General features: G+C 47.3%; 4 protein-coding genes across 11 annotated transcripts; 1 reads left to right on the top strand and 3 right to left on the bottom strand.

Moving 5' to 3' along the window:
• The first annotated feature begins 2,288 nt into the window (after window positions 1-2,288).
• On the top strand, window positions 2,289-13,620 carry Pitx1 (paired like homeodomain 1). Of its 2 annotated transcripts, XM_076938943.1 has the most exons (4): window positions 2,289-2,497; window positions 7,635-7,871; window positions 9,979-10,211; window positions 12,059-13,620. In XM_076938943.1, the coding sequence occupies exons 2-4, from the start codon at window positions 7,703-7,705 to the stop codon at window positions 12,599-12,601; spliced, it is 945 nt and encodes a 314-aa protein (XP_076795058.1). In that variant the 5' UTR covers window positions 2,289-2,497; window positions 7,635-7,702; the 3' UTR covers window positions 12,602-13,620. The 2 variants fall into 2 exon arrangements, with proteins under 2 accessions (XP_076795058.1, XP_034366365.1); XM_034510474.2 differs by lacking the exon at window positions 2,289-2,497 and having other exon boundaries at window positions 7,339-7,871.
• A 15,157-nt stretch (window positions 13,621-28,777) lies between these two features.
• On the bottom strand, window positions 28,778-55,132 carry Catsper3 (cation channel sperm associated 3). The gene is made up of 8 exons (XM_034510556.2): window positions 52,176-55,132; window positions 50,214-50,367; window positions 38,267-38,506; window positions 32,192-32,374; window positions 31,307-31,447; window positions 30,792-30,911; window positions 29,846-30,000; window positions 28,778-28,950 (listed from the first exon to the last, which is right to left on the bottom strand). Exons 1-8 carry the CDS (start codon window positions 52,271-52,273, stop codon window positions 28,854-28,856), a joined length of 1,188 nt encoding a protein of 395 aa, XP_034366447.1. The 5' UTR covers window positions 52,274-55,132; the 3' UTR covers window positions 28,778-28,853.
• Window positions 55,133-55,269: 137 nt separating this feature from the next.
• Window positions 55,270-104,596, bottom strand: Pcbd2 (pterin-4 alpha-carbinolamine dehydratase 2). Of its 7 annotated transcripts, none has more exons than XM_076938944.1 (4): window positions 104,448-104,596; window positions 99,330-99,461; window positions 56,700-56,780; window positions 55,270-55,523 (listed from the first exon to the last, which is right to left on the bottom strand). In XM_076938944.1, exons 1-4 carry the CDS (start codon window positions 104,529-104,531, stop codon window positions 55,428-55,430), a joined length of 393 nt encoding a protein of 130 aa, XP_076795059.1. In that variant the 5' UTR covers window positions 104,532-104,596; the 3' UTR covers window positions 55,270-55,427. The 7 variants fall into 7 exon arrangements, with proteins under 7 accessions (XP_076795059.1, XP_034366351.1, XP_076795065.1 ...); XM_034510460.2 differs by lacking the exon at window positions 104,448-104,596 and adding an exon at window positions 69,031-69,146 and having other exon boundaries at window positions 99,330-99,462; XM_076938950.1 differs by lacking the exon at window positions 104,448-104,596 and adding an exon at window positions 98,474-98,620 and having other exon boundaries at window positions 99,330-99,462.
• A 1,898-nt stretch (window positions 104,597-106,494) lies between these two features.
• Window positions 106,495-119,017, bottom strand: Txndc15 (thioredoxin domain containing 15). Its single transcript, XM_034511098.2, has 5 exons — window positions 118,857-119,017; window positions 115,334-115,809; window positions 111,646-111,809; window positions 108,138-108,268; window positions 106,495-107,075 (listed from the first exon to the last, which is right to left on the bottom strand). Exons 1-5 carry the CDS (start codon window positions 118,921-118,923, stop codon window positions 106,879-106,881), a joined length of 1,035 nt encoding a protein of 344 aa, XP_034366989.1. The 5' UTR covers window positions 118,924-119,017; the 3' UTR covers window positions 106,495-106,878.
• Between the last annotated feature and the right edge of the window lie 6,100 nt (window positions 119,018-125,117).

Below are 125,117 nucleotides of genomic sequence, written 5' to 3' on the forward strand. Positions count from 1 at the left end.
AGAATCTTGTACCAAAAGAAAAACTTCTATTATAAAGGTATGCCAGAGTCAATGTGTCAGACAGTCCTGCTGGCCTTTCCCATGATGCACCTGAAGGTCAAGAAATCTGTGCAGCCTGTGATGCCAAGACCCAAAGGGAATGCGTGAAATACTCTTTTTAGGAGGTGAGAAAACAAGATTAGAAAAAGATACCTTTTGGCCCATCCAGGTTCACCAAAGACTTCTGGGATTTCTGGTCACCCCCACCCTACCTACCTGCCCAGCAATCCTGTATAGAAACTTCCTAGTAGCTAACCAAGGCCAGGAAGCAGGTCTACTGTCAGAAAAGGGGTCCATCTCTACCTTAATCAAACACAGTGACCACCTGAGGAAAGAAGAAACAAGAACAAAGTGTCCCCCATGGATGTCACCAAGAACATTCAGTTGTTTGTCCAAACATCTCAAGACAAGCCGTTGACTATTATTCTATACACTAACTTCTTAAAACTAAGAGTTCTCATCTCCCCGTCTCACAGATAGGGAAACCGAAGGTAAGAGTTCTGTGGCTTCCTGAAAGCCACACAGCTATAGTAAAGATTCCAAGTCTAGTCAGCTGCTGTGGCTAGAGGAAGCTGGGATCGGGGAACGAGGGGGAAAGCACGCAATGCCTGGGAACGAGGATAGGCAGAAAATCTCCCATGTTGCCCAGTCATCAGCTGGTAACAAAACCGGGAAAATCACCAGGGCACAAAGATAGAGCAATGTGCTACCCCAGTCAGAGAGAATGCCACCCCAACCAGGCGTCTGTGTGCCCTTCAGGGAGGAGCCGCTGTTTTACTTTTGTGCTAAGAGATGCCAGTCCACTTGGGCAGCTGGTGATTGGGTGAGAAGGTCATTGTTACCATAAACCAGGGAGGAGGATTCAAGAGACATTGGAGAAGGGGACCAGAGGCTCCAGGGTAGGGAATGGCTTTTTTGCCAGGCGATACAAGCAAGTACTGGTGACCAGAATTTTTAACCCTTTGAAGCCAGTGATTGTGAAGCTCCTCAAACCCGCTCTTAGAGTTGGTGGATGTTGTGAAGTTTCTCCTCATCATCCTCCCTGTGGATCTAACACCTCAACTAGCCTGTACCTGCAGTTTGGTGGCAGGGTCTTAGGTCTCCCCGTTCCTAGGCCAGGTGGCCCTAAAGGTACTGATCAGTGCCAGAGCAGACACAGAGTCGGGCATCCATCACAGCAGCTGTCGGCTTGAACTAGGCAGGCAGGCGCCGCCTTTGAGGGCACCTCATGAAACTTTAATGCCAGTCCGTTGCTCTCCCCGTCACCTTACATCGAATCAGCCGCCCTGGATCTGATGCTCCAGGAAGTTAGAGGCCAGCCTGGGTTGCTCTCGGTCCAGGAGTCCAGGGCATAGCCTGATTCGCCTCTAATCTCACAGGCTGGTCAGCTGAAGGGACAGGCTAGGTCTGGAAGCCAGAGGAAGCAGAGGTTTCAGTCGATTGGTGCCCCCTTTCCTCCTCCCCCCCCCAAATAGAAGGCTCTTCTTGTTTGGCCTCAAAACACCACTCGGGCACCCAGTGGGCTGTGAGCCTGTGAAGGCCAGTTTGCCTTAATTCTTGTCATCTCCCAAAGGCCGCTAGTCAAGACCAGGCCTACAGATTGGCAGGGCTCCCTGGCTCTCTCCTTCCCACCCCAGGATGACCACTGGAGAGGGTTCAGGGGAAAGAGCAAGACAAAAGGCAGCAGGAGGGTCTGGTCGCCTGTAGTCAAGCCTAGCCTCGGCAACCCGCAACCCGCGCCTTGCGGAGGAAGGAATCCCTCACTCAGAGCAGGTACGGAGGCTGTCCCTAGCTCACCCCATCCCTGTGCACAGAAACCCCCGAGTTTGTCTTCAATCTGTGGATAACAACATCTGTGGCAAAACACTCCTCAAGCCGGGCAGAAAAGTGGGAAATGGTAGACCTGGCTTGACCTTCACCTGACAGGACCCGGGGAAACTCTGGCCAGACCTAGACTAAACCAAAATCAGACAGGTCCCTCCAGTGCCGGGTGGGAAACTGAGCCCCGGGAGAAAATGTGCTGGGCCAGTGGGACCGGAGACATCTCAGGCGGCCCACGGCTGAGCCCCTCCCTATGCACGCAGTCCTGGGCAACCTCCCGGGCCCGGCTGTGAGCTGCACCGACGTCTCCTGCGCGGGGAGAAAGGCCCCGGCCCCACGCCCGTGGGACTCCGCGCCGCCCCCTCCCCTTGGGTCCAGGCGAGCGCCTCGTTTCTCCCCACCCCCCCATTCCCGCCTCCCCAGCCGGTGTCCCCGCCTTCCCCGCGGGCGACGGGCGACGGGCGGCGGCGGGAGGAGCGGGTTGAACCGAGGCAGCCCCGACCTTGCGCGCTGGGATGTAATGAACCGGCGGAGACCCACACTGCGAGCAGAGCAGAGCCGGCAGCCACCTGAGCCGGAGTCCGCGGCGGGCGAGCCCACAGCCGACCAGCCTCAGACACAGAGCTGCCCCGGTACGGTAAGAGACGCCGGGCTGGGGCGAGGGGTCTCGCAGGCGTAGGCAGGGAAGAGGCCAAGTCCAGTGCTGTTGGTTCCGGCGCGCGCGCCATCGAGGCAGCGCGAGGTCCTGGTTCCTGCGGGCTGGATGGATCCTGCCATCACCAGATGTTAACTCACCTACTGGTGGGCCCACTCTGTGTCTCGGCCCCACACCTCCAGAGGACAACGGTGTCCGAGGCACCGGCTCAGGTACAGCAAAGGCGCAACCCTGGAAGCCTCTGGCAGTGCAGGACACAAGGGCCTGCGGGAGACAGTGGCCCGTGAGCCGGCTGGCAGCCGCTGCGTCCAGGAATGGGGCCCCACCGCAAATGAAAACGCTGGCCCCTGGGAATGGCTTAGGACTTGGGGCAAAGCTTCGCGTCAGGAGGGTATTTTCCCCAAACGAAACTGCTTCATTCGTTCGTTAGTTCGTTAGGGCAGCAATGCCTCCAAAAAGCAGTAGACACCGCCAAAGTCCCGACTTCTTTGCCCTGGACCGCGATGTCCCGCCGGCACCTTCAGAGATGTCCCAGCCCACGGTAGCCTGCTCCCAGAGGCACAGTTTGGCCTTTTAATTCCCCTAAGAGAAAACCCAAATACTCCTCGTAAAGTCCAATAAAATCGTTCCCGAGGCTATCTCCTGGGTTTGGTTGTTGACACAGAACCTCTGAGCACACAACCGTTTCTCTAGAACCGGGTCTTCAAATTCTGAGATTGTCCAGTCTCCCACACTGAGGCAGATTAACGTTGAGGCAAAGCCGGGGGAGGGGAAGGGGGGGCGCGAGCGAGGCTCACCTCTGATTGCTGTTGAGGGAGTCTCAGGTTGAAATTCGAAGTCCCAAGATTTTCCGATCTAGGAATTCACCAAAATCTAAAATACATATATTGAACCCAATTTTATGAGAAGCGAAGGTTTAGATATTATCTTTAGCATCTGCGCGACCCAAGAAACCCCCAGGTTGCTGTCCACATGTGAATGATGGAGGATTAGGGGACGGCCAGGTCTAGAGTGAAGACACAAACTACCCACAGCATGGCACCCTGGGAGAAGACTCCCTGGCCCTGCCTGTTCCCTTGCGGCTTTGGGCCTTGGTGCCTCCACCAGAGAGAAAAAGTGGGATCTGAGGCGGCTTTCTTCTACGGGGGCAATTGATAACTTTCTGAGACAGGCTTCCAGCACCCTTCCCCCAAGAAAGCAGACCTGGGAAGAGTGGAAAACAAAAGCGGGTCGTCTGTTCCACAGCGGAGTGACAAACGCTACCGTTTTCTTAACCCTCTAGTCCCGTAGCTCAGCGCCCTCCGGAATCAGAAACATGGTGGCAGACTTAGGTGAAAACCGGCCTGGAGAGCCACAGACCACATCAGCGATGGAAAGAACTAAGTCCTACACTTCCATTGTAGCCGATGGCTGCTGCCCTACGAAGCAGTCAGGATTCCCATACATCCCTGTCCCTCAAAGAAACTTCCATTGGCCACAACCTTCTGGAAAACTGACATAATCCTTCAAGTTTGATCCAGTTTCCACCTGGGCACTAGATGTCTGGATTGCTTGTATACCTTCCCCCCCCTCCAAAAAAAAAGCTTTTATTGTGGAGGGGGTATTAGATGGGGCAGAAAGAGGTAGGTGGTCCTGATACACTCCAAAAAACTGGGTTTTCTAGTTTGAACTTCTCCACAGCCTAAGAGGCTTAGGGTTGGAATGTCCCAGGGAGTCACGGATGGCCCTGGGGGCAAGCCATAGCACATTCCTTCCTTTTCCCTAAAATCCCTTGATTCTAGGAGTACAGATTTTCGGGCAGCGTACCCAGATAGGGACATAAGAATGGCCCCCATGAGAGTCTTTCACTCCACTCGGCCTTCTCAAGAATTAAATTATGAAACTATTCTTTTGCCAGATTCTGTTTTGAATAAGCCCCAATCAGCACAAGTCCTTGGGCTATCTTCTCCAACTCCCACAACAACGTAGGCTCCTCCAGGTCACAGTCTCCGGGGTTCTTGAAGGCCAGAGAAATACCGACTCTGCACAGGTGGGGAGGGTAGTGGAATAGAACTCACAGCCCGACCTGCTTCAGTGAGCCCCCTTCCCTCCACCCCTCCTGCCACATCTCAAAGTGATCTGGAGGCCGAGGTTGAACAGGAGAACCGAGATTCAGTTGGAGGTGAAACCTCGTCCAAGCCACAGATCAAAATGAAGGGGACTCCCTCCGCATGAGCCTCTGCCCCAGAAAGATTGTAGCTTTCCTACCCGTGTGCATGTGCATGCACATACCGGAAGCCCCTGCTCAGACTAAGACAGTGGGGAAGGTTGGGGGAGGGGGCTGCGGAAGAGCAGAGCTTGTGCCCAGGGTCAGGGCACAGCCTCTTGTTGGTCCTCCACCCCCGTGATCATTTGTACTATTGAAAGGCACACCCCTCTGGCAGTCCCCATTAGCCTCTGTGCTCCTTTGGGGCTCAAGGTTCATGAGGCTAGCAGAGTATCTGAAAGGGTCTGAAGACCACTACATCCACATAGCAAATCTTGATATCTCCAAATAAAAGGACTGCTGTGTCTACCCAGAGCAGTACTAGAGGATTGGGCCCAGAGGGGCACACAGCAGGCGCTTAATAACTGCATTAATACTCTACAATGACATGTGAACGACGGATGCTTTTCTGACCAAGGAGCAGCATCACCATACAGTCATACAGTGCTCGTGGGACCTAACCTATGAAATGTCACCATTTCCGCATGCCCATCTGAAGCTCGCCGCCTTGCTTTCCCACCTCGATCTGACCTGATGGACTTAGAACACACCCCCTATCCCATGCTATCCAATTTGACACCAGACAACACATATGTGTGCCCACCCATCCACACCCTCCTGGATCCAGATGTACACATATGCACACTGTGTGATCACATCCATCCTTGTGTGATCAGGACTGCTCTCTGACTGAGGCAGTGTAGCCCCTTGGGCCAACCTCAGCACCTAGGTATCTCCTTGAAAGGAGGCACTTGCTGCAGTAGAACATTAAACCAAGAAGTGAGGTTAAGAAGTGGAGCTGAGGAACTGCTGGCCACGCTGTCCCGCTGTGCACACCGCTCCCCTGGTCCAGCTAATTTCAACCTAGTGATCGTGAGCTCCATTTGCAAGGAGAAATCAAGAGTCCCCGGCCCTAAGTCAATTCCCTGAGATGCAGCCTCCCTCCATCTTTGCCAGGATTCTGCCTCCTGCAATGGGCCAGGCCCTGAGGAGCTGATACTTTGAAGCAAGGCAAAAAGGGAGTAGGAGACAGTCCCGGCCCCACCCTGCATTTCTGCCCTTGCCCCCACAATTCACACCCAGGAACCAAGGCCCAGCTACTTCCCTCTGGTGGTGGAGAAGGTGGGAGGTGAACCTTGCATGTCCCCACCGCTAACACACCTGTGTAGCCAACCCAAGAAATGACTACAGGAGAAGAAGATGGTTTGGGGTCTGGGCACTGAGTCTGGAGAACAGGAAAATGCTACTCTCCTAGGCTTCAGTCCCAGGACTCCTACCCCACCCAGGACTAGTTCAGGGGAGAATCTGCAGGTGAGGCCCAGAGACAACCTAGGGGTCCTCCCGTGGCTACAGAAGCAGGTCAGGGCCACCTCAGTTGTGACCTGTTTACTCAAGACGCTGAGGTCCCTGGGCCAGTTAACAATTGTTGGATAAAATCCTTGGACAAACTTCATCGAAGCATGAGGAACTAAGGAGAGACCACTCTTGTGAGCCTAGAGAGTAAAGTTTTTGCTTGGGGAGGGGGAGCTCTGGAGCTACGGTTTCCTAGCAGTGTGTTAGAGACTCTAGAAACCAACAGCTTCCTGGGCTCCAAGCCCAGGGGTGTGAGACATCAGTCACCTGGCCTACCAGGCCTATGCTGAAGCCGTGAGATTCAGAAAGCAGGCCCCACGCTGGAGCAGTTACCCTAAGGAGGGCAGAGGCTGGCAAGGCCTACCTGGTGGCTGCCAAAGACCTGATCTTTGGAGGTGCAAAAACAAAGGGGGAGGGTGGAGAGGCCACGGGCCTGGCTGGGCTTTTGGGGTATCCAGCCCCACTCTCCACAGTCTGGAGCCAACAGAACGTTTCGTCTGATTAGAAGCCATCATTTCTATCCCAATCCCGGAAAATTGACTGCGGTGCAGAGAGGGAGGCCTGAGAGTAGCCTTAGGGGAGAGTGTCCAAACTAATTAGAAGACAGCATCCGGGGGCCCATTAGAGCTCGCAGGCTGCTGTCACTCAGCCGGCCCCAAGTTCCTGGGAGAAGCGACTGGGGAAGGAGGGGCCGGCTGCCCCTCGAGGAGGACACCGCTGGGAGCTGCGGCAACCGGGAACCGGCCCCAGGCTCTGCCACTGCCCTGGCGCTGGCTCGGAGGTGCCGGCTCAGAGCAATCCTACTCGGCGAACCTTCACTCATCCTAGTTTGTTCTCGCCAGCGGCTGGGGACTTCCAGGCGGCCCAGACAGGAGTTTGACTCTCAGCGAAACAAGTCACTTGGGGCCCCAAGGTGGGCACCAGCCGCCCGGGGCTAGCTGCCCAGATGCGTTTCTTTTGTGCAGCCGAGGGAGAAGTCGGTGTGTCACCGGGGAAGGAGGGAGAGGCGCGGTGAGGCCGCGGGAGGGGGGGGTGAGGCGGCGGGAAGGTGGCTGCAGAGGGGGAGGGCGCGGGCGAGGCCCGGAGGGAGGGAGAGAGGGAGGGAGGACGGCGGAGAGGGCGCGGCGCGGGCGGCTCGGGGCTGGATTCCGCCCGCGCCCGCTCCCTCGCTCGCTCACTCGCTCGCGCCCTCCCTCCTTTTCTCCCAGCCCCCTCCCACCGAGGCCCACCCCACCCACCACCCCTGGCGCAGGGACTGCTGGAACCTGGCGGCACGCACTGTCGTTTTCAGACAGACTCTGCGGGCTCCGACCCGAGCCTTAGAAACCGGCCTCGAATCCGGACCGGGGCCCGGGCTGGCCGGGCGGCTGAGGCCGGAGCGGCTGGAGCGCGTGGCAGAGCCCCGAGCTCCGAGCCCGGTCCCGTAGCCCCGAGAGGTCGATGGAGCGCGGGCGGCGTCGTTGTGGGCGCGGGCAGCCCTGGGGGGCAGCCGCTTAGGCGCCGCTCTCTTGTCCCCAACAGGTCGCAGCCCGGGAGGCCGGGCGCTCCCAGCCCCGGCCCCTGGAGCGCCCGTTGCGGTCCCCACCTCCATGGACGCCTTCAAGGGAGGCATGAGCCTGGAGAGGCTACCGGAGGGACTGCGGCCACCGCCGCCACCACCGCACGACATGGGGCCCAGCTTCCACCTGGCCCGCGCAGCCGACCCCCGAGAGCCGCTGGAGAACTCTGCCAGCGAATCGTCCGACACTGATCTGCCAGGTAAGAGCGGCTTCCCCCGGCGTGCATCCAGCCTCCGCGCGCACCGGGCGGCTTGGCACACAACCGGGTCCCTTCTGCGCCTCGGCAGCGAGGAGCTTTCTTTTTTTCCCCCGGTCTCGACCTGACGGTGAACGCGGAAATTTGCACACGCGAAGCCACTTCCAAACAGTCTCCCACACGCCAAGCCCTGAGTGGGACTGGCAGCCCCTCTGGAGCAGGAACGGATAGCACGCGGGAGAAAAAAGTTTGAGTTTTCCCTAACTGGTCGCCGAGGAGCCGCTGGGGCTCAGGGCGAGAAGCAGATGCACAGGGAATAGAAGGGACGGCCAGACAAATTGCCCAAAGAGACAGAGTAGAACAGACACCTTGACAGATGGAGGAGAGGATCCTAAGGGAGAGGTGGAGGCACAGAACAGGCTAGAAGAGAGAGGCCCGAAAAGCCGAGCTCGGGGGACAGCGAGAGCCAGCCGGCTAGGAGGCACGGCCTGACTCCCGGGCAGAGCGGGCAGAACCCTGCTGCAGGAGGGATTCCCAGCCCACGTGGACGCCCTAGCCCAGAACCACGAGGGTCCAGTCCAGCCAGGGCCGGTTCTCTACTCAGACTCCACAAATCCTCCAGTTGCCTTTTTAAAAACAAAACAAAATGAAACAAAACAAAACAAAAAAAAAAACCAATATCTTGAGCTGGGCCTGAGATTGGGTGGCTTCAGCCATGGCCGTTTCCAGGCCTGTCCTGTCTTGGAGCGGCTGCCGTGCGCGGAGTCCCAACCCCGAATAGCCACAGAGCTCCCGGCGGCTGCCGGGGACAGCTGTCCCCAGCCCTGGGCATCTCTTCCACATTTATTTAATCTGTATTTGTTTCTGTTTTGCATCTCTTAAGTGACTTTCTCTGAGCCGCTGTTTGCTTGGTTAGAAAACAAAGCTTCGACTGTACTTTTGTTTTCAAAAGTTTTAAGTGTGGTGTTTGTTTTTTTTTTTAAAGGCTATAGTTATAGATTGATTTTCAAATCAAATCTACAGGGATAAATTAATGGTTTTAACTGTATGCTTCCTTTGACACAATCCACTAGGAATACTTCTCTGAGATTTAAAAATCCTACATGCTGCTAGATACTTGGAGGGATTTTTAAAAGTTAATTCAAAATGGCGCGTTTCTCTGAGATTTTTTTCTCAAAATCTATTTGTAGCAGTTTTATTTTGCGAATTTAAATCGTCTAGCTGCAATATAGTTTTCTAGCGTTTGAAAGGTATCTCTACCAGTGTTTGTGTGAGGGAGTCTAAAATTTATCTGCAATGATGATGCATAGATTCTTTTTCCCAGAGAAATAGCCATCTGACTGAAGTTTATACACAGTTGGCTGTGTATTTAGTTTAGGGGTGTGTTCACAGGAACGGTTCTGACTTCTTGATTTACATTTGCTCTGGTTCTGTCTGCCTCGCTCTGACGGTTTCTGCACCTTTCTCTTTGTAGGTAGAGAGCTCTGAGCTTTTCTGGGTCTCTGTTTTGTTTTGTAGCTCCTTTGCTTTAGGTTTGCATGTTATTGACTGTGTGCATCTTGTGTAGCTTTAAAGAGACAGAGAGGCACGGGTCACTTAGACAAAATATGTCTGTCGAGTCTGCAAATGGTGGGTTTCTAGACCTCGGAACCCGAGGACATTAAGGCAGGGAACCGAGCTAAGTTGCGGCTCTGACACAGCCCTAGTAAGAACAACGTTTCTGGCGACTACTCGGCTCTTACCTCACAGATATGCTAGCTTCAGCTGGAAAGTTCTGATACTAGCTCAGGAAAGCTGAAGTGTCCGCTCAGATTTAGACCTGCAAGAGTCTCAACAGGGCCGCAGCCAGCACGGGCTGCAGGAGCAGGCCCTACCTAGCTGGGAACCCAGGCCCAGCTGGGGCGCCCGGGCTCTTTTCCGTGGCACGCCAGACCTAGGGGTGCTTAATGAGGACCGGCTCTCAGCCAGCCCTTTCCAGTGGGGAACAGTTACCAGGGTCCCAGGATGGAGGGAGGGAGGCCACCGCTGACGGCAGGCGCTTCGGTGGAGCCGGGACCGGGTGCAATAGTGTTAGCCCGAGGTGACTCGCGCCCATTCCTACCTGCTGCAGACAAGGATCGTGGCGGGGAAGCCAAGGGGCCCGAGGATGGTGGCGCGGGCAGCGCTGGCTGCGGCGGCGTAGAGGACCCAGCTAAGAAGAAGAAACAGCGGCGGCAACGCACTCACTTCACAAGCCAGCAGCTGCAAGAGCTGGAGGCCACGTTCCAAAGGAACCGCTACCCCGACATGAGCATGAGAGAGGAGATCGCGGTGTGGACCAACCTCACTGAGCCGCGAGTGCGGGTGAGCGTGGGGCACGTGCTACCGGCTGGCACTCAGTAGCTTAGACTTAACTCTGACCTCATGAGCGCCCCTCTCTTCATAGGAGACCCCACTTTAGGCCACAGTCAGCCACCCGCATCAGCCAGGTCCCTAGGCTGCTACTTTCTGAGCCCTTTTACCTGACCCGCAGGAGCTACTGCAGTCCCTGTCGGAAGACCCTGTCCCTGTCTCTGGGAGGTAACTCTGTCAGGTACCGAGAGTTACTCAGACACAGAGATTGGGCAGAGGATTCTCTGCCGCTAAAGACCCCGGGAGCTTTAAGCCCTCATCCCCTGGAAAACGAAAGGGAAAGGCAGGTCGTGCCTGACTTGCCCCAGAGAGGCCTGAAAGGTGCTTCAGCGGGGGTATCTCAAACTTCTTGGAGCTGTGATCTCACTCTGAATTTACCTTCTCCAAACTGTTTTGGGGATATTCTCCATCTTTTCTTGCCAGTCAGCAAGATATTAGCTGCACCTTTGGCTAATGCCCTTTCCCACTGTAGGTCTGGGGTCATGTGGAGCGGGGACGCTGGGTAGCAAGAGGCCTTCCCGCTACACTTTTCAGATGTAAGGTCCCAGACCCAAGGCCACACTGTATCCTGGCACCTCCCACAATTCCCAGCAAATGCTACACGTTCCTACAGGAGAAGAAAGAAATCGTTTCTTCCCTGGGTGGGCAAATATTTAATCAGACACTGGAAGCACTTCTCAAGCCAGACCAAAGTCCCACCTGTCGCACAGAGCCCCTGCCATAAGCCCGACCTTCAGTCCTCCCCAGTGAGATTGGTCTGACCCAGTGAGACCCTGGATGCAGACCCTCACCCTGTAATTCTGAGCTCACTAATCCTGCCAAGGTTTATGTTAGTAGGGATGGTGTGGGGTGGGGTAGGTAGAATCAGGGCCTGGGAAAGGCTGGGGTTCAGGGCTCCTGGGCTGGAAACCCCGAGCTAGGAGGGGAGGTCAGGGAGCCAATGGTGAGAAGATAGGTGAAGTTGGGGAGGACGTACTTGGGGAAAGGAAAGTGGTCCTTACCAACATTTTTAGGAGAAAACGGAGGTGGAGATTAGAGAGAAACTAGTAAACTTAAGGAAATTAAATATTTGCAGAGAAACGTATTTGGAATATATTTAGGCAGCAGGAAAGAAATTCAATATTTAAGGGAAGCAAAGAGGTTGAACATTTAGAAAAAGAAAGGATCAACTATTTAAGGGAAACAGTGGGGGGTCAGATATCTGGAAAGACGGGATAAACTAAATATTTAGAAAAGAATAAAATGGGAACAAGAAATAAAGAAAAACAGAGTGGAGTTTAGTCAAGATGTGGACAAAAATTTATTTTGGGCAGGAGGAAAATTATTAAATATTGTAAATACAAATGAAAACAAAATATTTGAACGACAAAACTAGTCTGAAAAATCGGAGACGGTCAGTTTCGGGGAAGAAAAGTATTTTTTGTGTTTGAGGGAGAAGAAAAAGATTAAACTATTAAGAGGGTGGCGGTTCCCCATTTGGAAGATGGCAGAAAGGAGACGGGTCGAGAGGGGCGAAACGAATATTTGTTCAAACGAATATTTGTTCAAACAAAAGAGAATCTGAGTCAGAAAAAGAAAATAAATTTAACTTGGGGAAGAGGATTTTAAAAGCGGGGGAGGGGGGAGGAGAGGGCTCCTATTTTCTGGAGATGGGAAGGGAAGGAACCAATACGGAAAACCTCGGCAGAGGCCGAGGAAAAGACGGGGTGTTAAGAGAGGAGGCTTCGGAGGCTCAGGTCGGAGATGAGGGCCCTTCCTGGCCACCGCGGCTCTGACGTTTCTCCCGCTGGCTTCCCCAGGTCTGGTTCAAGAACCGGCGAGCCAAGTGGCGCAAGCGGGAGCGGAACCAGCAGTTGGACCTGTGCAAGGGCGGCTACGTGCCGCAGTTCAGCGGCCTGGTGCAGCCCTACGAGGACGTGTACGCGGCCGGCTACTCCTACAACAACTGGGCCGCCAAGAGCTTGGCACCGGCGCCGCTGTCCACCAAGAGCTTTACCTTCTTCAACTCCATGAGCCCGCTCTCCTCTCAGTCCATGTTCTCGGCCCCCAGCTCCATCTCTTCCATGACCATGCCGTCCAGCATGGGCCCGGGCGCCGTGCCCGGCATGCCCAACTCGGGCCTCAACAACATCAACAACCTCACAGGCTCCTCGCTCAACTCGGCCATGTCGCCGGGCGCCTGTCCCTACGGCACCCCCGCCTCGCCCTACAGCGTCTACCGGGACACGTGCAACTCGAGCCTCGCCAGCCTGCGGCTCAAGTCCAAGCAGCACTCGTCGTTTGGCTACGGCGGTCTGCAGGGTCCGGCGTCGGGTCTCAACGCTTGCCAGTACAACAGCTGACCGCCCCGCCGGGTCCCGGGGCCGCCGGCCGGCAAGGCGCAGCGGGAGCGCGCGGAGCAAGCGAGGCGCTCGCAGCACCTCGGAACTCACCTCTGCGCAGCCCCTTCCTCCCCACCCCGCCTCCAGGTTGGTTTTGTGTTTGCTTCTCCGGACCCCCGCTCTGCCCCACCCCCCCAACGAATAAAAAGGAAAGAAAGCAAGCCAAGGGAGGGAGTGGGGGGGGGGCGAAAGCAAAAAAAAAAAAAAAGACGTCAGAGAAAAATGCTAGGGGTGGGGGTGAGTTGCAATGTCCTTGGCGATGGCGCAGGTGGTGCGTTCGAATCCCCCCTTCCCCGACCCCAGCTGTCCACTACGCCAAGGGGACGTGGCGAGGGAAGCCAGCGCCAATGTGGCTCGGAGAAGACGCGGTGCGTGCGTCCCTGCCGGAACGCCTCGACCTGTGAACTGAATGTAGGGAGCCTGGAGGCCCTGGGATCGTTCACCTGGTCAAGAACCGAGGTGCCCTCTTCTAGCCCGGCCCGTTTGAGTGCTCGCACGGGCGCGGGTCACTGTTGGAGCTTGCGCCTGGCTGGGGATGACAGCGTCGACGTTTGCGCTGGATTACCCTAAGGCCCCGGGATGCCAGGAAGAGCACAGCAGCCCTGAGCTCTGGAGCCACACACTTGAGGCCACTGAGCCGCAGCTGGCCGTGGCCAATCGGCAGCAGGAGGGCAAGGGCTCAGCTCTGAGTTCTCCAGCCCCAAAGCTTAGCCGCCAGCCCAGCCCTCTGCTCCACTCTGGGTCCAGGAGGTGGCCCATCGAACAGCCCCTTCCTCACTGCCCGCCCGTGCAAGAGTCGAGCCAGGAGAGCAAGGGGGCACAGCCCCAGGGCCCCCGCCCACTTTGCACACCCGCTCTCTGGCCCGCGCCCGTTTACAGCGTCCCTGTGTATGTCGGACTGACTGTATAGAATTATAAATCTGTCTATATCGACTTGTCCATGTACGTCTATTAAAACCATAGTCGGAGCGTGCTAAGCACCACTGAGCCCCGGTTGCCTCATTCAACTGAAGAGGGAGGCCGACGCACCGAGAACTGAGCCTCCCTGACCCTAGCGGTAGTTGGGGAAGACCTGGGGCAGGGGTTCTCCACCCCTGTTCTTGACCAGCTCCTTCGCTCAGCCTCTCAGCAGGGACAGGCGATCTGGTAGAGACGCCTCTCCTCCCGAGGCACCCAATTCTGAAAGCTTGATCCTCAGATTCTCAGGGTGTTGTGAGAGCACTTACTACCTAGATCATAGGGGTGCACTCTCGGAGCACCATTTAGGGCTGGAGCTGTCTGTTCTCCCATGGACCTATCCCCTCATCCCCCTCCGAGCCCAGCTCTGGGCACCGGATGTTTCACAGCCTAGCCCGACTCGCCTCTGCCTGTTCTCCTAGCGCCCCAATTACTTCTCAGCTTCCACCCAGAGGCATGCGACTCTGAGAGAAAGTGTCCACCCAGGGCTCACTTCTCACTTCTCTATCTCAACTTATGGAGGCTGCTGGCCGCCTCTGCCCCCCACCCCTGGCTTTTGGAAACTACTGAACAAGACCAGCCTGTAAACTGCCTGTAAAATTCTGCTTCCCTTAAGTAAGTCACTTCTAATGGCAAAACAAAATGTTTGCAGCTGCTGCGGGGGAGGAAGGAGGGGCTCCCGCTCTGCTTCAGTATCACCTTGTGGTGGAGATTGGCACTGCCCTGGAGCTGGACTCAGGCAAGCCCCAGCTGGGATGGGCACAGCCACAGGATTAGTCACGATAGAAGAGCAATCTCAAACCAGGTCATCACCAACCTGACTCTGTTTTGCATCTGGAACCCAGGCTCTGGGAGTCTCAAACCTGGCCAAGGTCACACTAAGCAAATAGGCCTTGAGATTCCAAAGCCAGGCATCTTTCCACTGGTCTTCTCACCTTCAGATGAACCACGGAGAGGCCCTCCTTGGAGGACAGGTCAGCCAGAAGCTATGGAACTTGCAGTATAGGCGTCTGTGATAGCCAAGGCCAGATACACAAGCTGAGGGAGAACGGAAGGGGGGGAAGTTTGAGGTAGGGGGCTACAGCCTGGCCACCCCTCCCCCAGCAGCAACTGTCCCCAGCTCCCTCTCTCTGGAAACATAAACAAAATCACATCTGGATTCACAGAGTGCCTCCCCCTGCCCCACACATCTGCCATGGCCTATGGGTTCTGGTCTCACTAGAGGCCAGAAGGCAAGGGAGACTTAGGAGGTGGGACTGTAACAAAGTGGGAAGCAGAGAGAAACCTGAAAGCCAAGCACAGGTGAGAGGGGGCCACACAGGGTGGAGAATCCCTGTGCCTGTGGGGCCAAGGCCAGACAGCAGCAGACAGAACTTGTCCTATAGTGATCCATCCTGAGCCCTGGTCACAGGGCTGAGTGGGGTATGATGCCCACACCATGCCCCGAAGCTGCTCTGACATAAAGCATGCTGCCCTTCCTTCCTGCAGTAAACTCCGAGGGAAGACTGAAAGTCATAGTCTCTGGAAAAAAAAAAAAAAAAAAAAAAGGTTTGTTCTGCCTGAGGGACATGTGGAGGGGACATTCAACATTGACTCTGCTCTTGCTCTTGGTGCTAGGGAGTGGGCAGTGGAGAAGCCCTGGCCTTGTTCTCCCAAACAAGTAAACACATGTACAGTATAATTACAAAGTGTGTTTAAGAAACACTGATGCTGTTTACAGGAAAAAGTAGGAGTCCTGCCTTCAGCAGGGTGGTCAGGCAAGGCTGTCCCAGGGTGTGTGTGTGTGTGTGTGTGTGTGTGTGTGTGTGTGTGTGTCCCTACTGCTACCCTTAGTAGCAAGGACAAATTTTGAACCTGCATAGGTCCAGCAGCCTATGCTGTATACACATCTGATTATTGAATCCCTTCGCCTGCACAGAGCCCCATAAGGAAGGAAGGGTCTTTGTTATTTCCTTTCCCTGATGAGTCCCTCAAGCTTAGATCGCCTCACATGGCACTTGCTGGGGGTCAACTCAAAGCCAGTGCCCACTCTTTACCCCCCACACTGGGCTGCCCCTTGCCATCCACTAAAGCGCAACACAGGAATGGGAGTGGAGGCCCCGGAAGCCATGCTTCCTCTCCAGCTTTATAATGGCCTTTGCAGCACCTTGTCCCTTGGGGTCACAGGCTTTTGAGCCTGGCTACCAGAGTTGTCTGAAGGTGTAGAGGAGCCACAGTTAGAAGATCTGCCAGGCTGGGCATCATGCAGGCCCTGAAGGGTACCACGTGTGGCCTGTGCTCATCTCCATCCCTGGTGAGATAAACTGAGTCGCCACAGGGGGGCGGGGTTGATGACCTTAGCCCTCTGCCTTTAGAGGCCTGTTATCTAACCACAGGAACTTGTACTTTTGTCTTTGAAAGAGTCTGAGGTGTCTGAGGGCACGACATTAACATCTCTGAGCCTCTCTTGCCTCTTCAGTAAAAGGAACCTTCATTCTTCCCTGTATACAGAATTCTATGAGCTAGTACACTTTAGGCTTCAGTGGTGGTGCTGGTGGGTACAACGCACTCAACAAATCAACATTATTGATATGATTAGCTAGTACTGTTATCAGTGATATCAGAGATGTGAGTGAAATGCCCAGAAGCAGGATGTCTTGTGCCCCTATCCCCACTTGGCATGAAATACAGTTTTTCTACCAGAGTTCCTTCTTGTTTGGGGTGGGGGATTTTGTTTGTGTTTGTTTGTTTTGTTAGTTTTGTCTTTTGGGAAGGATGCCGCTTTCTTTTCTTTTTTTCAGAAAGGGTCCCACATAGCCCATGTTGGCCACAAATATACCATGCTGAGGGTGATTTTGAACCTCTGATCCTTCGCCTTCAGAGTATTGGGATTACAAGTCTGTGCCACCATACCTGGTTTATGACGTGCCAGGGATCAAACCCAGGGCTTCATGCATTCTAGGCAAGCACTCTACCAACTGAGCCACCTCCCCAACCTGTGTTAGTTTCTTTATAGGGTCCCCCAGGACCACAGGATGTCCTGTAAGTCATGACTCATAATCCTGCTGATCACATTTCCCCTCCCCCTCTATCCCAGAAGCCCCCCTAGTCTTAGACCCCAGGAATCTAACCTATATGTGTGGGATGGGATCCCCCACAATCTTCCACAGGCCCCGTCTTTGTCTTGAGACACCCAAAGGAACCAGATCCAATCCCTGCCATCCACTAGCCTGTCAGGGAAACATGAACCACACAAAGTCTCCTCTGGGGGCTCCTGGCAGCTTGGGGTGAAGCTGCCTGAATACTTTCTGCTTCTGTATCACCTCACTCACTAATGCTGGGCCCTCACTGAACACCAGGCCTTGTTGCAAACACTTTATGAGAAGCCCAGCACCCATCTGCTTTATTTTTCACAGGAAGAGTTCGGGAATCAGTAAGTTCCCCAAGATGGGCAACAAATATAGGGTAGAGTCAGACTTGAACTTACGGCCCCTGGTTAGGTTCTGCCCCTGTGGACTGTGCTCTGTACTGACAAGAGGTGACTTGCGAGTGGGAAAAGAAACTAAACTGCTCACTCCCTCGAAGAGGCTCTACTCAGCTGGGCTCTGGGACAAACAGAAAGGACCCTGAGCCCTGGGATTTGCTCTCCCAAGCCCAGGGCTATGCGAGAGCAGCAGATAGTATAAGAAATGGTGACCAGGGAAGAACAAAGGACTCTGGGATACCAGCCCTGAAAACCAAGCATCCCCACCCCGCTGGTATTGCAGCTTCTTTCTTCTTTCACAGAGGTTTACCAACTCTGTTCCAGAAAAGCTCTTCCATGCCCCACCCCCTGCAGAGCTGTTCCTGGTCCCCATGACCTACCATCTTCCCAATTCTGTGCTAGGTCTAGGTTTTGTCTAGCTGGCAACCATTAACAGGTTTCCAGCTTTAGAACGGCTGCAAAGCACCTTGGAGACCCTCAGGCCTCCGAGGAGCTACAGTTCTGCAGGTCGGGGGAGGGTAAGATGCTCTCCTGACTCAGGCATGGCCTGTGCTGCCCTCCACCAGTGTGCACTTAACATTCTCTCTCTCTCTCTCTCTCTCTCTCTCTCTCTCTCTCACACACACACACACACACACACACACACACACACACACAGAGAGAGAGAGAGAGAGAGAGAGAGAGAGAGAGAGAGAAGAGGGGGAGAAAGAGAAAGAGAGAGAGAGAGAGAGAGAGAGAGAGAGAGAGAGAGAGAGAGAAACGGATAGGGGAAGTTCATAACCATCTCTCTGGTAGCACATCTTACAATAGGACTCAGCTATTCAACTGGCTGTCGAGTATATGGTCCTATCACTAACTCCTGCAGACCAGCACTGGCAGCTAGGCAAGCCACTGCAGTCCCAGAGAACAACATGGAGACCTGAGTCACCCAGACACAAAAGGCAACATGGAGAAGTGTCCTTTATACAGTAAGGACTCAGTCAACAATGTGGTATAAAAAATTGAGGGGCTGTCTTTGTTTTCCCTACACTCAGCAACGTATCTCAACATTTTCTCCTTCTCCTGCTCTGTCCCTGCCTCTCTGTTGCCTCCTCCCCCTCCCTCTATCCATTTGCCACACACACAAATACACACACACACACACACACACACACACACATATCAGCACAGGCAGCTTAGAAAATCATATCTGAGCAATAAAAAAGAAACCTATTAAAAACATAGGCAAGAAGCTTTGATTTCTCTACAGAATACGACACAAATGGCCAAAAAAGGGAAAGAAAAAGTGCCCAAATCACTAGTCAGAGACATGCACCTTAAAACCACCCTGAGATATAACCTCACCCAAGCAAGAACAGCTAGTACCAAAACCAGAACACATCAGTGTCGTGAGTCCAGGGAGAAACTGGAATCCACTGCTGTGGCGACTATGAAACCATGTACTACCAGGGAAGTGGCATAGAAGCCTCCTCAAAACATTAAACCCCGAGGGCGAGGGAGATGGCTCAGTCAGCAAAGTGTAGGGGGGGGATCTGAATGCAAATTCCAGAACCCAAGGGAAAAGCATGGCATGGTGGCATATCTGTGTAATCCCATGAGAGAGATGAAAGACAGACAGATCCCTCACGTTCCGTGGCCAGACAGCCTCATACAACTGTGAGCACCAGGTTAATGGAAAGATCCCATCTCAGGGAAGCAAGTAGCTTCTGAAGAGCACCTGGGTTGATCTCTGATCTCCACCTATGCACTCGCACGCGCGCGCGCGCGCGCACACGCACACACACACACACACGCACACGCACACGCACGCACACAAATGCGCATGCACACACACACATACAAACACAGAATTAACGTGATCTAACAACTCTCCTTCTGGGTATGGACTTCCAAGATTTGAAAGCAGGGAATGAAAGAGCTATCTGTTCAGTCATGGTCACAGCAGTAGCGAAAACATGTTCACAATAGCCATAGCAGGAAGGAGGAAACAGCCTATGCCCATCAACAGTGAATGGCTAAACAAAGCGGTGTGTCATACAACAGAATACTATCCAGCCTCTAAACAGAGGGAATTCTAACACATGGTAAGATTATCCAGATACGAGAGAATGAATATGATTCCACTTATTTGAAGCACCCAGAATAGTCAAGTTCATAGGACAGTGCCTTCCAGTGGCTGGAGAGAGAGGAATGGCGGAGTTTACAATGTCCTAAGCGCAGCCTTTCGGATGGGTGGTTTGGGAGACAGACAGTGGTAATGCTTGACTTCCCAGCAATGTGAATGTCTTATTGCCACTGACCGGAACCCACTAAAAAGATCAAAATGATCAACTTGATATGTTACTTAAATTTCATGGGGAAAAAAAAGCATATCTATGTTTATATCCCTGCCTTTTCCAGAGATGTATCCAGATTCTTGGACCAGGACTCCCAGGGTAAAGTCAACTTCTAGAGCCAGCCCTCTGCTGGTTAGCCAGCCCTCTGCTGGTTAGCCAGCCCTCTGCTGGTTAGCCAACCTTCTGCTGGTTAGCCAACCTTCTGCTGGTTAGTCAGTCCTGTGGCCTGGCAGTGGGAACCGGTAACATTCCCTGGGGTGTCTGTCGACTATGAGCAAGGAAAAGGACAGAGGCGTGGAATGCACCTCCTCATCAAGCAACTAAACAGTGAGAAGAAACTAAGCAAGGCAGCTACACCACAATCCACAAGCATGGGACTACTTTACTGTCATCAGTACTCAGAGGACTTTCAGGAAAATGCTAATGCCTGCTGCTTTTGGAAACTGAGAAATAAGGTTTTTCTCATTTGTCCTTTCTAAGTTTCTTTTTTTCACATGTAACACTTTTAAAACAATGAAATAAAGCAACAAATATTTTAGAAGTGGAAAAGCCTATACTGTCCAGGACAAAGCTAAAGGACTTCTGCCCAGTCTATGTCCTCAGCCGGAGAAGGCACCTGTCCAGAGTGCGCCAAGCTGCTAGGCATGGTAGCTCACACATAGCATCCCAGCACTCAGGAAACAAAGGCAGGTGGGTCTCTGAGTTCAAGGCCAGCCTGGTCTATATAGAGTGCTAGGCCAGCCAAGACTACATAGTAAGACTTTGACTCAAAACATAATAAAGTGAAATGTACTGAGTGCCTTGGGATTCTATCTCACTTCGGGCAAAGCAGTGTGGTGTGACAGTTGCTGAGTAAGCAGACACCAACCACATGCCAGGAAGAGTGCTGAGAATCATGTGGAATGATCCAGATGCTGAGACCGAATTAACCTCTCTCCTCTCTTTGTTCCTCAGAGTCACCTCCATCCTCCCAGCTTAGCCACCTAGGTAGACCTACCTGGCTACACACATGTGCACATGCACAGACACAAGCGCGCACACACATGCACACACACAGCACATGCACGCACACGCATGCACGTGCACAGACACAAGTACACACGCATGTGCACACACATGCACAGACACAAGCACACACACATGCACAGACACAAGCACACACACATGCACACACAAGCGCGCGCGCACACACACACACACACACACACACACACACACACACACACGCCTGCCGGCATCATCGTGGAATCTTTATGAAAGAAGTCCAAATTACCAAGGTTTTACAACACTACTAAAAATAGCCACTCTTCCTTCACTTAATAAGTCCACCATTCCTAATTTTTCTGCCCAAGTAAACTGAATTGAAATATTCCAGAAATACATTTTTTACTGAATTGAGAAACCTTGCCCCCCCTCCTCTCCCATCATACCCTGCTCCCTGGTTTCCCCATCACCCGCTTCTCCACTCCACCACTCCAGGTCTCCTCTGGCCCCCTGTCCTTACCCTGTTTTTACATCTCAGACACATAGAGGAAGTCACAGTCACTTGAACTTGGCATGCATGCAAAATGGACCAATTTTTTTTAAGTGTTGGTAATTTTCAGGACAAATTATAGGGAGTTGGACTGGAACAGCTTTGAGAAGTGGGGTTTTATGAGTGGAAAATGGGCGTGTGTTGCGTTTCCTCTCTGTGCCTCGGACAGTGCAGCTAACAGCACCGTTATTGCTGTTATCATGTTATAGCGTTGTTATTAGCCATCGCAATCAGACAAAGCTTATTAACCCATTTAATTGAACCAGGAATTTAACATCCCAGTGGCCTCATGGAAAGTGCCTGGCAAATGTGCCCCTGCAACCTCAGAGCGTCTGGGCACCTCTCTGCCTGCCAGGTTCTGACAGGCCCGCCGGGCTTTCCTCAGACTGCTCTTGTCTGTGGTCTCTCTGGGAACTTTCCAGGGCACAATAGAAATGTTCGCCCCACTGTAGCCTTTCATGTACATACATGTTCATAGGTGTGCACGCACACAATCAAGGGTATTTCATATGAAAGTCCCCAACCCATTGAAAGTATGACTAAGGGTCCCCACAACCCCAAGCCAGCATTCCCGTAGAGCCACTGAAGCTGCTGTGGAAAGAGCCACATAATCCGTGGTAGGCAGCAGCTGGTTTTGAGCTTCTTGGCTCTCCCATAGTCCAGAGCCCAGAGGGACCAATGCAGTACCCCCGCCGCTCATCGTGATTCTGAGATTTCCCTAGCCCCTCAAGACAGGGATACCCTCTCAGTCAGGACTGAGAGGAACCTGGGAAGCCTGTGAGTAGGGGCAGAGACCCAGACTCCAGCCACTCAGCAACTGCCATTTCTTGGGGAGCTTGCCAAGTTCTTTCTGTTAGGTCCCTGGAACATTAAACCGTTGGTTCTCTTGAAGCCCTTGAGTTTCCCACTGTAGAGCAAGCCCTGGACCTGCCTGCTGCTTGCTGCATTTCCTACCACTGAGGAAATGCATGACACCAGTATGCATGGCTTGGCTGGAGGGGTGGGGGTGAAGGCTGTTGAGTCAAAAGTACAAAATTTATCCTCTTCACGACCTCCTACCCCTGCTGAGTTTCTGAATGAGAAATCCTGGCCTCCCCTGAGGTGTGGTGTTCCCACTGGCTGAGTTGAAATCCCTTCCCTTCTCTGAGATTACCTGAGTCCTAAACAAATAGTGTGGGAAGGCCCCACCTTGCTGCCTCCTTCAGCCAGCACTGGAGTGACCACCAAAGACAGGACAATCACAAGAGCTGAAAGCACACACTTTGGAGCCATGCAGACCCTTAAGATAACTCACAGTACTGTGGTGTTGGTGTTCACTGCTGTGTAACCTGTCGAGTGTCCGGGTCCATGTCTGTAATATAAGGTGTTTGTCATCATGTCTATGACATTGTAGGCTCAAAATAAGCACTGGGTCTGTGTGCTGCTATGGTTCTCCTCTGACAAGATCCTAAAGCCAGCATATCTCAGGCACTCAGCTCTTAAAGCCCAACCCCTCGGTCTACTCCCATCCCCAGCTAATTCTGGCAAAAATGTCTACACAGAGAACGAGTAAGGAAAAAAAAAAACAGGGAAAGTCAAGGGTAAACCGGCAAGGAGGAAGAAACCCAAGGATAACTGGAGTAATCTGGGAAGACTTCGTGTAAGAGAGGGCATGCTGTTGAGCCTTGAGGGATAGGCAGGTGTGGGAACAAGTGTGCAGAAGAGGTAGATCCGAGCCAGGCAAAGGGGAAGCCCTGGAAGAGACAGAACAGAACTAGAAGGTTTAGATGCCAGGAGCCAATCTTGAATCCAGCCACTTCCAGGCCACTGCCCCCTTACAAACACTCAAGGCCTTCAGGGTCCTAATGCAATCCACACCCCCTTATGGTTACCTACAGGACTCCTCCCACTGTAAGCTTCATGTGACCTCACCAACAAACACCTCAGCCCTCTCCTAGACTCTTGCACACTCGAGCCCACCTTCCTTTCTGCCTGGAATACCCTTCACCTTTCATAGGTGTGTACACACAGGTGCGCATGCAGCGTCAGGCACATGCACAAGCATGCACACACTTGTCCCTTAACATACTTTTCAGAATTTAAAAAAATGCACATTTTTTCCTGATCATAAAACATTATTAGTTCTTAACATCCATAAAGTTTTAGAACGAGCGAGGACACACTTTGCCCCCAACCTATGATTTCCACAATTATGTTTCTCAATACAGATGCCTGTGGTATAGCCAGTGGCTCTAGAAGCCACTTCTTTCACTCAGTTAAATACCAAGATGGCCCTTTGTCAACAAACTTTTTCTCCTAATGGCCACATGTACAGATTCACAGGAAGTCAGCCCACTTTCTCACCTTGAGCATGAGGTGAGTCTTCCTCCCTCTCCTCCCGCTTCTCCTGCAGTCACAGTGAACATCCCTCCTCCAGCATCTCCTGCCTTTGTCACTGGGCTCATACAAAAGCAAATCCACATGGCCTCATGATGAGGCCGCCCCTCTCTGTGTTGTCCAGTACAGACAAAGGGAACCCGTTCTCCAAACCCAGGCCAGCATGCGGTTGTATCTATTGTTTCTGTTACCTAAAGAGGGGTGGAAAACTCATCACCACTGCGTGTGTGTGTGTGTGTGTGTGTGTGTGTGTGTGTGTGTGTGTGTGTGTTAACACAGGTGGTATCATGCCTGGTGTATGTGCAGTTTTTCACCAGTAGCTTTTCACAATGGACAATTCTCTCTCTCCTTTCCTGGCGAGAGTTGGTTTTTTAAAAAACAACAACAATAACAACATATATTAAAAAAAAAAAAAAAAAAAACCCACTCCACCCCACCCAAACGTCAGCAGCTTTTTGAGGTGCCTTCTCCAAGGACCTCAGCTCCCACCCACCAGTGGGTATCTTTGGTTACCCCTCCAAAGAAGTTACCCTAACCCTGCCCGCTCAGACACTCGTGCCTGCTCAACACACCCACTTGTACATAGCCAAGCCTCCATGTGGTTCTGCTGTACGGAAGCCCAAGGAAAGGCACCACCTAGGCCAAACCCTCTCTCTGCCTGGGCTGTAATTTCCTGATTAGACACCACAGTCACCACCCTCTCCTCACACACTGATTGCTTCCCGTGGTCCTCTCTCTCTCTCTAGCGTTCCTGGGGCTCCAGGACTAGACTTCAGAGGGCTCCACTAAGCACTGGGGATGGGCCAAGGAACTAGCCAAGCCAGGCCTGTGTGAGCCTCCCTCCCTCCCATCCAGGCAAGCTGTAGTCAGAAGGAGTCGCAGCTTAAATTTTAACGTTTGAGAAATAGTTTTAACGAGAAAGAAAAAGGTCACTGTGCTCCACCAGAACAAAGGGGTACGTGTGTGGCCCATGTTCAGATACCAAACGCCTGAGTGCTGATCTTGGCTACATGGGCTTCACTTAGTGCCAACCTGCTCACCTATAAAACAGGACTGAGGATCCCTCCGGAGGCTGCTGCACGCAGAGAGGCTGAAGAGCCAGGCATGCTGGTTGAACTGAGTCCTCCCCATTCAAACAACCTTGAATAGACTACACTGCCTCTTTGAACCTCAGTTTTGCCACCTGCTTCATGGGAATCATGAGCATGCTTATGTCTGTGTGCTATGCTTAAACGTGTCCACATTTAGGTGTCTAGTGAACGGAAGTACCAGCAAGCGAAAGGCAGGGTTTCCTCGGCCAATAAAGGCAGAAAGCTGTACCTGTGGTCCAGGCCTGAGCTCCACCTGGCTCCTCCTCCTCTGGGTCAACATCAAGTTCGGAAGAGTGTTTTTTTTTTTTTTTTTTTTTTTTTAACCTCAGGCCCCAGTCCTAAGCCATGTCTCAGTTTGGGGAGGGTCGGGGGGGGGATGGAGGGAGGATTCTGTCCTGAGCCCCTCTATCTTCTGAGGCCCATATGCACAGGCTTCAGTCAGTCCTGTTTCTTGGAGCTGAAAAACAAAGTTTTCATTCCTCTGTGGCCTCTTCCACTCTCCATGTTTGAGCCTACAATTTCGTTTCACAAAAGCTAACCAGGTTTGGTGCCACTGCCCTCTGGGATACTCGATATGGCTTCTGGTGTCGACTGGAGGCTTAATTCATATTTAATGAAGTCTTCTTGTTTGTTGCTTTGCTTTGCTTTGCTTTGCTTTGCTTTGCTTTGCTTTGCTTTGCTTTGCTTTGCTTTGCTTTGTTTTTGAGAGACAGGACCTCTCCACATCTCCCTGCCTTAGCACTCACTATATAGACCAGCTGACCTCAAACTTGGACATCCACTTGCCTCTGCCTCCCAACTGCTTGGATTAAAGGCGTGCGCCACCATATCCAACCTTCTTAACAGTTCCCAGTTTAAAGAGAACCTTGTCTCTGTCTCTTTCTCTGTCTTGCTCACTCTCTTTCTGTGTGTCTTTGTGTGTGTATGTCTGTCTGTCTACCTACCTACCTATATCTCTATACCTTTATTTCTCTATTTCTCTCTATCTGTATCTTGGAACCCAAGCACACTAGATACCTATGCCCCAGGGGATCTTTAATATAATCTAACTAAAATCCTGGCTCCACATGGTCTAATATATTACTCACTGGGCTCCATCAAAAAGTTCAATGTAGCAACTAAACCCTGGCGGTGGTAGCACACACTTTTAATCCAGCACTCAGGAGGTAGAGGCAGGCAGATCTCTATGAGTTCACGACCAGCCTGGTCTACAGAAGGAGTTCCAGGACAGTCAGGGCTATCCAGGGAAACTCAATCTCAACGAGAAAAAAAAAGAAAAAAAAAAAGAAAAGAAAGAAATTTCAATGATGACTGTTTGCCCTTCCCAGAGAACAACAGGGACCCAATTCTCAGCCCAGAAGGACACTTCAGGTCTCCTCTCCCCTTCCCTAACTGCCACCCAGAAGATGTGCCAAGCCTACTGTCTATTCAGTACCCTCTGCTTTGCCACTACCCTGGTTCTCCATCACAAAAGAGAATTAATAGCTAGCCAAGACCCAGGAACGTGCACCCAGCCCCGCACAGCACAGTTCTTACAGGCCCGACAAAGCCTCTAACTAAATTAGCACAGGGGGGAGAGCAGCACAGCTGACCAAGCCCAAAGAAATTCTCTCCGGGAGGGGTGGTCTAGGGATAGTGTGTCAGTCACACTGAATCCCCTCTTTTTTGTCTACACCTCTTTTTTGAGAAGGAATTCAGTCACCTTGGCCTCCCCAAGTGCTTTCAGAATGACAGAGCAGACCCGTGTGGGATGCAGGACAGAGTGAGAAGCAGGCAACGATCCTGTGGCACTGAGACCCCTGCCTGTCAAAGGCCAGTTTGGTTTACAAGGCTCCATGTTGTCTTTGAAGAAGGCATGGTGTGCTGTTGCTAGTGTCTAGTTACCAAGCTTCAGGGGGCTGGTGGACAATAGAGAATTGTCTCCACACCACTAAACTGCTGGTGAACTCGACATCAGCCCAGGGGATAAAAACAAAAACCCACCTCCTGCTTAGGGTCCACATCTTTCCTGCAAGAGCCAGGGGGAGGGCCCCCGGCATGAGCCGAAGTCACACGCAGGGACAGCCCTGTGCCATCCCAGGGCTTGGGGCAAGGAAGAGAGTCCTACTTTCTACAGCCAGGTCCGGGCAAGCAGAACTTCTTCTGTCCCAAGCAAATCAATTGAAGTTTTGGCCAAGCCTGTTTGAGTTGGTGAGAACCCAAGTAGGACTTACAAACTGCCTGTGTTTGCTCTGCAGACCGAGAGAGCGAACAGAAAAGCTGCACTGGGGCTCTCCGCCAAACAGCCATTGGTTTATTCTGCCAACAGGGCTGGGCCAGCTCTGTGCTCAACCCTAATTCTCTGTTCCCCAAAGCCTTCTTGTTGTCCTTAAAGGTGGCTTACCAATGCACCCCCTATTTGATGACCCACGTACCCCACATCTGGTGACCCACACACCTAGGACCTTGATCTCCAAATCTGAGCTTCTGTTTTCACACCCTGAACCGGTTCTATCTGGGGCTGCATTCACACAGGCCCTGTGTAGGCTCTATGCTAAGCTCAACTTCCTCCCTTCTGCCCACCTTACACCCTAACAAGCTGGGGCCAGAGAGGGCCAAGCCCCAGGAAACACCAAATCCTGGGCTGCCAACATCTTTCCTTGCCCTCTTACATGTGTTCAGTTTGGTCCTTATAACTGGGCAGCTTCATTCCACTGTCAGAGGCTGGATCTGTGGCCTCAAAGGCACAGACACCCTGTCTGCAAAGCTGCACGCTTTCCAGCAGGACTTCTGGGACAAGGTTTTCCAGTTTTTATTCACTTCAAAAATACCTGGGGAATTTCCCAAGGTTCCTGACAGGAGCAGGTGGGTGTGTTTACATGCTCCCATTGTGCTAGAGGAACATTTAGGGCTAACAATTAAGAGTTGCCTGCTTTGCACTAGGCCCGAACTGGAGCCACTACCTGGGGCCTACCTTCCCTGGCTAAGGGGCTGTTTTCACCGTAGCTGTTTCAAGTTCCTCACTGACATAAAAACCTCAAGCTCCTCCCCGCACCACCACAGGGACACAGACGCTCAACTTACCTCAGGCCCATGCCTATGCATCAACACAAAGCCCTCCAATCCAGAAGATAGATGGATGATGTCCACCACCCCACGGGCCCCCATGGTAGGACATTGTGACCCTTGGTAGCTATTTCTCCTCACCTTTACTTTCGGTGTTCTCACCATGTCCTTCGGAGATGGATGTCTGCACATGGAAATGATTTGAGGCTCTTGAAAGAAGGCGCTTCCTGCATCCAAACAGGAGACTGCCTAGATTGCTGACTGCCATGGGGAACTACAAGAGTGGACTCTGAACTCCACCACAGAAGCTCCAGCCCACAGCACAGCTCATTGAGCACTGATCCATATGGAAATCAAACCCATGAGGAAAGGTTCCTTCTCCTGTCCTTGTCCCCTGGCCTCAGGGCACCACAGCTCAAGCCAGAGCCCATTGGCTAACTATGGGGCCCTTCATCCTGATGCTCTTCCTCCTGTTTCTTCTTGGTCTTGGCCTCAGCAGGTAGTTGGGGGCTTCTGCTTTGGGTACCAGTCTCCCTCCATGGTTTTTCTCAGAACCTACCTTCCTCTCTGTTTAAGATGACACACCCTAAGTGACAGGGCTCAGACGTAGACCGCAGCAATGAGAAGAAAGTGGACACTACAGGGACTGAGCTGGCCCAATCTAGAGTGAGAGGTCTTGCTGGCCTGGCCTGGCCCTGGGACTCTTCAGATGGCATTCTCGTGATTATGCACTTTCCCCTTCAAGAGACATTTGGACAGTAGGGACACAGAAAATGCCACCATGTTCATAAAGAATCTTAACTAAGCACAGGAGGGGGAAAGTCTGAAGGGTGAGCTACAGCTGTCTCTCTAGACTCCAAAAGGAGCTATCCTAACATGGCCAGTAGGAGGCTCCCCTGGACAGAACTTCCTGATATAACCTTTCTGATCATATCACATGCCTTGGCACAAACCTTGGGGAAATCAACATGGACTTCCAAAGAAGGGACTCTCCAGCAGCAGGTCTCTGTAGGCCAGTGTACCTGCCCAGGTCAGCCTTCACAGGTCAGCCTGACACCTGCACACATCAGCCTTCAGGTGTCATCAGCAGGACTGCGACAGACAGCTACCGGCTGTTGTTGGTCTGGCCCTCAAGCAGCTTCCCCAGGAGCTCATGGGCCCTTGCTGTTGGGCCCAGGGAGGCTGCAGGAGATAGTCATTAGCCAGGGCAGCTCTTGAACCTTCCTCTTCCCACAACAGTGACTATGCAGCACACAGACTGCAGCGTTGTAGGCCCTGGGAAACCAACTTCCATGAGCAAAGGTAGGGACATGCCAACATCAACATTACAGCAAGCATGAGAAACCACCCCTGAAGGCTTGTGTTTAATGGAACTGTCATAGTCTTCGAGGCCACACACTCCCAACGACCTCTAACTTACTCCCGAGGAACTGGACAGGCTCTCTTTGGGCATGTCTTCAAGCATCAGACTCAGTACGTTCACAATCTCATAGTAAAGCACCTGGAGACTGGAATGTAGAGCAGAAGAGAAAAACCTGAGGAGAAGGCAGGCTCCATACCTCCCCCACTCCATACACTACACACTGGCACGCTGAAGTCGCCATACCCACAGGTGTGTGTGGGACCGGAAGAGAACAAAGACTTCACGTAGGTTGGAATCCTGCATCTGTCACTCTGCTGAGGGCCCCTGGTGTATGTAAAAGACTCATCTTCTAGGCTCCAAAGCAGGAATAGGTGCTGGTACTTAAGTAGTACCTGGACTATTCTTGGACCCAATGTGGACATTCCCTGGTCCTCTCCTTTTCGGCTACCCCAGTCTCTGAGGCTTCCAGAGGGATTTCATCCAGAAGTCAGGCTTATGATGTGTACTCCTGCTCAGAAGTCCACAGTAGCTCCCTAAGTGTCCAAAGCTTTTCAGCTGCCAGTCAAAACCTCAACTAGCTGACGCTGAGACTAAGACCTGGATCAGATATCTCTGTCATTTAACTGGCCCAGTGGCTCCTTGGGTAACAGGCAGGAAAAGAGCAGATTCTCGTTCAAAGTCACATGGGAATACAGTAGCAGAGCTAGAATCTCCTGCATTTGACTTATTACCCCATCCCACAGCACCGCCTCATACACACTCCCAGATCCCTGGAAAGGGGATAGCAAGCAGAGGTCTGAAGAGATAAAGGTGCTGATTACAACTGAATACAAATAAAAGAGAGCCAGGAGGGTCCGCAGAGCAGAGTCCCTTTTACCACAGGTCCATGCACACAACAGCCCAGCACTCATGGGATTCTGTACTCTCAGGAAAGGCGTTAGTGTACCAATCTGTCCTGCACCTTGGTCAGCAACCCTTCAGCTTCCTGGAGTCTACCACATGCCCTGACCTTGAAGAAGCGACGAGGACCAGTAACTCACTTGCTGACAACAATGTCCTGGTTGTCCAGAGTGGACAAGTAGGTATCAATAAAAGGGAGGCTAGTGCCGAAGTCATCCAGGACCATGGGGTCTGTGTGCCGCAGGGTCTTCTTGAAGCCTTCCACCATGTCAACGAAGTTCTTGCTACCAGTTACCTAGAGGTGAAAACAATGAGAGACCAATGGGCAAGAACACCCAAGGTACACAGAGACCTGAGAACCATCATGGATCCCAAGAGTCACAAGCCCAGACCCCGCAAGGATGACAGAGTCTCATGGGCCACCATCCTTGCTATGAGACCAAAGGGACAAGAAAATGTCTAAGGGCGACTCTGGGTGACCTCCTCCAAACCTGAACAAACCTTGGGCATAGCCAGACTGGCAGGCATCTCTGATTCAGAAGAGAGGCCAAGTGGGGATGCTCTGACAGACAAGAGACACAGCAGGACTCCCAAGTCAGATTAAGAACACAGGACAGAAAGGAAGAGTGCTGCCCATATGGCAGCATGCTTGGGACTTCGAGCCCATTGAGCTTATTCTTATCCTGGTTTAGGAGTGTGGGGATATAGGAGAGTGATTCCCTGACAGAGCATCCTCATCCATATAGTGGCCTGGAGTTGAGCTGCCTGGTACCAGACGAGCCCTCCGTGAGAAGCTGCAGCGCAAGTGAGCCCACCCAATGGTCCCCACAGTAGAGAACTATCCTCTAAGTAGAGAACTTTAGAAATGAAGTACTCGCTCATCCAAATTATTCAGAGAAATACAAATGCAGAGAGGAAAGCCTGGCTCTAGAGGCTACAGGGAAAAGCTTGCTTTACCTAAAGCCAGGCATGCCTGAGCCCACCCGCCCTCTACTTGAGTCCAAAGCTCTTCCTCCTGGGCAGCCCATTAGCCCTAACTGTCCCTCTGTGTGTCTGGTGTGCCATCTTACTGGCAGGGCCACCTACCTGTGTGTTCATCAGTCTGTTGACCTCCTCTTGCTGGCGTTTCAGGATTATTTGCTTCTCCTCCATAATCGCCAAGTTCCTCTCCAATGTCAGATCCCGCTCAAACTTTTTGATGGAGTCCTAACACGGCAGAAGTCAAGATTGTGATCCCTATACCCTTCCCATCCCAAGCCCTTCTCCTTGCCTAGCTTGCCCTGCTACTCAGGCCTCAGCAGAAATGCCCACTCCACACAGGGCCAGCCCCCAACTCCAGCTGCCACCTGCAATGGTTTCTTAAGCTCCACTGGTCTACTGCCCTCCATCATGAGCTGATGAACTTGTAGGCTTGGGTACCCATGAGAGGAGGCCATTTGGTTACCTCTACACCACTTCATAAGACACAACTCCAACTTGTTCAAGAAACCTGGCTATACCTGCCACACCTAACCTGAGCCATGGGTACACACATGTACACACACACACTCACACACACTCACACACACATACACATACAAGCACACATTACACATCCTTACCTCCGTGTGCATGATCATCACACCCACAAACATGTTGAGGAAGATGAAAGAGGCAAGCAAGATGAAGAGGATGGTAAATGCTCGGCTTATAGTAAACTTCCGCTTGTCCAGCTCCTCCTGCAGGTTTGTCCAGCCATCAACCTGGTCAGGCAGGACAGAGTATACTGAGGACCAAGGCCCAGCAAAGTAGGTTTTCATGTCACCTATGCCAGGGTAACACTGACCCCACTGAGGCCAACTCAGCCTCCATTCCAGTCCTTCAGCACCTCCTCATCCACTGGCTAGCCTCTCTACACAGAGGCTCAGAAATGTAGGGTGCCATTAGGTGGGGGCCAGCATGCCTATGGGAGTCTCTTCTCTCAAGGTCTTTCATTTTCTCCTAAAAGGCACGGCCTATTACCAGGTCCATCTTTGGGGGGAAAAAAGACACACGTGTATATATTTTTAAATGCCTCTTTTTATATAATTCAAAAGTCTAGACCTTGAGGCTTGGGTTTTGCTTATTCTGGGTGGATTTGTGACAGCTTAGGTTGTTTTGTTTTGTTTTGTTTTGTTTTGTTTTGTTTTGTTTTAAAGCAAGCGATGTGCCGTGGACTTTATAACTTAAGGTTAATCCAAATTAAGTATCGTTTGAGAAGGTTTTCAGGTTTTATTACGCTGTACAACACATGGAATGGCTTCTAAAATCACGGAATTATAGACAGAAACAGAACTCACTGGCTTCTGACCAGTCCTAGCAAGCCAAGTCCCAGCTCTCCTGTACCCAAGAAGTAAGCTCCTGAGCATGGAGAAGGTCCCAGAGAGACCTAGCTGAACACTTGCCCTCCCTTCCTGGGAAGTCCCTTCTTCAGATTCCACCCCTACCGGGGTTCCCAAGCACAGTACCGTGGCCAAACTGAAGAGGGTAAAGAAAGCTGCAGCCAGGTTCCCCCAGTTTTCCATGTCGCCTCTGTCCGTCATGCCAAACAGGCAGAATCCCAGGATGGCAAACACGAACATGAGGAGGAAGAGCAGGGTCAGCACGGCGGCCACAGTGTAGACCGTCTCCCCCACAGCAATGATGAGCGTCTGCAAGGCAGGGGGACCATGGTTTGGTAACAGCTTCTGGTTAACCCACTCGAGAACATACAGGGCCATCTTCCCAGCTCACAGATATCCTCAGGACCTCGAGCTATGCCTGGCACATAGTAGATGTTAAATAAGTATCAGCAGGATGAATGAATGAATGAATGAATGAATGAATGAGTGGATGATCAGAATTGGGCCCAGACTGAGGGCTGCATCAGTCTCACAGTGGCACCCATCTTGTGTCATGGGCTAACTGTACACACTGCATCAGGTCTGGGTTGCCTCTCCCTCAGCCCCACTGACCTCACTGCTTGAATCCAGTCTGACTCTGTGGTCATCCCTGGATATTGCATTTGGGCTTCTCAGCTAAGAGCTCATCCTAAATGTTCATTGCCCCCCCCCCAACTCTAGGAGGAATATGGACACCACCATGTACCTGAGGATAGAGAGAGCCAAGAGGAAGTGGCTCCCCACTTTTTTATGGGCCTCACCTCACAGGCAGCTCCCCATCTTATGACCTGAATCTCCCTCCTGTAAAACAGGTAACTACCTTGTCCTCCCCTCCCTTGTCCATCCCTGGAGAGCCAAATGTATTTATTGTTCAGCTACCATGTCTTAAGATTTTTCACTGAGTAAGTGCTTTGTGAACATTGAGCTACTAAAAATTTTTTCATAGACTGTGGTGGTAGAATGGCCCAGGCATGGTGGGGCGTGGCTTTAATTCCAGCACTCTAGAGGCAGATCTCCAAGAGTTCAAGTCAACCTGAGAAACCCTGTCTCAAAAAAAATTATATACATACATACATATATATAATCTATATACATACATATTATATATGTATTATATACATATGTGCATGTATATAATTTGATACAGGTGCTTTTTGAGAATGAATATATATATATATACATATATGTGTATACATATACATACATATATACATATGTATACATATATAAATATGTATACATATATACACATATATGTATATATACATATATATATACACACACACACATATATATATATATATATATATATATATATATATATATATATATTCACAAGGGAGAAAAACTCTTTGAAAGGATTAGAAGGATTAAGAGGTATGGCCTTGCTGAAGAAGTATTTCACTGGGGATGGACTTTGAGGTTTCAAAATCCCAAACAAGGCACAGTCTCTCTTTCTGCCTGTAGATCAGGATGTAGCTCTCAACCACTTCTCCAATATCATGTGTGCTGTGCTGTGCTGTTGCCATGTGCTCCGCCATGATAATAACAGACTAGCCCTCTGAAACTGTAAGCAAACCCCCAGTTCAATGTTTTATAAGAGTTGCCTTGGTCATGTGGTCTCTTCACAACAATAGAACATTGACTAAGACAGAAGCCGGTGCCAGGCAGTGGTGGCACACGCCTTTAATCTCAACACTTGGAAGGCAAAGGCAGGTGGATGTCTGAGTTCGAGGCTAGCCTGGTAGAAACAGCAAGTTCTAGGACAGCCAGGGCTACAAAAAGATATCTTGTCTCAAGAAAAAAAAAAGACAAAAGTTGGTACCAGGGACTGGGGTACTGTTGTAACAGGCTTGATCATACTGGTTTATGCAGGAATATGGAAGACTTTGGGACTTTGGACTGGAAAAATGGTTTGACCCTTTAAATGGGGCTTAATGGGCAATCCTATTAGGATCATGGAAGGCAGTGCTGAGAACAGTTTGAACTATGGAGGCCCAGCTCAAGAAATTCCAGAGGGAAAGAATATTAATAAGTGGCCTACAACCCCTTCTTTTACTATTTTGGCAAAGAATATGGCTTCTTTTTTGTCTTTGCCCTAATATTCTGACTGAGGCTAAATTAAAAAGGAAGGGCAGAGTAGTGGGGGATGGGTGGTTGAATTAACAGCAACATTAACCTCCTTGACAGAGGAGATTTCAAGACAGTCTAGTATTGAATGTGTCATATAGAAGATCTATAATGAAACGCAGCAGATGTGGGGAGGAGAAATACAAAATGCACAGTCTGAAGAAAATGGAGCACCAGGAAGTGCCATGAGCTGAGTTTAGTGCTCAAGGAGATAAGAAGTTTAAAGAAAAGTCTGATGCTAAATGGAATAAAGGAAGCAGTGACCTCAGGACGAGACCCTGACTAGCTGTTTCTAACCTGTGGGAAAAAAAGAGAAAAACTTTGGCAGTGAAGGAAACCATTGGAAACAGGAAGCTGAGGGGCTGGAGAGATGGCTCAGTGGTTAAGAGCACTGACTGCCCTTCCACAGGTCCTGAGTTCAATTCCCAGCAACCACATGGTGGCTCACAACCATCCGTAATGGGATCTGATGTCCTCTTCTGGTGTGTCTGGAAAAACAGCTACAGTGTACTCATATAAACATAATAAATACATCTTTTTTTAAAAAAAAAGAAAGAAAGGAAGACGCTGATGAAATGTATTTGAACAGGGAGCCATGTTCCAGCCCCAGCAGGCAGCAGAGCTTGGCAGCTTCAGCCCCATGGTTCTGTCTTTAGAGACAAGGCTACAAGAATGGGGTTATAGAATCTTCCTCCTCAGCCAAGGAAAGCTACTGAAGCCAGGCATGTGTCAGAAGTGTCCCTGCATGGAGGCCCAGAGAGGCCATTGTATGAAGAAAGGCCATTGAAGAAGAAGCCTGGATAGCCGTGGAGACTCCAAGATGTCGGAGATGCCAAAGCCATGTGATACCTGCTAACAGGGTGTAGAACCAGCCCAAGAGAGAAAAACGGTGTTGCAGACAACAAAGCTGAAAGGAGTTGCAGATCTGAAGAACCTTTTGACATCAGACATGGAGATGCAGAGTTTGGAGTTCACCCGGCTGGTTTTTGGTCTCGCTTTGGCCCAATATTTCCTCAATCTTCTCCTTTTCCTCCCTTTCGGAATGGTGATTATATCCTGTGTCATTGTATGTTGCAAGTATGTGATCTGCCCTTTCAATTTTGATTTGACTGAGAGTATAGAGTTAAGAATTTGCCATGAGTCTTAGACCAGACCTTGAACTTTGGAGTTTTAAACAATGTTGAGACTGTGATAGACTATAAGGACTTTAAAGTTGGACTGAATACATTTTTGTATTATAATACAGCTATAAGCCTATGGGAACCAGGAAGTGAAACGTAGTAGTTTGAATAAGAAAGTCCCCAATAAGGTCATATATTTGAATGCTTAGTCACCAGGGAGAGAAACCATTTGAAAGGATTAGAAGGATCGGGAGATGTGGCTTTGTTGGAGAAAGTAAAGCCCATGTCAGGAAGTCTCTCTTTTTGCCTGTTGATCAGAAGGTAGCTCTGGGCTACTTTGCCAGCACCATGCCTGCCATACGTGTTGCCATGTTCCTGCCTTGATAATGGACTAACTCTCTGAAACTGTAAGCCACCCACCAATTAAATGCTTTCTTTTATAAGTATTGCCTTGGTTGTGGTGTCTCTTCACATCAACAGAACAATGGCTAAGACATAATTTCAAGCAGTAGGCTAGTATCAGGATGAAGGGTCACGGGCTTAGAGAACCAGCTCATTCTGGTCACAGTACAATACAATGACAGAGTGAGGAGTGATTAGTAAACTCTTTCCCCGATGCCACCACCTCCAACCACCAGTGCCTCTGAGCACAGTGACCCTTAAGACTGGCTTAGCACTAGGAAGGCATCTTGGAGCTGAACACAGAGGGGTGAGGGCCAAATCATGGGGGTATTCTAGGCAGTAGGAAGATCAACTCAGAGAAATATGCTGCTCTACATCCCCCTGGGGAATAAGCCTAATGCTTCCAGAGTCATTCTGAAAGAACTGGGGGTTTTGCAATTGCCTGTCTCCTTGTTAGGCAGAGACAGGACTTTTCATGCTGTTATGAACTTCCTCCCACAGGCTCATGCCCTTGACCTTAATAACTGGCTGGTTGGCTTTTTTGAAGTGGTAAGATCCTAAGATCTTCACACATCCCTGTTCCTTCCTTCCAGGATGCACTGTAGCACCGAGCTCTAGCCTACGAACAAGGTGTTTGAAGCAAAACCTCATTGATACTTGGTGTTCCCTTAGAGTATTTCCTCTGGTGCTGAGGATTTCTGTTCTGCTTTCTCAGCTGGCTGGGACCCCCATTGCAAGAACCCAGTCAAAGGCTGGAAGTAGCGGGAATAAAGAGCTATAGACAAGTCCATAACTACTTAGGTCATGTGTCTTAGTTAGGGTTTTACTGCTGTGAGCAGTCACCATGACCAAGACAAGTCTCATAAAAGACAATATTTAATTGGGGCTGGCTTACAGGTTCAGAGGTTCAGTTCATTATCACCAAGGTGGAAACATGGCAGCATCCAGGCAGGCATGGTGCAGGCAGAGCTAAGAGGTCTACGTCTTCATCTGAAGGCTGCTAGCAGAATACTGACTTCCAGGCAGCTAGGATGAGGGTCTTAAAGCCCACACCCACAGTGACACACCCACTCCAACAAGGCCACACCTACTCCAACAGGGTCACACCTTCTAACAGTGCCACTCCCTGGGCCAAGCATATACAAACCATCAATCACATCATGCAACAAGCTTTAAGAGGGAAGAGTTGACTTGGCAACTGAGTGGAATTGGGGGGATACACACCTCAACCAGCAAACAAAAGGCTGGAGGAAGAACTGGGGCCCAGAGATTTAAGTGTAAGTGTGAGAAAAGAGTGGAGAGCTTGTAGGTTCGACACACAGATGTCTGAGGAAGGCATGAAACTTTCAAATGGCACTTGTATCTACAGGTCAGAATCCTAGAAAATAGAAAAGATCACCCAGGGAGGAGACAGCAAGAGAACAGCAAATGCAATCCCAACAAAACCAAGTAATGGCCCGTCCAGGAAAATACACATTGAGAAGGCAGCCTGGAGAAACTGAGGTAAAAGGCCACAAAGTGGTAACAAGAGACTGCGAGCAGCCTCGGAGAGGCTAGTCATTTGAGAGAAAGGGGTGGGGTGTGAGAAAGTAAGCCATAGTGAGAAACAAGGAAGTAGGAGCAGGAAGTAGAGACACTAGCCTAGAACTGGAGATGTGAGAGACCTGGGCACACACGTACATATGCAGGCATCTGATCACATGGGTGTAAGGAGTGGGTGTCTGTGGGTGTATGCCAGGGAAAGAGCTCACATTTACGGCCCAAGCGCACCCTGTCTGTTCTGAAATGTTCTGAAGAATGTCCCACGGTCTCTGCAACTCAGGAAGATGGTGGGAATGGCACCTTCAGAGTGGCCTTACCAAAATGAGACTTTGCCCATTAAAAAAGAAATGGCAGCCAGTGGTCAAAGCTGCCCAAACACTGGCAAGTCTTGGCACACAGCTCACAGCAATCTGTACCATAAGAAAGACAATTACTACACCATGAACACGAAGAAAGGCTCAGGTTGGCCTGTACAACCAGATACAGCTTTTAGATCTCAGCCCTGACATTTTATTCAAGTTTTTTTGTTTTTGTTTTTGCCTGTATGTACGTATGTGCACTGTATATATTCCTGGTGTCCGTGGAGATCAGAGGAGGGCCCTAGAACTGGAGTTACAGAAGGTTGGGAGGTGCCATGTGAGTTCTGGGAACTGAACCTGGGCTCCCTGTAGGAACATCTGTGCTCTCAACTGCTGTATCATCTCTCTAGACCCTAGCCTTGACAGTTGATGAGAAACCTTATGCCTCAGTTTATTCATCTTTAGAGTGAAGCTAATCTTACCTTTCTTATCAGTTTCAAGACTGAGATGATATTGGTCAAGTTTAACCAGTCACACAGTCAAACAAATTAACAGGAAGGTAACACTCAAGTCATTATTTCTTAGAAAGCTCCGCATAACACATGCAAATGCATGCACTCCCACACTCGGGTGCGCACACACATGCGCACACACACACCGGCACTCACCCTGATGCCCCTGCTGTAGGAGATGAGCTTGAGGATTCGTAGAGACTGGATGCCATTAGCAAAGTGGAGGTACGCAAAATGATCTCCCTTGAATTTGTGGAGGATATAGGGTATTGTGATAATAACGAGAATGGTCATATCCAGTAGGTTATAGCCATCCTTCCAATAGTCAGTGGGGTCCACATAGACCTTCATGAGAAACTCACAGGTGTAGACGGAAACAAAGAAAATCTCCGAGGTCTGCAGGGGTCACAGGAGTTAGAGATCAAAACAAACGCAGAGCCCCACAGTTCTGGCCCTCTCCCTGCTGAGACCACCCACCCCATCAGATGTGGAGAAACCCAGAACCCTTAGCTCTGCTAAGGAGCCTGGTTCTCTTCCCTTTCTGAGTCTTCCTTGCCTGTGGCTCTAAGCCCAGATCTAGGTTTCCCCTAGACGCAGGGCCTTGTAGCTGACCAGCTGACTGTAAATGACAATATATACAGGTCTGGTCAATATTCAACATAACAAGCCACCTGACATAAATATTCCCGAAAGAAAGTCCCAAGACTTTTCTGGCCACCCTGAATGGGGTGAAATATACAAATATCACTTTTAGGGTGAAATATATAAATATCTAGTTTGCATTTAATCCATTGCCTTCATCATACATAAAGATCAGTCAACTAAAGTCACCTGCTTTTGAACTAAAGTCACTTGTTTTCTGCTTTTAAAAAAAAAAAAAAACCACTTTCACACTGTTCGACCCAACCTCCTTCAAATGCTTCTCCCTCACCTACAGTTCCAGCGGGTTTCTTCTTGCCAGCAGTTCCTTTTATAAGCATCTAAGACTTTTCTCTTCATCAGAATTCATTTGTGATCTTTACAGTCATCTAAAATTCACTCACTCAAGACTAAAAAGACAAGACAGCCATGCACCAAGCAGCCCAGTTTTAGGTGGGGGAAATGAATGAGCAGAGTGGCTTTCCAGCGTCAGGGAATTTCAAGTAGAGGAGCAAGAGGCTCTCAATCCCTGCACAGTGTGGCGACAGGGAGGTGACAGTCAACCAGGCGAGGGGTGGGAGAAGTCTTCTGCATGGAGGATGGGTTTGCCGTTGACATGAGGAGAGAGAGTCAAGAAGCCCCAAGCTTCAAACACAGCAATTGGGTAAACACGGGGATGAGCGTGGGGTGCTGTAATGAAGCCCGTTTTTGGAAAAGCTCAGCTTGGCAGTGCTTATTATCCTTTCATCTGTCTGCATTGTCCTAGTGGTCTGAGTGTCCATAGCCAAGTTCCTGACCCCAGCTGTGTGCAGTCTCCCTGCATGGCACTGGGCTCGTCTGCCTTTGGGCTTGAAGGATAAACCAGCTCCATGAGATGACCACTCTGTGGGCGAGTCCAGACGCCCATGTATCTAGTAACCAAATTAGACAGGCACATGTAAAACCTGCGGTCCAGATTAGCCTGGTTTTCAGGGCTTCGGGGCATTGAATTCAAGCTCCTAATGTAAGACTTTCTGGTCAGCAAGGTTATGCAATGGATGTTCGAAGGTTTTTTGTTTTTGTTTTTTTGTTTGTTTGTTTGTTTGTTTGTTTGTTTAACTCTCTTACTGAGAGTCTGTTTTATAAATTCTTTCCTAAAGAACTGTTTTCAAATGTACTGGCATTGAATTATCAGATTTCCCTCTTTAAGTTGGGCTTTACAGTTCCTCTTTATCCCGTTTTGTTAACTTAGCCTGTGCACACACGTGTGTACAAGGCCACCGACAGGTGTCTCGGCGTTACGTGAGGAGGGCAGAAGACAACTTGCAAAAGTCAGCTCTCTCACTCCACCATGCGGGTCCCAGGGATCAACCCCAGGTCGGAAGACTTGGCAGCTGGCGCCTGTACCCACTGAGCCATCCTGCCTGCCAAATTATCAGATGTTGAAGTACCTACCATGTCTATGGTCGCTCCCTTGTTTGTTTGTTTGTCTGTCACACAAAGAAAGTCATTTTAACTACATTTAAGAGTCCAGCTCTGGGCTTCGCTGTTCTTTCCTGGTGCTTATAGTTGAATCTGTTTTCTATTTCATCAATTTCTACTTTTAGTTTTCCCGTTTCCTCCTGGTTTTGATTTCATTTTATTCTATCACTCTTCCTCCACCATCGCAGCTCATGACTTTCTTTCTTCTCTCCCTCCTTCCACCCCCAGCCCCCTCCTCCTCTTCTTTTTCTTTCTAGATGTTGGGGATCAAACCCAGGGCTCATGCACACTAGAGACGACCTTCACTCCCGAGGCACAGTGCCAGTCCGCATTATTATTAGTATGTGTACGTGGTGTGTATATGTGTCTGTGTACGTACATGCACACGCATGCGTGTGTGCTTGTTATGTGTGAGCCTGTGTGTGTGTGTGTGTGTGTGTGTATGCATGTGTGTGGGCACATGCCTGCCACGGCCCACATGTGGACATCAGAGCACAACCTTCAAGAGCCTGGTTCTTTCCTTCTCTGCGGAAGCAAAGACTCCCTTGTTTCTACTGTATTGCAAATTCTAGGCCAGCCTGAGAACTGCAGCCAAATCCCTCCTGTCTTCACCTGCCTTCCCCAGTGATCACAGTTCATGGTCTCACGAGAATGTACCAGGGTCTGGTCTCTGCACAGTCACAAACACTTGTCTCCTGTTTTCCTTGGTTGTAGAATAGCCATCCAAATGGGTATGACATCACATGTCAGTGTGGTTTTGATTGGCATCTCCTTTACTGGTGATGGTGAGAAGCTTGTCCTTACCCACCATGTGCCTGGTCTTTGAGAAACAGCTCTTTGGCTGTTCTACCGGTCAAGCCTTCACACATCTTTGATGCTAGTGTTGTTAAACTGTGGAAGTTCTTTATATTGTATATAATTAAATGTACGTTTCATATATTATATATATTTGTATATATTATATATAATTAAATATATATTTAAGTTGAGTTTATTCTTAGACATTTTATTCTTTTGGAAGTTTGTTTGGTTTTGTTTTTTGCTTTTGTTTCTGGTTCGTTGTTGATTTGGTTTGGAGGTTTTTTGGTTTGGCTTTGTTTTGTTTTTTTGGCTTGGTTGGTTGGTTGGTTTGCTTTGATTTGGGGGGGTTGTCTTTTGGGGGGGAGTGTTTTGTTTCATTTTTTAGACAAGGTCTCATGGAAGGCTGGCCTCGAACTCTATGTAACCATGGTGTCCTTGATGACCTGTATCTTCTTCTTCTTCTTCTTCTCCTCTGTAAGGCCGGTAGTGCTGACTTGATCCTCACTTCTGAAAGCCATTTGAATCTTTGTTCAAAAGAGCTCTGCTCTCATCAATTTTGCTCACTTTTTCAAGGCACTAACTTAATTTAATTTCCCTCTAGCCCTTTAAAAAATTCTCTGCTCGTTTGGGTTTGGTCTTCTTTTTCTATTTACTTGAGGTAAAGCTCTCACCTCACCTCACCTCAAGAGGTCTGGGCTCTTTTCTGACACGAGCGCTCACAGCAGTGAGCCCCCTTAGGGTGACGTTTTTACTGCGATACAACCATGTTGTGTTGACGTGTTCACTCAGCCTAGAATATGTTCTCATTTCCATGTGCTTTCTTCTTTGATCCACTGGTTTAAAATGTGTCGATTTATACATATTTCAAGCTTTTCTAGTTTACTTTTTTTTAATCTTCTTACAGATACATTGTATATTAAATGCATTTGCCCCTCTGCCTCACTCCCCAACTATCCCCTCATAGACCCTCTTTGTTCCTCTAGGAAACTCAGCTCTACCATAATCTATTCATAGATGATTTTTTGTGAATACATAAAATCTAGGACTTACAGATGAGAGAGCACACATTTCTTTCTGAGACGAGCTAAGTTGACCTAATGCTATTGTCTCCGAGTACATCCATTTTCCTACGAAAAATATAACTTCATTCTTTAATACAGAATAAACCTCACTGTGCATGTGTCACTCACTCACATTTTCCTATTCTTTCCTCTGTTGTCAGGTGCTGAGGTTGGTTCTATAATCCAGTTATTACTAATAGTGCCACAATAAACACTGATCTGTAAGTATCTCCCTTAATGGTTATGTCCTTTGGGTGGCTACCCAGGAGTGATTCAGCAGTGTCTTACAGTAGATTTATTTCTAGTTTTTGAGAACTCCTTACTGATCTCCATAAAGGCCAGACTAAGTTTACATTGCCCCTGGCATTGTCTAAGAGTTCTCTTTTGTCCATATTCATAATAGCATTTAGTATGTGTACCTAGAGGCCAAAGGCAGATGCTGGATCCCTCAGAGCTGGTTACTGGCATCGGTGGGACACTTGGACTGTTTATGGTTGCTAGAATATGAACTCTGGTCACGACCAATACACAGCAAGTGCTCTTAACTGCTAAGATGTTCCCTTGTTTGTTTTCTTAGTTACTATCATTCTGATAGGAGTAAGATGGAATCTCAATGTAGTAGCTTTTTTTAAAGATTTGGAGCTGGAGTCACAGCCAGTTAGTTGTGAGCCTCCCAGTGTGAGTGCTGGGAACTGAACTCGGGTCTTCTGGAAGAGCAGGAGAAGGCTGTTAGCTGCTAAACCATCTCTCTGGCTCCTTGGGGAGGAGTTGATTTTCATTTCTCTGATAGCCGAGGGGGTTGTCCACGTCTATTGGTCATGTATATTCCTTCTGTTGTGAACTGTCTGCTCATTTCATTAGCCCATTTGTAACTGAGCTGTTCTGTTGTTGCTACGGTTCTTGGATTCTTTGTTTTAGATACTAATCCTGTCAGGTGGATATGTATCTGATGAAGGTTGCTCCCGTTGTGTAGGCATCTCATTGCTCCATTCAGTTCCTTTCGCCATACAGAACAGAAGTCTTTTAATGTGGCACAGTCCCAATTTTCTATTGTTGGTCTAATCTCCTGAGCACCTGGGTTCCTATGCGAGAAGCCCCAACCTACACTTATCTATGGAAGATTATACAGCTTCCCTATTCTCTCCCTTTAGCAAGTCACTGTTCCAGGTCTTATGTCAAGGTCGTTTTTTGTGTGCATGTGCAGGGTAGGAGATGAAGCTCTCATTTCATCCTTTTATATATGGGTATACAATTTTCTCAACATGACTAGTTTGTGTGTGTATGTGTGTGTATATACTATGCGTGTATGTTCATGTATATCTATGCATGTATGTAGTTCATATATGTATCTATGCATGTGTGTTCATATGTATCTATGAATGCATTATGTTCATGTGTGTATATATGCATGTATACATACAGATGTCCATGCACACGTGTATGTATTTGTGTGGAAACAAAGACAGATAACCAGTGTCTTCCTCAGTCACTCTCCACGCCATATATTCAGGCAGAGTTTCTTCCTTATTCAGCTAGTCTAACTGGCAGCTCACTCTAAGTGCTCCCTGCCTCCACCCACAAGTACTGGGACTACAGGCAAGCCACTCCACCTGCCCAGCATTCATGCGGATGCTGGGAACACAAAGCTCACACTTGCCTGCTAAGTGTCTTACACACCGGGCACTCTCTCCAACCCTTACCATTTGTTAAAGATGGTACCTCTTCTCCATCAAGTGTTTTGGTGTCTTTGTAAGTAATCAGGTGGTTATAGCTATGTGTGTTCGTGTCTGCCTCTGCCCTTCTGTTCTGCTGATTTATGTAACTGTCTTTGTAACAGACCAAAAGGTTTTGCTACTCTGGCTTTGTAGTACCACTCAAAATCAGGTATGGAAAAAGGCTTCAACATTATTCTTTTGCTCAAAAATGCTTTGGTTATTTGGTTATTTGCACTTTCATAGGAGTTATAGGGGTGGGTTTTCCCCCTGTTTTTGTGAAGAATAACATAGGGATTTTAATGGACATTACACTAGATTACACAGGCATCTTCACATGATGGCCTGTTCCAATGCATGAGCATGGGATCTGTCCAAAGTGTCTTCAATTTCTTTCTTCAGTGTTTCAAAATTTCCAGGATGTTCTTATTGAATTTTCTATAATATGAGCGTGTGTGTGTGTGTGTGTGTGTGTGTGTGTGTGTGCACGCACGTGCTATTGGGGAGTACATGTGTGCATGAATTTATGGGTGTAGTATATATGTGCATGTGTGTGCATCTGTGTATGCATGCCTGTATGTGTGCATAAATGTGTGTGTGCATGTATGAGTGGGTACATTACATGTATGCACATATGTGTACACCTCCGTGTTTGCATTCACATGGGTGTATGTACAGGCACAGTGACCATGTGGTGGTCCGAGAACAATTTGTGGGAGCCATTCTCTCCTCCCACATGGAAGGCTGAATTGGGTTATCAGGTATGGCAGCAGAAGTCTCGTCCACCAGACCTGCACAGTTTTGGTGGGAGTGGGGTAGTCTGTTTTCCTTTTGTTTTGACACAACTATGAATGGGATTGTCCCCCACTGTTTTCCTCAGCATATCTGTTATTGGTGGCTAGGAAGGCTTCTGATTTTTATGCTGACTTTGTGTGCTGCTAGTAAGAGTTTTCTGGCTGCGTTTTGGGATCTCTTACATACAGAATGATCATCTGCAGTCAGAGACGCCGACCTTCCTTCTCTGTATCTCTTCTGTTTGCTTCTCTTGTCTTACTGCTCTAGCTGACATGTCCAACAACGCGTCCGGTTAGAAGAGAGAACGTGGTTTTAGTGGGAATTCCTTCAGTTTTTCCCAGCTTAGCATACTGTCGGCGAAGGTTTGCCCATCTAGCCTCGGCTACACTGATACATGTTCCTCCTATTGCTGCTAGTCTTCTCAGGGCTTTTATCACAAAGGGATTTGGGGTTTTAGCAAAAGCCTTTTCTGCTTCAGTTAAGAGGTCACATGATTTCTGTCCTTGAGTCCATCTGCACACACTGAATCATGCACTCCACCCAACCCCACCCCCCACCGCAGTACCTGTGTAACAAAGCAAGCTTTAGCATGGTCGATCATCATCTTGGCATGTTCTTAGATCTGGTTTGCAGAGAGCAGAGGGAATGGTTCTGCATATATGTTTTGCTCTTTGTTCCTTGTCTGTGTACCTGGGTGATCCTAGCTTCACCAAGAGCCATCAGTGCCCTCTCCTCCCCTGGCATGTAGAGGCTGGAGAGGCTAATTCTTCTTCAGAGGACTGATAGGATTCATCAGTGAATCCTTTGAATCGATGTTTTCAGTCAAGATATTCCTATTACAGTTTCAATCTCGTTTGTTGTAGATCCACTACAATTATTTATCTAAGGAAATATTTATCTAATTTATCTAATGGTGTAATTATATTTTAATTTTTAAAATATCTTTAGAGTTTGAAAGATGGCTCTTAACTATTTGCATGTCCATTCCTTTGTGTGAAAACATATTTTTTAATTTAAATAAAGAAAAGGTATTTTTTTCCTTTCTCAATTTCTCTAAGAATCGACAAATCTAATTTGACAATCTGCAGGAACACATTTGTAAAGCTGGCTTGCCACAGAGACACTACCAGATTGACAGTCTGGTCTCAAAAATAGAAAGGACACTATCTGTATTAATTTCCTTGAATGATAAATAGAAGTACATAGTGTCCCCCTTTATGAGGACCATTCAGTCAAGTCATAAGGACCTCCTGTGTCCATCACCCTGCAGCTTGTGATACTTATCATAATATTTTGGTTATCTGTGCTTACTGGTCTGTGACGTTCAATGAAAGATAAATTTCATTTAATTTTGGTAGGATCTAGAAATGCATTCATTTCCAATTTAGTGGAATATAAGGTTTTGAAGGTCTATCCTAACCTGATCTGTAGTTCATCAGCATCCACTCTCCGGCTTCCTTTCCCTTCTTATTACGATGTGGGGCCATCTTTGTCTGGTTTGAACCTCCGGCCTTTTCAATGTCTCCCTCTGTCTGATACCTTAGCTTGTCTCATGCACTTTTTTCTCACTAATTTCCATCCTGATCATAGCTGTTTATTCCACTTACCTAATTTCTCGTTTTGTTTTAAAAGGATTTGCGTGCGTGGAGTGGGGGGCGGGGTTCACAGCCACGGAAGCTTGTGGAGTCAAGGTGGATCTCTATGTGGCTAGTTCTCCCTTCCACCTTCCTGAGGTTCCAGGGGTTGAAGCCAGGTCCCCATGCTCATGGGACAAGCACCTGCACCTGGGAGCCATCGTACTGACCCATCTCATTTTGTAACACAGGTATTCACAGCTGTAACTTTCCCTCTCAGGACTTCTTTCATTTATCCCATGGGTTTGCTGCATTGTGTTTCCATTTTCAGTAGACTGTCCTCCTCCATTTCTTCAAGGGCCCATGTGCTGTTCAAGAATGGGCTGTTTAATCCCCATGGCTTTATCTCTTTCTTGCTTTGCAGCTCTATTTTCCGTTGCGGTCAGATGAAATACAGGGAGCTCATTTCAATCTTCCTATATTTAATAAGATGTTGTTCTTAATAATAGAAACCTATGTGTCTGCATCTCCAGAATACTTTGGTCTTTAGCATTCACTTTTTAAATCCCCCACTCATTTTTACAATACTCTTTGTGGTAAGGACTCCAAGCACCGGGAGATGGATCAGTAGCTAAAAGTACTTGCAGAAGACCCAAGTTCATTCCCCAGCACCTACATCAGGTAGCTCAAAACTGCACTTCACTTCAGCTCAAGGGGAATCTGACGCCCTCTTCTGGCCTCCATGGGTATCTCCATGTGTGTGTACATACACACATGGATATGGATATGGATATGGATATATATATATATATATATATATATATATATATATATATATATATGGATATATATATATATATCCCAGATCCATTGCCTCACCAGAGCTGTCATTTCTTTCTAACAACTGGAACACTTTATGGAAATACCATGCATGGTATGAGTTCCAAGACTTGGGAGGCTGAGGCAGAAGGATCGTGAGTGTGGAGTCAACTTGGACTGCAGAACATGAACAAGCAAAAACCAGCACTTGCTAGGCATGGTAGTATGAGTAGCCACATGGTAGATGATCCATCGCTGTCAGGGTTCGTGGCGGAAGTACCAGTAAAGCTTGACTCTTTCCTGTAGCTTACATTTCAGGAGTAAGCCCTCCGGCTTCACTCCCCTCAGTCTTTGAGGATTTCCTGACCATAGTACTTACTATCCTTGGGCTTCACATTGGCTCATCTCCAGGCAACAGAAGTGTCCCCAAATTATCTCCTCCATCCTTTTGCCATGAGCACAATAAACTCTGCCAACTTCCTTACAGGACAGATGACAAGATATTCTTGCCTTCAGCATAGCTCCTGAATTCGCTATTTCTCTAAGAAGCTCCAGTTTCAGTGTTGACATCATAGGCACCAAGGAAGCATAAACACTGAGTTGGTCAATGGTCTAGTCATCCTCAGAGAACACAGAGCAGTTTATACTGACATTGCCAATCCAAACACAGACTTCTCTGTAGCCCGGGCTAGCCTCTAACTCACAGAGATCTGCCTGCCTCTGCCTCCTGAGTGCTGGGATTAAAGGCGCAGACCACCGCCACGCACAGTGCAAGCACAGACTGCATATCTCTATCTCCTCTCTCCACAACATCCCCATTTTCAAGAACACGGGGATGGCCCCAGCATTCAGGAAGCTGATGCAAAAAGATCACAAGCTCAGGTCTGCTATAAACAAACGTAAACACCACAAACAAACAACATGGAAGATGGAAGAAAAAGAACTTTGTAAGCTATCCTGAGTAGAGGATATAAGTTAGTGGCTGAGTGCTTGCCTGCTATATGTGAGCGTACCCTCCCTGCTGAAAAAAAATATATAGAAAATTTTCATGATTACCCATCGCTTGCTCACAGAGATCACAATGTCTCTGAGTAACACTACTGTGTGTATCACAACTAATGTGATTGTTAAACATGGGTCCACGCGGGAAGACCCTGCTGCTGGTGACAACACACACTTTCTTTTAGCAGAAAGCTGACTACAGAGAAGGCATGGGACATAGAGAAATCATCTCAAGTTAACCAGGAAATACCCTCCCTGCTGGCCAGCTCTCGGAGCTTGGGCAGATGTTGCAGGTAATCACACCCACAAGCCAGACTTAGTGGGTCAGCAAAGAAAGTCTAAAGATAGGAAATTCTAGTGCATGCATTATGAGAGGGCTATGGAGGGAATTAGAGGGGGGAAGGAAAATAGATGTGATCGGATTTTATTATTGTGTTGTATGTATGGAATTCTCAACGAATAAAGACAATTTTAAAATAAAAAAGCTTTCGAACTGTTGTAGCTGGTTCTCCTGGTTGTTCTCCTCTCTCAGTCCTGCTATAGCCTTAGGATCAAGAAATGCATCCTCTGTGTGCTGAACATGTTTTCCTAGGAAGTGCCAAGCAGCGTTAACTCTACAGACAACTATACCCTTCCATGCTCATCACCAAAAGCACTAGTGTGACTTCTCCAGCCACTCGGGAGAACATCACCCCCGTTTCTGAACATCAGTGAGTTTGTGCCCTTGATAAAGCTGAGTCCCTTCTGGTCACCCAGTGTTCTTGGCTCAAACTTTCTTCCCCAGGGGGAAGTTGAGCACGACACTCTACTATCTTTGAGCAAATTGCCACAGAGAAGTTGGATGGGTTTCCCAGATGCTCTGAAGCCAAACTGTTTCCTTTAGTCATTTTAGTGATTCATGGGTTACATTCATATTCTTGAGTATGCAATGTGTACTCTTTCAACTTACACATTGTGGGGTGATTTTTTCTTGGGTTTAGATTTTTAGCATTCTGGTCTATGGGTTTTTGAAACACAAGAGTTCCTCTCATCCGTATTCAGGGTCTGCTCGACACCAGCATCCAGTATTTTCTCGGTGTTATTTTTTTTTTTTAATCACTTATATTTTAAATGAGTTTTAACTCTTCCCTTTAATTCGAGCCTCTGCGTACATAACTGCTTGCTCTATGTTAGCCTTCATTTTTAAATGGTTTTATTTGATGTCTAATTGTTTCCTGGGCTTTGTCACTTTGCTTCTGTCCCTTCTTACACCCAGGACCATCTCTGTGAATGTTGCGCTTGCTCTAGAGTCAAATGTTACCGAGTTTGTCGGAGTTCGCAGCCTTATCTTTGCAGTGGGTTTTGTTACCTGTGTGGATCAGATCCCAGCTTGGTCTGAACTGTTATGCTGTGTGGGATTTCACCCCAGATTTCACCTCAGCCCTCTTTATTGTACCTTTCATTCTAAACTCCTTTTCCTAGCCTTTGAGAAGTATGTTTTCAACTCCACTAAGTGCTTAATTAAGATGCAGCAGCTTTGCAAAGCACTTGTGGTACAGAAACAGGCAGATCTCTGTTCCGGGCCAGCCTGGCCTACAGAGTGGATTCAAGGGCAGCCAGGGCTACACAGAGAAACCCTGTCTCAAACAAACAAACAAAAGCAGCAGCTTCATTTTGGAGACTGTTTGCAGGACTGTGTAGTTCTGTTTCTTTTTGCTCTATCTGAATGCTGTCTTTTTTTTTTTTTTTTTAATCTGTATGCCTCCAGTTTGCTAAATCTTGTTCAGGTTCCCCTAAGTGCACAGTCCTTAGAGGGAGCTCTGCCTGGTCAGTTCTGCAAGCTCCAGCCCCTTCAGAGATGACCGAGAACTTTTTGCACTCACTCCTCACTATTCACTACTGGTGTGGGCAACACAATTCTTGCTGTGGATAGCTAGCTTGACATTAGCCCAGCACACCCTGGTGCCCTCTGCTTCCTCCTCACGGGGACTGACCCTAATTCCATTGGAAATGCTGCCCGTGAGACTCAGACGTGATATCCAGTGTGTCTGTTTATGAGTTAAGAGAGAATTCTGGGAGATTTACAAGCTGCAACCGTCCCTGCTGCTTTCTGTCACTAGCTGATGCTACTGCAGAGGTCAAAGGTCTTTAAAAGTGTTTCTGTAGAAAATTTCTTGCAACAAAGATGCCTTTGAAATAGTTTAACATTTTCAGAAACAATACAGGCAAAGTAGTAGAATAAAAGCTGCTTTCTGCTCACCTCAAAGATTCTAAACAGCCTGAACTGTAAGTTATAATCAGTCCCCAAGACCAGTAAAAAGGAGTTGGCGGTGACCGTGGCGATCATCACGACCTGGAAGAGAGTACTCTTGGTAACCCTCCTGAAGTAAGCCTGGCATTCTGTATCCTTCCTCCTGTCAAAAGGAGGAATAAGAGGTGTGGTTACACAGAGCAGTTTGATCCCCACTCAACTGCGCCCCTCTTAGGGCTGAAGCATCTGTTCCTCACACATTGGAAAAAGAAATATACAGGGGCCCATAAACAGCTAGGTGACACATTGTCCCCTGAGACACAGTGATAAGAGTGGCCTGTCCCCACCAGGTTCTTCTCTCTGAACTCCTGAAAAAGTGGCCACTACTTCTCAGGTAATGTTTCCTTAAACACAAGAAAATACTGGAGCATCATAGGAAAACTTATTAATGAATAAAAGCACACACACATCAAATGACATATATCACTGATTTAAAATCATGTATATAGAGTTAGATACATATGTACATACAAATATATAAGTTCACAAGTCTTGATAAAAACTCAAACACCCTAAGAGAAAAGGAATGCACAAGACAGTACAGGTGGTATAAGGGCGATACAAAGTAACACCTTTATGCTTCCTGCTTATAAAATCAGTTAAAATTTCCGTGTGATAACATTTTGTGCTCACAAGTGAAATGTGGTAGATGTTCTTCTTAAGGAACAGGGAAACCTACACTGATCAGTCTGGATTCAAAACAAAACCGAAACAAAAGACCAGAATAGTTCAAGTCCTCTCAGCCAGACTCCAGCCCAAAAGAATGCAAGCTGAAATGAACGAGGTGACTCAGTTCCACATGTTTATCTCACGATTATTTATAGTGATGAGAACTTGAAAACACCTTTAAAATCTAACAGAGAGGACTGGTTAAGCACATAGTAGGCCCCAAAAGTTGTCCTATGACCTCCATACAGAGGTCAGGACACAGGCATGCGCCTACGTAAAAACACACAAATAATTTTTTTTAATTTTAAAATACTAGTTAAGTAAACTATTTAATTGTCATGTCTATGCATTTTCCCATAGCTTAGAAAATCGATTATGATCTGGCAAAGAACAAGGCACAAAGACAAGTTGTAATATTCTCATCTCAAAAATGATACCGTCTGTGTACAAATAGGTGGGGAAACCCCAGGGAGAGCAACGGTGGCATGTTGATAGTGCCTGCAGTGGCAGCGGCGACGACGACAACGCCGCTGCCGCCTTCCTTTTCTTATTTATTTATTTATTTATTTACCTGTGCTTTGAAAGTTTTCTTAAAGAATAGTATGTTTTTCCTACTATGTGTAACAAATTGATACATTCTCTTACATATATGTGAGTGTGTGTGTATACATATTTGTACACACACATAACCATAATTTAACTGTGTGTGGCAGCCTGTATCTGTGGTCCCAAACCTCCTCCAGAAGCTGAGGATGGAAGATTGCTTGCTTGAACCTGTGACATGGTGAGGCCTTCGTCTTAAGATGCAACACACAGGGGGAGCTGAAGCGCCTTCTGGCCTCTGTGGCAACACAGATAGATGTAGGCAGTGCATATACATACCTGCAGGCACTCACATAACACACACTCAGCTGAAAAAACAACAGAAACAAGACCCCACCAACTATATATATTCTATCCTATAACAAAACGAATCATCTTCATTATATGATTTGAAATAGATCCTGTGGCAAAAGAAAGAAAAATTCTTCAAATTATCTAATATTTTCATAGAAAAACAGCACTCCAGGTCAACAACAAATGAGCTGACCTCAGCCTCCAGAGAGACCAACGTATCTGAGACAAGCTCTTCTATCTTGGGGTGCAGACAGGTACCTGTGGAAGAGGCTAGGAGAATTTGGGTGTCCAGAGCCAAGGCTAACCTTAACTCACCTCCTAACCACGGAGGAAAAGGATACTTACTTAAATTTGCTGAGTTTTGCTTGCAATGCACTCGACGCTGTAGTAAACAGTGAGCCAGATTTGACTCGGACAGGATTGTAGTGATAATGTTGAGACATTTTCCAAACTTTTTGTCTTAATGCCTCACTTGTATCATACAGCTAAACACCTCTGCCTAAGGATCTCCTTGGCACCTGAATTCTAAGCAGAAGCAGAGAGGGACCCTGAAAAGGATTCTCTGCTTTATGAGATCACTCTTAGGCATTCTAGCCGTTGCTAATAGGCTAGAGAGGGAAGGCTGGCTAAGGCCCATTCACTTGTGGTTCCCTCCCCCTGAGGTAGGGAATACCTCAGAGAGCGTGAGTATCTAGCAACTCAGCTCGGAGGGGAAGCAGGAAGATGTTAGAGATGTGAAGGCCTTCCTTGTGATGTGCCTACTTTGGCAGACAAAGGCCTTTTATAAGATGGTAAAACAAACAGGGTCACGGAGGAGGAAAATGAAGTTGTCTGAGTTTCTGAGGGACAGAACGCACCCAGAGCCAGCACCAAAGACACCTAGAAGGAAGGCAAGTTTGCAGTGGGTCAGGCAATGAACACAAAACCCACGGAAGTCAGAGAGAACACAGCAGATCTTGCTAGTAGGAGGCCTGGGCTATGGCGGACAAAATTCCTTTCCTGAGGAAAATGTAAACAATGTCTAAGGTTCCATGGACACATCCTGGGAGGATGGCACCAAAGTTCACTGCAGGGAATCAATGAGTTTGTTGGTCTTACTTACAGAGCACAGAAAAGGGGTTACAGACAGGAGTGTGGGTGCTCCCTCCCAAAGGCCCCACCGGAAAGCCTTTACCCAACGGAGTCCTTGCTTTCCCACAGTTGTATAACGGAGGCCTCTCCTAACCCTTGCTAGCCCATATATGCCAGCCCCATTCTGCACAGCAACCAGGACAGAATTGCACATGCGTGGTATGAAATGGTAGGATCCTGTGACCCGACCCTCCCCATCCTTCCTTCTTGGGGTCCGGGGGTGTCGTCAGTCCATAAGCTCAGCTGGGTTGGTCTTGCAAGCCAGCACAGCTGAACTCCCAAAGATGCTTGGCTCAGAGGTCAGAGGTTAGTCGTGAACAACGTTGAAACCAGAGTGTGAGGAAAGGCCAAGCCCGAGACATGTTTTAAGTACAAGAGCTATAAGGATTTAGTTCTGTTCAACCTTCAAAGGTAGTATTGTCCCCTTGACCGCCTTTTGGCTTGATATTAAATATTTAGTCAATTTCCTGGAAACACAATGAAGACAGGCATGAGAGAGATCCGTCCCTTAGGGACTGGAGGGATGGCTCAGTGGTTAGAGTACTAACTGTTCTTGCAGAGGACCTCGGTTAGGTTCCCAGAGTCCGTGTTTGGTGGCTCACAACCACCCGAAACTCCAGTTTCAGAGGCTCCTATGTCCCCCTGCCTCCTTGGGTACCTGCATGCATGTAGCACATAGAAATCCACGCAGGCACAAACATACAGATTAAAAATAATATTTTTTAAGAGAAATGGAGGTCAGCCGGAGATATAGGAGATCCTGCCTTGAAAATACAAACAAAACCCAGCAAGCAAACGCTACATTGTACGCTAATCTAAAATTAATTTAAAATAAAATGGGGGGGGTTGGTATGCTTGTGTATCAGGTTGACTAGATTTAGAATTGCTTAGGAGACATCTCTGGATGTGTCCATGGGGTTTTTACATAGGTTTTAAATGAGGAGAGGAGGCCCTCCCTAAGTGCAGACAGCACCATCCCATAGGCTTCCTGACCACAGATGCAGTGTGACAGTTCACACACCTGCTGTCTCCTTTCCATGCCATGATGGACCACATCCTTGAAGCCTGAGCCAGAACAAGCGTCGCCGCCCCAACCCCCCCATTCCCTCTCAAGCTGCTTTCTCCAGGACATCTGTTCACAGAAAGTGACTAAGGCCCTGGCTAATGGAACAGCCAGAAACTGGCTTTGGAGCTTGGCCCCTTATCACATGACCACACAGGCTCCTTGCAGGAATGGTAGGAGAGGGACAGGCAAGTTTTTTCGAAGTAAGGGTCCTGCAAAGATGATCTTTGTCAGAGTCTACTTCTGTGGACTCAGTTCACTGGTAACAACACAGAAACTGTGGAAATATATGGCCCTTGGTTCTTCCTAAACTCATTAAGCCCAAGAACAGGCCATTGCCATGGTGGTGTCCTTGAACTGCCACATCTTACTGGAAGCCAGGGACAAGACACTTGTCCTCTCCTTCAACCCCTTGCCTAAAAAGGAAAACGCAACCAAGACAGGTCATCCAATTTTTGTAACTTTGTAATAAAATTAACTACTTAAGTGGTAAAACAGAGAATCTGGAACAACTTAGCTTTGTGCGAATTATTCTATTACACACACCTTCAGATTGAGGAGGTCCTTCCGGCTGTTCTCCAACTCAGTATTACAAAGTCCTGCTCTGAAGTTCCTGGGTGACAAAGGTGGCTATTCTCCTATCCCTATTCTGGCCATTTTGGGGCTGGAGAGATGGGTTAGCAGTTAGCACTTGCTTTTCTTGCAGAAGACCCAGGTTCAAGTCCAGCACCTCCATGGCAGCTCACAAATATCCATAACTGCAGTTCCGGGGGACTGGGTGCCCTCTTCTGACTTCCATAGGCTCACACATGGTACACAGGCATATATGCAAGTAAAACAAAAACAAAGCAAACCTAAAAACAAAATTCCATTTTTTCTAGGCCAGTCTGGACTATGTAGACAATACAAAGCCAGGCTAGCTACATATCGAGAACATGTCTAGAAAAAAAATTTTAAGTTGTATTTCTTTGAAAATGTTCTTCATACAGCAGCCCAGGCTGGGGGGTGGGAAGATGGCTCAGCGGTTAGGAGCTTAGGTTGCTCTTTCAGAGGCTCTGAATTCAGTTCCCAGACCCACGTCAGACACATCACAACTGCTCCAGAGGGTCCTGCAACTCCATAAGCTGTACTTATATTCACACATTCAAAGATGCACACGCACATATGCACACACACATTTTTAATTTTTAAATAATTCAGGTTGGTTTATCATATGTCTTGACTAGATGTAATGACAACCCAGGCTTGGCTTCAAATCATTCTATATTTGAGTATCAATTATACAAAAATGTATACAGGTAAATATGAACTACTTTATGACAATTTATTAACATAAATGCCTTTCTAAGCACACTGCAGACAAGCAGACAGGTGTTGGAACTTTTCATGCGTTTTGAAGGCGATCACAGAGAAGCAGCAGCTTTTTCAATGAACTGGGCCAGCTTCACATCACGCTTGGTCAGGCCTCCACAGTCATGTGAGGTGAGGGTGATCTGGACCTATAAAGGGGAGAGCAGCTTTTCAGATCTCAGCAGGGACCTGCGGGATGTCTCCCTGGGTGGCAGTTATCAGTGTACTTCTCAACATTCATATCTGAGACCTGGAGGTTAGCTGACTTAGAAAACACATCATGGATAAACACTGAGTTTCCCAGACCCATCGAGCTTTGCAGCAGCCACCTAAGAAAGGCTCCCAGGGGGGTGAGGAGAGTTGGCTGCCAGCATGGAAAATCTTGCTTCCTGGAGGGAAGAAGACGGCAGGTCCATTTTAACTCCAGAACTTGACTCACACCAGCTCTGGTCAGGCCACCAGGAAAGGGCAAGCAGACCTGTCAGGCAGTAGCTGACTGAGGTACAAAAGCTGCCAACTGAGGAAACGGGTGAGAACATGTCTTAACAAGACTGAAAAGCAAAAAGAAACATCCAGGTAGGACAAGTTCAACCCAGAACTGGACAGTTAGGAATTGTTCCTTTTTTAAAAATCACAAAGTGGAATTCTCATTTCTCAAAGATGACTTACAAACCTTCAGAGAAATCTGAATAATACCTATCTGTATATCTACCTGGATCTGAGACCATAAGGGCAGGACACTCTTGGGGGAGGGGGTGTTCTCACTGCACCCCTTAAAACTTTTCAGCCTGCCCTCTGGAGATAAAAACTTTAATAAACATTTACCACAAAGAAACATTTTCTGAATTTATTTCAGAGAGACACGTAAGGCCATGCTATCTGATTTACTACCATTCTTTTAAATAAATTATTAAAAGAAATAAATTATTATTCAGAGTTTCAAATTAAAACTCTGAGATCACAGGTAACTGAGTTTGGCATGGTGGTGCATGCCTATAACCTCACAAAACTCGAAGCAGAGGCAGGAGGATCTCCCTCAAGCCTGGTGCTCATAGTGAGTTCCAGGACAGCTAGGGAGACATAGACTGACTTTAAAAAGAGAGTCCTCCAAAGAAATCCCCCTCCACAAAAATTTTATCTTCATGGATGATATCCAAGATCAACTCAGGAGCCTAATCTAACCCAAACATCTGAAAGACGAGCTCTGTCTCAGGGCCTGCCTGACTGTGTTACTAATTAACAAGTGCTCTTTAGAGAATACTTTCTCAGCACTTTCTGGGGAGTCATAAATAAGTTTCTTCAATTCCAAAAATAGGTTCAGTTACCTTGTTGTACACGTTGAACCATTCTGGGTGGTGATTCATCTTCTCTGCTTGCAGGGCAACCCTGGACATAAAGCCAAACGCCTGCAAAACACCACATACAGGGTAGTTAGTTACCTGCCCCGCCCTGAGCTCTGGAGCTGGGAGACCCCAAAGCCGTCCAACCAGATAAAGGCTTGCTGGTATGCTGGGGTAGCCTGGGAAATCACAAGGGAAGGGCTGCTCTCGGCAAGCCAGGGCACCAGGGCAGCAGACTGCTAGGTGGAGAAACAATCTGGCTCAAATAAACAAACCAGGAAATGAGTGTCACCTAGTGACCTGTCTGGACGGCTTAATTGTCCTAGGACTCCCGACTGCACTGGGATAATTTCCCTTCAACCCAGCGCCCTGGGTCTACCTGCCCCAATTGAGGGAGCCAATTTGCTTCTTAGCTGTTCCTTCTGTTTTTAGTGAATGGGGTACTTTAGCCAGCAGCAGCAGGGCTGTGGAGAAAGGCCGACAGCTATCCCAGCCCACCCTTCAGGGGACGGCCAGTGAAGCCTGCCTTCACCACCATGCTACATGGCTACAGCCCCACACGCTGAGGTGACAGTGTGCCTCAGCAGAAGATGAGCCTAGAAACAAGGCAAGGACCCCACCCAACATGGACAGCCAGGCTCTCACCCCAGGGAAAAGAGATGCCAAGCAGAAGGCCTTTGTTTCTTCTTCACTTTCTTTCTCACTTTTATGATGGCGGCTGCAAATAATAACCCTACTTTACACACCCCCTCTAAGGCTCAGGGGCGTCTGTGGAAGGGGACCACAAAGTCCATAAGAAGCTGAAGAAAGGATTAACTGACTGCCGTCTGGACTCAGCACATCCGGTGTGATCATGAGTGAGCAACCATGCTGATTACCTACACTGGGCACATGCATGATTGGTCCTGTGAACTGTCAGTCATGGGTATAAATACATTTTAAAAGAAAGGGAAGAGTAAAATTCATTTAGCTACATATGGACTTATCCAGAGCAAACCAAATTTACTCTCCTGCCCCCTTTCATTCCAAATCTGATCCCCTATAGCCCACGGAGTAGGTATGAGTATTGTAGGACTGTCTGCCTCAGGCACTCAGACATGGGACTTCTCCTGTGGAGTGGCTGGTTTTTATCCAGCATGGGCAGAAGTAGACAACTTCTGAAAGGGCCAGCAGTGACAGACAGCGATAGGGTTAAGGGCCTCCTGGCCTTTGAACCTGGGAACTCTGGATTCAAATTTTGACACTATGACATCACAGTCATATGATCCTAGACTCCATTTTCCTTTTCTTTTTCTATCTCTCCCATGTAGCACAAGCTGACCTCAAACTTACTGTTTAGTCTCCTCTCTCTCCCTCCCTCCTTCCTTTCTTCTTCTTCTCCTCCTCCTCCTCTTCTTCCCTCTTCTCTTCTCTCTCTCTCTCTCTCCCCCCCCCACGAGGTTAGCCATCTGTGTGACCCTGAGTTTAGAGTCATCATTAGAGACTAGTGGGTTCAGTACTGGGTAACAGCTAAAGACAGTGATTCCCTCCTCTCCGGAAATCTAGTAAGGATCAGTAGTTCAGAGGCAGAGGGGCCTCAGGAGCACGCCCTGCCCCCTGGTGCTGGTAACTGTGGCTGTAAGCTAATGACTACAATGTCTATACAGGTTGTACAGAACCACAGCGAACTCAGGGCACCAGGCTTGGGGGTATGACCTTTACCCACTGAGTCATCTTGACATCCCTCAAGATTCAGATTTGAAAAAATATTACAGGAGGCAGCCGGGCCGGTGGTGGCGCACGCCTTTAATCCCAGCACTTGGGAGGCAGAGGCAGGTGGATTTCTGAGTTCGAGGCCAGCCTGGTCTACAGAGTGAGTTCCAGGACAGCCAAGGCTACACAGAGAAACCCTGTCTCAAAAAAACAAAAACAAACAAAAAAAAAAGAGTGTAGGCCACATTTTCCATAGCCATTCGGTTTCTGGCTATTATGAATAAAGCTGCTATAGCTGCTATGGACACAGTTGAGCAAGTGTCTTTGTGGTTTGTTGGAACATCTTTTGGGTCTAATCCCAGGAGTAGTATAGCTGGTAGAACTGAGGTAGAACTATTCCCAAGAAAATGTGGTATATCTACACAATGGAATACTACTCAGCTATTAAAAACAAAGACATAATGAATTCTGCAGGCAAATGAATGGAACTTTAGAATTATCATCACAGTGAGGTAATCCAGTCCCAAGAGGACAAGCATCGTATGTGCTCTATGATTAATCTATGATTAATGGATATTAGCCATAAAATACAGGATACCCATGCTACAGCACCCCCATACCCAAAGAAGCTAAATAAGAAGGAATCCACAAGAAAGGAAGTGTGAATCTCACTTAGAAGGGGAAATAAAATGTCATAAGGGGCAGATGGAGGAAGAGAATTGGGAGGTAGAGGAGATGGGAAAGAGAATGGGGGGGGGGGGGGTCAGGGTCAGTTGTGGGGAAGGACAGGGCAGATGGCTAGATGTCCATGAGAATGGATGAAAATCTGCAACTAACAGAGATGAAAAGGTGGGGGCATCTCCAGGATGAGACAGAGACCTGGGATAGGGAAAGCACCAAGAACCAATGGGGGTGACCTTAGCTGTGACTCACTACATTGGGAATATGGAACCTGAAGGGGCCAGTTCCTATAGTCAGGCAGGAACCCCAATGGAGCAATAGGGACACCAACCCACCCACCAAACTTTCAACCCAAAATTTATCCTGTCTACAAGAAATGCAGGGACGAGGGTTAGAGCAGAGACTGAGGGAATGGCCAACCAATAACCGACCCAACTTGAGACCCATCCCATGGGCAAGCACCAATCCCTGACACTATTAATGATATTCTATTATGCTTATAGACAGGAATCTAGCATGCTGCCTTCTGAGAGGCTCCACCCAGCAGCAGCTGACTCAGAAAGATGCAGACACTCATAGTCAAACAGTGGATGGAGCTTGGGGACTCTTATGGGAAAAGGAAGGATTGTGACCCTGAAGGGGATAGGAACTCCATAGGAAGACCAAAAGAGTCAACTAACCTGGATCCTTGGGGCTCACAGAGACTGAACAACCAACCAAAGAACATACATGGCAGGCTGGACCTAGGCCTCCCCTCACATATTTAGCAGATGTGCAGCTTGGTTTTCATGTGGGTCCTGAACACTTGGGGCAGGGGCTGTCCCAAAAGCTGTTACCTGTTCTTCTAGCTGGGCTGCCTCATCTGTCCTCAGTGGGAGAGGATGTACCTAGTCCTGCAGAGACTCTCTGTGCCAGAGTGAGGAGATGCCCAGAGGGGCCTCACCTGCTCAGAGAAGGGGATGAGGGAGGAGTTGTGGGAGGGCGTGACGGGAAAGGGCAGTGAGCAGGATGGAAAGTGAGTAAGTAAAATAAAAATAAAAGTAAGTGTAGGCCTTCTAAACTCATTCCATCCAACAAAGCTTGAAATGGAACAGACTCCCTAACAACCCAGGCTGACTAAGGAAAGGGGAAAAAAAAAAAAGCCAACAAGCCAGAGAGGTGGCTCAGTGGTTAAGAGCACTGCTGCTCTTATAGAGGACCTGGGTTCAAGTCCCAGCACCCACACAGCAGATCAAACCAACTGCAACACCTGGCCCAAGGGATGCAATGCCCTCTTCTGAACTCCCTGGGCACCAGGTATGCACATGGCACACAGACATGCATGCAGGCAAAAATACCCATAAACATAAAAGAAAGAAAGAAAATCAGTAAACCAACTACATAAAGAAATTAGAAAATAAATGAGAAAAATAAAGAGTCTGACAAAAGCCTATTTGCCACAGCAAGGGGAAAAGTCATAAATGGAGCCAGGGGCCAGGGAGGCTCAGAGGTAGAACACTGGGCATTGGCACTTACTGAAGCCCTGGATTTGATCTCCAGGACTGGAAGAAAAAAAGTTGTAAAAGAAACATCTTAGAAACAGGCTGGTGAGATGGCTCCTGCCTTCTGAGCCTGGAAGTTCTATCCATGGAGAGTTGGAAAGGGAAAAATCCATCCTAAAAAGTTATTCTCTGCTCTACATACACACGCACATGTGTGAACATATGTGCACACGCACCACATAACACAAGTAGACCAATTAAGGAACCAACAGCAAACGGAGTCAGCGAGCGAGTGTTACCAACTAGAAAGGCGGTTTGCAAACTGAAGATGAGTGTTAGAGGTCCTTCCAGGCATATGACTGCAGCGGAGGCAGTATCAAGCAGAGCTGACAGTGGAAGAAGGGGACAGACAGCAAGCACCTGAGCTCTGATACACTTTAGTGGGAGTGTGCCAAGGAGAGAGGCCTGCATTTGTCATGCAGAACTGTATGCGTAACAGTACCCTCCAGACTGAAAATAAAGTAAACATCCCCAACTAAGGAAAACACAACTTAAAACTTGAAAACACACCAAAACACCATACAGAGCATCCCTGTAATTGAAGGTAAGCAAGCATAGCCTCATCACACTTTACAAAAGCAAACAATGAAGATACGCAACCAAGCCATGACGGAAAGCCTCAAAACTAACGAGGCAGAAAGTACAGAAGAATACGGGCAGGTAAAACATTTATGTTTCCATAAATAGGCCCTCTTCTAAAATGCTGGGCAGGGGCTGTGAGGGGCTGGGCAGTGCTGCTCAGTGGTTAAGAGTACTTGCCGCTCTTGCAGAGACCCTGTGCTAGGTTCCCAGCACCCACATTAGTTATGACTGTCCATAATTCAGTTCCAAAACCCACTTCTGACCCCCACAGCTACTGCACGTTCGTGATATACTCGACACATGCTGACAAACACTCACACAAATAAAAAGTGAAAATAAACAAATCGTTTAAAGTATTTGGGGGGTGGGGGAAATTGAGGGTTAGTTCTGTTGTTGTTTACAATAAATGACACCCCCCCCTTTTTTTTTAAATTTATAGTTAGAAGGGGCCAGAGAGAGATGACTCAGTGGTTAAGAGCACTGATTGCTCTTCCAGAGGATCCAGGTTTGGTTCCCAGCACCTGTATAGTGGCTCACAAGTGTCTGTAACTCTAATCCCTGGGAATCCATCATCCTCTTCTGGTACCTCCTCAGGCACCAGGCACATACTTGGTGCACAGACATACCTGCAGACAAAACATCCATACACATTGAATAAATAAGTGAAATTTAAATAGATAAATAAATAAGTGATGATTTTAAAAGATATACAAAGGGAAAGGTTGGGTGACACAGAAGAAGTGCTCGTGTATAAAATTCTGGAAGGAAAAAAAGAACCCTTAGGTATACATCAACATCAATCAGTGCCTTTGAGAGGCTGTAATCAAACACTGAGGACTGAGCCAGCAGCACCCAAGCTTGAGACCAGCCTGTGTCGGAGAGAAGGCTGGAGAGAAGGCTGAGCAGTTAAGGGGCCTTGCTGCTCTCCCAGTACAGCTCCATTTCTAGAACTCACAGGCAGCGCACAACCACCTGCAACTCCAGCTTCAGGAAACACATACACACAAACACACAGCTATACACAAAATTAAAAATAAAATGATTTAAAAAAAAAAAAAAGCCAGGAGTGGTGGCACACACTTTTAGTCCTAGCACTTGGGAGCAGAGGCAGGCAGATGTCTGTGTGTTTGAGGCCACCCTGGTCTCTATAGTGAATTCCAGATCAGCCAAGACTGCATAGTGAGACTCTGGCTTTAGGGGGATGGGTCAGGAGACAGCAAGCTAGATCAATACATAAAGTGCCTGCCACACAACCTGACTACTTGAGTTCAGGGCCTGGAATCCACAGTGAAAAGGCAGAACCAACTCCTTAAATGATCCTCTGACCTGTACACATGCACCATAGCACACATATTCTTCCACAGACACACACACATATACACACACATGCACACATGCATGTGCATACACACAAGTCCATGACTTTAGAATAAACAGTTTCATTTCTCAGACCTTGTCACTGCAGACACTCATACAACAGTTATAATAGTATAGTTTATTACTTTGTTGCAGCTCTTACTAGAAGAGAGCTAGTGTATCTTACGATACATTTATTCACAGGAATATGATGCAGTCATCAAGAAGGATGTGAAAACACAGGAGTGCCAAGAACCACGGCTGAATGAGAACTGCATGAGGGTCTGTGAGCTGCGTGTGCAGACGGGCAGTGCCCAAGCCTCTCTGTGCGCTACTCCCTTTGAGCAATATGGACCTACAAGAACAATGGAAATGGTTGGAGGCAGGGGCTGAGAAGCAGGTGACCAGGGCCAGAAACCAGAACTCACGACATTCTTAGAACCTTTTGAATTTGTACAATGGATACAATTGATCTAGTTTTAAGAATTAATTTCGAGGAAAAAAAAAAAAACAAATGAAGGACTCATGCAAATGAAGTTATCACTGTAAAGGGAGCCAGGATCCTGCAACGTATGTAATGTGGTTCATATTAAAATACTTTGGCTCATGTTAACTTCTTAACATATGCCTACCTGTTGAGGTGGGTTTTTAGTGCCAATTTACAGCATAGTTTGTCTATGAGCCGTGTTCTGTTGGGCCACGGCCATTTCAAACAAACATATGGTCAACAAATAACATATAATGGCTGATAATAGTTTCAGTCTTTCCTGTATTGCAAATTACAAACATTTCATGACCAAGCCCTGAGTGCATGATGAAGTCTGAGTCCCTGAGTCGCTCCACCGTTCCCAGGAATGTGAGCATTACAATCACGGCAAATTGGGCCAACCGAGTTTGTCATTTGGAAATCTCCAAACCACCAGCAATTAAAGATTTTTTTTCCATGAACCCCCAAATCAAGTCTTCTTTGGAAACTTGAATTTTTCTCAAAGTTACTTTTGTTTCATTTTACTCCGTGGAAGACTATCAGATGAACAAAACCAAAACAGGAATCCGTATCAATCTGTGAAACGTGTCCCAGCACCATGCACTCAGAGCGCAGCCTTGGTCCTAGTCACATGTATGACTTACTGAAGCTCACAGGCTTAACTCTGGGCACATTTGTATTATGAACCTTTCGGTCCTCAGCATGACTCCCTTTGATATATGTCCTTCAAATCAACTGCCTCCATATTTTGATTATAGACTATTTTAATTACGTACTAAAAAAGAACATATCTCCCACTAAGAAAATGAGCACCAGGTACTCCCAAGTCATTTCCCCAGCACAACCTCCATTAAGCCACTAAATACTTCCCTCGCTGATTCAATGAATTAGAACTCGCTATTGTTTACGAACCACCTTCATGTTTGTAGGCCTATAACCCTTCTTTTAAAAAACACAATTGCTGTGGAAGGAAATGATATTTATGTCTGATTAGAAATGGAAACACTATTACATAAATCAGTTTGGGCATTTCTTCACGTCTTGAAACTTGATCGGCAATTTACTCTAATTGGTGATCAAGGAAACTATCTTGTGATCAATTAAAGTAATTACCAGATTCCGGCAACACAGCCTACCTTAATTTCAGCTAGAGTCTGCACTTCTTCAACTTTAATTAAAAATAATGAAAATTATTAAGGAAAATACAAGGCAAGATCATTGCCAAGCATGTGCTGTCACGGGACAGGACCTTCCCTCCGTGTTGGTGACATCAATCACATAAACATTGCTTGGTGCGCTGGGGAAACCCATTCTCTGCCCCCTGTAACTTTCACATTGAAAACCCTGCTCACTATTGCAGTCCCTATGAAGGAAACATCAGATCTTAATTTGTGGGTCAACACAAGACTCTTGACCAGAACCGTGAGGGACAGACCCAGTCAAAGATGTACTTCACTCAGACTTTTCCCTTTTTCAATAAGCCCAGGGGTCAACTACAGAGTTTGGGGTCAACTGTATTCAGCTCCAGACTGCAGTAGACATGGCTACATGACATCAGTGGTGTTCCTTAACAGGGACTCCTCCTCCTGTGTGAACCAGGCAATCCGGACAACACCCTCCCCAGGACCAGGTACCCACTGCTTCAGGTTATACTCAAAACGCTTGAACACTATAGCACCCGTGGCCTGGAAAGGAAACATTCTTCTCCAAACCAACCTGAAGACCAAACAAATTTACCTTCTCAGGATTCAGAAACCCCTGTAACATCCTGAGAACTGTTTCTTTAAGTGGGTGTTGCCACAGAAAGACTTCCTCAGGGTCAGTGAGCAGCTCAGGCAAGGACTAGACTTCTCAAGTACAGAGAGAGGGGTGTGTGTGTGTGTGTGAGAGAGAGTGGGGTGTGTGTGTGTGTGTGTGTATCTGTGTGTATCTGTGTGTCTGTGTATATCTTGTGTTCGTGAGAGGCCTGAGGACCATTCCGTGGACTTCCGTCTGTCTGGGGGCAGATACAGCCCCTGGGGCATTAGTCTGTACCTAATCTGCTACAGAGCTCACCATTTCCAATATCTTGGGACAAGAATGCCCAACTCTAAAACAGAACTGGCTTTCTCATGCAATTGTCTCATACTCTCAGGTAGAGCCAGCCACCACTCTACCCTGCCCCAGGCCGAATTATAGTCCTCTTAGTTACAATAAGCATGCCACCTGGGAAACACCATGCTAACTTCTAAACACACACACACACACACACACACACACACACACACACACACACACACTGATGCTGATGATACTAAAGACAATGGTTTTTATTTCAACATCACCATTTTTTTGGTAACTACTACAGTACATTAGACAGTTGATTGGAAAAAGAAAGCATCCAGTTAGTCAAAGCATGGCACCTCCTTCAAAACACATCACTAAAGGGAAATGCAAGGCTGCAGGAACAGGACCTGTCCTAGTTAGCATGTTCCTACACCAGTGAAGCCTCCCTCCCCCCAGTAGGTGTCTACCTACAGAAGCACCCGGCTCTCAGGGCAGCAGAGTCTGAATGACATACAATCCTCTACACATGACCTACCTTCACTTCTAGTCTATTCAGGTAAGAGGTCTTCAAACAAAGTCCAGAAACTGATTTGTACCCCGCCCCCCCCCCAAAAAAAAGGCATACCACCCATCTGCTCTTTCCCCAGAAAGACACTACCATTGCTGGGCTTCTCCACCCACAGCCCCACTCCCTCCCCTGTGTCCCCATCGGCTACTTTTGAGCAGACAGCTACCCGATCTGACTATCCAGTTCTTGGGTTCCCTCAACCCTCAAGTTTGTACTCTTCGAATAGCACATGCCACCAGTCTTCTGACTGTTGTCCAATAGTGCAGACAGACACACAGCTTCAAAACCAGTGCAGGAGGACTCGAGAGAGGAGCACTCACCGGAATTCTCTAACGGCACAACATTGCCTGGTACCCGACTGCTCACTGTCACATGCAGCTGCCTTGGGACAGGGACATTCCTTTTGGGGCTTCCTTACCTGATCCTCTGATACAAGCTGATTCCTCAGCTTTCAGGGTCTTATGGAGTGAGAATTTTTATAAAAATTACCAAGGTCTTTGGAGGTTGGGGATTTTGCTGTTACTTTTAGCAATCTCTGGGTCAAAAAAAAAAACAAAAAAAAAAACAAAAAAAAACAAAAAACTGAACCTTAAGCTCCTTGATATCTTCATCATTATAAAAATCCAACATCATATAGAAAATGTGTCTCTCTTCGATGCCATGCATCCAACCCACGTGAATTCACAGTATCGGACCAAATACATTAAAAAAAGAAGAAGATGCAAAAGTAGCAGTCTGTTCCTGATTGACAGAAACCCTTCTGCTGCCTCCTCCTCCCAAATGCCAAGGTCACATGCCTGAGTTTTTCTTTTCTGAAACAGGTCTCATGTACCCCAAGCTGGCCTTGAGCTCCTCTGGCTGAGGACAGCCTGGATCTTCTGATCCTCCACCACCTCCATCTCCCCGGCCCTGGCCAGGATTACAAGGGCACACTACCATGCCCAGTTTATTCAATATTAGGGATTAAACCTAGGGTGTTGTCCATACATGGCAAACACTCCTCTGAACGAGCCACACCTCCACCCCTGCTTCTCTTCCTTAGAATCAATCAGCCACTTTTAAGAAGACATCACTAATGCTTGTGCAGTCCGGGTCTACAAGAGGTGAAGCCACAAGGAATTTCTGCACTCTCTTTTCCAGAGACAGAAAGGGCACGGCTTCTACTTACTCTAGCACTTGTCGACAGGAAGACAAGAGCCTGTAACTGAGGGAGAGGGTGGAGGCTGAGAGCATCAGCTCGAGCAGTCAGAATGCTCACTCCCCATTGCCATCCATAGGAAGGAGGCTTGCAAATATTTGAAAGAAAAATAATACCAATTACCAAGTACAGTCGGACATGCTGTAGGTGTGCATACATTATACATTACAGTACATACATGCTGTGGGTGTGTGTACATCATACATCGTGTTCTGGTCTGTAGCCCCCGCTTCACATCACCGGCCATCTGGTGGCACAAACACATCTGCAGAACACTCACAGGTCCACAGTGATTCTTTCTTTTACTTTGTTTTAAACCGGGAATCCGTTTCCCTTTTAGGATTTTTAAAGTAGTTTCTACCACATTTGCCAATATTTTCTTTAAGAAAAAATACATCAACCAAATATTGGGCATCCTGATAACTTCACAGAGGAGCTCCAGAGACAGACCAACACAACTCATTGCTGGAAGGAAAACGGCCACCAGAACCAAGTTCCAGGAAGCTGTGCCAAGCAAACAGCAACCAGGAAAGAGGCTGTCTCAGAAGGGGTCTGCCACAGCGCTCACCGTGGTACGACGCTTCCACCACAGTGTATTCAGAATTTGTTACCACCTGTTAAGATGAAGCTTAAGGAGAACTGAAGTCCCACCCTTGTGGACTGAAAGAAAGGACCGCATTTTTTGTGTGTCTCAAACAGCATTACTAAGCAATTAAAGAGAAAGGGCTCCCAGCCACAGAGAATAAGAAAGCTTAGCGCTCACTTTATTTTCGGTATGAAGGACTTGGCATTCAGATGGGTACTGCCATCGTACCCTGAAAAGTTTGAATTCCGGGTATGTCTCCTTCTAGGGTCCCGAATAAACTTCACACCCCTACTGATCACTGGGAATCCTTAATGTCTATATCCGAGAGTCTCTTACTGTTACTGTGAGAAGTGAGAGAGCTCACGGAGACAGGACTTCGATGTGCAGACCATGTGCCATGTTCATGGGACCTCGTCATACACAAACTAATTTTTAAGCTAAAACATGTGTTCTCTGTGACCAAATAAACTTGGTAAAGCACAGCCGAGAACAGAACCACATCAAAAGTTCATAGATGCGCTGTCGCTCGGAAGAGAGCAGAGAACGGAGAGGAAATACTCAGGGAATGTATTTTTAAGTCATTACTCGCCGATATTCATACATAAATTACTTTAACGTCAGCCGCTGAGTTAGCAGAGCTTCAGCTTGGATTTTATTTTTTATTAACAATATATTTGGGGAAACTGTTTTCCTGACTGTGTATGAACAGGAATGTTTGTGCATCCTTGGGTCTGTCATGTCTCTGGGCAGGTGAGGCCACAGGCAGCAGACACAGCAGAGGTTAGGCCACAGGCAGCAGACAGAGCAAAGGCTAGCCCAGCAAAGAAGGAGCAGGCACAAGTGCTCTACAGGGTGGACCAGGAGGGAGGGAGCACACTGCCATTCATCCAAGTGCAGGGGGAGATCCCTCCCTTTTGTTTTGAAAGCTTATTATTTCATATCTTATGCAAATCATATTTTACATATTAGGCAATAATATCTGAGAAATACCGGAGTCAAATTAAAGGCTTCAATAGTCCTGGCTGAAAGCACTGTGATTTTCCTATAAAAAAAATTATTCCAATTTGTTGATCTTACATAGGATGAAACATACTGTAACAATCTTCATAATTTATGTCCTGTTGGGACACAATGATTTAAAGTAACATAATACAGAACCGCATCACGGCTAATCTAAACCACCTGACCAGATAAACACCAGCTTTCCTTTTCTCTTCAGCAAAGGCATTTCTGTTTATTGTCATATCATTTCCTCATCTAGAGCACGAAGAGCAAACGCAGCCAACCCGCCTTTCGGTAGGAGGCCGAGCCGGCCTCTCCCATGTCCGGGGTTTGCCAGCGCTCAGGTACCGAGCACTGTCAAGGGCTTACAAGACAGAAAACAATCCAAGAATTCCACCCTCAAAATCATTTACAGTGAAGCTAATACGGATTCAACCAGCACAATCTGGACCAGGTGTAGTGTTATGAATCACAGCCTTTCGGATGACTTTGGGTTTTAATGTCAGAAAAAAAAAAAAAAGAAGAAGAAGAAAGTCTTTAAAAAAAAAAAAAAAAAAAAAAGAATGATGAGACTTACTATGAGTCAAATTTTTACAAATGTCTCCATCATGCCTTCTGTCATGCTTACAGGGGAGCGTGTGATCTGATTAACCAGATGCCCAAGCCAACCACTGTCTTCTGTAGTGAAGAATCCTGGTAGAAGAAAAAGGCAAACAGTTCAGCATGGCCTGGCCATGTTCCTTTCTGGTTCACAACTACAGTGAGTTAGTTGCTCACTTCAAATTCCAGGCTTGCCGGGCGGTGGTGGTGCACGCCTTTAATCCCAGCACTTGGGAGGCAGAGGCAGGCAGATTTCTGAGTTCGAGGCCAGCCTGGTCTACAGAGTGAGTTCCAGGACAGCCAGGGCTACACAGAGAAACCCTGTCTCGGGAAACAAAACAAAACAAAACAAAACAAAAAAAAAAATTCCAGGCTTTCTCGGAGGCCTGCATCCCTTCACCCTCCAAACACTTGAGAGCCCACTGGGCACCCCAGGAGGTTTCTGGGAGGAAAGGGTTTACAGGGGTGCTCAGGCACCACCACAGGGGTGCACAGGCGCCGGCGGGCAGATAACGAGTCAGGAGAATATCTGAAATCAGAACGAAATGCTTGTCTAACCGAGTCTTTATAAACGTGGTTGGGGAGAGGAAAACACACAACAGTCCTAGGTGGTTTCAAACGTTGCTTTCTGCCGTCACTGAGAATTTTCAAAGCTTTCCATGCTCCACTGGAAACAGCTCCACTTCACAGGCTGTTCTGTCAGCCCTGCCAAGGAAACGGTCTGATGCACTTTATTACAAGTTTATCGGTGTGCTCACCCAGGCAAATATACATAATAATCTCTGCCCAAAAAGACCAGTGTGAAACAGGGCTCTGCCACTGAATACAGTGGATCGTTGAAACACAACGGGGTAAGACGGGACGTCATGCCCAGCCTGCTTCCCAATCCCAGCTCCACTGTGGTCCACGTGACATCTCCCACCCAGCCCTGCCAGTCAAATGTATGGAGCTCGCCCACCTCTCCACCACCACGGTTTGACTGTCACAGTATTTGTGCAGGAATAAAGGCTATAGGTGGTGATTTTTTTTTTTTTCACAACCTACAACTTGCTGCTGTGGAAATTCAAAGGAAGAACACAAGTAACAAATTTGTAAAAGTCTAAGGCACCATTTGAGTCTGCAGTACTGATGGCATTTCAAGTTGACACTTATCAACAGAGTGCATGGCGGGGCACACCTGGAATTCTGTTTGTTTGTTGTTTTCTGGTTTTTGAGACAGGGTTTCATTGTGTAGCTTGGCTGTCTTTGAACTTACTCTGTAGACCAGGCTGCCATCAAACTCACAGAGATCCACCTGCCTCTGTCTCCCAAGTGCTGGGACTAAAGGCATATATCACTCTGCCCAACTACACCTGTAACTCTAACACTCGAGAGGCTGAGGCAGAGACTTTGGTCCCAGCACTCGGGAGAAAGAGGCAGGTGGATCTCTGAATTCAAGGCCAGCCTAGTTTACAGAATGAGTTCCAGGATAGACAGGGCTACACAGAGAAATCCCACCTCAAAAAAAAAAAAAAAAAAAAAAAAAAACAGAGGTGGAGTAGGGGAGAGGAGGGGAGAGGAGGAGGGAGGAAGAGGGGAGAGGAGGAGGGAGGAGGAGGGAGGAGGAGGGAGGAGGGAGGACGAGGGGAGAGGAGGAGGGAGGAGGAGGGGGAGGAGGGGAGAGGAGGAAGGAGGAGGGAGGAGGAGGGAAGAGGAGGAGGGAGGAGGAGGGGAGAGGAGGAGGGAGGAGGGAGGAGGAGTGAAGAGGAGGAGGGAGGAGGAGGGGAGAGGAGGAGGGGGAAGAGGGGGAGGAGGGAGGAGGAGGGGGAGAGGAGGAGGGGGAGGAGGGGAGAGGAGGAGGGGGAGGAGGGGAAAGGAGGAGGGAGGAGGAGGGAGGAGGAGGGAGGAAGAAGGAGGAGGAGGGGAGAGGAGGAGGGGAGAGGAGGAGCGACTCAGTGGTTAAAAGCACTTGTTGCTCTTGCAGCAGAGTTGGGTTCAGTTCCTAGCATCTACATGCCAGCTCACAACTGTCTTTAACGGAAAATCAGAAGAAGAGGAGAGGGAGGAGGAAGAGGAGGACCAGCAGCAGCTGAGGCTGAGAGGAGGACAAGAGGTGAATTTTGAGCTCAAAACCAAAAACTTGGCTACATGATTCTAAGTCACTCTGCCACACAGCAGAATTCTGTCTCAGAACAACAAAACACTATGACTTTCCATTGAACGTCGGTTTTCTGAGCCAAAGAAATGGCTCAGTCAGTAAAGTATTTGCCACATAAGTGTAAGAACCTGTGTTCAATCCCCACCACTGTGCGGCATCCCAGCACTGGGGAAGGAGGGACAGGAGGATCCCTAGTGCTTGTGAGCCAGCCAGTCTACCCAAACAGGCCAGCTCCAGGCCAGGGAGAGACACCGTGACCTCTGGCCTCCACATGCATGCACTTGTGCACAAACATGTAAACACGCATGCACACATGTACATGGAGTGCGCTCCGTCTGGCCCACACTTGCTACTTGCTTCTACAATGTTTTCACTACATGTGCGCCTGCTCATACGTTTAGTACCAGTTCAAAACCAGCTAGCATTGCTCTGACATGACAATGGCTGCTGTCACCATGGCTCACTGTGGTCTCACATGCAAGTAGTCTCTGATCATAAACAGCCTATCCCTGGGCTGCAGAGTGACCATCACCAAGCTCTGACCTTCATTTTTATTAATCTGTGTTCCAGACGGCTACCCCAACAGTTCCATTTCTAGGGTTTCCTATAGAAACCTGTGACTATGCACAGGAGAGACAAAGGCTCCTGCTACAGAACTGACAACAAAGGCAAGTCCCAGAAAGAAGGTAAATGTTCATCAACAGAATACACATAACATAACAGAATACACAGTTTAACAAATAAACTGCAGCTAAGTTACCTAAATGTCTAATTGGTAGAGATAAGAACATTTTAAACACAGCTAAAGAACCTGAAGCACAGTGATTGGACAGAAAGAGCATTGAACATGCAACGCAAACCTGTTTGCAAAACCCAGAAGTAAGCTGCAGTTTCTGTGTGGACAAGGAAAGAACACATCTGCCAATCGCTGTAGACTAAAGGAGAGACTCAGCCAGTGCCTGACTGTGTCCTAAGAGCTCGGCATTAGCCATAAACCACTGTATTTTCATTACATGTATCCAATACCCAAGAGGACCCTTTGCTGGCTATGGATTCTAACCATGCACTCTAGGGTCATCACTCTGATCCCTGATTCTTATTGTTCTGTTCTTGGAAAGAAGAAAAAGGGGGAGTCCTGGTGTAGGACTGGAAGTCTACTCAGTGGTAAAGGCCCTGCCTTGAAAACACAATGCCCTGGGTTTGATTCTCAGTACTGATGTGTGTGTGTGTGTGTGTGTGTGTGTGTGTGTGTGTGTGCGCGCGCGCGCGCGCGTGCGTGTACACATGTGGGTATATGTGGAGGTGTGTGTATATGTGATGTATGTGTGTGTACATGTGTATGTGTGTACACCAGTGTGTGTGTATGTGCAGCACCAATATGTATATGTGTGTGTGTGTAGCACCTGTATGTGTTTGCAGCACCAGTGTATGTGTATAGTACCACTGTGTGTGTATGTGTGTGTATGTGTGCAGCACCAATATGTGTGTGTGGTGTATGGGTGTGTGTAGCACCACAGTGTGTGTGTGGGGGGTGAATGTGAGGGTGTGTCCGTGCACACACATACTTAGATATAAGTCCCTAACAATGTCAGAGCACACTTTCCCCATTTTTAACATAAAATTTTAGAATTTAATGAGAAGCCAGGAGTAGTGGCTTTAATCCCAGTACTTGGGAGGCAGAGTCAGAGTTCGTGATTTTGAGGCCAGCCTGGTCTACATGGTATGTTCCAAGAAAGCTAGAACTACACAATGAAAACCCGTCTCAAAAGTGAAATAAAATAATAACAAAAGTAGATCATTATAGAAAACTTAGCAAAAGGAAAGATGCTACTGTAGCTCTCTGCCCATGCTATTACAGCCTCCATTTACCTGTGGAGCCTAAGTACGCTCCGTAAGGGAACGCCTTCCTCATGGTCCCTGAAGCAGCGTGGCTCTCTTTCCTTACGTAGAAGCTGCACAATCTCACACGCAGTGGGGAAATGTTTTAGAAACTATTCCATGTATCTGGTTCACTCAGGCACAGGAAAAACATGCATAATAAAGACATCTCAAATTTATCAGTTTTTAAAATTTGTTTTCCCTTTTTTAACCTTTTATGTACATGGGTGTTTTACCTACATGCACGTCTGTGCACTATGTCTATGCAATGCCTGCAGAGGCCAGAAGAGGGCATCAGATCCCCTGGGACTCAAGTTACTGGCACTTGTAAGTCACTGTGTGGGTGCTGGGACTTGAACCCTGGGTCGTACTCTTAACACAGAACTCTCTCTCCAGCCTTAAAGCCAGGCTTCCTAAACATAAGCACCAAACTCTCTGACAACACCTGTTGGAGTGCTTCAGGGACAAACTTGAAGCATCATTGATCACTGGGGGGGAGTCATTTTAAATCTTTTTTTTTTTTCAGTGCCCAGCGAAAGCACATAGTATGATAAAGATCTCTTTATGGGAGCACTGGGAACAACTGGTCATTTCAGCTGTCAGCAGTCACCTGTGCCAAAATGACAGTTATTTCTCCATTTCTAATACTCCTCGAGCAAATATCCCACCAATTTGAACTAGAAAAGGCACTGGCCACACACTCAGGTGCAGGCAGCACACGGTGCACAGGCTCCTCTCCTTCCTGGAGCAGACTTCTCAGAGGACCAAGTGCTTGTGCCCACAGTATTTCCCGATACATGTGGACTGTGGACACGGCCCCACCCCCACCCCCCACTCTGCTCATATACTAGCCTATAAGAGAACAACTCATGGAGGACCCTGTGGAAGTGAGGAGACAGAACACAAAAGCAGCTTACGTCTGTCTGTCCTCTGTTCAGAGGACACAATGCTACCTAAGTCTTCATAATGAGACCAGCACTTCCTCCACCCTTTAGTCAGCCTGATCCCACAAGCACCCTGTGCTTGGTGTGCTGAGATGTACCCTTCTTGAAACCTTGGGGGCTAGAACCAGCCACACATCTAAGCTTAGAATAAATACAGGATAGACTCTGCTATGAGTGTGGGGAGTGGGCATGATGCAGAAATGAACTGTGATGGTTCTGACAAAAACATGAGGGTGTGGCCAGTCCGTAAACTGCAGTTCCTACTACACATCTGGCCCCGAGTTCTATCCCCACAACAATATAAAGCCAGAGCATGGCAGCTCAGGCCTATAATTCCAGCACTGGGGAAATGCTGAAACATAAGTCATCCTTAGTTACTGTCAAAAAGGAGGGGAGAAGAGAAAGGAGGGGAGACTGGACCAACACAGGTGGCGTTCCCCACTGTGTGACCAACAACAGAAAGTGCTCTGTTCCCTGGTGAGTTTTACTCCTAGAATGAGGCACACATTGTTCAGGAAATAAGTGTTTGCTTCCAGGGTAGCTGGAAGAGAATCTTGAGTCCTCTCTGTCTGGCATACAGGGGCTGATTGGGACCTCCGAAACCTCAGAAGTGTTTTTACAAGCACTAGTAAAACTTTAAGGTAGTCAAGTGTCTAACTTTCCTCAGTTTCAAAGCCTGTGAGGCTGACCCCAGTCACTGCCTGCCTGAGTCTGCTTCATTCTCTCCAGAAAGAACCTGAAGCTCTGTGGATACTTCCCATGAGGCTGCACTCACGCAGGCTGAGGACTGAGCCTCCCACGGATGCACTTAGCATAAAGGCCTGGAGTCTGTTTACACTCAATGGTTGCTTCACCACCACATTTCTCCATTTGGGGTTTTACTTTTGTTTGAAGACTGGGTTGTTCTACATTATTCTTTCTCTTCACTGCTTCAGGTTTCCCTAAAAATGCCTCCAAGTACCCTCTGACCCAGGAGATGCCCCATACACAGACATGGGTATTTAAATTGTAAATGCAAAGTCCTCATGATCCTAGAATTAATTTAAAAACCAACAAAAACTTGAAATTAAGAAAATGGCTACATTAATATAAGATTTTAATAAAGTGACTGATCCAGTCTTATATTGATAAATGATGACAAGTTAAGAGACATGGGGATAGAGACGGCTCAGCAGAGGAAGGTACTTGCCACCAAGCCCGAGGACCTCAGATCCCTAGGACCCGAGATGGAAGGAGTAACTGACTGCCACAGTTCCTCTGGCCCCCACACTTACACTATGGCATGTGTGCAGGGATTCAAGCACTCAGTTGCACATATGTGTGTGTGCACACAAACAATAAAATCTAATAAAAATTAGGCATGCTCAGTCTCAACTGGAGTTTTCTCTCAGAATGTTGAGCATTTCTTTAAACAATAAACATTTTGTATTTGTCTAAATACAAAAGAAATGTATTTTTTTACACTAATGGATTTAAGAAAAATCTGCTCAGAAATCTGACGACAAGGAAACTAAAGGCCACTGTAATGCAGCCAGTGGTTGCACTATTTCATTCAAGTAAAACCTTTGCATTTTAGATGTGAAACTAGGCCTTACTTTATTAAAAAAGCTTAAAAAATTAAAGTTAAATAGTTTTGGGGGGTGCAATGGCTTTCTTTTGCCACTTGTAATTTTATGAGTTAGTTATAAATGAGCCCGGCTACGTCAAAACAAATGGGAAACGGTTTAGGTTATAATACAGTATTTTAGAGCCTGGCAATAAATTCCTTTAATGGTATTCTAAATGTACACATATATATTTAAAGTAATTAAAATTTCTCAAGCTCTCAGACACCATTCAAGCATTTCGGATTTCATCGCCTTCCAACTCCATCTGTCCCTCCCGCCAGCACCTCAGTACCAGCTTCCCAGGCACCGTTCTCACTAAACCAAGTCAAAGACCGAATCACATTCTGAGCCTAACTCAGCCCCCAAAGGATCCCATGCAGGACACAAATTGCCAAGTAAATCGACGTCTCTAGAACCAGTAGGTTAGTGGGCGATGTGCAGGGAAATGCGAACAGGCCCGCTGAGCCCACATCACAGGCAGGGAAAGTTCCTTGTGTCTCTGCTGCCATTTTGTGGTAAGAAAAGGACTTTCTGACAACGAAAAGCCAGGAGAGCCTGAGCAAGGGGGGGATGCTGGCCTCACTTCCGGCCAGGACAGACCGAGCAAAGGGGATGCTGGCCTCACTTCCGGCCCGAAGCTCAGGGCCACTGTGAGCGAACTGGAAACACACGCTCCAACAGCACTCCAAAAGGGGCTGAAAGGCCGTGTTTCAGAGGCATGGAGAGGACAGGAAGGCAGGCCAAGAACCAAACCCTCACTCCTCATCCACAATGCTAACATTTCCTCATGTAGAAACAGAATCGCCAACTGACAATTCTTGGAAACAGTAATTGTGTTCTGGGTCCCAGCTGGATAATTTTGTTCTACACCAAAACTACGTCCATTCACATTCCCCAAATCTCCAAACTGCTTCGTCCCACTGTCAGGACGCAGCTTCCTTCCAAACCCAATAAATGAAAGGCAGAAACCGGCAGAAGAAAGAGGATTAAATAACATACGTAAGATTGCTTGCCGTTTTATGAAAGACAAATGACTTGCACTCACATCCCACTGATAAATAGGGAGGCTGCCAGCGGCTCTCAGACAGATGTAACATTTTAACAAATGTGATTGTTTGTGAACGAAATAATTCTGATCAAAAACTTAATTGCAGTCAAAGTGAGCCCTGGGCTGTGTCACTGTAATCCGTTCTGACAGGAAGCAATGAGTGGAGATCCTACTGTGAGCGGGCACAAGTGAAAGGTCAGCGCTGGCCTGGAACTTCAAAACCGTTAGCGTGTAAAACAGTGTGCATTAGAGCCCGGACCGGCTACTCACTGGATTAGCGGATGTCCGCTGTGCGGGTCTCACGTGCTTTTTGGCAGGTAATAGTTAATTGGTAAGTAGGCAACCAAGCTATTGTAACTTCCTTCTTTCCCTCTTCCTCGAATTTACCATAGAAACAATTCTTTACAGCTCTACAATATTGCAGTACACTCCATCTGTAGTCTCAGGAAAACAAAGTAACGTTTCTTAAATAAAATTCATCTTTAATGATTTACTAAACACTGGCGGTATTCAACAAATAAACATGTGGATAAAATGAATGAAAAAATTCTTATATAGCATATATACAGTATGTATATATGTGTGTGTGTGTGTGTGTGTGTGTACATGTATTTGTTTAGCCAACTATGACAGCCAATTTTTTTCTAAGTAAGGATTTCATTAGAGAAAATATATACTTTGCTCATATGCAATAATCCTAAAAGCCAATTATATGACAGAATTTTGCATGGCTTAAAACAAAATTCTAAATAAAAATGCAGTTAATACCACAGTTTTCATTTCCAACATGGAATGTTATTTATGGGAGAACCAAGCTAAATATTACCTTATAAGTCAATGCATGCACAAATGCTTTCTGACTATCCAGCACTGTAAGCTGGTCTATTTAACTTTAAATTATAGTCATTTTCCAACATCTAAACTACTTAAGGTAATATAGCATTAACTCATGGTAAAGGCAGTTACTGGGCGTCGCAATGATTATTTTAAAATTTATCCCATTTCTGTGTTGTGTAGAAATACGGGTCCACTTTAAAAAATAATCAATTCTTCTGAAGCTTTATTTCTGTTCTTAAAACCAGCCTTCTAAAGACATATCTCAGGCCACTGGACAGATGTAGTTCCTGGGCACTTGGTGTGGCTGGGGAGGTATGTCTTCAGTGACTCTGGAGTTCCTAACCCCAGCAAAACATCAAATGGAATCTTGGAAACAGAATCACATATTTGTTTCCAACTGCAACAGACAACTAAGAAGATGGGAACTGGACAGGGAGACAAGCCGTGGGTCTCCCTTACTTCTGCTTTCAGTATAAACTGTGAAATCTTCAGTGGATTTGGAAATGCCAGAGTCTGCTCCCAACCGACTGTTCCTGCAAGCCAGTGATGCCCACAGTTACCACTCACTGCTCTGGGGTCTCTCAAGCATCTCCCAGGCTCCCAGTGGTTGCCCCTCAAGGTCAGTGACCGAGAGTCCACAGAGAGAAAGGAGCCCAGAGAAGAAGCGGGCCAAAAGGACAAAGCAAGGCTGTCTCATATCTACCCATTTTCTCCACCAGTAACCACGTGGAAAAACAACCTACAGCACCCAAGGAAATCATCTTATTCTGGGGACAAAAAGAGATGCCATAGCCGGGCAGTGATGGTGCACGTTATTTAATCCCAGCACTTGGGAGGCAGAGGCAGGCAGATTTCTGAGCTCGAGGCCAGCCTGGTCTATAGAGTGAGTTCCAGGACAGCCAAGGCTATCCAAAGAAGCCCTGTCTGGAAAAGCCAGAGAGAGAGAGACCATAACTCCCCAGAAAAATGTCTCTGCCACGGTTCCAATTGGCCACTGATGGTATTTTCTGTTAAGTGATTATTTCTACCTGACAATACACTAAATTATCATTTCACCCATGGTAATTATGGAGAAAGGACAAATTATCATTTCTCCTGATAATTCACATAATAATTTAATTCTTATTACATTCACTCAGTATGCATGCACTCACACATGTGTATGCCTAAGCTATAACTCAGGTAGAGATCACTGGACAAGTTATGAGAATTGGTTCTCTCTTCTACCGTGTGGATACCAGAGATTAAACTCAGACCCACAGGTACATGTTCACCTCTCTACCCACTGAGCCATCCCACCGACCCTCAGCATAGTCATTTTTGAATGCTGTTTCACTTCCTTGGTGAAACTAAGGCTCAAAAACACTTCCTTCTAGGGTTAGGGATGTAGCTCTATGGTGGAGCACCTGCCTGTCACATGCAGGACCCGAATTCAATGGCCAGTAACAAAACAAAACAAACAAAAACAGCAACAACAAAATACCTTAAAATCTGGGGCTGGAAAGATAGCTCAGCAGTTACTGCTCTTTCAGGGGCCTGAGTTCAGTTCCCAGAACGCTGATAGAGTGGCTCACCCACCCATAACCAACTCCAGCCCCGAGGGCAACCTGCACACAGGTGTCGCATACTTATGTAGACACACACGTGTAAAAATTTTGTTTTCTAGGCAGGGCTTCTCTGTGTAGCCCTGGCTGTACTGGAACTCACTACTATAGACCAGGCTGGCCTCCAACTCACAGAGATCCACCTGCCTAAGTGCTGGAATTTAAGGAGTGTACCACCAACGCCTGGCTAATAAAACAAATCTTTAGAAACAAGAACAACAAACTCTTCACTCTAGAAAGCTTATGACCCGAGCTGCGTGGCTGCACATGCCTGTAATCCTGGCACTTCGCAGGCTGAGGCAGGATGATCATGAGTACTAGGCCAGCCTGAGACACATAGTGAATGTGTGGCCAGCTAGCACCTAGTGAGAAGTTGTCTCCTGGAGGGAAGAAGAAAGGGAAAAAAGGAGGAATTTAAGAGGAATCAACAGATGGTGGGGGGCACACCTGTCAGTATTTGGGGGGCAGGGTTAGGAAGTTCCAGGCCAGCTAGGAATGCATCAGCCTACACCAGTGATGTGGTTTCAAAGTCATCTCAGAAAACTGGGGTGTCTGCTTTCACCCCATTCCTTCCTAAACTGCTAATACATAGAAAAACCTGTTTCAAAAATAAATAAAATAATGGTCTGGAGAGGTGGCTCAGGGGTTAAGAGCACTGCTCACTTCAGGGAAGAGCCAGGCTCTTTTCCCAGCACCCATATGGCAGCTCTAATTCCAGACCCAGGGGATCCGTCGCCCACTTATGGTGTCCTCAGCACTCACTAGACACACACGGTGCATAGACATATACACAGACAAAACAGCCATACACATGAAATAAATAAATTTTAATAATAAATACTTTTAGGAAGGTCAACCCAGGCAGGAAGTACTTCCATGCTCACTGTAATCAAAGCAAGTGTGTACACCCGGGGTCACGACCCAGTACTAAAGAGCTGCACACACCCAACCTCAGGGCCGATGCTAACACTAATCCTGTCTCACTCAGAAGGCAAGACTGCCAACTCCTAATCAAGAAAAAGACTTCTGTTTCTTTCTTAATTGGTTCGTGTTTTGCCTACGTATTTTAAACTATAAAATGTCCACAAGGTTTATTTCAATGTTTAATTGAGTTTTGTGCTATGAACTAATTTTTTTGCAAATGCAAACATGTTCCTGGTTTCATGTTAAGGAATCATCAGAAACGGGAAGAAAATAAAAAAATCATCATTCACATCTGATTTGCAGGAACAGGTTTTCTGTAACTTATAAATAATTTTGATTTATGGACAATCATTATTGTATTCATAAATGCTGGAAAGTGGAACAACTTGATACAATAGCACCCCCAAATAATTTTATAACTGCAGGTGTGTAAAGGAGGACATGTGGAAGAGGCCCAAAGGACAATGGGTAACAGGGCAGTTTAGGAAGGAACGGGGTGAGGGCAGACACCCCAGTTTTCTGAGATGTCTTTGAAACCACACCACTGGTGTAGGCTGATGCAGTGGAGTGATCCGGTTACATTTAAATAAGCCAACACAGTTCGCTTCATAATTTACAACAATCCAATCCCACTGCCCGTTCTTTGGAGGTTAAACACTACTGACATGAGCTACACCTGAATCCAATCAGCGCAGAGACGTGGAGAAGAGTCACACGAAAGGACTAAATTTGTCACAAATGGGTCGGTTTCCGATCTTAATGTAGCCAGGTTGCTTCGCCCTAACCTCCACTGAGCAAATCAACTTAATGGGCACTGGGGGTGCCGTAAAACTTAACAATGGACTGATTTTTAACTTTTAAAATATAGTTATGAAGCAAAACATTGCATAGCTTCTACGATACTGGAAATCAAATTAAATCTAGATGCTTTTTAGCAGTCCTGACAGATATAATCCTAGTTACCATGTAAATTTATGGTAAGCCGCTCTGATATTAGCCACAGGTGCTACTTTTAATATATGAGCCGCATCTGGCTGGGAATAGGATTTCTCAGAGGACTGAAAATGACCTCGATATCAGACAATGGAGGGGAGCAAGGCCACTGTGGCATATAAAAAGCTGAAGATGTGGTCCACGGCGGCTAAATATCTCACATAAAACCTGTTTTACCTCTGTCGTTCAGGTTAAAAGATACTAGGCTTTCAATACTTAGGAGGCATAGATATATTTCAACAAAATAGCCAAGATTCAGAGTGTAAGACAGTTCTGCGGACTACATATAATTCTGATTTTCCAGACTTTGATCAGTGTTGGAAAAAATGATGTACTGAGACTTGAAAATAAATTTCTTTCAGGATTCCCAAGCATGCAATATGATCAGACACCACTGAGCATACCAAAGCAAGATGTCACAGTTACCGTGTCTGTGGGTCCTGAGCTGCAGCCAGTTGCCAGTGCCTGGGCAGCAATTCTGATGCCCTCTGTAAAGGCCACAGACGTCACTATCCCACCCAAGGAAACCACTGTTTCTTAAAAGTCACTACACGTGATCATCGTTCCAAGTTTAGGAACACATACACCACGCAGAGCCTAACAGAAAGGGAAAGCTGTGAGCCCTCCACCTACTTGACTCAAAACTAAAACCGCGGCTGAGCGGGGAACACAGAACCGGCTGCTTTTAAGAAACCCTTTCCCAACCACTCCAAAGTCATCATTCGCCAGAGAACTGACACGTGTGGAAATGTGGCAGAGGATTTACAAATATTTAATTTCCCACGAAATAACTCTTCCCGAATTAAACAAGCCCTCTTTATCTGGGGGTAAGAAAAAAAAATCTCAGAAAGAGAAAGCTTTCTGTGAAAATATCCCATGGACCCTTGTGCTAAGCTGAGCAACCAGTAGCTAGAAAGCCCTACAGCCTACAGCACGACATGTTCCTTCTGGGCTTCTCAAGTAACTCAAAGGGCGTGATTTTTTTTTTTTTTTAAGCTCTAACAGATCAATCCTATCTGGGTGATGATTTCCATTTTTTTTTTTTTAAGGTAGCCCACCATAGCCTTGAATGTGCAGTCCTGCCTCAGCCTCTTGAGTCCTGAAATTACTGGCATGAGCCAGCACACCCGGCTTAACTTACTTTTTAACTGGATCTGAGCCTGGCTTCAATGCAATGGGAATCAAGATCCTAAGAAGGCAAGAGGGACATGGTCTGACTTCCTGATGTCTCTGTGCTGACCTGACCGTGTATGACTGCGGGTCATTTGGAAAAGGAGGCTGGGAGAGCCTCCACTGTGGGGATGCTTACTGTATGAAAGTCCTGGCTAAGCTAACTGTAACCTTCCAGTGTCATGAGTTAATATCTGTCCTACCATTAAAAATCTCCAGGTGGATCCTGGCAGGGTCGCTCAGTGGTTAGGGTTACTTGTTGCCCTTGCAGAACACCTGCAAGCCAGCCTTGCAGGGCCATACAGTGACCCTGTCTCAAACAAGACAAGACAAAAGTCATGAGAGAAAATACAGAAAGTGTTCAAAAAGTCAATGAAGCAACTGAGGCTTCTATAGAACGGCCCCAGAGCACGCACACACATGCACACAGCTCACAAACACACACAGACACGCACACATTTGCTTCTAAAATGGCAGAAGGGTTATTCTTATTTGACTCTTTTGTTCTCCAAATTATAAGATGCATTATGCAATCAGAGAACAAAACCGTGCTTATGAACCAGCTAAACACACAGTGCATCCCGATGCACCGTGATGGCTCCATTTCTGTAAGCATCCTAAGTGATCTCTGCAGGGCAGGAACAAACCACAAAGGCTAAACATTTCTGTTTAAAGTTCACAGTTTTAAACAAATATAAAAGGGAAGAAATACAAACTTGCAAACTTATGCTGTATAATTACAGCTTAAGACATTCAAAATACAGCGATGGCCCTCTTGCCTACACATCCGCATCCACAGCCGTGAGGCAGTAACTTAGCACGCTGGGGTGTTAGCCGGGCTTCGTGGTGCATGCCTGTATACCCAGCACTTGACAGCCGGAAGCAGGAGGTCAGCCTTGGCTACATGGTGAATGCCCACCAGAATTCTCAGAGTAGATTACATGAGACCCTGTTGTCCTCCCAAACACACACACATACACACACACACACACACACACACACACGCACACGCGCACGCACACATACACGCACACACACATGCACACAGCTCACACACACGCACACGCACGCACGCACACACACATGCACACAGCTCACACACACGCACACATACACGCACACACACATGCACACAGCTCACACACACACACGCGCACACACGCACACACACACGCGCACACACACACACACACACATGCAAATTAGAGTTTTTACTTCTCCATCCCCTTCCATTTCTTCTAATACAGCAGCTTCTTGATGCTCTTTCCTTTCAGATAGAAGCTGAGCTCAAGTGTGCAGAAGATTCATGACTGATAACTGATGACAAGCATTATAAGTCAATGCTTTCTAGGCATGGCATAGGGAAACCAGGTACCAAATGTCAGGTCAAATTCCTCCCAGAAGCCAACTGATTAAAAAAAAAAGAAAAAAAAAACTGGCTGCCTTTTCCTTCCAAATATGCAAACACCGCCGGCTCCTATGAACAGAGACACTCAATTTTTAATATCAGATTTGTGCTTTCTAAGATAAGACATCCCTGGACAAAGCCTTCGCCTAAGTCTGAATTACACTACAGTTCCTCAGAACACACATGAAAAGCTGTCTCTCTGGATCGGTTATAACCCGTATTCCACTTCCTCTGTAAATGAGCCAACCCTCAGCTCCTCTAACTTTTCCACAACTAGCAATATGGGATCCTAACAGGCAGCCTTACAAGACTGTTGGGCTACTCACAATGAGCTACAGAATAATGTATAATAACTGTGAGCCTCTAACACTTACTGTCCATAAAGTACTGTGACTCTCAGGCTGGGGGCCATATCAGTGGATTAAAGAGCTTGCCTTGCAAGCATGAAGGCCAAGCTTGACACCCAGAACCCACATTTTAAAGTAGCTAGGGTGGTGGTACGAGTGTATGCGCTCAGGACTGGGGAGGTGGAACAGGTAGAGATCTGGAGCTAGCTGGCTGGCCCAGCCCAGTTTGGAAATGCCAGGCCACTGAGAGACCCTGTCTCAGAACCAACGTGGATGATTTTCTATGGAATGACAGTGGAGGGTGACCTCTGGCCCCACCGAGGGCATGGTCAACCATCTCTGATATCTGTTATGTAAAAATTGTTCTCCATCACCTCTCTGATTGGTTAATAAAGAGCTTATCAGCCAATTAGCTGGGCAGAAGATAATTATTTAACCCAAACAGCCAGATCTGTTATTTGTGAGGGTTTCTGATCTAAGTCAGGGGTCCAGAAGAGACCAGAGAGGGACCACAGGGTCAGAGTCAGGTAATGCTGGGCCATCTCTCCAGCACCACACTAGCCAAGGTATGATGGATGGTTGGATAGACTGACAGACAGATGGACAGATGGAAAAATATATATACCAAGAGTCCTGGACCAGTGGTCATAGGAGAAGAAAGAAAGAAAGGAAGGCAGGAAGAAAGGAAGGAAGAAAGAAAGGAGGAAGGAGGAAGCGAGCAAATCGTAAGAGTTATAGAGAGGGAATGGAGAGACGGCTCAGCAGTTGAGAACACTGGTTGCTCTTCCAGAGGTTCTGAGTTCAATTCCCAGCAACCACATGGTGGCTCACAACCATCTGTAATGGGATCCGATGCCCTCTTCTGGCACGCAGGTGTACATGCAGATAGAGCACTCATATACATTAAATAAATAAATAAATAAATAATCTTTTTTTTTTTTTTAAGAGTCAGAAAGCTGTGAAGGATGAGAAATGAATGCCTACTGGTTAGCAGATAAACAACCCTGTGTCAGCCTCCAGCTTGGTGCTTTGTAGGGTCTTGGAAGAACATACCACGGGCCCACAGATCACCAATATTCACTACAGACTGGGGCTGTAGTTATGGGTGGCTGAGGCTGTGGAGCCAATCCACTGAGTAAGTGAAAGGCATTAACGCTGTCCAGGGAAGGTCTCCCAGCACCGACTGATGACTGCCCACCCTACCACAGCGCCACTCAGCAGCCAGACAAGTCCATCACTCTCAGAAATCATCTATCACTAGGAGTAGCTGGGACAGGGAAGTCCCTAGTGAGAGCTTTAAGAGACAAAAAGGAGGAAAAGGTTAGGCTCACCAGAGATTAATGGCACTACCTTAATGAACCAAACCAAGGCACCTCATGCCTGCAAATACACCCAGGCAACACTGGATTCAGTGGGACACACACACACACACACACAAGCCTCTCAACTCAAGGTGCCCATATCCTAACAGAGCGCCTCGGGTGAGTTGCTGTAGCAACATTCTGCACAGCCCAAAGCTATACTTACTGTCATCCTCCTGCCCCTGTGCATCACTCCTGGGTCCTGGCCCTCTCCTCCTTTTTAGCTCTGACTTTGAAGAGTCAACACCAAAGCACCAAGATGCAAATGTCGAGCCTTGACATGAAGCTACAGGATGACATCAACATGGAAGATAACTCAAGGACTAAAGCCTACAAGGAGAAAGAGACAACAGGCTCCAAGGATCCAGAGAAGCAGATGTGCTCCACGACGGCTGGTGCTCCCCGTCCTCACCCCTTCCCGTCCTCCCTGTGCTCCTGACATGCAGCTGCTCCACCCTGCACCATCTTTGGTAGTCACTTTTCGTGTCTCAAGAGAACTGGTTCCCTCCCTTTCTCACTTTGCTCTTTGCTTAATTATTATGTTGTGAGGGCTGGTACATGCCGTGGTGTATGTGTGGAGGCCGGAGGACATCTTTGCAGGTTGGTACATGCCGTGGTGTATGTGTGGAGGCCAGAGGACACATTGCAGAGATGCTCCTTTATTTCCATGTCCACGAGCTGTGGAGGTTTGAATGAGAAGGGAAGGTACTGCTTGGGAAGGTAGCGGTGGCACAGCCTCGCTGAAGGAAGTGTGCCGCTGTGGGTGGGCTCTGAGAGCAAAACGCCTCACGAACTTGCAGTTCACTCTGCCTAGGGCTTGTGGTTCAGGATATGAACTCTCAGTTTCCTGCTCCTCTGCCTGCCACCACGCCTACCTAACCACTGCAGCCTCTCCCTATGCAACCATAAGCCAAAACAAACTCTTCCTTCTATAAGTTGCTTTTGGTTCTGGTGACTCACAAGAGCAACAGAAAAGTGACCAATACACACGGGTTCCAGGGAACAAACTCATCTGTCAGCCTTTGTCAATTTCATTGCCTTGAAATCACAATATAGCCCATGTTGGCCTGAAATCTGCAGCAGTTCTATTGAATTCAGTCACCACACGGTGGAAGGACAGAACCGACTCCAGCAGATTAACCTCTGACCTCCACACATGTGCAGTGGCATAGCCACGCCCACACAGGCCCAAATCAATAAATGCCATTAAAAGAAAAAGTTTTAATTCTCAGCAATCCTTTTGCCTCGGTTCCCCGATGGCTAGGATCTCTTGTGTGTACTGCCACATCTGGCTGCTTCCTCCCCTCTTTTGCATCACTGTCTTTTTCTGGGTTCTGTGATATTTGCTCCCTCTCCCGCGGGCTCCTCTACCCAGCAGCGAATGGATGGAGTCCCGAGCTCTTCTCACACACTACAGCTCCTCCCTGGGGAGTTGTTACCTTTTACTTTGGCTTTTTCTCACACATGCCTGTGACTTCCCTATTATCTATGACCCAGATCTCACCTGAGTTCCGATCTCGGACACAAAGCCATGTTTACAGAGCCGGCACCGGACTTCTTGCAGCAGCCCCTGCCTAACAGTGTCCACACCAGGAAGCATGATCACTGTACCAGCTCTATTGAGTTCTTTCCTCAGCTCAGAAAACAGTTCTGCAACCATCTGGATCCCCCAGGTCCAAGCTCTGATCATCATCCCTGACATCCTCTGTCCTCTCCTCCCCAGTCGGAGAACCTTGGGGATTCTCCTTAGTTTGCTTTTTTTTCCCTTTTTCATTACTCACTTTATTTACTTATTCATTTCTTTATTTACACGGTTTTGGGACACAAGCTCTTGTGTAACTCAGGCTGGCCTCAAACTATCGGTGTAGGTAAGGCTGACCTTGAACTCCAGTCCTTCTGCCTCCACCTCCCAAACACTGGGGCGTTAGACACCTGCCTCCATGCCTAGCTACACTTCCCTCTTCATATTAGGACTGGAGCTCAGGGCCTTGCAGAGTTTCTTGGTTAGTACTGGGACGGAGCCACACCCCAGATCTATATTTACCTTTCCCGCACAAGTGTGCAGCACTAGCTTCTCCTGTGTCAATCTCAGGATACCCAAGTTCCCACAACTGCCCATCCACTGTCCCCTGCTGCATCTACCCTAGCAATGACCTCTCCTCTGGACGAATCCAGCGGTTTGCCTTGCTGCCTTGCTGTTCTTACCACTGACCCTTACCCCACTGAGCGTCTGGCATCTTCCTTCCTCCAGGGCCTTCACCTCCATTTAGGGTGATAAATGCATCCTTTCCTCTTTGTGCCTCACTCCACTTCACTGCTGGCTCGGGAAGTCAGGGAAACATCAGCTTTGAGCACCACTGCACGCCAGTGTCTGTTACATCTAATGTAAGGAGCTTGCTAAGTGTTTGCTGTGGAGTACCTAAGAAGATTCTAGAAGTGGGAGGATGTGGACAGATGTGGACAGACGCACACAGGTGGGTGGGACAGGGACTGGAGGAAGAACAGCTCGAAAACAGGTAACACAGCCCAGCTTGAGAACATCATTAACTTCCGCTGGCCTCTAAGGACCACATGACCCTGAACAGAGAGGACAACCAAGGGATAGCACAGATTATAATTATAATCTCTAAACAGAGAAGCTTTTTCCAGGGTTTCATAAGCACAGTTGGGTCAGAGCAGGACCCTGGACAGCTTTAGAAATCTCTGAGAAGAGATACATCCAGGAAGAAACAACAGGAAGGCAGTGGGGCTTTCTGAGCAGACACTAAGACACAGCACTATGGCGTTTAGGCTGAGGAGATATGTGGGGAGCCTCCAGGGAGATGCAATCAAAGCTTCTGCTCTGACTATGGGTGGCAGAGACACCCACGGCAGCACTTCGGTCCTGAGGATGACTGGGCAGCTCCTGGTGTCCTTGGCTCTGACCTGGCATTTGAAACGGGTGGTACTGCTGAGAAGAGATATACACAGGCTGAATGATAGTGACAGGAGTCTGTTCTCAGTCACCCCGAGCTCAAGGCAGTGGGAAGCAGTGCCCCACAAGGCTCCACTGAACTGGTTTCAGGGGCCTCACATCCTCCCTGCCCTTGCCCATCCATCCTAACACCACTTCTATGGGCACACCTTAAGGCACCCTCCTCAGCTTACCAGAGCCCTGCATAGACCCTCACTAACTAGGACAACTGTATAAAAGTCACCTCTTTGTAAAATGTGGATGTCCCATCTACCCAGCAAATACCGGTAGCCTTGTGGACAGAGATGAAACTATGAACCATGTGCTCCGTACAGCTTCATCCTTCCACAGCCTGGCTGGAGGAGGCTAGCCCCTCAGTGCTTGGAACACAGTGCCCTGTGCCACCCACTGAGCCAGATGGTCAGCTCATGTGGCCCCTGTCCCATCTGCCAACTGGGTGCCGTTCCAGGCAGCTGGGCATTCCCACACACAGGGCTGTAATGGTGGAAGGTGATACACGTGAGGACAGTCTAATGATTGGCTTGGTAGAAGACACAGCCCTGCCCTGCTGGCCAAGCAGCACAGAAGCAAACAGACTCAGTCACAGTGTTTGCTGTGCTGACAGGACTAACTGTAATAGTACAACTGAATGACCTTGTATTGTTCAGTGGTGACACACAGGTTACTCCCAGATGAGTGTGGCTTTGTTTATGTCACCTGGTAAGTGTCCCTTTCTCAGGAAGATACAGAGCAACCAGCTTAAGAAAGCTATCCGACAGGTTATCCTTGGAAAACAAGATGCCTGCTAGAAAACGACCACAGAGACCAAAAAAGGAGGGCCTGAAACCATGGCTGCTGGAGCCGGAGATGTAGGCTTGGCACCTACTGTGACATGACAGTGTGACAAGCCATCCCATAACCTCAGTTTGGCTCAGCGTCATCCTGTAAGATTCCATGAATGAGTTAGCCAGCCCTATTCTCTTCTCCCTTGGACAGGCAATACAAGGCAAGGGGAGGATGCAAGCGTGCTCACAGCAAGGACTGGAGAGGTGCTCCATGGATAAGCACACTGGCTGCTCCTGCAAGAGGACCCAGGTTCGGTACCCAGCATTCACATGGTGGCTCAGAGTCATCTGTAACTACATTTCCAGAAGATCTGAGGCCCTCTTCAGAGGTCTGCAGCACCATGCATGCACAGTATGAACATACATACATACACACACACACACACACGCATACATACATACATACATACATACATACATACATACATACAGGCAAAACACTCACACACATGCAGTGTTTAAAGTAAACAAACCTAAAAGAGTATGGCAAAAGGAAAAGAACCCAGGACAGTCAAAGCCAGGAAGACCCTCCCTTCCTGCCACACCAGTGGACCAAGTCAATGACCAGCCACGACCCAACCTACTGTAATGCAGACACAGTTCTGTCCTGCCTCTGTGAGGATGTGGCCAGCTGCACGGCTACTGCACCAGCACCCCACCTCCATGTTCTGACACACATGAACCCACGATTCTGTCACAGTTATAAGGCACCAGAATTCCACACAGACACACTGACAGCCTGGGGGAGGGCAAGACCCAAATCCTGGGGAGGCAGCATGAGAGGCCTAGTTTCAACTGCTGCCGGCAGCTACTGACCAGCCCGCTGTTGCTGCTCCTAACTCACTTTCCGTATATTTAAGCACTTCCAGCAACGCCGTCGGAAAACAAACGCTCCATCATTTCCTAATTCCTGAGCATTATTTTCTTGTCTGTTAAACTTAAAACAAGCCCCTCTTGCCCACTTCGTCCTGCTAACCTCAGCGCAAGCGCTGTACAAGCCCCCAATGCTGCACTTAGGCCTTAGACAAATAAAGGCAATTTACAGATGTGAAATTTATGTCAGTGAGCTTCATGACAGTTTTTTTTTTTTTCAATTTGATAATAATTACAGCATTTCTAGAAGATCGTCTGCCGATAGCAACAGTCTAAACCTGACAGGGTTGAAACACCCAGTGCTTTCCAGGCCGCATGGACATTATCTGCGAAAAGCAATAAAGAAGCAATGAATACATTAATCACAGCAGAATCATCTGCAAAGCATAAATCTGAAATTCCGTTCTCGTCGGCTCAGATTGCTTTTTTTATTCTTCACACACCTGATTTTACACCATCTGCAAGAGGGCAAGACAAACACTGTTGAGGAAATTATATTTCTTGGCTGTCTGACTTTTATAAAATGCTAAGGCTAATTTCTGTAAACATAAGATTTACTACGCAAGCAGGAAAAACTGATACAGTTAAAAGTCCATTTTTATTAAAGGGCGGCGTGGCGACCACGGCATTTTTTTTACACCGTGTCGCATCATAGTTACCTTATTGACACCTGTTTTACATTTACCCCGTCGAGTCTGTGTGCTTTTACTAATACCGTGAGCACTACACCTGCTCTCTGGCGCAAACAGCAGAATCAAGATCCCAGAGACAACACTGTCAGCTCAAACTTCCCTTTCTCGGTGGATAGCAACACCACCATTCCCGACACCGTTTAACAGCATCAGACAGGCCCTGAAACTGCAGGGAAGAAAGTCCAGTGTGAATGCCAACAGGCAACACAGACAACTTCCATCAACTTCCTGAGTTATAACACTGGTTACGGCCATCTCCAAATCTTCTTCATAGATTTCTTTTACTTTTAAAGTGTGGGGGTGTGTGTGTGGATATGTATGCGCATGAGTGCTGGTGCCTGTGGGAGCCGGAAGGGGATCCCCTGGAGCTACAGGTGCTTGTGTGCAGCCCGGAGTGGGTGTAGACTAAACCCAGGTCCTCTGCAAGAACAGCATGTGCTCTTACCCACTGGGCCAGTTCCCAAAGGACAATTCCCTGTGTCTATTCTACTATGGTCACAAAAGCCACCGCTGGGCACTTTAAACAAAAGTACTGTTTGGGACAGCCATGAATTTTCAGCTTATCCTGTCAGAAACACAAATACCAGCCTATGCTTTCAAACCAAATTAACACTTTCTGCCTACATGGGAACATCATATCTGTGGCTGGGGGCAGAAGACGGGGTACCGAGGGGGTACTATCGGCATGAGAGGTCCTCTCAAGGGTAATAACAGACTCGAACCTTTGCTGTGCACAACAAGGAGCAAACAGTGAGTGTGTTCAACCAAGGCCTCCACTAACATCCTGCCGAGAACTAGGACTCCCACTGACCTTTCCTCTGGTGTCAGGAGGCCTCTGAGGTCACCAAGGAATTCAAAATGTTAACCCTAAGCCTACTGCTAATTCTTCAGTGCAAATATTTTTAATTATCATTTTATTTTTATGTGTATAAGTATTTTGATTACATATATGTCTATGCACCACATGCAGGTCTGGTGCCTGCAGAAGCCAGATGAGGGCTTTAGAACCCCTGGAATCGGAGTTAAGGTGGCTGTGAACCACCATGTAGATGATGAGACTTGAACCTGGGTTCTCTAGAGGAGCAGCCAGTGCTCTCAACCACTGAGACCTCTCTCCTGCCCTTCTTCAATGCACATCTTTAAAAACGCAGTGAGACATTGTAACTTTCAGCTGTGCTCATAGCCATCTTTTTGGTGCAGCAAGAGACACGTGTTACAAACTTCCAAACCACTGCTTGGTACCCAAACCACCACCACCACAGAGAGCATGCCTGCCATGAGCCAGGCATTCACCTGGGCACCCCACTCCACACCTCTCCAGCTCCAGCAATCTCTCAAAGGCCAAAGGCCAAGGAATAGGTCAAGAACAAATGAAGCTCATCCCTTGCCTTGCAAAAGGTGTTATCCCTGCTACTGGGTTAGACAACATAAAAGTGTCCCCTTAGAAACAGAAAGCTAGGGCAAGCCAGCTCATGTGATTCAATCTCAGGGAGTCTACTGTTATGGCTGGCTGACAGGCCACCAAGAGGCAGTGATGAAGAGGCATAGGACCTCATCTGGGAACTCAGGGAATAAATACGGCTGCTCACAAAGCTTTGGGTCCCCATCTTTACCAGCAAGAAACCCCACAGAGCCTCTTCCTCCAAGCCCGCACTGGCACCAAGACAAGTGCAATGCCTAGCCATGCTGCTTGCCCGCTCCTGACGCTGAGTGTGTGCTCCACTTACGAGAGTGGCCCCAGGCACCCAAGGTGAGAGAACAGGGAACAGCCTTCCCAGGGCCAGTCTGGGCTTCTTCACCACAGACTCTACCTGCTGACACTGGCAGAAGCTGCTCCCTGGGTTCTGAAACCTCACAAGCTGCAGTTGTAAAACTTAAAATGTCCGCCTTTTGAAAGTTTCCTGTTCACCCCATCAAACATAACAGTTTCGTATTCTAGAACATACACCTATATTTCTAAGTGACGTTTCTGCTCCTTTAAGCCCCTGCAGGTGACAAATGCCCAACATGTTTACGTCAGTTACAGCCTCTCCCTCCTTGTGTCTACATGAGCAGAAAAGCAAAACTCCTTTGGAAACGCCAGCCCCACCCTCTCGGAGTCTAAGCTCTCTGAACATGGCAGCTCCTCACCTTGAGACCAAAATGTCTCAGAGTGTCACTCTTCAGCGCTATAATGCTACCAGGATGTACCACAGAGCCGACAAAGCACTCAAGGGTAGATAGAACAAAGATGGATACCTGTGGCCACATCACCAACTATACTGGAGAAGCCAGGGATTTCTCACATTTACAATCAGCAAGTATTTATACCCATTTAAAATAGCAAATGAATTTAGATTATATGAAACTAACCACCTTTTAGAATAAAACCTCTCAGAGAAAATAAGATCAAATGTATTCTGCTGGCTACTTATTATAACAAAGCCCAGAAGAGCCCCCAGCTTAGCAAAACAGGTTTTTATCCAAGGCAAGATCTCTGAAGGCGCTCTGAAATGTGTAGCTCATTCTCCACAACAATGAATGAAACAAAAAACAAAGCTTGTGATACCACTTGACACACACTAATAAGCAAGCCACTTAAAATCTGTAACACTCAACCAAGGGTAATCCTGAAAGGCTTTATTTTATTTATTGTTCTGAGACACAGTCCCATGTGGTCCCCACTGGTCTTGATCCTTCAGCTTCCGGCTTCCAGCTACTAGGGTTCAGACCACACTACCGCACTTGACTAAAAGACTTTCTGTGGAGCTGGAGAGGTGCCTCAACAGTCAAGAGCACTGGCAGTTCTTGCAGAGCACCTGGGTTCGATTCTCAGCACTACACAGAAGCTAACAACTGTCTGTAACTCCAGTTCCAGGGGCTCCATCGCCCTCTTCTGGCCTCTGTAGGCCAGAATGCAAACATAGGTGTAGTACACAGACATACATGCAGCCAAAACATTCATACATATAAAATAAAAATAAGTCTCTTTTAAAAAAGACTTCACATAATAAAATGAAGACTATTTTTTTAAAAAAGCAAAAAAAAAAAAAAAAAAAAAAAACTGGTTGGGCATAAGTGTTGCACACCTGTAATCCTAGGACCATACATCAGGCATCTAAGACAGAAAGAGCAAAAGTCTGAGATACTGCCTAAAAATAATAATGATGATGATGATAGTAAATTGTTAAAAATTTAAACCTGAAAAGTGGAGGCTAGGCAGATGCCTCAGGGACTAAGAGCACTTGCTATGTAAGCATCAGAACCTGAGGGGGGTGGGAGGTGTGTGTGCATGTGTGCATGTGTATCTGTCTGTCTGTCTGTCTGCCTGTGTGTACACATGTGTATATCTGTCTGTGTGTGTGCTGTGTGTGTATCTGTGTGTGTATTTGTGTGTGGTGTGTGTCTGTGTATGTGTGCATGTGTGTGTCTGTGTGTCTCTGTGTGTGTGCATGTGTGTGTGTGTCTGTCTGTGTGTGTGTGTCTGTGTGTGTATATATCTGTGTGTGGTGTGTGTATGTCTGTGTGTCTGTGTGTGTGTGAGTATATGTGTGTCTGTATATATCTGTGTGAGAGTGTGTGTGTATGTGTGTGTTTGTATATGGTGCATAATTCAGGTATGTCCAGGAATACCCAGGCCAAGTCCAAAGTAAGGATTCCAATGTCTCTCTGTCTCTCTGACTCTGTCTCTGTCTCTCTCTGTCTCTGTGTGTGTCTGTGTGTGTATATCTCTGTGTGTGTCTGTGTGTGTGTATCTGTGTGTGTGTGTGTGTGTGTGTGTGTGTGTGGCTTCCTGAAAGAGTTTCTCACTAAACCTAAAAAGCAGGCCCGGATGCTTACGCCTGTAACTCCAGCACTATGGGGCAGATGGGGAGACAGGTGGGCCCCAATAATTCTCTAGCCCCAGCCAGTCGAGCCCAAACAATAACCTTCCAGGTCAGTGAATGACCCTGTCTCAGACAATATGGCAGAAAGAAAAAGAGAAAAACATCCAACTTCCCGTTTTGGTCTTGGCCTGTGTGGCACGTTGGTATACCCACACCTGCACCTTCAAATACATACAACACACACACATGCATCTAACATGCACATGCCTGAGGACAGCAAAAACAGCACAGGCCCACGGAGCTTTGAACGACAGTCCTGCACACCCAACTTGCACATAAGCAGGACTGTATCTAGTAGCTAAACTTCCAGGTTGGGACCACCAGAAGCTGGGTTTTAAGTCGGAGGCCTTGCTTGCTGGATGGAGAAAACAAGAACGTAACATGTAGGAGGCCCTGACTTTGATTCCCAGCATGTTGGCCCTAAAACATGAAAAGACACCACCAAGTGGAACACGCCTTTAATCCTAGCACTCGGGAGGCCAAGGAAGATCTCTTTAAGTTCAAAGCCAGCCTGGTCTACAAAGTGAGTTCCAGGTCAACCTGGGCTACACAGTGAAGACCCTATCTGGACAAACAAACAAACAAGGGAGCAAAGATTGACAAGAGCCTCCCAAGTACCTTCTGTATCGCCTGCTATCTTATTTTGGGGACCAAATACCTGGCCAGAAGCAACTTGAGGAAGCAAGGGCCTGTTTCAGTGTATATTTCCTTGGGATGCTGCCCATCGTGACAGGGGAGGTGTGGCAGAGCATCTGTATCAGCATCAGCTCTACCCCACAGCTTGAACTAAAACTCCGGGGTCACCCTACGTCAAATCCACCTGTGAGTCTTGTTGTCCCTGTGTGTGTACAGTGCTGGGATGGATCCCACAGACATGCACAAGCCAGGCCAATACGGATCCCCTAAGCCCAGCCCGGATCTTTAGAGTCCTCAAACTTATGGGAAACCGCCCTGCCCGTTTCTATCTCCATCGCTGCTCGCTCTCCAGGCGCTGGCTTGGACTGGTCCAACAGCGTCCGAGCAGGTTGCCCGCTCCATGCTTCTCCTCTTTCCATCAATCTGCAGCAGAAGAACTGGCAAAGGGTTTGTCTGGTTTTTTTTGTTTGTTTGTTTGTTTTTTGAACAAAAGCCACGTTCCTCTACTTGACTCTTCTAGCAGCTATCCTTCACAGAATAAAGCCCAAACACCTCACCATGCCCACAAGGCCCCTCCGTCCACTCTAGGACACCACCCTCTGGTTCTTACCCCATTGGACAAGGTTATTTTGTGTGAGGAAATCTGTCCTCTCCACCTGGAATGGCCTTTCCATAGGTCCTCACATACTAAGCCCTTCATGTCAATCAGTCTTCTCCCCAGAACGCTTATACCATCTTAGAGACTGCCTTCCCCTCCTGGACTGGCGTAGTTCAGTGGCAGAGCACAAGCCCACCATGTTCAGGGTCTTAGGATCAAACCCCAGCAGAAAAAAAAAAAGAAACTTTTGCCTTGCCCTTTGCCCTTTATTCAGTGCCCTGCCTGGTTTTCCACGGCTCCCTCACCAGCTCACACCACACTCCTGCTCTTTATCTTATCATCTATCTTCCCCGCTGAATTGGGAGGTAGAGCAGACTAGAGTAGTGCCAAGCAGAGACAGTGCTTAAAGTATGCAGGGATGGGTTGCCTAGTGGTTAGAGCACTTGCTGCTCTTCCAGAGGACCTGAGTTAAGTTCCCAACCCTTACATCAGGGGGCTCACAACCGTCTGTAATTCCAGTTCCAGGGGATCTCATGACCATTTTACGCCTCCTCTGCCAACCACACTCATATGCACATACTTCTACACAGATATATACCTGTACTCATACGTATACACATAATTTAAAAGTAAGTCTTTTTAAAAAAAAAAAAAATCAAATGTATTTAAAGATATTTAACAGTATAAACAGTCACCACACCGGTGGTAAATACATTAGACTTGCAGGAAAAGACCAGAACAGCAATAAAGGAGAGTCAGAGGGTCGTTCTGGTGGAAGCTTTTATATTTATATCATCTTATTATCATGTTACACTATTCTTACAATTCAAAAGTGCCCTGCCAGGCGTGGTGGCCCATGATTTAATCTCAGCACTCAGGAGGCAGAGGCAGATGGATCTCTATGACTTCCAGGCCAGCCAAGACTACATAGTGAGACCCTGTCTAAAATAAATAAATATATATATATACATATATATATACATACATACATATATATATGTATATATATACATACATATGTATGTGTATATATATATATAATAGTGTGTGTGTGAGTGTGTGTGTGTGTGGCACACTATGGGGTACAAGTGTGTAGGCCAGGAGACAACTTTAGGGAGCCAGTTCTCTTCTTCCAGCATGAGGGTCCTGGGGTCTGAACTCGGGTCATCAGGCCTAGCAGTGAACACTCTTACCTGCTGAGCCATCTCACCAGCCCACGTTTTGGATTATTCTCTGAGTCAGAGACCCTCTTCATAGACCAGGCTTTTGTCACACTGGTGGTCTTCCTGCCTCGGTATCATACAGCCTCCAGGCGTGTGCCCTGCAGCAGATGCTACTCCCCTTGTGAACATAACAGCATAGCAGCAAAGCCATTCTGTGACCAGGGTGAGTTAGGAAAAGCAGGAGACTGATGGCCTCTGCCCAGACAGATGAGGGGACGGCACCACACACGGGAAGGCCCTGCACACCGGAAGGCCCCGCATACCGGCTGAAGCCTCCCTCTCCATTTAGCCTTATCTCCTGTGTGTCAGCTCCCTGAAGGCAAGATTCATGAAGTGCTGAATCACAGAGCTTCCCTAACAACAGCGACTGAGGGCAAAGCTGGTTCCTCAGGATGTTCCAAAGCTGCTACTGCAAGCTGGTTTCACCACCAGCTCTTTAACGCTCTTCCTAGGACGCTGCACACAGTGTGCCCTCTCCTTCTCAGTGACAATGCACGGCAGGACCCACCTTGTTAGCTCCAGGTGTGTTCTGGTTATGTGTGACTAGGATAGCTGGTCACAACACCAGTGCCAGCTCAGGCCACTCTCCTGGTGGAAGTCACAGAGCCTGCTGGGAAGGGGGTCCCAGATGTAATACTGACGCTGGTTACCCTTCTTAAAAGCTGAAGGAAATGGCCTAGGTTGTGAACCATGACAGTGAGCGATGGCAGCAGCACAGTCAATCTGAGATGCCCCATACAGCTTGCCTCCTGCCCAGGTTTCACTGCTGCTGGAGGGCCGACTCAGGGCAGGGCCCGAGGCAACACCACCCGACTACTTTAAGCCACATGTTCAAGCCCAATAAATTAGCCCAGGCTTAAAGGAGTCAAGCTGTACACATGTAAGAATTTTAATAAGCTTGGAAAAGGCTACCTGGAGCTGTGTACAGCTTACTGTACCAGCGAGGCTCCCTGCCACGAGCCAGCGTGCTAAGCCCCTGACAAGAACTGCAGAGCTCGGGAGACAGCAGGGACAGGAAGCGGTTTGGTCCACACTTTCTCAGGAGTTGGGACCTTGCAGCAAATGGCTGGCACCCAGACGACAGGAAAACAGAACAGGGCAGGCAACTCAGTAGAGCCAACGACATTTACCAGAAAAAACGTGCCGAGGGTTCCTCTGGTGGGAATCCGGTGCTCACACACCCTTGCAGAAACCAGCAAACACTGTAATCAATGTCTACACAGTCCTCAGCGCCTGTTTGTGCTCAGAGCCACGTGACGCACGGTGAAGAGCTAAGCAAACACGGTCTCTGACTTCTAGATGCCAACACCTCGCATAAATAAAAACAATAAATCTGTCCAAAGGATTACTGAAATAACTGAACAAACAGGAGCCAGTCAAAAGCAATGACCTCACACAGAAGCAGTGAAGTAATCACGAAGGGAAAGTCATGGGAGATGACTCTCTGAACAGGGTGGGGCTGAACAGAACAGTTACCTGTGAAGGCTGAGTCTCCAGGGGGAGGTCAGAGTTTGAGGAAATGTTCAAGGGCTGGATAGCAGGCCAGAAGGGGGCGGGAAGTGGAGAGGTGCAGCTTAGGAGAGAATTTAGAGGCACAAATACAAGGAGATATTTTTAAGTGCCCTGAAAAAGTAGAGATAGCAAGCAGGTTATGTTTCTCAACTGGCCTTATCCATACACCCCTCTAGTATACAAAACAAACAAACAAACAAACAAACAAAAACCAAAAAAACCCACTCATATCTTTCCTTATTTAGTGTTATTTAAAATTCAGGAAAAGACTAAATATCTTACCCATCCCTAAGTCAAAGCTATAGCATTTTCAAAATCTGATATTCACTCATTCTCATTCTCTCTGTCTCCTCCCCACCCCATCCCTGTCTCTCTGTCTCCTCTCCTCTCTCTTTTTCTCTCTCTTTCTCTCTTTCTCTCTCTCTCTCTCTCTCTCTCTCTCTCTCTCTCTCTCTCTCTCTCTGTGTGTGTGTGTGTGTGTGTGTTGGATAAGGTCTTGCATCTCAGGTCAGGCTAGAACTCACTATGTAGTCCAGGCTAACCCTGAATTCACAATCCTGTCTCTTTCCCAAGTGCTGGGATTACAAATGTATACCACCACACAGTACTGATTTTCTAAGTAACACAAAATCAACCTTTGCCCAGGGCTAGAACTGCCCAAGTCAAGAGACGGTCTCTGTCATTAACTCACAAGGAAGAGAGGGTGTGGCTCCAAGTCCACATGTGACCAGACAGGCAACGGTCTGTAACAGTAACAGAACGTGTAACAGGTCATGCAACCAAAACAGAACCTGGCACATCAGTAATTCACAGGAATTACCTGATTAAAATTTTTGAAGGAGAACTCTTTGTAGATGGCATCTCTCTCGCTTAGTTCCGACCACCCTGCTGCTTTCAAGCCAGGAATAAGTTGGTTCCTCTCCTCTGCTGTCAACCACTGTGCATCTGTAGACTAAGAAGAAAACATATTTCCTGTCTGAAAGGGTAGGCATTTATTTAAACTTTTCCATAAACTTATACCTCTTTAGGAAAAGATGAAGAAAAAAAAACTCAGGGGAAACAAATTCTAGATACCTCTCATTCCTTTTCTCTCAAGATAGGCAAACTGTGTGGGCTGTACAGAGAATGGCTGGTGTCCTGTCTCCTACTCCAAGGGCTGCCTCAGACTCCACAATTCAGAACTCTGGTTTATTACAGAAATGACTAAGACTGCCACTGGCCTTCCAAGATGCTACACAATTCCAGGATGAGCAAAAGAGGCAAATGGCTATTTAAGGAAGCTGCTGATGGGACTCTAAACTGGCCTGATGCTCTTTGGATAGATTTCCAGTCTCTGCAGCTCACTCACATGGTGAACTACTTAGAACACTGTGGTGGTCTGAACAGGAATGACCCCCACAGACTCATGTATTTGAATGCTTGTCACATAGGGAATGGCACTGTTAGAAGGTGTGGCCTTGTTGGAGGAAGTATGTCACCATGAGGGCAGGCTGTGAAGTCCCATATGCTATATCCAGTTGGCTTACAGTCTCCTGCTGCCTCAGATCGAGATACAGAACCGCAGCTCCTCCAGCACCACATCTGCTTGCATGCCACCATGGTTCCCTCCATGATGATAATGGACTGAACCTCTGAGCCTGTAAGCCAGCCCCAGTCAAACGCTGTCTTTTATAAGAGTTACTGTGGTCATGGTGTCTCTTCACAGCAATAGAACCCTAACTAAGATAGATGTCTCTTCTCTTTCAAATATAATGAAAACCTTCTATGGGTGGTGGGAGGACCAAGCATAGACATCCATGGAATTTTGTATAACAGCCTCTGGAGTCCACAACTTCACTATCACAGGCAAAAGGCCTTTGCCTTGCTAATAAAAGCACCAGTAAAACAAACTCCCTTCGTGTGTCACCAGACCACCCAGAGCATCCATGGTACCTGCCTGCACTGTCTACTCATTCCTGCTTGCCAGGTGGTAGTCAAGACTCAGCCCTTTGGCCATTCGGCCTGTGCCTTTCATTGCTAACTAAAAACACTGGACACCGTGGACACACTACTATAAACTGTGAACACAGCTTCTCCTTCCAGCTTAAGGTCCTATGGACACCTCACACCTCAGCTCCTTGCAGGGCGGCTGTCGGCTCCAGCTAGACGTCCTCACCAAGACCCTCCCTGCAAAGCCTGAGCTAATGCTGAAGGGGTGGAAGGCAGAGCTGCGGACTCCAGCTTCCGTCCATGAAGCTGCATCTCCTTCCTACTTCTGGACTCCTCAAACTTTTTATCGCAGACGTTAAGACCATCAAGAAGGCACACACATTTTCCCTTTCGATGACTTGTTGAGGGAAAGGGATGTTACTGGCCGGTTTTCTAGTTTGTTCTCCCTGATACAGCAGCTACTTCCTCCCACTACAAAGGGGAGGAATGACAATGGATCGTGGGCTGGAGAGGTGGCTCAGCAGGTAAGAGCACAGACTACTCTTCCAGAGGTCCTGAGTTCAATTCCCAACAACCACATGGTGGCTCACAACCATCTGTAATGGGGTCTAATGCCTCTTCTGTGTGTCTGAAGACAGCTATAGTGAACTCACACACATAAACAAATAAATAAATCTTTAAAACAAAACAAAAAGGCAATGGACCAAAACATTTAAAGGCCTGGAATCCAAAATAAACTGGTGCAAGCCTTTAATCCAAGCACTCAGAAGAAAGAGGCAGGTGGATCTCTGAGTTTAAAGCCAGTCTGGTCTACAGATCAAGTTTCAAGACAGCTAGGGCTACACAGAGAAACCCTGTCTTAAAAAAATAAATAGTTCTGAAATCTCTCTCTCCTGTCCCCTCCCCTCTCCCCCCCATTTGGTGCTGGGGGAGGGTAAGAGTGGTAGTAAGTTCTCACTGCCCATGCCTCAGCCTCCTGTGTGCTAGAATCACAGGTCTACACTACCAAACCCACAAAGGTGTCTACTATAAAAAACAATCGCAACTGTCTATCAAACATTTCAGGAAAAAAACAACTGTTAATTTTTCCCAGGGACCTGACAGCAAGGAAAACCGTGAAGCACACTATGGACTATGCTGTGGTCATCCAGAAGTTCTAAAATGGACTGTGCTGTGGTCATCCAGAGGCTCTAAAATGGACTGTGCTGTGGTCACCCAGAGGCTCTAGAATGGACTATGCTGTGGTCACCCAGAGGCTCTAAAATGGACTGTGCTGTGGTCATCCAGAGGCTCTAGAATGGACTGTGCTGTGGTCACCCAGAGGCTCTAGAATGGACTATGCTGTGGTCACCCAGAGGCTCTAGAATGGACTACGCCGTGATCATTCAGAGGCTCTAGAATGGACTGTGCTATACTGTAGTCACCCAGAGGCTGTAGAAGGCGCCGTGTTTCTCTGGTGCTAGGCTACCCACAACCCTATGGGGACCAAAGCATGTAGGCTGGCTCATACAGGATGTCCACTCAGCAACAGGGGTTGCGGAAAGGACTGTGAAATGGAGCCGCTTCAGCTACATAACACCACGGGCCTGCAAAGACGCCTTCCACAGAAACCTCTGTGTGGGGTCTTTTATCGTTTTATTTTCTGAAGATTTATTTACTGTTGTTTTAAGTGTTTTGCCTGGGCATACATAGGCATTGTGTGCATGTATGTTGCTGATAGAGGCCAGAAGAGGGTATCAGATGCCCTGGCACTGAAGTTACAGCCGGTTGTTAGCCACCATGCTGGTGCTGGAATGGAGCCCAGGTCCTCTGTAAAAGCAGCAAGTGCTCTCAGTGCTAGGCCATCTTTCGGCCTCCAGCACGGCCATTCCTAACAGCCTGGGAATGTTTTTTCACAGACGTGGAAGGAGATGAAAAGAACCACAGAAGCTGGGCAGTGTAAACGGTTAGCTTTCTAACTTTTCACTGTTGGATGCTAACTGTGGCCTCTCTGGGCTCCAGGGTCCTTGAGTCTTTAAAGGGTTTGACAGTATCAAAATGCCAAGAAATGTTTGGTTTGGTTGGTTGGGGCTTTTTTTGTTTTGTTTTGTTTTTTTCAAGACAGGGTTTCTCCTTGTAGCCCTGGCTGTCCTGGAGCTCTCTCTGTAGACAAGGCTGGCCTTGAACTCACAGATCCACCTGCTTCTGTCTCCTGAATGCTGGGATTAAATAGGTGTGCCATCACTGTCTGTCTGAAATTTTTGATTTTTCAAAGACTTAAAGAGATCTTTCAGTAAGCATAGTGGTACATGTTTAATCTCAGTGCTTGGGAGGGAAAGTCAGGTAGATCTTTTTATGTTTAAGGCCAGCCTGGGCTACACCCCCACTGTAAGGTGGAAAGAAATGGGGGAGGGGGGTGAAGGAGGGAGGAAGGGCTGAAAGGAGGGGGAGAGATCTTGAATGTGATGGTGCCCAACACAGACTGTGGCACATGGCAGCCATTCAGATCAAATCTGTTTACTCCTTCCTTCCCAGACACAATTTTATAAGATCACCAGCACAGATCAGTGCATGAGTGTGCCCTGAGACACAGCTGGGTGGCAGCAATCAAGTTGTATAGAAATTTTTTTTATTTTTATTTTTATTTATTTATTTATTTATTTATTTATTTATTTATTTGGTTTTTTTCCAGACAGGGTTTCTCTGTGTAGCTCTGGCTGTCCTGGAACTCACTCTGTAGACCAGGATGGCCTCGAACTCAGAAATCCACCTGCCTCTGCCTCCCAAGTGCTGGGATTAAAGGCGTGCGACACCACCGCCCGGCTAGAAATGTTTTATATTAAAGAAATTTCACATCGAGGGTGGTAGCACATGCTTTTGTGTCCTCAGTACTTGGGAGGTTGAAGTAGGAATGTATCTGAGTTCAAGGTCAGCCTCAGCTACATGAAACGTATCCATTAACAAAGTAAAATGAAATTTCATTCCTTCTTTTATTGGAAGAAAGGAACCAGGTAGGAAAGGTAGCAGAGTTTAGCATACCTAAATACACCTGTATGAAAAATTACTTTAATTAAATTAATTTTTAAAATGTTAACCAAATGCAATGACTAGTCCTGGATTACACCAGGAAAAAAATCTCTAAAGTCATTAGTCAAAAACAATGGACGTTCTCAACATAATTTTCTGACTTCAACAATTCTACTGTGTAATATAAGAAAAATGATTTATTTTGGGAAAATCATTATAGAGATTTTACAGGAAAATAAATTATGTCTATGGCTTATTCATAAAAAAAAAAAAAAAACTTATCGATGGGCTCCAATGAGCTCCTGTAAATGAACCGGTGAGCTTCACGCTACATTTTCCACTAGATGGAGCTGCGTGTTTAAAAAACTTACCCTCGGTTTACTCTCCCTCCCCTCCAGCCCTCACACCTTCAATGCACCCCCTCAGATGGTCTCACAACACTCCTCTCCGGCTGCGTGGTAATCCTCCTGCCTCAGCCTCACTAGATGCAAGAATTACAAGCCGAAACGCACCGCCAAAATTCTAAAGTCTGAAGTAAGAAAACTAAATGTCCTCTTTAAAAGTGGTGAGAAAAAAAAAAAATCGATGTGCCCTTCAAAACTAGGGGAAGCGGGGAGGTTATTACTAATTCTTCCTAAAGCCCCCTAACCCAAGACAACACGGTTAGCTGGCCACTTAAGGGGCTTCCCTAGGACCGCTCGCAGCACACGGAATGGCCACGGCCCATTGGCTTCACAACTAATCTTCATATTTAGACTTTTTTTTCCCACGATATTGTTTCCGGTGAGCAAGCTCAAACACTACAGCGGAGGCTGTCTGGGGAGCTTTGTTTTGTTTGAGGCAGGATCCACTACGGAACCCAGGCTGGCCTCGAACTCACGGATGTCCCCCAGCCTCGCCCTCCCCCGCGCGGGGCCTACGGCGTGGGAGCTGCGGGTCTGCGCGCGGAGCCGCCCCCACCCAGCCGAAGGAAGGCCCGGTGGCCCGCGCCGGCCGCACTCACCATGGCCGCCCCGCTCGCGCCCCGGCTGCACAGCGCCGCCAACCAGCGCCCCGCGCCGCGCGCTCCCACCGCCGCCGCCGCCATGGCCCCGGGCTGCCCGGCGCGCTGCCTGACGCGGCGCAGGCGCCGAAGGCCCCCGAGCGGATGGCCGCCGCGCCCGCAGGGACTCGCGGCAGACCGAGCGCCCTCCGCGCGGCGAGCAGCCGGGGTGCGCGGGGCCACCGCTGCCGTGGTCAGAGCTTAAAGACTCGGCTGCCGCGACTCCGGCCGCCGCGCTGAGCTCGCTCCTTTCTGCAGCTCGACCATGCAGCATGCACGCACAGGTGCATCTGTGGGACGGGTGGAGACAACTGTTCTTTTACATGCCACGTGTGTATATTAATCTTTATTCTTTTGCCATTTTCTTTCTTGCGATGTAACTGACAATAAAATTCATTTCGAAACCCCTAGTGTGGGGGTTTTAACATAGTGGTGAGTTTTGAGTAAAATGTTGCAGCTTTTTAGCTCAGTTTATATCTTTTTGGTTTTTTACTAAGTAACTTTATTGTAATCCTTTCTTGAGACAGTTTCAGGAAGCCCAGGTACAGAGTTACATGGAACATCGTTCTCCACCTCCCAGGAGCTGGGGATTCTGGATATGTGCCACCATGCACGACTCCATTAGTTTTTCTAAATTAGCACATTAATATTACCAATTTGCCAGGCACGGTGGCACACACTTGTAACCTCAGAATTCTAGAGGCAGAGGCAGAGGCAGGAGGATCGTTGGGAGTTGCAGCCCAACCTGGGCTACATAGCAAGACCCTGTCTCAAAAATTTTTATCTATTTTACGGAGAATTTGGCAAAGGGATATATTAAAGAGCACGTTTAAGATTGGTTTCACAATTGTTAGCAGTCTTATCTCTCAAATGGACCTAGAAAAAAGAATAAAGCTTCAAAATAACCTAAAATTTAGACTTCTTTTGCCTGATTGACAAGATACAACAATCTAGAAAAGCAAAACTTGGGGAATCGGAAGGTAAGCACTGACTTAAAATAACTTGGGTAACAGTGTGGATCTCTTAGGCTCCCATGCCTAAGGATCAGGTACCAGGGGTAAAATTACTGGTTTTAGTATTTACACCAAATGTTTATGATCATGGAAACTATTCTTGACATGTATATATTAAAGTGAGGATTCTTCCAGGGCATGTGGTACTCACCTGGAATCTCGGATTTCAGGACAGGCCTGAGGTTTGAGGCCAGCCTGGGCTACACAGTGGAAGAAGAGGGAGAGAAAAGCTTAGAACTGAAAACCAATCGGTAGGTATGTTAACAAAGTAGTAGAGGGTCACTTTCCCACCTTAATGCCACTGGCTGAAACCATGGCTTCTCAATCAAATCTCATAAAGCAGCAAGAGAAAGGTGGGCGTGACGGAGTGACATCTACAGAAGCTGAGGGCTGAGCCAATGTCTAAAACACGGAGGCAGACACAGGGGAATCTCTCTGAGTTCCAGGGCAGCCACGGCTGCATAATGAGACCCTAGCTCAAAAACCACAAAGCATAGACTCCCATTAGGCAACTGATGGTCATGTCCCAGTTTAAAGAACAGGCTTTCAAGAGGTTTGTATAAATTACATGCTGTCTCTATAAAACGTTACATTTTTAATAGGTGTGTGGAGGGGATGCATGTTACCGTGTACATGCAGAGGTCAGAAGAGGTCAGGAATCAGTTCTCCCACTGTGTGGAACACAGGGATTGAACTCGGGTCTCCACGCTTGGTGGCAAGCACCATTATCTGCTAAGCCATCTGAGCGGCCCATGTTGTCCCTTCTCTAAATGTGTCGTAAACTAGACCAGGCTCAACCTTCAGGCAAGAACAGGGTTTTATACTTCCTTTGGATCTCCATCTAGCTGTGTTCAGGGTTTTAAGGTTCGAATAATGCATGCTGACACATAACTGGCTAAACTCTGTGCTCTAGCACAGAATTAACGTGCTTTAATTAGAACATTTATTTTCTCCTAATGGCTGCCATTCCTAGAAACAGGCGAAACCACTGTGAGTTCTTTCAGTGACTTTATTTTTCACTGGTCCTGTGGTAGGCCCACACGTCCCCATCCTAGCCCACATTTCTGGTCTTAGCCCACACTTTCCAACCCAGCTCCTCTTCTCAGACAACACTTTCCTGCTTAACGCCACTAGAAGAGAAATTCATTGTGTTCAGTATTAAAAAGAAGAACAGTCAGTTCTAGTGAACACGTTTGTACCTGCTGATCGCCATAGTAAAAACACATTTATATGAAATCTTTTCAGCCTTTCAGTAGTTTAACAAGAACATGATTCTTGAATCTGACTTCCGCTGCAAGTCCGCACATTAGTGGCTGTAATGCTAAGTCTGCAGATGAAGGAAGGGCTGAGGCCCCTCTTGTTCCGGTTCAGTTCCGTCTCTACTCTGCGTGTTCCTGCTCTTGTCCTGGAATCAGCCACCGAATACTCTCAGTGCGGATGGTAGCATACATAATGAAACTAATTAGAAAGAACAAGGAAAACACAAGCAGCCAATCCACGGTCTTTATCAAAGTGCTGGGGAGCGGGCCCATTTGGTCAGCTTGCGTTACCACCACATGTTTCTTGGCTTCTATACCTGAAAGAGAAATTAATTGTTCCAAATCAGAAAAAAAAAACACATCTGAGGCTCGTCTGAAGTATGATGCATGGCATGCAAAATGACAAGCAACCCTAAAATAAACACCACCTCAAGCATATCTTGGAAGGATTTCACTTGCATGTCAGGGTGATTTGTAACTCGCCTTTCTTCCCACCACATCAAAGGATCAGGAATCCTTCCAGCCTTTCAAAGCTAAAACTCCAGAATTTCTGACTCTGTGGAGCTTTTCTAGTCAATGTGCTCTTAAGAGTTACCTTTTGTTCTTTTAAGACCAAAGTTCAACAAAATAAAGCTACTCTCAGAAGTTCCCACAGGTTATCAAGATGCCTTTAAATGAGTTCCTGGAAGACCTAGAAGACAATTACCCACCACCGAGCAGTGATCACCAAAGATGCCAGGCACCTAGAGCTCCTCGCAATCACTGAACACAATGGCTTTCTCTCCTGTTGACTCCTCAGTGACTGGTGAGTCAGGGTCCAGCACGAGGCTCAGAGTTCCCAGCAACCCTACAGTACTCTCAGCCCGCACTGAGATAATCTGAGATAAGGAGGGTCTTTGCTCTTTAGTGTCAGAAGAAAACCGAGAACAATGTGCACTGAGGCGTGTTCTAGGCATTGAAGATGGATGCTCACAGTCGCAGCTAGACGGCTGTGAGAAAGGGAGTCTCCAGAGGAACACATTTCTTCAACTTACCACAGTCAAATGTTTACAAGGAATAAGCCATAGGGCCATACGTTTTGGCAAACACTAAGGAATTAATGCATCCTCTGCAAACGGATTAATAAATGGAACTCAGCACAATAAAAACAAATAAATCATAAGCACCCAACATTCAGCTAAAGTTTACAAACATAGTAGTTAGCTGCGATACAGACTAAAGAAGATACACTGTATGCTACTACTAACATAAAGAGCTCTCTGAGTTCAAGGCCAGCCTGGTCTACAGAGCAAATTCCAGGCCAGCCAGGGCTACACAGGGAGACCCTGTCTCAAAAACAAAATGAAATCCCTTCCTCCCTGGACAGTATTTCTACACACCTGTCTGATTGAAAATGAAGATCTTCAGTGTTTCCAGAGTCCGATCTGTATGATTAAACCTCGCCATGGGCTTAGCGCCTTGAAACAGCAAGATGTTAGGGACAGCCACAGTGCCAAATCTGGTGGACAGGCTGGGAGAGAAAGGAAGCAAAAGTTAGAGGTCCCAAAACATGTTCTTGTGCAGCTACCCCGTGAAAACTGGTGGATATCTAGCAACCAGTTGGATATCAAAAACCAGGTTTTTGAGACTTGAACTTTTGACTTTTGCTCTGTTCCTTGCCACTGCCTTATAGGTCAGGGCTAGGGCAGTCCTGCTCTGCAATCCAAGTCAGTTGGTATTAGCACATGATTCCAGCCACGACCCAGTGATTCCAAATGTCAAAACAACACAGACCAGAAAATTCTAATTCATGGATAAAGCATAGTGTGTCAATTTTCTTGACAGAAAGAAAAAACCTTCAAACTTCAGAATGGCCATCCCTTCCTTCCAAAAAGATCAGAATCGAGTTGGCAATTCTTTCCCAAATTGGTGCAAAGGAATCCATGACTCAATCTACACACCAGGAGGCTCAACTAGGAAGGGCGGACTTGGCAGACGAGGCCTGCAGGCTTCTTTTGCCTTCACACGGCCAGTCCAGGGTCGGCAGTAGTTTGACGACAGAACCAGCTATGAACTTTGGGAACACTGCCCAACCTCACCGTGCCTCAGTTTCTCCCCACTAACAAGCAGTGTTGGATGAGCAATGGTGCTTGTGCCATTCCGATGTTGGCATACAATCAAGCACATGTTCCACCCCTGTAATGAAAAAGTGTCCTCCATAATCGAGGCACTTAATGGAGGCAAAGAAGGCAGCAAGGAGGATGCCAAAGCCTTTGGAAGGGAGAGCAGGGAAGAAGGCCGACCTAATCCCAGAGCACTGTGTGCCTCGGAGCTTGACAAGCATTGGCATCTCTTAGGCCTATGTGCATACTTTCCGGAAGCAGACAGAGGAGTTACCAAGTTAGGATTGAAGGGGCAGCTGAGTAGCTAAGAGCACACACATAGTGCTCTCCTAGAGGACCTGTATGAAGCAGGTCACCACTGCCTGCCACTTCAGCTCCAAGTATCTGCCACTCTCTTCTGCCTCCACATACATGTACACACTCACATTCCACGTGTGATGGCTAATCTTGGTTGTCAATTTGACCACATGTGGAATCAACTAAAACCCAAGCAGGTAGATACATCTGTGAGGTATCTTCCTGATTGGATTATCTGAAGAGAGAAGACCCACCCTAAAACTGGGTCGTACCTCCTGGTGGCAGCCTACATAAAAGAACATGGAAGGAGGAGGCTTTGCTCTTTGCCCGCTTGCCCTCACTCTAGCTAGCAGGTCTTCCATCCTGCTTGGGAGGCATTCCTTCACTGATATTTGAACGTACTTCTTTGGGATTCCAATGCAGACTAGAGAGCAGCTGAGACATCTAGACTCGTAGACTGAACAATTACCAGATACTTGGCCTTTTCCATCAGGAGGCAGCCACTGTTGGTCTAGCTGGACCACAGCCTGTAAGCCACTCTAATAAGTTCCTGTTTAATGTGTGTGTGTATATATATATATATATTCATTCTATCATCTCTGTTCCTCTAGCGGACCCTAATATACCATAATTTTTTTTAAATCTTCAATAAAACAATAGTTACTAACTTTAGGGACAATTTATTTTTTTCATAAACAATGAAAACATGTATAAATAAATAAGTATTTAAAAAAAATAAGGATAAAAGTCAAGGCAGGCATATTGATGAACAGCCTACGGTTGTTCTCTTGTCTCCTGGGTAACAGTGCAAACTCACTGACCTGCCCAAGGAAGAGGAGATTAACAAGTCCTGTGAACAATATAGAAGTATAAGCAAGGATAATGTCACTACAAGGGGGTACATTCACTTATTAATATATTAAGTGTGTATTACATTAATGCATAACTTGTAATATGCACACAAGAGTAAATATATGTGTGCTGGCTCATGCCTGTAACCTCAGCACTTGGGAGGCTGAGGCATGAGGACCGCTGAGAATTCAAGGCCAGTCTGAGGTGCAGAGTGAGCCTGTGTCTCAAAAAAAAAAAAATGGAATTAGGTATAAAGAAAGAAAAGATAGCCGGGCGGTGTGGTGGCGCACGCCTTTAATCCCAGCACTTGGGAGGCAGAGGCAGGTGGATTTCTGAGTTTGAGGCCAGCCTGGTCTACAGAATGAGTTTCAGGACAGCCAGGGCTGTATAGAGAAACCCTGTCTCGAAAAACAAAAACAAACAAACAAACAAACAAAAAATAACAGAAAGAAAGAAAAGATATCCAGGCATTAGTGGCACATGCCTTTGATTCCAGCACTCAGGAGGTGGAGGCAGACAGATCTCTGAGTTCCAGGTCAAGACTGATCTTCAGAGTAAGTTTGAGGACAGCCAAACCTTGTCTCAAAAAACAAAACAAAACAAAACAAAAAAAAAAACAAAATAAAAATAAAAAAACCACCAAATTAACAAGAAAGAAAGAAAAAGAAAAGACAGGGAAAGAAAATGAGACGCTAGAGAGACGGGTTAGTAGTCAAGTGTGCACAGTGCTCTTAAGAGAACCGCAGTTTGGTCCCCAGCACACGCGCTCGCGCACACGCACGCACACACACACACGCACGCACACACACACGCGCGCGCGCACACACACACACACACACACACACACACACACACATCATGCCCAGTGCTCACCACTTTCTTACACTTTCTTAACTCCAGCTCTGGGGCACCTGAAACTCCATCTCCACCGCTCACCATCTCCTGTCAGCTGTCGGGGCCTGACACCCTTTCCTAACTTCTGCAGGTACCCACATACATATGCACAAGCACAAAAACAGGTATGTACATTTTCTTAAGATTAAAAGGGGCATAGAGGGTTGGAGAGATGGCTCAACGGTTAAGAGCACCGGCTGCTCTTCCAGAGGACCTAGGTTTGATTCTCTGCACCCCACATAGTGGCTCACATAACTCTAGTTCCAAGGGATCCAGAACCTTCTTCTGTCCATCATGGGCGTGTAGCACACAGCCATCTATGCAGCCAGAACACCCACATACAGATGTTAAAAATAAATAGATGAGAGAGCTTTTAAAAGATGACAATTTTAGAGAACCACACATAGGCACAGCACAGCACAGGGCTAGGAACCACACTGCAGGCAGGCTACCCGCACAGACAGACACCCTACTATGGTACCACGTGTACTAATGGAGTCTGGCCTAGACCCTCCAAGGTCCTCTGGTCCTATTACCTGCCACTCTTCTACCCACCACATGCAGAACAGGACCATTTCATTGGGGGTTTCTAGAACTGGAAACCACCAGCTCCCAGGAGCCTGATGCCCAGCAGCCTGTTACAAAGCCCCATCTGCCTTCCCTATTTGCAGACTAATCAACAAGGGCTCCACGTGACCATGACCATTAGCCGAAAAGACAAGCCACACTCAGTCAAGGGTACCTGCTGTGCTGAGATGCATCCAGTGCCAAGAAGCCAAGTGTCGGAAACGCCCGAGGCAGGGAGTTAAAATGAGGAGCCAGGCTGGCAGAAAACCGGCACCACGGGGTGTAGAAGAGGACCAGCGTACAGTCGCTACCATTTGGGTTTAGAAAATCCATGAGGTCCTGCAAAGAAAAGGATAATGGTTAAGGTCAGCATTAAGTATACATGTGTCAGCTAGGCAAGGAGACAGGAAGGAACTCTTTAGGTTCAAGGCCAGCCTGGTCTACATAGCAAGTTCCAGGACAGTCAGGGCTACAAAACAAAGACAATGTACCTGTGTGCTTCTGAAAGGATGCCCAAGAAAGAGGACACTGCTGCTCGAGTGAGTGAAAGGCAGGAGGGCAGAGAGGACAGAGACTGATGAGAACAGGAGTCAGCAGAAATGCACTCTGAATGAGGAGGCACGCTCATCTCTACGCTTTCCCAAAGCTACTTCAGTGTTTTCTTAACCAGTCAACTCAAATACTAAGTACTCACAGCATACACAGACCACCATGGCATCTGTGCACCATGGCACTGAACTGTACATCTCAAATGCTATGGTTTAGATCTTTTAAGATTTTTGTTGTGTCTGTGAGTATGTATGCACGTTTGCACATATATGCGCATGCAGATACCCAGGGAAGCCAGCAGAGGGCATTAGACCCCTGGGACAGGGACTACAGGCTGTCATGGGATGCTCAACAGTGGTGTTTGAAACAGAACTCAGGTCTACTGTTAGAGCAGCAGGCATCTTAACTGCGTAATTAGAAACGTTTGCTGGAGGCTTAGTCCCAGCCTGTGGAGCTATTGGATAGTAGTTCCAGCATTAGAAGGTAAGTAAGCTCTGGGCTGGAGAAGTGGCTCAGTGGTTAAGAGCACTGACTGTTCTCCCAGAGAACCTGAGGTCCTGAGTTCAATTCCCAAGCAACCACACGGTGGCTCACAACCATCAGTAATGGGATCTGATGCCCTCTTCTGGTGTGTCTGAAGACAGGGACAGTGTACTCACATACATAAAATAAATAAGTAAATCTTTATTTAAAAAAGAAAACGCTAAGCTCTACTGGAAAGTCATAGGTCACTGGAACATGCCCAACTGTTGTTTATTAGTCTTCTGCTCACAAGTGTGCCTGGTGCCTGTGGTGACCAGAAGAGGGCACCAATCCCCTGGAACCACAGTTACACAGATGGGTGCTGGGAGCTAAACCATGTGGGTACTAGGAATTGAACCCAGGTCTTCTGCAAGAGAAGACAGGGCTCTTAACCTCTGAGCTAGCTCCAGCCCCTGGAGCATGAAGGGACTGTTGGGCCTTGATCCCTTTTTATTTTGTTTCATTAAAAGGGTCTCACTGTGTAGCTCTGGCTGACCTGGAACCCACTATACAGACCAGGCTGACTTCAGACTCACAAAGATCTACCGCCTCTTCACTGGGAGGTGATGTATTTTTCCAACATGTGCCCCACCGTGGTATGCTGCCTCATCACAGGCCCAGAACCAATGGAGCCCAGTGATGGCTCCAAAACTGTGAGCTAAAATGAGCTTTTCCTCCTGTTAAGTTGATTATTCCTGGTATTTATAGATTTGTTACAGTAAGAAAAAGGTAACATGCTGGGCAGTGGTGGCGCACGCCTTTATTCCCAGCACTTGGGAGGCAGAGGCAGGTGGATTTCTGAGTTCGAGGCCAGCCTGGTCTACAGAGTGAGTTCCAAGACAGCCAGGACTACACAGAGAAAACCCTTGTCTCCAAAAACCAAAACCAAAACCAAAAAAAAAAAAGAAAGAAAGAAAGAAAGAAAGAAAGAAAGAAAGAAAAAGAAAAGAAAAAGGTGACACATCTGTGGTGGTTTGAATAAGTTTGGCCCCTAAAGACTCATGTGTTTAAATGCTTGGCCCAAAGGAAGTGGCACTATTAGGAGGTGTAGCCTTGTTGGAGGAAATGTATCACTATGGGGGTGGGCTTTGAGGTCCTATGTGCAAGCTCTGCCCAGTAGGGAATTCCAGTCTTTTTTTGCTGCCTTCAGATCAAGAGGTAGAACTCTCAGCTCCTCCAGCTCCTTGTCTGCCTGCATACTGCCCGCCATGTTGATAACAGACTAAACCACTGAAACTGTAAACCAGCCCCAATTAAACATTTGTCTTTATAAGAGTTGCCTTGGTTGGCCTGGAAGGATGGCTCAGTGGTTAACAGCACTGTCTGCTCTTCCAGAGGTCCTGAATTCAAATCCCAGCAACCACATGGTGGCTCACAACCATCTGTAATGGGATCCGATGCCCTGTTCTGAAGACAGCTACAGTGTACTCCCATACATAAAATAAATAAATAAATCTTTAAAAACAAAACAAAAAAAAAGCAGCCTTGGTCATGTTGTCCCTTCATAGCAATGAAGCCCTAAGACAACATCGAACACTTTCAAACTGTCATCTTGCCAGAGCTAAGATCAATGTGTGAGGCCAAAGGTTAGTGCAAGTCGACAGGGCCAAATCAAGGGAGCACCGCTCCTGCCCCAAGTGTTCGAGCTGCAACCCAGACTGGCTTGGTCATACCTGTGACAACAAAACAGTCCTGCAGGGCCTGAGGACAGTGTTTAGTGCACTCTAGAGGGAATGTGAGCCAGGCTGACCCCAGCCCCTAGAGAATCGGCATGAATTAACTATGCCATGCCCTCCCCGACAGTGAGCCACCATTGTCTTGAGAGCTAAGGTTTCCAGAGCCACGGTCTTCAGAGAGAAGGGAACCTCAGCACTGTGACATGTTTTCCAGCACAAATGTCAACCTGCAGTTTTAGTCATTCTGATTTTTTCTTTAAAAAACTATTTATTTTTATTATTTTTTAATCATGTATGTGTATCTGAATGTGGGTATGTGTACCTGAGTGCAGGCATTGGAGGAGGCCAGAGAGGGCACTGGATTCCCTGGGGCTAGAATTACATGTGATTGTGAGCCATCCAATGTGGGTGCTGGGAATTGAACTTGGGTCCTCTGGAAGAGCAGTATGCTGTCTCTCCAGCCCCTCATTCAGACTTAAAAAAAAAAAAACATTTATTTTTTGGTGATGCTGGCGATTAAACCCAGGGCCTTACACAAGTGAGGCACGCGCTCTATTATTGAGCTAATCTCAGCTCTAGAAAAGAAAATGCTGTGATTCTGATCCCAAGCACCTAGATGTCCCGGAGGATGTTTTCCATGGCCTTGACGGTAAGATTCTTATAAGAACAACTAGCTTTTAGTCACCTAAACAGCAACTTTGCTTTTTAAGACAGCAGGGCTGGAATACAAATCCCCAGTACCTCATAATATTAAGCATGGTGGTGCAGGCCTATGATCCCAGCACTCCAGAGGCAGAGGCAGGAGAGTCAACGTCTAAAGTCATAGGTCATCTTTAGCTACACAGCAAACTCAGGGCCAACCTTGGATACATGAGACCTGTCAAATCAGAGCGGCAGCAGGCTGCGGCAGTCGTTCAACACTGTCCTCACGGAGTACCAGGCATGAGACTGAGCAGAGAGGAGGCTGCGGCAGCATGCTCTGCACACGCCCACCTGAGCTCAGGGGTTGGAGACTAACCTGAAAGTTATAAGTGTTAGATCGTAAGGTGAATTTGAAGAGAAAGACAGAGACGAGAGTGACATAGAGACGGACAGACACTAACACATGCTTCCTACCTGAGACATATTTAAAATCTTCAGAGTGAAGTTTTCTAGCCCGGTCACATTCCTCTCCTCGCAGTTCACTTTGGGGGACTTGAGGCTGTCGGTGCTGTTGGCATCCTCGGTGGCTACGGGCTCAGCCTCAGCCACTCCAGGCTCAGCATAGTACTCCTCCTCCCGATCCTGGAAGCCGCCTGCACCCTGCAGTCCGAAGAGGTTCTCTCGGCCGCACTGCGGGTCCTCCTCTCCCTGCGCACTGCAGGTGCCATCGCGGGCCTCGGCGCTCCGTTGGTCCTCAGCTGTCCCAGGAATCACCGAGAGCACCACCATGGGATCTCCACGGGAACCTAGAGAGGCCTCAGTGGGCTCTACCACTCGTGCCTGGCCCCGATGGCCCTGGGCAGCCTCTTCTTCATTCAGGTACACAGCTCCAACCTGGAGATCCGGGACAGGTCGCTCCTCCTCCCACGTGTGGTCACTGTCCTCTGCAACTAAAGCAGGGCAGCATGTTGTCATACTTAATTTGAAAGCAAGTAAACCTCAAAGACAATTATCTTCCAAAGTGAGACCTACCCCGATAGAGAAAAAAATTTCCATTTTACTATAAGAGAGCCACTACCATCTCCAGTTCTGGAGAACACAGACAGGGATGCTGTGTAAAAAGATGCCAAGTAAAAAGGCAAACCCAGAACACACTAGGAACCTGCGATTTGCCACGTGAAACAAAGCAAAAAACAAACAAACAAAAAACTGCAGTGCAGACAACCAGTTAGGAAAAGATAACAAAGACACTAAGGCCAGGCAGTGGTGGCCCACGCCTTTAATCCCAGCACTTGGGAGGCAGAGGCAGGCGGATTTCTGAGTTCGAGGCCAGCCTGGTCTACAGAGTGAGTTCCAAGACAGCCAGGGCTACACAGAGAAACCCTGTCTCGAAAAATAAAAAAAAAAAAAAAAAAAAAAAACAAAGACACTAAGAAAATAACAATGGGGGCTGGAGAGATGGCTCAGTGGTTAAGAGCACTGACTGCTCTGCTAGAGGTCCTAAGTTCAATTCCCAGCAACCACATGATGGCTCACAACCATCTGTAATGGGCTCTGATGCACTCTTCTGGTGTGTCTGAAGACAGCTACAGTGTACTCATATAAGTAAAAAAAAAAATAATAAATCTTTAAAAAAAAGAAAATAACAATGGTGGTGGCCTTTGTAGTAGAATCAATTTATGCTTATCCCCAACTAGCTTACCAATAACTGAGACTCCAGCTATGGTTGTTTTATTTGGCTTTGACAATTACTGGGGGGTAAACCCTAATCTACTCTTCTAACTAATCTGGCTATCTCCTGGGTGGTATACTACAGATACTTAGTCTCCCCTCACTCTAAAGCACTACATCTCACTTATAGGACATTCATCCTAACACTTAGAGCAGGGTGAGCAGTCTCCAGATGGCACCCAATGGCTTCCCTTGATGTATTTTCCACCCTTATAATTCACTTAATAATCTGTATCCATTCTACACCCGCCTTGCCCTCCACATAGGAAGGCAGGCCCTCTACTTGTCTAACCCTCCCATGCACACTGCTACCCAGCAGTACAGGATTCATGGAAAGACTCAGTGAGCTGATTGTGGTAGATCACACCTATAATCCCAGTCATAGGGAACCTGAGGCAGGGGGAGTTCTGTGATTTCAAACTAGAATGGGCTACATTGTGACACATGCCAAAAAAAAAAAAAAAAAAAAGTAACAAACTAACAATCTGCTATTGGACTCCCTAGTAAAAACTACTACAGGATCTCAGATCTCAGGGCCAGGTGTTCACTCCCATTCCTAGGTACTGGGCAGCATCCCTAAAACCAAATACTAGCTGGTCAATAGTATCTGCTGGGGGAAATTAACTTGTATTTTCAGCTGCTTGGAGGAGGAACCAGCTAGTAAAGGTTCCTTTATGCCCAGTCTATAGCCTAGCCACATAACCAATACTACCGAGTCAGTTGGTGCTGTCTTCAGGGTCTGCATGGATGTGTGAATGTATCCTACATTTTGCAACAATTTCACAGTGACTATTACCCCTGGGAAATCTGAGTATTTAGTGAGGAACTATTAACGTATGCATTGAGTGTAGAGAAACTAAACCTAATATTGATTTGATTCTTTTGTCTACTTCAGGCTTTGAACTCCTGGTGCTTCTGCCTCCACCTATGCTGGGTTGGGATCACAGGCCTGTGCCACCTCATATGGTGGCTGCTGCTGCTGCACCCACCTAGAACCTTAAGACAGCTAGCACAGGTCAAAGGGAGCAGTTTCCCAGCCTTGCTGCTTTCTGGTAAGGAACACCACAGGCCTGTAATAACCCCTGGTGGAGGGAGCCGGGGCTTATTACAAACTCTGATCCCATTCTCTGTTTGTTTCAGTGCCTTCTTTTTGAGAAAGAAGTCTAGAGAGTCCATTATTCCATGAATCTTCACTTTTAAGGCTAGTGATTAAATAGAATGAAAATTCCAAATTTTGGCTGTGAGACCTGACAGACACTGGCTTCCATCACAGACCCTCTTCTCTGGCTGCATAATGCTGAAAGAGGATTTAGGTTCTGAATCTCAGTTTCAGGGTGGGCATCCCTAAATGGAAACAGTGAGTCTTTAATCACAGCTCTAGACTGCTAGGAGGATCAAGAAGTCGGGGGCCAGTCTGGGCTGTCTCAAAACAGCAAGAGCAACAAAAAAAAAGTTTGGTGTAAACCAGGCGGTGGTGGCATTTGATCCCAGCATCAGGAGGCAGAGACAGGTAGATCTCTTGAGTTAGAGGCTAGCCTGGGCTACTGAGTAAGTTCTAGGACAACCAGGCTACAGAGAGAAACACGGTCTCAAAAAACAAATAAACAAACAAGCAATAAATAAATAAAATAAAAAGAAAAGAAAGAAATAGCATTTAATAGGAGTGGATAAGGAGCCATGAGCTAAGAAGTCCTCTCTCTCTGCTCCCCATTCTAGCCCAGAATGGCTCCTTTCCTCACTTAAAGGGGTCCCCACATAAACACGGGCCCCAGGAATCTGAGGTTGGTTCTCTGGTGTTTCCCTCCATACAGATAACTCCTGAGCAAGAGTGGCCACTTTGAAAAAGTGGCCCAGCAGGATAGACTCCAGCATGAACTTTGAAGTCAGAGACTTCAGACTCTGGTATTTACTAGAAAGTGCGAACAAGCAAATTATTTATTCCCTCCGAGCCTCCCCATCTCCAGCCTGTGAAATGAAGGTAGTAATGGAAGCTGTCTCCCGGCTGCTGGGAGGACTGAATGAGGTTGTGAGGTAGCGCATCACTCGGAGCTCTGGGATTCTGATCCGGCCACAACAAAAGTCAGGTGTCTGTTGTTGATGGTCAGTGATAAAGTGCGCACCGCAAAGGGTAGCGGGTCAGGCCTGCTGAGGGGCCTGGGCAGGCTCAGCCTCCACCGCCCGCACCGCCACGACCGTCCCGCACCGCCCGCGGGTGGCAGCGCGTCGCCCCACGCAGCCGCCTTAGCCCGACCGCGTCCGCACTCACCCTCCAGGCCGCGGGCCGGAAGGCCCAGCACCCACAGCAGTACTTGCCACCAGCAGAGGAGTTGCATGGCGCGCGACTGTGAGCCGCGGCGACAGCCTCCGCGGTGGAAGACAACCGGCGCACGGCAACCGGAGTCGCGCCCCCCGCCCCAGCGAGCCGAAGGGGAGGAGAGCGGAGAGCGCAGGCGTGGTCACGGGCCGCCATCTTGACTCCTGGCAGTCGAGAGCAGGCGCCATCTTGGAGTCGGGCGGTCGGCCTCCTGCCAGTCCTGTGCGACCTGTACTGGAAGTCACTTTAGGAAACAAGTGTCAAAGCAGGATTCGAGCAGCCATCAGTACACCTGTGTGCGGAGTTAATACCTTTCATTTCGAGAGACAAAAAGGCCGAGAAATTTGTGCACAGTGGAGGAGAGGCAGAACCTTGGGAGATCACAGACAGTCTGATGTATTACTTCGGCATGTTATATAAGCTAGTATTGCCAGACAGAGGATAGATGCAGTTAAATTTGAATTTCGCATAACTGCTATATGTATTTGTGTTATGTGTGTATAAAACTCTTTATCCTATAATTTGCTACATCTGGCAAATAAGGTTTAATTGGTTGGTGGGTTTTAACACTGGAGCTCATAATACTGAGTCTGACACTTAGGCATGTTTAGTACTTTGAATTAAAGAAAATTGGAAGGCCTCTTTAAAAACAGCTTCAGAACGTGGCCTGACCAGGTATGGCCGTTCATGCCTAAAATCCCAGCTCTTGGAAACCTGTGAGGCAGGAGAATTACTGTGGGTTCCAAGCCAGTCTGGGTTACATCATGAATTCCAAACCAGCCTGGGCTTCAGAGTGAGACCATGTCTCACAAAATGAAAGGTGGGGGAGAGGAGAGAAAAAGAAGAAGAGAGAGGAGGGGAGGGGAGTAGAAGAGATAAGAGCAGAAGGGAGGGGGGAAGAGGGAAAGATAACTGAGATTAAGAGCACATTCTGCTCTTGCAGAAGGCCAAGGGTTATGAGCCAAAGGTACTTAGTGGTGCTAGCCCACTGTCACTCAAACCCCAAAGCAGCATGCCTCTGACCTGGAGCCTAAGCCTGGAGGAGTGACTCACTCATTAGGAGCACAGGACCAGCAGGGCAGTGGTGGCGCACACCTTTAATCCCAGCACCTGGGAGACAGAGGCAGGAGGATTTCTGAGTTCGAGGCCAGCCTGGTCTACAGAGTGAGTTCCAGGACAGCCAGGGCTCACAGAGAAACGCTGTCTTGAAAAAAACAAAACAAAACAAAACAAAAAGCACAGGACCAGGGTTTGATTTCCAGCTCTGTTGGGGGCTGACTTTTAGCAGAAAGCGGCTATCAACTTTGCAGCCATCTTGAGCCATATACCCTGACATGAGACTTGGATTACAATAGCCTACAACAGCTGAACACACTCTGATAATCTTGGTTTAGATACCTTGGGTGTGTGAGGTTAAAGGTGTGTGAGATTAAAGGTGTGTAACTTAAGAGTGTGACTTAGAAGTGTAGAGATCAGATTTAGAGACAAGACCTAAGGGCATGATTATAGATAGGTGTGACCAAAAGGCATGGCTTAGAAGTGAGACATATAAAGGTGAGAGGCAGACAGAAGACAGATGAGAGAATCAGTCAGAGGAGACAGAGAAGCAGGCACTTGGGAGAGAACTTGGAAGAAGTAACTTGGAACTTGGAGGCACTAGGAACTAGGAACTAGGAACTCAAGACTTGGGACTTGGACTAAGAAGAGAGACTGAAGAATAAACGGGATTGAAACACACTCTGTCTGCTCTCCATTCTTCGAGTCCATCCTCACTCTCTCTCTTGCTGAACCCCGACCCTCGGAATGGAGCGGCAGCTTGGGCTGGAATACAGTGGTCGCCCAAACTTGGGGCAGCCCAGGCCTCAACATTTTGCTCGGGCCTCGACATTTTTTTGGCCGCCCGAACGTGGGGCTAGCTCGGTCCTCAACACAGCCCCAGCTCCAGGGATCCAGTACCACCTCCATCAGTACCCATAGTGTGCACATATATATGCAGCCAAAACACCCATAAACATAAAATGTAAATGATGATTTTTATGTAAATAAAAGTTTAGAGCCATGCTGGTTAATTTTTACTATAATCTTGACAAAATGACATTATACTCATCTGAGAAGAGGGGACCTTGATTGAGAAAATGCCTCCATAAGTTGGGGATATAGGAAACCTATAGAATATTTTCCTAATTAGTGATTGATGTGGGAAGGTCAGCCCATTGTAGGTAGGGCCACCCCAGGCTGTTGATTCTGAGTTCTATAAAAAGCAGGCTGAGCAAGCCATAAAGAGCAAACCAGTAAGCAGCACCCCTCTCTGTCCTTGGCATCAGCTCCTGTTTCCAGGTTCCTGTCCCACTTGAGTTCCTCCCTTGTTTTGAGTTCCTTCAGTGAGGGGCTATAATAAAAGCCAAATAAACTCTTTCCTCCACAACTTGCTTTGGTCATGATGTTTGACACAATAGAGACCCTAAGACATATGCATACGCACACCTCCTAATGTCAATTTAGTAAAGGCAATGGGAAAAACCCTAATTGGACTATCTCAGCACTAGCAGATGGGACACGTGCCAATTTCAGGGACATGATTAGAAACCTTCAGCTCTGCCCTGGGTTTTGCTGGAATTAAATGTGTTAGGACATGTGAACTAGGATCATTCATATAAAATGTTGATACTAACTACAATTGTTATATACAGCAACACACTTGTTGCAGGGCATTTGATCACAATATGAACCCAGAGATTGCTATTTACTAAAAACAAGCTGTTTCTAGTTATGGTGTGGCTCAGCCTTAGCACATACCTTTACTCCCCCTAGCTGGAATGCAGACAGGCCTGTAGTCCACACCTTTAATCTCAAACAATGAATGTAAAGTTAGTTTGTAGAAGAAGCACCCATGTGTGAAAGTGATGTCTAATTGAGTGGCAGACAAAGTGATGAATCAGAGAAAGATCTGACTGATGAATCAGAGAAAGATCTGACAGAACACGATATATCCAACTCTCACAAGAAGAGAAAGAAAAGGAAAGCTACTTAAGAGAACCGTGCAGACAGGCAGTTTTACCAGGACAGTTGTTCAGAGACAGGTTGAAGAGAACAAGCTAGACAGAGATGAAGGAAAGAGCCAGAGGATGAGGAGCAATAAGATTAGAACAGATTGCCCAATCTTCCAGGCACTAGGTGACACTGGGCATCTACCCTTTCTCCACCTGGACCACTTCCTCCACTAAAGTGCACTTTTCTTAATAAACTGTCTATTCCCTAATCTTAAAAAGTAAATAAATCTTAATCTCAGCACTCTAGGGCTGGAGAGATGGCTCAGTGGGTAAAAGCACTGACTGCTCTTCCAGAGGTCCTGAGTTCAATTCCCAGCAACCACATGGTGGCTCACAACCATCTATAATGGGATCTGAAGCCCTTTTCTGGTGTGTCTGAAGACAGCAACAGTGTACTCGCATACATGAAATAAATAAATCTTAAAAAAAAAAATCTCAGCAGTCTAGAGGCAGAAGCAGGAGGATCTAAATCACATGCCCACCTGGTCTACATACAGAGTCCAGACCACCTAGGGATATATAGTGAGACTGTCTCAAAAATAAAGAGTAAAGCTCCCCAACACTGCCAGTCTATTCCAGCTCTCCCAAGAGACAAGAGGCATCTTGCTAAGCTCTTCCCAAATGCCTGGTTCATAGAATTTATTTCTAGTTATAGGTGTTTTTAGGTTTGTTTTTAAATAGATGTGGGTCTGCAGGTGTCTGAATGCACCACAGGCATGTAGATGCCTGAGGGAAGCCAGAAGGTACTGGATCTTCTAGAACTGAAACCATAGGCAGTGTGAGCTACTTGGTGTGGGTGCCAGGAACTGAACCCAGGACAGCTGCAATAGTAGTAGTATATGCTCTGAAAGGTGGAGCCAGCTCGATGACCCATCTCTCTAGCCCAAGCTTTGAACTCTTGATCCTCCTGCCATGGCTTCCCAAGTGCTGTGACTGTGGGTGTGACCACCATACCCAGCAGAAACAGAATCAGAATGCACGCAGAAATGTGAAGTGACTACCCTTTGTCTTATAACCAGGTCATTTCATTTTGCAATGAAAGATCTTTAAATATAACATGAATTCATCTAATAAATGTTGAGGAATATATTCAGTAATTTTATCATCTTTGTGCTGTTTTTATAAAACTGACTCAATATACTCATTTTGGTTTTTACTTTTATTTGTGTGTATCTAGGTGTGCCTCTGTGAATGTATGTGTACTATTGTATGCAGCTGACTGATAAGATTCCCCTGGAACTGGAGTCACAGGCAGCTGGGAGCCTCTTGACACAGCCCTTGCAGTTACACCAAAGATACCAATGAGCTCCTTCAATAATTTACTATTTACCCAAGACGTTTACCGTATGAGACTACCGTATGAGTTCCAGGCTGGCCAGCACTAGGGTTACCTAGGGAGACTTTGTCTCTAAGGAAGATATTTATTCCAATTTGACACACTAGGGAACAGAACTTCATGTTCAGGTCTCACGGAAGATTCCAACTGGGGCTAGAGTATTAATCTGAATTCAAAACCTTTCAAACCATACTGTTAAGTGCCAACTCACTTCAAATGCTGTGCTTGACTGTCCTTCCAAGTCCTCTGTGGTAAGGATGTGCTCCACAGCTGGATTCTTGCTGAGGAAGAAACGCTGAAAGAGGTCACCTGGGAGGTCTCTAGCTCAGTGTAAGTGTGCCCTCAGTAGGTACCCCAGGACCCCCATCTCTTCCCCACATTCTCTTCCTGGCCACAATCGATGGAGCCCCCAAGTCTGTGAGCCAAACTGATCCTTCCACTTCACAAGCTTGTCATCGGGGGCAGCTGACATCGTGGCAGACCGCCCATGTGCTAATAATTGTGATAACCGCTCTTATAAACATTTGTACCGGTCGTCCCAGCTTTCAAAGGATCACTTGAGCCTAGGAATTTGACACCAGTGACGGAGGCACAGGAGGATCCTGTCACAGAATAAATAAATCGGTTCATCTTACACACTAATAAGGTGCCTATAGAGAGGGGTTTGAGATGACCAGAGACGATAATCTCTAAGATTAGCTTCCATGGAAGGATCAGCTGGAGCGTAAGATGAACACCTCCTCCCTTGTTATCAGAGAGTGAATGCTGACAGGCTGTGTTCTCTGCAAAGGTGCAGCCATGCCAAGACTGGTTGTCATGCCCACAAGCCCTGGCCCAGAGGCAGGCTAAGCTCAAGTTCAAGGTAGGATACGTACTGAGTTCATCTCAACAAATGAAAAACAAAAACGAAGCCTCTTAAAGTGTATACTGGTTACATTTTGTAATAAAACGACATGACCAAATGCTTATGAAAGAGTTCGTTTTGATTTATGGGTCCAGAGAGAAAGTCTGTAATAGCAGCAGGCAGCTAGGTTAGGAGGCTGGGTGTCACCTCTTCAACCACAAACACAAAGCAGGAAGCAGGATAAGCCAACTGGAATACCAGTAAAGCATAAACTCTCAAAGCCCACCCCAGAGACACACTTCTTCCAAAGAAGTTCAAGGCTGTAATTTGAAAACAAAAGGAACAGGCTTGCTACTAGTGGTGGGTCTCAGATGGTGTGGACAGGAGTCCCAGGGTCTTGGCATTATACACAAGAAAGATGTATTCGTATTACAAAGTAGCAAAGTTACCTTATCCAAAGCAAAACAACAGATTAGAAAGGTTATTCCCTTGGGCTTTTTATGGAGTGTAAAGGAGCAGCTAGTTCCTAAATGTTGTAGGTTTCTATTTCAATTGACAGATTATTCTATAACCATTTCCCAACTGTGTACATCCCTTCCCACAATGATTCTGACTTTAAGTCATACGCATGTTCATTTACACACAGGCATAAGAATGGTAAGTAGGGGTTTCCCCCTAAAAATCCACTTTGAGGACAAATTTAATAGAATCTATCAAATGTGACAGCCATTAAGGGGAAGGGAAATCTATTCCATTGCTCAGACTGGTATGTGCATACAGGCAGGTGTCCTAGTGTGCTAGCACGTTGCTAGATACATTGCTAAGAAAGGGATGTGTGCATGGCATATGCAGGTAAGGGTCCCAGGTTGCCAAGTGCTTTACAGGAAGAGGAGTGGGCATACAGCCCAAACCAAATGGAGTCCTAGGCTGCTAAGTTATTCCCTATGTTCACCTGCTTGAGGCTTGGTGGTATTTCACAATTT

The sequence above is a fragment of the Arvicanthis niloticus genome, chromosome 8 (assembly GCF_011762505.2).
Source record: "Arvicanthis niloticus isolate mArvNil1 chromosome 8, mArvNil1.pat.X, whole genome shotgun sequence".
In the NCBI taxonomy this organism is placed as follows: Eukaryota; Metazoa; Chordata; class Mammalia; order Rodentia; family Muridae; genus Arvicanthis; species Arvicanthis niloticus.

Coding starts and splice junctions, on each gene's coding strand:
- Txndc15 (XM_034511098.2), bottom strand. CDS start 118,923: ATGCAACTCCTCTGCTGGTGGCAAGTACTGCTGTGGGTGCTGGGCCTT. Junction 111,810..115,333: donor AGATTTTAAATATGTCTCAG/GTAGGAAGCATG, acceptor TTTTCTTTGCAG/GACCTCATGGATTTTCTAAA. Junction 107,076..108,137: donor CTTCATTTTCAATCAGACAG/GTGTGTAGAAAT, acceptor TTTCTCTTTCAG/GTATAGAAGCCAAGAAACAT.
- Catsper3 (XM_034510556.2), bottom strand. CDS start 52,273: ATGTCTCAACATTATCACTACAATCCTGTCCGAGTCAAATCTGGCTCA. Junction 38,507..50,213: donor GGCTGTTTAGAATCTTTGAG/GTGAGCAGAAAG, acceptor TGACCCCTGCAG/ACCTCGGAGATTTTCTTTGT. Junction 31,448..32,191: donor CCCTCTTCAGTTTGGCCACG/GTACTGTGCTTG, acceptor CTGCCTGACCAG/GTTGATGGCTGGACAAACCT.
- Pcbd2 (XM_076938944.1), bottom strand. CDS start 104,531: ATGGCGGCGGCGGCGGTGGGAGCGCGCGGCGCGGGGCGCTGGTTGGCG. Junction 99,462..104,447: donor GCGCGAGCGGGGCGGCCATG/GTGAGTGCGGCC, acceptor TTTTCTTCTTAG/TCTACAGATGCACAGTGGTT. Junction 56,781..99,329: donor CCTTCAAAAATTTTAATCAG/GTAATTCCTGTG, acceptor GGTGTTTTGCAG/GCGTTTGGCTTTATGTCCAG.
- Pitx1 (XM_076938943.1), top strand. CDS start 7,703: ATGGACGCCTTCAAGGGAGGCATGAGCCTGGAGAGGCTACCGGAGGGA. Junction 7,872..9,978: donor GTCCGACACTGATCTGCCAG/GTAAGAGCGGCT, acceptor TACCTGCTGCAG/ACAAGGATCGTGGCGGGGAA. Junction 10,212..12,058: donor TCACTGAGCCGCGAGTGCGG/GTGAGCGTGGGG, acceptor TGGCTTCCCCAG/GTCTGGTTCAAGAACCGGCG.